This window comes from Melanaphis sacchari, unplaced genomic scaffold (assembly GCF_002803265.2).
Source record: "Melanaphis sacchari strain LSU unplaced genomic scaffold, SCAv2.0 Contig98_pilon_pilon, whole genome shotgun sequence".
NCBI classification, from domain to species: Eukaryota; Metazoa; Arthropoda; class Insecta; order Hemiptera; family Aphididae; genus Melanaphis; species Melanaphis sacchari.
The window spans coordinates 18,851-153,286 of record NW_020271702.1 but is presented as its reverse complement, the minus strand read 5'-3'; the positions used below and the strand labels follow the sequence as shown (position 1 = coordinate 153,286).

At 28.6% G+C, this 134,436-nt stretch overlaps 14 protein-coding genes across 31 annotated transcripts in view; 6 read left to right on the top strand and 8 right to left on the bottom strand.

The window, feature by feature from the left end:
- LOC112603159 (zinc finger protein 423) overlaps nucleotides 1–19,701 on the bottom strand; it is a 118,040-nt gene extending 98,339 nt beyond the window's left edge. For both annotated transcript variants that reach the window (XM_025351607.1, XM_025351608.1), the window contains exons 1-2: nucleotides 18,822–19,701; nucleotides 4,859–4,924 (exon numbers count right to left, since the gene is read on the bottom strand). In XM_025351607.1, the coding sequence (XP_025207392.1) occupies nucleotides 4,859–4,924; nucleotides 18,822–18,861 (106 nt within the window). In that variant the 5' untranslated portion in view covers nucleotides 18,862–19,701. The remainder of the gene's footprint in view (nucleotides 1–4,858; nucleotides 4,925–18,821) is intronic.
- Nucleotides 19,702–29,695: 9,994 nt separating this feature from the next.
- On the top strand, nucleotides 29,696–38,161 carry LOC112603161. Its single transcript, XM_025351610.1, has 6 exons — nucleotides 29,696–30,422; nucleotides 30,840–30,912; nucleotides 37,386–37,485; nucleotides 37,592–37,717; nucleotides 37,808–37,966; nucleotides 38,070–38,161. Exons 1-6 carry the CDS (start codon nucleotides 29,696–29,698, stop codon nucleotides 38,121–38,123), a joined length of 1,239 nt encoding a protein of 412 aa, XP_025207395.1. The 3' UTR covers nucleotides 38,124–38,161.
- Nucleotides 31,950–37,118, bottom strand: LOC112603160 (piggyBac transposable element-derived protein 4-like). The gene is made up of 2 exons (XM_025351609.1): nucleotides 36,378–37,118; nucleotides 31,950–33,945 (listed from the first exon to the last, which is right to left on the bottom strand). Exons 1-2 carry the CDS (start codon nucleotides 36,571–36,573, stop codon nucleotides 32,510–32,512), a joined length of 1,632 nt encoding a protein of 543 aa, XP_025207394.1. The 5' UTR covers nucleotides 36,574–37,118; the 3' UTR covers nucleotides 31,950–32,509.
- Nucleotides 38,162–41,033: 2,872 nt separating the features above from the next.
- LOC112603146 (enolase-phosphatase E1) lies at nucleotides 41,034–42,983 on the bottom strand. The gene is made up of 2 exons (XM_025351586.1): nucleotides 42,807–42,983; nucleotides 41,034–41,829 (listed from the first exon to the last, which is right to left on the bottom strand). The coding sequence occupies exon 2, from the start codon at nucleotides 41,797–41,799 to the stop codon at nucleotides 41,068–41,070; it is 732 nt and encodes a 243-aa protein (XP_025207371.1). The 5' UTR covers nucleotides 41,800–41,829; nucleotides 42,807–42,983; the 3' UTR covers nucleotides 41,034–41,067.
- A 1,321-nt stretch (nucleotides 42,984–44,304) lies between these two features.
- Nucleotides 44,305–48,542, bottom strand: LOC112603157 (serine/threonine-protein kinase pakD-like). The gene is made up of 3 exons (XM_025351603.1): nucleotides 48,223–48,542; nucleotides 47,294–47,484; nucleotides 44,305–47,212 (listed from the first exon to the last, which is right to left on the bottom strand). Exons 1-3 carry the CDS (start codon nucleotides 48,355–48,357, stop codon nucleotides 44,599–44,601), a joined length of 2,940 nt encoding a protein of 979 aa, XP_025207388.1. The 5' UTR covers nucleotides 48,358–48,542; the 3' UTR covers nucleotides 44,305–44,598.
- Nucleotides 48,543–48,783: 241 nt separating this feature from the next.
- On the top strand, nucleotides 48,784–53,063 carry LOC112603151 (transmembrane protein 209). The gene is made up of 11 exons (XM_025351595.1): nucleotides 48,784–49,331; nucleotides 49,395–49,544; nucleotides 49,699–49,874; nucleotides 49,937–50,059; nucleotides 50,928–51,065; nucleotides 51,408–51,515; nucleotides 51,586–51,707; nucleotides 51,771–51,999; nucleotides 52,342–52,439; nucleotides 52,521–52,730; nucleotides 52,872–53,063. The coding sequence occupies exons 1-11, from the start codon at nucleotides 49,327–49,329 to the stop codon at nucleotides 52,995–52,997; spliced, it is 1,485 nt and encodes a 494-aa protein (XP_025207380.1). The 5' UTR covers nucleotides 48,784–49,326; the 3' UTR covers nucleotides 52,998–53,063.
- Nucleotides 53,024–54,188, bottom strand: LOC112603152 (putative hydroxypyruvate isomerase). The gene has a single exon (XM_025351596.1). It carries the CDS (start codon nucleotides 53,854–53,856, stop codon nucleotides 53,068–53,070), a length of 789 nt encoding a protein of 262 aa, XP_025207381.1. The 5' UTR covers nucleotides 53,857–54,188; the 3' UTR covers nucleotides 53,024–53,067.
- A 144-nt stretch (nucleotides 54,189–54,332) lies between these two features.
- On the top strand, nucleotides 54,333–59,294 carry LOC112603149. The gene is made up of 5 exons (XM_025351589.1): nucleotides 54,333–54,909; nucleotides 54,996–55,155; nucleotides 55,317–55,444; nucleotides 58,338–58,472; nucleotides 58,962–59,294. The coding sequence occupies exons 1-5, from the start codon at nucleotides 54,843–54,845 to the stop codon at nucleotides 58,997–58,999; spliced, it is 528 nt and encodes a 175-aa protein (XP_025207374.1). The 5' UTR covers nucleotides 54,333–54,842; the 3' UTR covers nucleotides 59,000–59,294.
- A 158-nt stretch (nucleotides 59,295–59,452) lies between these two features.
- LOC112603150 lies at nucleotides 59,453–67,703 on the bottom strand. Of its 4 annotated transcripts, XM_025351591.1 has the most exons (7): nucleotides 67,362–67,703; nucleotides 66,475–66,517; nucleotides 66,318–66,397; nucleotides 65,900–65,986; nucleotides 65,114–65,174; nucleotides 63,434–64,299; nucleotides 59,453–59,669 (listed from the first exon to the last, which is right to left on the bottom strand). In XM_025351591.1, the coding sequence occupies exons 6-7, from the start codon at nucleotides 64,153–64,155 to the stop codon at nucleotides 59,663–59,665; spliced, it is 729 nt and encodes a 242-aa protein (XP_025207376.1). In that variant the 5' UTR covers nucleotides 64,156–64,299; nucleotides 65,114–65,174; nucleotides 65,900–65,986; nucleotides 66,318–66,397; nucleotides 66,475–66,517; nucleotides 67,362–67,703; the 3' UTR covers nucleotides 59,453–59,662. The 4 variants fall into 4 exon arrangements, with proteins under 4 accessions (XP_025207376.1, XP_025207375.1, XP_025207377.1 ...); XM_025351590.1 differs by lacking the exons at nucleotides 66,318–66,397; nucleotides 66,475–66,517; XM_025351592.1 differs by lacking the exons at nucleotides 65,114–65,174; nucleotides 66,318–66,397; nucleotides 66,475–66,517.
- A 6,117-nt stretch (nucleotides 67,704–73,820) lies between these two features.
- Nucleotides 73,821–79,526, top strand: LOC112603144 (endoplasmic reticulum metallopeptidase 1-like). 7 transcript variants are annotated; one of them, XM_025351583.1, is made up of 16 exons: nucleotides 73,821–73,952; nucleotides 74,016–74,026; nucleotides 75,748–75,823; nucleotides 75,903–76,488; nucleotides 76,547–76,806; nucleotides 76,871–76,991; nucleotides 77,055–77,230; nucleotides 77,295–77,424; nucleotides 77,511–77,740; nucleotides 77,806–77,998; nucleotides 78,062–78,246; nucleotides 78,334–78,489; nucleotides 78,574–78,782; nucleotides 78,848–78,963; nucleotides 79,025–79,200; nucleotides 79,293–79,526. In XM_025351583.1, exons 3-16 carry the CDS (start codon nucleotides 75,809–75,811, stop codon nucleotides 79,455–79,457), a joined length of 2,718 nt encoding a protein of 905 aa, XP_025207368.1. In that variant the 5' UTR covers nucleotides 73,821–73,952; nucleotides 74,016–74,026; nucleotides 75,748–75,808; the 3' UTR covers nucleotides 79,458–79,526. The 7 variants fall into 7 exon arrangements, with proteins under 7 accessions (XP_025207368.1, XP_025207366.1, XP_025207363.1 ...); XM_025351578.1 differs by lacking the exons at nucleotides 73,821–73,952; nucleotides 74,016–74,026 and adding exons at nucleotides 74,129–74,560; nucleotides 74,656–74,933; XM_025351581.1 differs by lacking the exon at nucleotides 74,016–74,026 and having other exon boundaries at nucleotides 73,821–73,957.
- Nucleotides 79,527–79,651: 125 nt separating this feature from the next.
- LOC112603153 (protein pigeon) lies at nucleotides 79,652–87,697 on the bottom strand. Of its 3 annotated transcripts, none has more exons than XM_025351597.1 (18): nucleotides 87,678–87,697; nucleotides 87,374–87,569; nucleotides 87,150–87,277; nucleotides 86,161–86,230; nucleotides 85,911–86,102; nucleotides 85,755–85,795; nucleotides 85,482–85,658; nucleotides 85,243–85,410; nucleotides 84,693–84,849; nucleotides 83,665–83,975; nucleotides 83,426–83,602; nucleotides 82,785–83,018; nucleotides 82,530–82,709; nucleotides 82,239–82,459; nucleotides 81,362–81,576; nucleotides 80,382–80,588; nucleotides 80,214–80,288; nucleotides 79,652–79,812 (listed from the first exon to the last, which is right to left on the bottom strand). In XM_025351597.1, the coding sequence occupies exons 2-18, from the start codon at nucleotides 87,444–87,446 to the stop codon at nucleotides 79,736–79,738; spliced, it is 2,703 nt and encodes a 900-aa protein (XP_025207382.1). In that variant the 5' UTR covers nucleotides 87,447–87,569; nucleotides 87,678–87,697; the 3' UTR covers nucleotides 79,652–79,735. The 3 variants fall into 3 exon arrangements, with proteins under 3 accessions (XP_025207382.1, XP_025207383.1, XP_025207384.1); XM_025351598.1 differs by having other exon boundaries at nucleotides 87,374–87,465; nucleotides 87,678–87,694; XM_025351599.1 differs by lacking the exons at nucleotides 85,755–85,795; nucleotides 86,161–86,230; nucleotides 87,150–87,277; nucleotides 87,374–87,569; nucleotides 87,678–87,697 and having other exon boundaries at nucleotides 79,654–79,812; nucleotides 85,911–85,999.
- A 2,178-nt stretch (nucleotides 87,698–89,875) lies between these two features.
- On the top strand, nucleotides 89,876–91,893 carry LOC112603154 (DNA replication complex GINS protein PSF3). Of its 2 annotated transcripts, XM_025351600.1 has the most exons (5): nucleotides 89,876–90,086; nucleotides 90,159–90,264; nucleotides 91,105–91,243; nucleotides 91,320–91,449; nucleotides 91,543–91,773. In XM_025351600.1, the coding sequence occupies exons 2-5, from the start codon at nucleotides 90,165–90,167 to the stop codon at nucleotides 91,771–91,773; spliced, it is 600 nt and encodes a 199-aa protein (XP_025207385.1). In that variant the 5' UTR covers nucleotides 89,876–90,086; nucleotides 90,159–90,164. The 2 variants fall into 2 exon arrangements, with proteins under 2 accessions (XP_025207385.1, XP_025207386.1); XM_025351601.1 differs by lacking the exon at nucleotides 89,876–90,086 and having other exon boundaries at nucleotides 90,165–90,264; nucleotides 91,543–91,893.
- A 1,967-nt stretch (nucleotides 91,894–93,860) lies between these two features.
- LOC112603138 (transcription factor HNF-4 homolog) lies at nucleotides 93,861–107,300 on the bottom strand. Of its 5 annotated transcripts, none has more exons than XM_025351566.1 (9): nucleotides 106,878–107,300; nucleotides 99,044–99,263; nucleotides 98,774–98,868; nucleotides 98,168–98,292; nucleotides 97,195–97,335; nucleotides 96,986–97,106; nucleotides 96,231–96,368; nucleotides 95,764–96,000; nucleotides 93,861–94,113 (listed from the first exon to the last, which is right to left on the bottom strand). In XM_025351566.1, the coding sequence occupies exons 1-9, from the start codon at nucleotides 106,987–106,989 to the stop codon at nucleotides 94,043–94,045; spliced, it is 1,260 nt and encodes a 419-aa protein (XP_025207351.1). In that variant the 5' UTR covers nucleotides 106,990–107,300; the 3' UTR covers nucleotides 93,861–94,042. The 5 variants fall into 5 exon arrangements, with proteins under 5 accessions (XP_025207351.1, XP_025207353.1, XP_025207354.1 ...); XM_025351568.1 differs by having other exon boundaries at nucleotides 94,026–94,113; nucleotides 99,044–99,260; XM_025351569.1 differs by lacking the exon at nucleotides 106,878–107,300 and adding an exon at nucleotides 101,259–101,580 and having other exon boundaries at nucleotides 94,026–94,113.
- Nucleotides 107,301–121,612: 14,312 nt separating this feature from the next.
- Nucleotides 121,613–134,436, top strand: part of LOC112603139 (pickpocket protein 11-like) — a 17,798-nt gene continuing 4,974 nt past the window's right edge. Inside the window, exons 1-5 of the mRNA XM_025351572.1 lie at nucleotides 121,613–121,680; nucleotides 124,866–125,102; nucleotides 125,875–125,974; nucleotides 127,391–127,557; nucleotides 129,108–129,300. Coding sequence (XP_025207357.1) covers nucleotides 121,613–121,680; nucleotides 124,866–125,102; nucleotides 125,875–125,974; nucleotides 127,391–127,557; nucleotides 129,108–129,300 — 765 coding nt within the window. The remainder of the gene's footprint in view (nucleotides 121,681–124,865; nucleotides 125,103–125,874; nucleotides 125,975–127,390; nucleotides 127,558–129,107; nucleotides 129,301–134,436) is intronic.

Genomic DNA, 134,436 nt, shown 5'->3' with positions numbered 1-134,436 from the left:
TGACTCGCCTCTCCACCGTCAGCACCGCCGTCTACGTCACTCGAGAGGATATCTGCCGCCAGCGGAAGCTCGGTGCTTTTATTTTTTTTTCAGACGCCGACACCGCCCAACCGAAGGGTTTATCATAACAACGTCGAGTGCATGCGAAACGAGTTGATTCCCCGACATCAACTAATTGAAAACCGCGTGTACCATATGTATACATATTTATTATACCTGTGCTATGGTACACGTATATGATATATTATGATATACGTATATTTCGAGTGTGTGCGTGTACGGTCTGAGGAGATTTTCGTTTACGTCTATTGTGAGTTAAAAAAAAAAAAATCGTACACTCTTATAATGCCGTCCGAGGTATAAAGTATACGTATTATACCTACACAAAAGAAGTAAATACTTTTACAATATTTTGTGTACGAGTAACAGTCAATTATAAATATAATTACCATACTTTTACAACCGAAACACAATAACAATACCTAGCTGATAACGTTGTATATTGTGCATATATTTTCTAATGAACGTAACGTTATACTTCAATGTTCTCGTCGTGAACGTCTGGCGAAATTCAAAGCGCTGATTTATTATTGCATTTATTCGCGAAGAAAATATAGTGAATGATATCGAACTATTAATAAATTGTGACGACTCCATATATAGCAAAATGTTATCACCGCAACACCATATAATATGGATTATATAAGTTTTATAAATTCTTCGTGCATGTGCATAAGCTTATAGTCAATATAATTCAAGTATAAATTTCACAGATGAAAAACTTTAAAAATCGTCTTAAATTTTTATTCGATTAAATATTCCTACTCTTCCTTTCCATGTGTTATTTTTAAGGGTAAATCGTTAATTGTCGTATCTATTTCGATATTAAGCTATACTTACATAATAAGTACCCATATAAGTTATGTTTAAAATTAAATTTATATGTCCGTGGTTTTATTTTAAATAGGTATAAACGTATTGTTATTCTTTCAATCGTTTTTAATTTTATATCAAATTCATATTACCACGCTACCATAATACTTGATAATATCATTCTTCGGTAGTTTTCATATTTACTCTTCTTCCAGAACCAGCATGAAACTTGCCTCTTACTTTGACTACTATATAACACGCTATTAAATATTTCCATCTATATTTGCTTCGAAACTTTCATATGGGATCATTTATCTCGTACCAACATGCATTTATATGTGACCTATATTAACGTTCGTTCTTTATATTTTATAGTATTGATCTTATATAGTTTTTATATAGTCTTTTAGCAGCTATTCCAACTATTTAATTAATCATATCTCTTTATCGTAATTTGTGTCATTACTAGAAACCCGGACAAAAGAAGTGTGAACCTGGTAAAGTGCTAGAATAATTATTTTAAACACTATTTTATTATAACACGTGTTATATAATCAAGATACTTCATTAATTTTAATAGCATTACTTATATAATGTATAAAAAAAACTATTTATTAAAAAGTATACTGAAATTTTTCCGTTTAAAATAAAAACAACTTCCGAAGTACCAACTATATTTCATCAATTACTTAAAATTGCTTTGAGTTGTTTATTAATTACATTATTATTATATATATATATATATTTATATTTTATATTATTTCATCTTACTTATAAATTAGAAACATTTACTTACGAGTGTATATTATTATTATACTTTGATATATTACAAACCACTCTCATAAATACCCAGATAACTAACTCGTTAAAGTAGCGTACCTAATTTGCCTAACCAAAACGCCGCGTTACTGTAATTGTATTATTATAAACGTCAACATGATATTTTATAAACAATTAGAATTTATCTTATTAGTTATTACTGTTAAGCAATATAATATAGTAGTAAATAAACGAAACACAATCAACTGTATTAGAATTAATTCAAAACTATTTTTTTAATGATTGAAGTTTTAGAAACATGAACAAATATCGAGCCTATGAAACTTTTATGATAAAATATCAAAACTTTGTAGGGTTTTGAATGATGCAATAAACAATACACTTATATGAATTTAAATGATATCAAATACTATTTATTTTGAAAGAACATTATCAAATTCGACAATAAAACAATTCTTTTTAATCGTTACCTAATTTTATCTAACAGCCGCAATTTAAAATGACATGAGAAATCTTTATTAATGTAAATGTAGTTGTTTTATTGTTCCAAACTCAAATTTATCTTTATGACACTGTTGCATTACGCAAAAATTATTTAAATGATTCTATGTTTATAATTAAGAACCGAAATTTGAAGAAAAATATTATATTTAAATGTCACAAGCTATAACTACACAAACAATTACGATGTATAATCTGACAGTTAATTTCCCAAAAACACAGATACATAATGAAAATGAAATTTTAAAGAGATCATTGAAGTATATTACGTGAAAATTTTACTGACATTTGATTAATTTGGCAACAGATGTCGAATTGCTACGTAGTAGTCAAAAAATAGTTATAACATTTTATTTTTGATTCGTGAAAATGTGTAAAATTATTTTATGAGGAAATATAATTAAACAAAAATAACAACTAAAATCGTTTATCATAAAACAGCTGATGCGACAACAATGAGTCCTGCTAGCTTCAATCCGTTCAGGCATAAAAAACTACTGTTGCGGAATAAGCGGGGTTGCCTCACTCAACTCCTCCTCTCTATGCTATAAATTATGTGTAGATAATCTTTTCTTGTAAAGCTAAAAAAAAGAGAGGTTTAAGGTCACCATTTACCATAATGCTTATAATTATTAAATATGTAAAAACTGCTTCTACTTTACACATTTAAAATTACTTTTACTTAAATATATTTTTTTAAATACGTATCAATATACCACATCATTCAGTCTATACAATAAACAGGTTTATAAACTATTTTGTAATGTTTGACAGAGTCTTAAACCATTGTATTTTAATGTATGAATACAATTGAAAATACATTCTTTGTTTTACTATTTACACCGAAATACTTAAAACACCAAATACGCATGTGTAATACTTTTATTTTTTTCAGCACTTCGAATTCATTTTTAATACACTGTGTAGACACCACTGTGGAACTGTTTATTGTCTAATATATAATATTTGTAATTACCTATAGGCTATAAATTTTTGAAAATATTTATAAATGTTATGATATGGAAAAGAAAAGATTTTATATTTTATTAGCTTAATAACCATTGTAATTTACAACGAAAAACATGTCAATGTCTTTAAATATTATTTTGATTTTTTAATTTTTGTATTGAACAACTAACTAAACCAGGGATCTGGAGTCAAACAAAACAAAAACTACTTAATATCCAAATATAAAAAAAAAAAACGTTTATAACAACCACACAAATATATATTTAAAACTGTAATAGATTTCATGATGAAAGGGGTGAAGAAGGCATAAAACTTGTTTTTCGAGTCTGTGGGATGCAATTAATCAGGCGCCGAAAGCGGGGCACGATGCCCCCGGGGGATACCACAAGGCGCATACCTAATATTGACTTGCTCGCCGCCAAGTCGTTTTACACTGCTGCTATTGCTACTGCGTGTGCCGTAAGGGTACCCGGGAAAAAGAGAAAACGCGCACAAGAAAAACTCTGATTAGTCGGCAAACCCCTCGAGAACCATAACCCCCTAGCATAAAAGGTAAGTTTCTCTACCCCGCGATGCCGTCCCGATGGTTTTTTTCCCTCTTTTTCTTCTTATCTCTTCGCTCTGTAATTGAAATGGCATCTTTCTCTGTCTTCTCCCTCTCTCTATCACTCTTACTTTCTCTCACTACTGACACTCAGTTTATCTCTCTTTCGTTCTCTCTCTGCCACTCTATCTCTGCCAATCTTTTTATATATATTATATATACATCATTCAGAGATAATATTACACCAAGTCTGGGTTTATTTACACATATTTTCCCTTTCGTAATAAACGATAGAAAAAATATTATGAAAATCGTTTAAATGGAATTTTAATGTATATATTTTTTACTATACCCCAAGTCAACCTTTATACCTGTAAAACTAATCATAAAAATAAAGAAAGAGAGAGAGAGAGAGATTTTACGGAATACGTAAAAAATAAATTAGAAATAGAGAACTATCCAGCGGAAAAGTGTGAGCTGTACAGTAAATAGTTGAAAGAGTGGCGAATGGACAGGCTGCAAAATATAATAAGAGAGGAGAGGTACCAGAGGAAGAGATATTCTGGGAGTTCGTGCGTGATGAGTAAGGGGGTTCGACATTGATAGCGGGCAACGTGAGTAGAGGACGGGTAGAACAAACCGTTCCCATTGGCATAATGAAACACGTATATGAACCGTGGAAATGCCGCGTAAAAAGCGGCCAATTTAGTTGAAATGCAACCTCGCGTCGTCGTGCCGAGCTCACGGCGGATGTGGCCTGCAGTGGTGGAAATTGCAAAAGGGGTTTTCCTGCACCTCGTTTCTTCGTTACGGCCGGCCCCAAGGGACACCAAAAATCCCCTTAGCACCTGCGGGAGTGACTCGAAAATCCTGGGATTTTATTCACATATATGTTTTGTTGGGACAAAAACCTATACACACACGCGCACACACATATACGCATACACACACGTCACACATGCACCGCGCGCGCACACATACGAATGTATATACATTATATATAGTATACATGTAGATATACCTATGACCTACCAACGAAAATAGAAGAGAAAATGACATTCGCGCGTGTTTATTTGTGTGCATACGTTTTTATATTATACGCGAAAAAAGCTAAAAAGAGTGTGAAAAATCGATATTTCTTATGATTTCTGTTAAGTTTCTAGATTTACTTTTATTTTTGTTCTTACTCACCTGTAGGAGATAACGGTGGCATGAGGTCTTCGTCGTCGAGAACATCTTCCGCGTCAAGATTTCCATCTAAAAAAAAACATAAATTTAAATGTAAAATATATGTTATGTTACGTCTGCTGTTAATATAAAAATATTATTTCTATTTCAAAGTCTTACACTCTACGGACTTGTCGATTATTTAACGCTATAAAATATGACAATATATTAAAACAAGAGTAAAAGTAGCAAGAGAAAAACGTCAAAAATATTTGTATCTAATACACGAAAAAATTACGTATCCTCCTAACATATATAATTTATATACACGAATACGTATATAATTATATAATTAATATTAATAATTAAAACTATACATTGTATTAAATTCACGCTTACTCTATTCCCAAAAAAACTATTGAAATCTAAATAATTTTTAGTTTTATTTTTGATTTCATTGCAATGTATAATAATATACGCAAAAAATTGTGATTGTGAGTAATTCGTTAAACAGTTATTACTCATTAATCAACACCAAATGCCTACTTTCACGATGATTAAGTATAAATATTTTAATTAAAATAAATACTTATATTTTTTTTAGAAAACTGAAAAATAAATTTATAAAAACTATTTTCATTAAATATTTATTTAAGATTAATTATATATATTTTTTTAATGACAATTTTGAATATGATTGAAGTCACTAACATAACTGATGAAACTGATAAGCTATCAACTTGATCAACTGTCAGCCGACCAATAGGTACTTTCCTACCTTTTATTATTATAATTATAATATTATGTAATATTCTATAATCGATATTATCTATATACGAGTATATAGAGATCGTAAATCTTTTTTTTTTATTATTATTATTCTAATTTTTAAATACCTATATTGGTTATTGAGTTGAATAACAGTATAATTTTCATTATACCTACATAATATTATATAAGTCTTAAACAATTTAATATTGATGTTAAAAAAATAAAACTCATACATTCGTTATATGAGTAAATACATTTATAAACGGGAGTTAAAATTTCAAGCACAATATCTATTACAATTTTAATTATGAAAATTAAATATTATAAATCTAATTAGCAGCTAAAACTAAAATATTCTTAAAGTTATCTTATTTAAACCTTGTCCCCAAAATCAAAAAAAAAAAGACTGTGCATAGTAGACACATACTCGTACATATTTCGATTCAATAAAATGTCAACATAACATTTTCTTACCATGTCTTCAAAATACTATAATTTAAAGTATAAGTGATTTTATGACCGCTTAAAGGTCATCAAAATATACATTATTTACGGTATTTCTCGTTCAAATTTATACGAAAAATAATGTTTCATTAAACAATCGCTATAACACGAATGAAGTATTAAATTGTAATTAATTTACAGCCGATCATATCACAATAATAATTATATATATATTATATACAGTTATTCCTCGTTTAACGACGATGTTAGGTTCCCATAAACTACGACGTTAACTGAAAAAAACGTTAATTGAAACCCTTTTTACATACTATAATATGTTTCTGCCAATAAATAACAATGTATTATTTTACGATAATTATATGACAAAAAATCCATATGTACTCTCTTATGTACACGAAAACTGTATTGTGGTCAGCAAGTGTCATCGAATAACTGATTATCGATGAAATGAAAAACAGATACAAAATAAATGTGTACATACTACACATTATTATATTATTTACCTATAATAAATAAATATAGTACCTACATATAATAGGTGTGTCATTGAAGTCAATAACTGTGTTATTTGAAAAAGTTTGACAAAATTAAATTATAAGCATACATAAATATAACAACAATCTGATGTACCTACTACATACCTACCTATATGTGTATAAAAAATAACATTATACTGAAACTGTTTCGGAGTTAAACGAAACACAAGTTCTTAAACTTCTACCACGTAATAGCGAAACAACGTTAAATAAGGCGACGTTAAACGAGGATTTACTGTATTTATACTGTTGTTATTGTTTCCTATTCTAGTAACGTCATTATTAGGTACACTATAAATGCACTGACCTCGTTTAGTGTATTAATTAGGTCACTTCTGCAGTAGTGAATGAGTGACGGCAATATTGACGATACTCACAAAAAGACGAGTTTTATTAAAACACGCATATTATATATTTGACTGCATTGTTTATAGTTTAAACGTGTTATCTACCTAGTTGCATAGTTGCGATAAATGTCAAAATATGAAAAATATGATAGTAATATAATAATAATATAATCTAACGTGTTGAAGATTGGGTTTTATCAAACAATAATTAAACAGCGAAGTGAATCAAAATCTGTATATAATCATCGACTAAATCGTTAATAGGGTATTTATCTGTGCGATTTAATTATTTTCCACTATCTCAGTAATTGATTGACCATAAAACGTTTTCGAATTTAAAATATAATAATTATTTACCATTAATGTCTTATAACACAGGCGCAAATCCCAGACATTACATACCGCTTGGTTATAACTGATAACCATATTAAGTGAAGACGAACATTTCAAATCAATCAATATTATAAGTAGTATGGCGACAATACATTATTTTGTCGGAGGTGAATTTTATATTACCTAACAATAATAATACGACGGCTTGTGTACCGCGATGGGTAAAATGGTATTATTTTAATCCAAAGGGGAATAACTGCGATGGGATTTCGATCGCGACTATTCCACGTGTGTATAAAGTGCAATGCGATGTATCCCATCAAAACGATAATTTACTTGTCGAATATTTTATCCTAATGGCTGCAGGTGCCGTAATAATAATATAATACAACACATAATGCTAGCGCCGGCAGCGGATTCGTTATGTGGTAAAAACTTGTGCTCCGTATTATACGCATAGTGCGCCAACTATCTACAGTATAATGCTAATATATCCTACAGCACACTGTCCTGGATGTATACGAGTGCATTAATCCAATGGATAATTCGAGTTCCACGTAACCCATCATCGTCACAATTGAATATTTTTCGGTCTGTCGTGAGATTTATGTCAGCGCGAAATGCATTTCGCGTCGTCGTACTATAATGGACAAATGCGTTTCAAAAGTAATTATTCCAAACGCCATTATATATATTATATACTATATACGGGACAGTTGGCACATTTCACGTGTGATATTGTCTGTATAACCATCACTATAATATTATATGTACTGAAACGTCTATAAATCGATCTACAACAGTCCGATGACAGTAAATTCAAGAGCTAGAGAAACACACGTCCAATCTATATATACGTGCATTGTGATATAAACGTGCTATATATATGTACGTGTTTATATATATATATATATTAAACTCGATTATAGTGGACACAATAATATAAACTTTCGCGAGCGTAGAGGTGCCCTCGCGGAGCAGACGTTTTGTCGTTTGAATTGGTTAGACGTTTTATACAAAATGCAATATAAATAAAAAAATAAAAAAACTACTTAAGCCGTACCTCCGCCGACGGGCGATGTCTGCGGCTGACAGCACTAATACATTTAATATACATATTACAAGGATACCCAAGTAAATGTAATATAATTTCAGATGCAAACCATTCAACCTAGCACACAAAAAGCGCAATTATAACTGCTCATAATCACTTTATCTACGCGCGACGTCATAGATTATAGAAAACTATTGTTCAGACGAAGTAATAATAAACCAACGAGCGTTATCGAACACGTAGGTGTTTTTCGATACGCGTAAACTGAAAAATTACAGCCAATTCAATATTGTTCGAGAGAACGGATAGCGATGAAAAATGATTATCGGATGCGACGTAATTTAATAAAAAGTTATGTGATTGTCTATGATATTATACGTATTATCGTATAGTTACGGCACGAGATCAAACGGTTTTCGAAACGCGCATAACCCCCGCATAAATTCGAAATCGCGATACGAACGAAACGCATTTAAGCCGAATTACAGATATTTTATTATATTCTTAGAAAGTCTCCGCCGCCCTTGACAACCGATCCGATCCAGCGGTCGGCGATACGTGAGCAAAGCGTAAGTACGCGACCGGCCAGCGCGCACCGACCCTTATACCTATTTCCTCGGTACCGCCCTCGCTACCACACCTAACCGTCCCCTGCGGCAGCGTTCCGTGCACTTTGTAAACTTATACATTACCGTAATTACCATTCACGCAGCAACCGTAATTGAAAATATTATTTCGTAAACTGTAAACTCGCGCGAGCCGTAATTAAACACCGTGTCCGGCCGTCCTCTTCGGTTCTTCGAAAAAGAAAACTCCGTGTCGAACCTGCCGATCAGCCCGCCGCCGCTAACTTTTCTACGAATAATAAAATATATACGCGAAAAGGTGTTTTGCGTATACCTACGAATCAATCGACAGCAGCCGACAAACGCGTTGTCCGGGTAGAACGCGCGTGTTTTTTCTATTGATTTTTTTTGTTTTATTCTATTATTAAACACACTACGTCCGTTGACCGTGAATAATAGGTATAAATGTATAATCGTTTTCTTCGAGTTAACCGGAATACCGGATCGCGTATCCTAACATTATTGGCAACTAAAAATACAAATATCGTTATCCACGGTCTCCGTTAAGCGGCTGCTAGCGCTGTTTCCTAATCTTCGTGTGGGTAATGATCTAAAATTTTAAATCCTGATTAATATATCATCTCAGACGGTATGTCGGCCGCGTAATGCCGTGCGTACAGTCGTCCTGATTTTTCCTGATAGCAGCGGCCAAACCAAACTTGACAAGTTTATAAACGCCAGAAAGCAAAAACAATTACGTGTGAAAGCGTGGTTTTTTTCCCCCGGATCGGAGTGAATGACGACGAAAGGCGTTGCCGGACGTGAGGCCATATCGCCTGAGTCTGACGTGTATCATTACGCTAGGGACACAAATTGGCCGAGCGAAAGAAGCGCGGTACCCGTAAAGCGCGGAGACGACGATTACTGCCGCGAGAGGAGAAGTAAACGAAATTGGAGTGTAATCGACTCGAATTGAAGTCAAAGATCATCACACTGCGGTGAAAATGACCGTAATCGGCGCAAGTTCGACGAACGTTTGTCCTACGCGACGATGTCACGATCGCAACAAAAAACTTATTCGCGGTTCCTGACGCGCTTCCCGAACGGTTTTGGACGTTCGTCGGGACCTAACGATTCCGATCAGCGTAGCAAAAAACTATGTCGAAAATGGGCCGACAGACTCGCATTTTAAGTGCTCCGAGGCACTCCTCGGAATAGAATGTCGCCCCGCTCAGCATTTTAAATAAGAAGCCGAAATGCGTAATGCGTGACAAACGCTCGACCTACCGCTAATTTACAATAATATAAGAATTCAGAATTACTATACCATATACCGTACGTGACGTTGCGACGAGTAATGAACCGACGTACACCTATAGGCATTCCTGGTCTCTATTGAACATAAAAAATGCATTATTCTAAAGCGGTATTCTCGTCCCTCCGGTAAATTACATACGACGGCGATGACTGCGAGGGCTGTATGACATAAGCGTCGAAGGTACAAAAATAACATATTATTTGCGCCAAAATGTGTAGGACATAAGTGCCAATCTAATATTATATACCTGTTATACCCAACGTACGTATGACGTAAGCGCAGAGCCTGATTTACTAAATATATGGCCCAGGACAAAATAAAAAATAAATTTTTATTTCAACAAAATGATATATTAAATTACATTAAATACATAGTTAGTGATATTCACCGATGGGCCCCTTGACCACGTGGGCCCAGGACAAATGTCTATTTTGTCCGTGCGTAAATATGGCCCTGCGTAAGCGCCATAAAGGTATCGTTTGAAATTTCGATTTTATAAAAAATTGTCAATAATATACACTTATATATACAATATGTACATACAAATAAATATGATTTAAATTAATTGGTTGATTTTTTAATCCACTTTATTTTTTACATATTCCATACGACTTATTTCACTATCCTGGTATTTCTTCCATTGTGCAATTATTTCTCTTGGTAGGTACACCTCAATGACACTTTACCGCTGGCCATTTCTCGTAAAAATCTATATTTTTGGTCTTTAAATAAAACGCGCGCAACACCTATTTATTAGTAATAGTTTTTGTAAAATTAATTTTAACGAATGACGCTTACACGAATGCTTACGAAATAGGCAGCAACAATTAGTTGTAAAATACAAAACCGCTCGCACACACCGTCTATGTGACAATCTATCGTAGTAATCAGATGATAAATTTGTCGATTAAAATTAAACGTTTGGAGTTTTTGACCGGTATACTATTAGTTCTATACTTAAATAGCCTACCTAAGCTACCTAGGATTTTGGCACATCATCTGTACGATACGATTGACTGCGAGCGACTATAGCGAGTTTTCACCAGACACCGTTCACGGTTAACAGGGTGTGTATCCGTAATTTTCCGGATGCGTCCTGTACCTACACTCGATATACGAGTTCGTTTCTGCTGTCGGTGTGCGCTGTTCACACGTGCAGTCGCGTTTATCGTACTGTGGCTGTGACTAAAATGAATAATACGCGCGCGAAACATAACGAATGATATATCGTGTAATAGTGCGTCAGTAGCCGCCGTGTATAGGGGTGATGATGATCGCGTGTCACTGTACAATTATTTAGCTCGCGGGACCCACCGGCGGCGGCGGCGGCGGCTTCTCGTCTATTTCTACGCGGACAAATCGTATTTTATTATCTGCGAGCGGCGGAAAAGCGTACGATTATTTTCTCCGGGCCGGGGGGGGGGGGGGGATCGTCGTCGACTGGAGGGTTGACGAGGGGAGGGCACAGACGCGTAGTCGAGGCTCCGCACGTAGAACTGTGTGCGTATCGCACTCGTCCGATCGGCCGCGCCCGAGCGAATACCCAACGCCAATAATTAATCCGACGACGGGAGTTCGTGCAAACAGCCACTGGGCCTATAATATTACCTTCGTCTAATAGCGTACACAATAATATAATGTGTAACACGACAAACTACGTGTTGTGTATAATATTTATGCGGCGTGTAGGCCGAGCTCGATGACAGTGCAGGCGTCGGTTGTGTACTTGTGCGTCACTGCACGCTGCACGTTACTACATTATAACACACACACACACACACACACACCCCCTTCCCGGTACGCGTTTTCCGAGCCCGCGGCGGGTGCGGTGGCGTTGACAAATCCGTCCCCGGGGAGGGAGGTGCAGGTGCTGTGGTCGTTGTTATTATATTATCATTTATTCATTATTGTTATTGCCATCGTAAAAACGTAATTGCGCTTGCCACCAGCACTACAATATAATATATGTATATGATTATTAGGTATATGTACTTTGGCAGTCGCATGGCGTTACGTTGGTTTCGGCACTGGGACAACGGAGGTATAGTAATGTCGTCAGATTTCCGACGGTTTTAAGACCGCTGGAAAAATTGTTCGCTAAAATTCTGAAAAAAACCCAATACTCACGAATCAATACATGCGATTAATATAAACCGCCGTAAAAATTACGTCTCGAGTATTAACAAATAATTATATAGTTTTAAACAAACTCGTTTTATAACACCTATTCAACAAATCTATTATTACCTATACGAGTATAACATGTATGTATATGGATTTATTCCAATGGATTGACGTCCCTCGTTAGTGTCTGTTCAAATCTCAAAGTTCTCTGCGTAAATTCCAGTTAAAAACTCGAACGGTGCAATATTATTTTAATTAAAATACAATACTCGAAATCGTCAATTGGCATCGAAAAATATGTTTGAATATGAGCTCGCTTCTTTGAAACTATTCACGCAGTACAATGTAAATACTAAATAGTATTTCTGTTTTCCGCGTGACTTCTCTACGCCGACGTTTCAGACATTCCTCATTAATATATAATAAATATATATATAGATATATAAATATATTATCTCGAAACACCGGACTTTGTATCAAAAGGGATTACGATTCTAAAAATAATGTTTCTTGAAATCGCTTTTGATTTTGTATATAGTATTATATACAGATACAATTCGAATTCTTTGTTATTTGCACCTACACATTATTTATCGATTATTTCGTAAAATTAAAAATTGAACGCAATTTATTCTAATTAACGAATCACGCTTTATTGACATTATCTTTAATTTTTTATTTTATGTTATTCACTTAACTAATGTATCGTAAAAATAATAACAATTAACAGAGATGATGGTTTGTTGTAGATCCAAAACGATAAAAATGAAAATAATTCAAAAATTGTAGAAGAGCGGTTAGTAATGTCAGCACAAAATCTAAAATCTTACTTTCAGATTTTAAAACTTTTTTTAAATTATTTAACAGATATTTTTATTTTGAATAATTGAATTTGAATACGCATTTCAATATAAGATATAGTAATAAGTAATAACTAATAATGATTCAATGATTTTGAGAGGAAAATTAAAATTAATAAATTTAATATACTCAACATTATTTTAATTTTGTGTTCATATCATTTAAAGAATATTATAATGTAGTATACACTATACTATAATATATATATATAATTTAGATGAACCAAAACCATATCGTAAGTAATAATATTATAACGAAGGCTTAGTCTTTTAACGGAAAAAATATTTTCTTATACCTTAAAAAGTAAATATTTTTAAAAAAAATACTGCTTATTTCCATTGAGTATCTATTTAGAAATATAGATATTTGAAATGTTATCTTTAGCAGGAGGTGAATAATATATGAGTGTATAATAAAAAACAAAACGTTACGAAATTCAAATACATTAAATATATAATACAGCATAATATAGCGTGTGCCTATGTATATTATGTATTTACGTATTACGCATAAATTGTTGATTTTCAAATTAGATTACTATTTTGATAAATTTTCCAAAATACCGTTACTTGTGAATTCGGATTTGAAATAAAATATTCCAGATTTTTAGTATTCTACACAGCTTCGTTAGTATATTCTATTTTATACTACCTATGTATATTGTATAATATATTGTGGGTATATACTTTTTGCATATTATTACTAAAATAAGGACATCGTGATCGCGTAACGATATATTAATTAATATAGCAATTCATTCTCCCAACCATCCGGTTGGGGGATGGGGAAGGATTGCTTTATGACATGATCCGAAGGGCATTTCCGTAGCACAAACTACGGGTCCGCTCGCCACATAGTAATAACGTGATACCATTTTGAAATTACGAACGCCAGACGAGCGTGTGTGGTTCACCCGCAGGCTCGTCTCGTCACGTCTCTCACACCTCCACCGGACGACGGAGTACGACATTTGCAACACGGACACAGCAGCATCCTCCACACCGCCGTCCGCCCGTCTTTGGTGCGAAAAGTGCAGCAGACATTATAGGTACTATTACCACCGTGCGTATTGCTACAACACAATAATAACGATATGACATATCGGGGATACTCTGCACCGTCTTCGGGTTTAATAGCTCGACACCGTTATAGTGGCGATCGGGTCGTTCCCCTCCTAATGTCCATTTTTCACCCCGTAAAAATGTTATACGAAATTTCTGCACGTCGTGTACCACTCACTGCGGACGACGCGAACACACTAGGTACCGTATGACGCTCGTTACAATATGCAATACGTTATTATAGCCTCCGCGCTGAACCGCTCGTTCCGCCATAGCGTAGGGACGCGGTCGAAAAGGTTACGGCGCCTGATGAGACGCGAATGCGGTCGCACCTGACAGGGTTTCCACACAGCCCATTCACCTCTCCCTTAAATCCACCTTCTCCAAACCCGACCAATACACGCACGCAGTGGACGAGCGCGCACTTACACTCACACCTATATACACGCATACTTTAATTTATACGTGTTCACACACACAAGTGCGTTATCATATATATATACGTACTGCACGTACATATTATATGTATATATACGTCATACATCCCCCGGGGGACGACCGCCGCCGAGACGCTCGAGAGACAGCAGCTGGTCCCCCGCTGCATTTGTACCACCAAAAGCAACCGCCACCCATTCCTACCCGCACCCGGCCGATATAACTCTGTCTTCCTTCGTAATTGTAACACACACACACATTCAAATGTATATATATACGCGCCTCTAACGGTCGCACACGCACAAACCGGCATCGTCGACGACGCTGACGCCGCGCCCGTCTATCAGTGTATATATATATATTTATAGTGTACCCCCAAGAGACCGGCTGCGACGACGACGACGACAACCACAGTTCGTACTACACTATACTGCCACTACTACTGCGACTGCTATACGACTGTTACTATATATTATTATTATTATTATTATTATTATTATTATATACGTAGGTATAGCTGTAGTATACTTGTACTAACTATACTGCTACTATACAAATGGTACTACACGCGAATCGGAACGGAAAAGTTTGTTACTTCCACTACCGCCACGCGTCCTGTTAGCCGTCTAGTCGAGGTACGTGACGGCACCTGGGTGAAGAGGGCGGTGGCGCCTCGTCAGGGAAAAACGACGACTACCGTACCCCCCCCCCGTGCGGGCCGCAGTGGAGCTGAAGGCGTACTCGCGAGGAGCGTATACCGGCGGGAAAACCGAGCCGGCAACGCCGCGTCCCTAGAGACCTGACCGTGCCCGTTGAATTTCCCATTGAGTTACAATGGGAATTCATTTTGACCGATGTTCCTGCAGCCGCCACCACCCGCACTCAACTCGCTGACGGACATCCCAAAGTAATTATGATCTCGAATCGATTTTTATATTTGTAACATATATGTGTATATATAAAGGTATATATAACTGCACGTATAACGACGCAATAATTATGATTCGTGCACGCGAAAAATACTGTTCACACGTACCTACGTTACAGTATGGTACGTATATATTACCACACTATAGAATTGGGACAGCCAGGTGGTCGATCGCGGACGACTTCAAGATCCGCCTTTATTGGAAATTATTATTATACATTTAGTACATAAATATTATGTGAAATCCCAATGACAATAGTTGTTCATAGTTTTATGGCTTCTCAAAGGAAAAATATATTCTCTGCAAGTATTTATCGATAAAAGTTTGGCTACACCCGTTATGGAGGACGGAATACGTCTAGTGTTTAGACAATTGTTGGATGATTATATGAACAAAAAATTTAAGACGATATTAGTGTCACTTTTTGAGGGATTTTAAACAGACAATTTTTCAAAGAAATATATGGACAAGACAAGTAATGATTAGTAATATATTTATAAAAATAAATTAAAAGTGATCTCGCATCGGTCCACTAATTTTTGAAAATGATTTGTTATAAATGTACGCGAACCAAAACCATTGAATAAATATTTTCAACAATAAAACCATATATTAGTTATAAATAAAGGTACGCCACACTCAACGATAGTATATAGGTTGTGTCGAAAGAATTTCAAACGATATGATATTCAATCATATTAGCATATTATTGCAGTATATTTTCATGTAAAATATTATGAAGTTGGAGTGGAATGGTTTTCGCATCACAAAGTTTTCCAAGCGTCCCGTAATATTCGTAAATATACACACTGGTGATGGCAAATACCGCGTTCATGCTATGTCGTAGAAAATATAGCTGTTAAGAAATTCGACAATCCATTTATATACCTAGCTACAAAACTGTAAAAGATTGTGCAAAGGGTTGATTGGTTAATATTGTAAAAATACTTGTAAAATAAAAATGTGTTTTTATTATCAAACTTATCGTTGAACGCGTGTTATTCTATAGAACATAACTTATAATAATTAATAGTGTTTTATTCCCATATAACATTTTTAGATATTTACGTATATCATTATTTGCTGCTTGGACTCTCCCTCTATTATCAAAACCCTGGCTATAACTGATGTCTGATGATAATATTAACGCATGTTAACTGCTTTTTTACTGCACCTATCGTCCTAGTCCGTAATTTATTGTTACGTTGCAAGTATCAGTGACACATATACATACATACAGAATGTATATAGGACGAGTCTTAACGAGAGAATTCTTACGGAGAAGAAAATTTGACTTGACAGACAAATTACCTAAGCTTAGACTCATTTTATTATCCAATTTAAATAACTTATAACATATTTTATTGAATAAGGACATTTTTACATATTTTATCATATGTAAATGTGAAAGATTTTCAAATTACAATTTATCACATATTTATATGCTTTGTCGTTCGGTACCTTCCATCTTAGAAACGAATTTTTATGCAAATCGTCTAAATTCAAACACGTCAACAAATTTGTAATATACTGTAATAATGCAATGGAAATTTTTCTATTATTACACGACAACCTGTCTGAATGTGAACGTCTGCGTTATACTTATTTCATTCAACTATAAAATATTGCAATTGACACATGACTTTTAATCTAAAACCTCGTTTGAAATATTTGGATAATATTAATAAATTTAAATATTTTTATACTTAGGAGTTAAGATAAAATCGTGTAAAACATATTTATCTTTGGATTATTGTCTAATACATAATAACTATTATCAAATACCTATTCGTATTTAATTATTTATTTGCGAAGAACAAACATACCCTAATGGCCATAAACATTGATTAGTTTATAGAGTATATTAGTATATTAATAGAGTTTACAGACTATAATAAATGTTAAGGTACCTATGTTCATTATACAATTATAAGTTTAGTAGACTAAATTAGAATAAACGACAATACTTTATGACAAAATTGAGTAAGTTACAATGCATAATCCGAACAAATTGTTTCAAATATTAAATTGTGCTAAAATCATGTTGATACACAAGTCCAAGATAAAAATGTAAATTGTACTTAGGTTTACTGTTTACCGGTCATCGTGTCAACCGGTTATTCTCGTAGAAATAATAGACGGAAAGGCGGCAACAGTTGTCTTGTGTGTGCGCGTAAAATCAGTATCTATATGACTATATATAAATATGTATAATAGTTGGCGACAGGTACTCCTGTAACAGTAGTGAGTTCCCGTAAAGGTATTTAACACAATAAAAATCGACTACCTATCGTAACAAAAACGCGGATATCGGTACACGCACAGCACATACAATATAGTTGTTATATGCATTGGTAAAAAATAATATTATCGTTGTTGAGTATACGGTTAATCGGCACAATGCCGTGATCAGCGGCGAACACTCAGTGTCAATGTGGCAAACTATACGTTTTATAAAATATGTTTATGTATATAGGTACAATATAATATACCTCTAACACTGCAAATTATCATTAACACACGTCCTTACCACGCACGCCGTCTTTAATATCATTATTATAATTTATGATAATTATTACTTGATAAAAAATATTGTATACGCGGTAGGCATACAGACTTAAACAAAGAATATCTTTCGAGTGACCGGCTGCAGGGATGACAAATTGTATGATGACGCATAATGTTGTGCACGTCTCTCCGCCGTACATTATTATAATAATGTACAAAGTCTAAAAAGTTTACAAGTTTTTTACAAGTGCGCCGACACGATAGGTATAATAAACGGTTATTTTGCAGAATTTCCTCGTGTAAATATATATTATCATTGTGTGTGCGCGCGTCTGTGTGTGAAGACTGTGAAGTATAAATAAGGACCTCTGCCGGTCGTCGAGGAAAAAGTGTCATACCCCTCAGTGCTTTTGAAAAACAACAGAAGTGGGTTCGTATCCCGCGCACTTCACTGCGTCATATGCACTACAAGCAATGCGCGTATATACCTATACTACACGGGCGTTTCGAAAACGATGCTACACAGTATAAACATCTATCGCATGCTCGAAGCTCGTAACTATAAAAACCAGTGCAGTGCACGTTCTAACAACGGTACGATTTCGCACCACGCGGTAGTTGAACACAACGAGATGTTTTATGGGTAAGTAGCTATAGTGTATAAAATCGGTGTACTTACGTCTGAGCGAACGAGGTGTAGCCTGTTTCCTCCTGGACATGATGCGTGCGATACCGCACGATTCGCGTTCGACCGCGTAAAGTTCGCGCCTTTTTATCTCTCTCTCTCTCTCACACACACACACACACACACACTGTGTGCGTGTCTCTCTCTCTCTCTCCTTCTCTCGCTGGTCTTTCCGTTCCTCTGTCGTTACTTGTTTTCCGTTTTCGCACAAGTCCCTCGCCGCGTCCGCCGGCGTAAGCGCGCGATCACGCGATCCTCCCGACCGATCAACGGTGGCGGCGAGACCACTATACGAGCGGGCTAATGTACGAGTGCGAATCGGATGGCGATCGGGGGAGGTGCAGTGCCGGACGTTTCCGCGCCTTCGCCTCCGCACGCGCGCGTTTACAACGTCCGTCCGGAAACGATCGCACCGCTCACGCTTGGTGAAAAAAAAAAAAAAAAAAAAAACACGACACGTGTATATATAAAATCTCGTAAGACACTTACGCACTGGGCGAACAATATTATTAGGTCGTACACGGTATCGATATGACGTGTACCTACAATATATTATGATATGATTGGCAATAGATAATAATATTTTACAAACGGTAATGTCAGTGTTCCCGCACTTTCGCCGTACCGGTCGTCAAAATTAATATAATATATTAAATTCGATTATTTTTTTATTATTTTTTTTTTTTCCCCGTACGCGACGACTAGCGAGATTTCCCGATTTCCGCGGTGTATGCGCGATCAGCCCACCACTTGCGGACGTGCATCATCGTATTATTATAATTTATACATACGTAACGTACGTGTGTCGCGTTCACGCGCCGCGGCCGTACGTGTGCGTGTCGAGCGCGTGTGGCGTACAGAGAACACTTCCGGTCCGGACAACGTCGGGCCAGTGACTTCCGCCGCCGGCGAAACGTTCGTAGTCGACGCCGCCGACGCGCGGCCACGAGCAGACGGGCCGGCGCGCGCAACCCTTACGATATTATACGTATACGCGTCGTGTGCGCGCCCGCTGAGCTGTGTACACAATAACACATATTATATTCATATATATATATATATATTTATTTATATATTTATTTATTTATACATATATATATATATACGTGCCGTGCACGTGTGCGTCGCGACGTACGCACAGACGGTAAAACAACAATAATTAACCTATCACAACATTATTGTATTACCGTCGCCGGATTTGTTTTATCGTCGATATTGGGTTTTGATGGTTATTGTTTTAAGCGTTCAAGTCGGCAGCCTTGTATCGTCCGGAGATAAATCAGAGCGCGTCAACAACATCGTTATTAGGTCGAATCGCTAACGCGCCGTGCGTTCGTTGAAATTATAAACGTTCACCGTGTTTATATATATTATATATATATATTGTTGGCTGTTGCCATCGTTTACACTCTCCTATCAAAGTCAAAATGCTTTTAGCGGGAGACTTTTGCTATTTGCTTCAAAAATATTTTGATATCAAACACCTACGTCCTACAGCGCGTCAGTGCTGCGCACGCTACTCTAGTGCCATATCGTGTACTCGTTTAATTTATTTGCAATAAATTATTCGGACTTTATACGTAGATGTGCGATACAACTTAAATAATATCAAATCATCAAAAAATCTGGCATATATTTATATATGTTCTATGCTGGGCGACGGATAAATTAATATCATATTTTTATGTATTGCAAAATCGGGAGCTCCAATTTTTTTTGTTTTGTTTTTTTATCTGATTTTGTGCATGATTAGCACGAATTTACTAGGAATTTTATACAAACTACTAAATCAAAAACTCTAAGCACGGCCGACTGCTACATTGACCGAACCCAATTTTACAAAGTCAATAAGATTCAAAACATTATTTATTTTTAATCATACTTCTGATTCGAGACTATAGTGATGGTCGGTTTTGCAATATTCTCTGTTATTCGACACGAGTACATGGGGGTTTCAGTAAATTTATACTGGATACATTTGCTAACGTTAACAATTAAAATTAAAATTTAACTGAACTATTAATAACTTATTTTTAAACTATATATTTCTACTGTTGTCTAAACATTTACTAAAATTATTTTAAAATATTATAATTGTTTAATATTCATTTTTCAAATGTTATTATTGTAGTAGAGTAGAAATGTGGGGTGATTTTTAATTCCCAGTATCAAATCTCGAATAGTAATTTTAGTTAATAAAATAATAATAATAATCATTCTTCTTAAAATTTAAATTTTTACGCTCATTATAAATAATTATTAGTAAAATGTAAAAAAAAACCCAGAAAATTCATAAATTGAACTATTTTACAATTGAGACAAAAAAATATTAGGAAATATATTATTATACAAGTATAATAATATACCTAATATACTACTATATAAGTATGTATTAATATTAAATATTAATATGTTCTATAACTTTAATTATTTTATACATACTTTATTATACTAATATTATTTGTCACTACTGTTTTAGGAAATTATAACAGCTAGATATCTAATTTCAGAGATAAAAATAAACGTAAATCACGTAATTACTACTGGTTTTAATGTTTGATATTAATATATTCACCGTATAAATATTTAACTGCTACCGCGTAGAATGCAATACCTATTTTATTATTTATTATATAACGATTAACGGTACGTACAACATTTTACGTGAAACAAGTCAGAACATTATTACATATTTATAAAGGTGCACATAAATAATAAGGTTAAACATTATTGTAGCTATTATGATTTGTGACCGATGTCTTAAAGGATAATAATAATTATTATTATTATACCAACTCGCTTAACCACACTCACTGGTCACCACACTAATTGGAAGCTATACGTATTATTATCAGAATTCTTCAAAAGTAAACATTAAACGTGTAGTTATGAATATAAGTGGATTACATTTATGGGAAATATATTCGTAAATATCTAACCGATTATATTATCGTAAATTATTATATACCACTCGTCGACAACCGTTAAAATTGCTTTAATCACAATTAAAAGTGTCAAATCAATAATTATCTTACTGGTTGTCGACAATGAGTTTAGGTTTATCGTTTGTTTTATTTTCAACGCGTCCCTGTCGCTGTTCTGCGTGCATATTATACCATGAACACGTAGTCAAAATAATTATAAAAACATTACTAATATGAAAAAAATGACCTCAAAAATTGCCACTCACTAGTAGACATTTCAAATGTTTGCGATTTTCATTATCCCAAGTCCCTAATCGCTCACACAAATCGACAACATTACCGACCGTTATCGTCTATCGATGATAATCTATTATTGACGCAAAAATCTGAAAACAAATTTGAATACGCTTAAAATACAAAAGTTAACATTTAACACAAAATATTGTATAATAATATTCTCTTATATTGTATAATTTTAATATTCGGTGATTATAATACATTTTAACACTTAAAAGTTGTAACTTAGAACTCATATACGATCGAATATTTTCACCCGTTTCAGGTATAGACCATTCAACTCTAACCATTGCTACCTATTTTATCATAAAGCACGGTGTACAGTGCATACATCTAATAACCTCACCATTAACTATTTAAATATTATATTAATTATACAAGTATAGTCATTGATATTCTCTGCAAAACCGTCAAAAAACATTAAGAGATTAAAAAATAGGAGATTCATGGTCCAAAATAACATTGATAACGTAAATAATAAAATGACAAATTGGTTAACTTCAAAGGGAAAAGAAAAAAATATTTCAAATTTTGAAAATTTAACCAACTAATTCTGATAACACCATCGTTTTTAACTCATATAAATACCAAAGTCAAAATAAATTAAAATTACTCAGAAGAATGATAAAATAAACTTGTTCCAATATTTCAATAGTTTATCTAAAATGTTGAATAACATACAGAACTACAATATTTAAAATCGTGTGGATTTTAATTAGTTAATGATTGTATATTTTTCTATGGTGTACAAGTTAGAAAATTAGTAATTTATTATAGTAGTAGTAATACGATAGGTTCAACGTTCAACTAATTTTTTCCAAAAACAAAGCGCATACAATAATATACAAAATATAATTAACAATAATTATTAGGTATACTATAATATCAATATATCATAAAATATTATTAGTTGTTATCAATTAACATGTAATCTGTAATCTAATACATATGAATAGGTTTGTAGTATAAATATCTCAAAACAATCTAAATATTTTGAAAACTAAACTATGAATAATATTTAATAATTTATTAAGCGAGTAATTAAAGCTCTAAGTCACTACAAAAAATACAAATAGAAAATATTTTTCAAATTACGACAACATAATATTTTTATCTTTTTAAATCTCATAGTACAGTATTAGACATTAGTTTTAACGATTAAAATATTGATTTACAAGAATCAAAATAATTTAAAAAATATAAATTATATAAAATAACAAAATTAAATTATCTAGTCTGTATATTTTTTGTTAAGACGAGATTATATTTTGGTTATTAAAAGAGATTTTGGAAGTTTTAAAAAAAGGACAATTTTTGGAGCAGTTATGTGTGTGTGTGTGTCATAAATCGCTAGATTGTTATGGAGCGTTTCCCAGTGTTTAAGTCATAATTAGGTTATCTAAACCATAAAATTGAAGGATGAATTGAGACTAAAACACAACAACTTTAGTTTTTATTAATGGCTTAAATATATTAGTAATATTATGTAAAACTATATTATGAACTATAATAGTGATTATCATATTATTATGATGTATAGGAATATATATATATCAATATATCGTATAAATGAATTGTTTTTAGCAAAAAATAATTAGATCTTAAACCTATCGGTATAGATTAATTGTTACCAAAAAAAACACACTTATTTAAAATTTTAAGTATAGTATTCAGAAACTAATAATTATAATTATTTATTATATAGTTTATTAGATAATGCTTACGTAAGTAGGTACCTACTGCATAAATTGCATGAATATTAATAAATATGAATAATAATTCATCTATATATCTAATACGTAGAAAATATTTACATGTTGATTATCAATATTGAAAGAATTATTTAGATGTATTTCATCAAAAATTTATATTTACATTAAAATATTCACAAAGTTAAACTACTCAAATTATTATTTGTGTTTATTTAATATTTGGTGGTGCGGGGACAAAGCTACTTCACTGGTCGCTTTGTCAGATAAAATACTACTCCTCTGAAAAAAAAATCCATCAAGTCTCCTGTGGCTCACAATATTCACAATTCACACTAGATAGTAGATACATACTGTAGCGAGTCGTATTAATAGATTTAAATATTTCAACGTACATGTGACGTGTTAATTGAATGTAAATATTGAATACACGGAACACAACTCGATATTGTGCTTGTAACATGAACCCGACCTTAAAGTTGCGTGATCGTCATGGAATCAGAGTATCAATTTAAGGGTTTGCTATTTGATATTTTTTTAATTTTTGAACAAAAAATAATTATTCGCAATTTTATTTGTACCGCGGGTGCGGTACGATATATCATGAAATTATGAAAAAAATCTATATCGCCTGAACATGAATACCTTTTATACATAAACCATCCATGATGTGAACAAATTGTATCACCTATCATCAGTCAGAATGTCATAATATTATAACAAAATTGATCAAATTCATAAGCTTTATGACTTCAGTTGTCACAACTATTTTAATAACAATGAAAAATACAATAAATATCAGAACATATTACGACCGTATGAAGTTTAATAACAATATTGCGGTATCTATTAGCATATTTAATACAGTTCTATAACACCGTAATAATTTTTGTGGTATTTTGTATATAAATATATATTATTATTATTATTATTATTATTATGAATAAAAATGTTATTGATTTTTTTCAAACGAATAATAAACGGTAAAATATTTTTAAAACATAGTTTATTACCACACTCGAATGATTTCCAGAAGTTAGACAGTAATGTGAAAACTAAAACAAGTTCATGAAGTATAATACGATGCTGTAATACAATAAGATGTCGAACAACTCGATCGAAAAGAAAATTCGTTTTTCACATTTGAATACATATATTAATGGTTGGCTAAGCGTAAGCTATAGTCAAACTAAGAAAATGATATAATATAATATACAAACCATTTTCTTTGAAAAAAACTTAAGCGGGCTGTTCACATCTTGGGTATCTTATATGATACGGTTTACTGATCAATACGGAGTACATAGTATTATTTCATATTTGACCGTACCGTAATAAAATCTAAACAGAAATTTACATTGATAAAATTTTAAGTTAAAATTATAAATAAGATTTGACGCAAAACTAACAAATTATTACCGAATGCAATACACGATATTCATACAAATTACAAACTAATAAATATTTATGAATTTAAGTGAGCCAATTTGGTGTAGGTGCCTGTTTATGCAAATAAAATATTAAGTACTGAACAAATCTGAATTTCTCGTCGCTATTAAACGGGCTATTTAAAAATATGTGCATAGGAATATGTTCAAGCTTTATCTGACCCTGCATTATACCATATAGCATATTTATACATATATTATGTATAGTTACCGCTGGCTGAGTGGTTAATCAAATATCATTAAAATATTAAGAATCATGACTCATGTGTACACACACATATATAATATATAAATATACGGATATATAATTATAATATATTACCATTACAAATCCCCAAATATTAGGTAATTTACACGATCGGTTGTACAATACTTTCATGAAGTTATTATTTTCAAAAGAAAACAATTTGTAAAAAAATATTATAAATTAATAACTTTGACTGTTATAATAAGATATTATAATAAATTAAATATTAATATCATACAACTATTATTACTTTTATTAAAATAATCCGACACCTAGTAAATTGTTTATGCATTTATAAATTATTATTAAGTTATTGACACTCAAGTTTTAAAATGGCTGCTTACATATTTACAAATGTAAGCTCATAAAGAATAATTATTGTGTCACAGAATTAATTCAGTTATATTATCATTACTGTTAAGATTTTAACAATAAATTGTTGTCTGTATTCAGTATTCACATATTGACTGTTTAAAATATACGTCTATATATGTATATGTTTTGAAAAACTTGTGATTTAGTTTGATTTAATGTATCAAGTAATGAGTATCTAAATACTTAAAATTTAAGTATCAAGTACCTTATCCATTCTGCTTGTATCCTTACAAAATACTGATGAATTATCTTCAAAATTAAAATTTTAGAGCAATGATGCTTGTATAAAACTAATGTGACTTTACATCAATTTCTTTTTAAATTCTTGTAAGAAAAAAATACAAATAAGAATAAAATAATAAATACAATAAAAATACTGTTTTTTGAAAAATAAAATACTTTTATAATAATTTTACAAACTACTGAATTAAATAATTTTTATACATAACATATTACAATATTATCCAAGGCTAAGAAACTTAATGATTTTTTTTTTTGTTTTTAATTCAGTTAAGCTAAGTTAATATGCATCAATAAGAAAAAGTTAAAATTTAATACATTTTTTGTTTAACTCAGTTAAGTTCAAAGTTAATATACATTTTTTTTAAGTTAAAAAAGTTATTTTAGCGTACTTTATTTCTTACCAACACAAAACTAAATTATAAACTATAATGCTTATACGTCTTATAATAATTAAATACGTACCTAAAAGCTGAAAATAATCAATTTACATTATTTAATTAAATCTTTCATACAGATATTATCTGTGTGTTGTGTGTGTAATAAGATTATATTACTGTATTTTTGATAAATAATCACAACATATTTTATTAGATTGACACGAAGTATTAAATACTTAATTATTAAATTAGTTTAATTGCTTTTATTGTATGATTATATGATTATATCAATCATATAAAATTATATTAGAAATAAAAATATAATTTAAACAATAAGATGAAATATTATTTCGACATATAATATATAGGTAAAGTTAAAGTCTAAGTTTAAACTTAAATAACATTTCATTATACTAAAATAAATATTGCAATAAAAAAAACATTTCCCTTTGTAGATAAATTAAATTAAAATTTTACTTTTACAGTTTTACATAATACGTTTACGTTTGAAAAAAAAATTAACTTAAAATAATAATATTTACTAAAATATAAAATAATTATAATTAAAAAATGTATTTAAATTCATTCAACTTTAAGAGGGGAGTCACTTCAAAATTCTTAACTACTATTGATGCTCTCCCTTTTCGAACTACTGTTCCCAAGCACTAGCTGAATAAGCGTTCTACAAGCGCAGATGATGGAACCGTAATATTTAATTTTAAATAAGGTTTTTTGAAAATTTGCTGTAAATTATTAACATTCTTTATGCTATTATCAATAAAGTAATAATTTATGATAGTTTTAATATCATTATTATCATTTTATATTACAGTATTATTAAAACTAAAAAAATCACCTTTGCCATTGTCATCAGAAGAGGTATCAACATTTTGAAAAGTTGAACTCGAGGTTAAATTTAAAGTTACATTACTATCTTGTGTTTTTTCAACAAATTTTTCACTAACATATACATATAAGACTTTTTTAATATCATTTTTTTTACCTATAGATCCAACCAATGAAGTTTAAACTTGGATATTAAACAAGCTGCCAACTTACATGATTGCGATTCAGTATATCTTTGAAACCTGTAAAAATATAAAATACAATAGTCATTTATGAAATAATAATACACTAAAAGTACATTTTAATTATAGACTATACAGTATATTTGTATTTCGTCAAAATTAATATAGGTAATCGAACTTCAAGCAAGTTCGTGTAGCGAATTAATTATTTTATTCCATAATTCGTAGAAATTTATATTAATATTTTAATTGTTTAATAAAATCGATGCTGCCACTATGTAATTTATAAAATCATTAAAATTACAAAATAAAAAATACAATACCAACGTCTATACTCTATAGCCTAACCCATTATTATAATATTATATCAATTTTACTGTTCAGAGTATTTGGTCTTTAAAACGGTGTTATATTAATTTTTAATATAATATAATGGATAGCTCAACATAAAACAGACATTAAATATGCACGTTTGATTGTATAATTATATCGGTAAAGATGTAAAGTATAGTAGGTAAAATACCTAATTCAAAATGTTAGTTATTAAGCATATAATTATATTTATTCGAATATAATAAAATTTTTCATCTAAATGTTTCACTGTGTCATTTGAGCCTAAGCCATCCGCATACCGGGAAGTTCGATTTAAATAAATTCGTTTCTTTCTCTCTATTGTAATTGGTAAATAGTTTTTTTTTTTTTTTGCGACCACATTAAAACTTAAACATTTTAACGGCGATCTGCAAAAACGTGTGATGTAGCAAATTATTTTTCAAATACGAACGTTCCTATACTCAAACATATTATCTTACATTTTTACTTATAGCTCATACACTGTTCTACAGACTACCGGTATCTGGTAAGTAGTGACTTCCTTTTTAGTATTAACATCACGCAACACAACATACAATCAAACACCAGTACAGGTATAAAAGACGAAGGTTGAATGCGTTAATTGACAATCTATAGTTTAAATTATTTAATAAATAATAGCATGAGTATATATACTGACCGTTCTCTTGTACTTAGCGCATCGAAAATTCGGGCATACGTAAACTGCGCCCAAATGACCTTTTTTTTTTTGTAAACTGCAAACTGCGCCCGACAACTTACTTAAGCTGTGCCCCGTTTGTAAAATATACAAAACTTTTGACTTATTAAGTCTCTATGATTGTGCACTGTTTCGATTATATCACAGAAATTTTATTTTCGTCTAGAAATACCAACACGTTATCGAATAATTATTGCATTATAAAACAAAAAAAAAAAAAGCGAAAAGTTACAAAATTTAATTAATAAATATAATAGTGGTCAAACTCCGATTGATGAATATGTAACATCAATATTTTATTATTTATAATATTTGTAATTATTTTACTTTTTAAAATCATGTGTTTTTATTTAATTCTCAATTTAATTTTAATTTTAATTATTCATATTATATGGTTGTAATGAATTAAGTATACATTAAAGATAATTTTGCAAAAATATAGCTATTGATTTTTAAAATAAATTTTCCGGGGCGCAGTTTACATATCACCATTTTACACTTGATAAAAACTCAGGCGCACTTTACATGTGTGATTTTGGGTTTATCTATATTTTGGGCGCAGTTTACAGTCGCCAGAAAATTCACAAATGTTTTCACATTTATACTTTGTACATATTATGTTAATAGATAGATAGCCATATTGTTAGGTAGGTAAATTTAGTATGACATTATCATTAAACAAATATTGTATTTCACACTTCCTATTTATATCATTACCATTCACCACTGGACACACTGGCCACAATAAAATGGTTATAATCTGATTTTATTAACTACAATATAAGTTTTATATTCTTAAATCCGTTAAATCTATTCTTATCCCTTAAGAATAAATATAAAAAAATATATATATATATATTATATATGTATATGAGATATAAAAAATATATTTTTATACCCATGAATAAAAATCAATAAGACACATGTCATTTGCACTTAGTAATATTTTATACATGTCGAATACATTATTGCCTAGCATAAAGTATATTTTACACTCAGAAGACTTTTTTAGATTATACTGTTATTTTTACTTTTTAGCATTATTTGTTAAATCGATTGGCATTATTGTTGATTCGTTATTTATTTAAAATTGATGGTTTTATAATTTAATTACATTATTAATATGACTTTTTTTTACAGATTACATCGATAAAATATAACCAAGTCCAATGGCCATATTTAACGATCATACCGTTGCTATTAATTTGAAAATTTTAAAACAATACGGTTTTTATCAAATATTCGATCCTGACAGCAAAAAAGTATTCGGTTGGAATATGTACAGACTTTCTTTTATCGCATTAACCGTGATAATCCAGTGTCTAGTTGGTTTCGGGAACTGTGGATTTTTCTTTGAATTGGAAGACACTATTAACAATATTGATGTATTTCTAATCATATTCTCTAGCTCATTTAATTATCTTAATCTGTGGAAAATAATCATACTTTTGTTCAACAAAAACAACATTTTGGATCTTTTGGACGTTACATATTTAAATTTTTTTAAGAGCAAACAATGCCACAATAACGTTGAAATACTGTACAAACATCGTAACAGAACTCTAAAATGTACAAAATTATACTACAATTTCTGCACTTTGGTGATCATTCAATGGGTTTTTTATCCGATAATAATTAATTCATTCATAGCGAATAAAAATGACAATCGGCGTTTAGAGAACGTTATAAACAGACCATATCCTATAACTGTCAACACTTACAATCGGTATTTTGTCCTGTTTTACATAATTGAAACAGTAATTGGAATAAAATCAGTATACTCATTATTGATGATCGATATATTATTATTGTCTATTGGTTGGGCGATAACTGTTCAATATGAAGTATTGGCTGCAGCGTTTAAAAACATCAGGCATGATGTAGACCATCAAAAGGGTGAGACTACATTTTTAAATTTTTAACATGATAAAATGCAGAATAATCAATTAGACGAATAAATAAAAGAAATAAATCAAAATCATTAAAACATCTTCTTAAATTCTAATAGATTTTTTTTATTCTTTCTTTAAGATAAGAAATACCTAATGAATAAATAATTCATATTTCAACAATAAAAAATTAAGTAACCTAATAAAAAAAAAAAAAAGATCGAAATTGACTTATTGCCTTAATTTTCTCTAATTATACCTTGCGGCTCGCCCCACCCAATTGTAACGATAAAATAAAACTGCAGACCAAGCAAAAAGTTGCCAAAGATCTTAAAGTTCCATACAACATTTTAGTATTTTATAGAACTGACAATATTATTTTATGTATTAAATGTTCATTACCTACTTACATTTTATTTTTCAGATCACGATTATAATGACGATAATGTTATAGATGATTTTAAATCGATTTTATTTGATCAACAACATCTTAATCTGTAAGTATATTTTACATTATATAAGTATTATACAATATTCAATTAACATGGCAAAAAACTAACGACAAGAATGATCGTCATATTTCACAATTTCACATACTCGATCAGTGTCTCTACTATCTCCTCAGCCCTTAGTGCTTTTTATGTTTTTCGTTGACTCCAGACATAATTATTACATACAAGGTTGGTGTACTTTAGTCACTTTAGACACTAAACAGAACGATGAATGTACGATTTCATATTAGAATTTCTATCGTATTAGTTTTATATCAATGGAGGAACCTAGTGAAGAACACAACTACATAATTATAGTTGATTTAAAACTCAAAAACCTATCGAAACACATATAACTATTTTTGCCTTAAAATTAAAATATTGTACTGTTTGCAACTTAAATGGGTATCTACTTATATTTATACAGTATACTTATTTACTTTTATAACCTGCATCGGATAAGTTTAAGAGGAGTGAAGACATCTTAATCACATATTCATATAGGTTTACTATAGTTTTCTGTCATATACAATTTTTACACAGTTACACATAAGTAACTATTAGGTACATGAGAAATTGGCAACTGAAAGGGTTAAATATTGTATTAAACTAAACATATTCTGTATTTGTAGCTTGGTTTTTACTTTTTTACGATACCTAATTCATTTTTTAAACGTGTTATAACTTATGAGTACCTAGGAATGTAAAATATAACGTTTTACAAATGTTTATTAATTATTACTCACTTAAAAAATTAAAGAACACTCTAAATTTCTAACAGAACTAATGTTCTTCCATTAAGTTTTAAGATAGGTCAAAGTGAAATCAATCTTTTATTATTACTTACATAATGCAACACAAAATTGATTGACTAAACTCAAAAACAACAATACCTAGTCAGTGTTAATCATAGGATCACAATAGGTAAATTATTATAAACTGAACATTTTAAATACTTATCTTTTATTAGATACAGTAAAAGAAAGAAAAAAACTGTCTCCACACAATACTTGAATTATATAAGTATCTACTATATAATTATATAAGTTGGCTACCATGAAGATCACGGGCGACTCTCACATGCACTATCCTAGCGTACCAGACGCGATAAGAAAGAACTTCTCTCATACACCATAGGAGTCACGGGTGTCTCACGTTGCACGATTCTCGATATACCATGTGAGTTACCTGTGACTCTCACATATTTTCCACTTTACGTGGTCACACTGGCAAATCCAAACAGCTGTTCTCAATAATTCTTGGACTAAATTATTGTTAAGTGTGTTATCATTATATGATTCACTTGGGGTATCACCAGTGACTCTCAAAATCAAGAAAACAAATTTAAAAGAAAAATTTTTTTTTTGTATTCAAATAAAATAAAATAACACTTCTTTCTCAAGTAATGATCAAACTACAAACAAAATTAACAAAAAAAAAATATTAAATGACTTGAAGTAACATTAAAATAAATACTATTCTTTGTGTATAGTTAACAGTTCATAAAAAGTATAATAAAACAACATAAAATAATTATGGAAAACACTATAACTTTTAGTGCTATATAATAAATTGAAACAACATAATAACTAACAATGTAAGATTATTTATGATTCTTTTGAAAATGTTCTAAACACAGGTATGGTTTGTCTTCACATGTAGAGCAATAAGTATATACTTGCTTACATTTTTTTTGTGCCTCTTCTCTCCCAAATACTTTACTCAAATTGATATAGCATTTACCACATCTACGGCGTTTTTTCCTATTGCCATTATTGACTTCTGATCCTTCAACTAAATAATGTTTTTTAGTTTGTGAAGATGGTGTACTTATGTCACTCAGCTGACTCAACTCTTGACTAATATTTTGAATGAATTCAGATATTTGAATATTCTTACCAGATACTTCTTTGTATAAAATTAAAGAATTAACCACTGCTGTACCTAACAATAAGTGAAAGGCTAGTTTATGGTACCACCTTATAGTTTTTCTTAATGGGGTATAGTAACTTGCCATTTGATCAGAAATATCAATACCTTGCTTGTTTTTATTATAAAATATAACTGCTTCTGGTTTTTTAATTTCTTCACCTTTTCTATTTTTTTTCCCAGTATTTAACATTTCAATTCCATGTCTTGTTGACAAAAATCTTACATCTCTTTTATCCTTCCATATACTGACAACAACACCTTTTTCATTTTCTTTTCCTTTTATTTCACCTACTCTCAGTTTTGCATTTAAAACATCCTTAGGACAAAACTTAACATTTTTCCTAAGGGTACCTACTATATGAGTATTATTGTCTAATAAAATGTGAGCAATATGAAGACCTGTGTAAAAATTATCTACTATTAAAGTTCTTCCTTCATTTAAATAATTTTCCATTAATGACAGAACAACTTTACCAGCACAAGAAATATTACTATTAGATCTGTTAGTATCTTTACCACTGTACACACTTAAGTTATATGTATAACCTATGTTGTCACATAATTTATATAATTTAATTCCATATCTTGCTGCTTTATTTGGAATATATTGCCTGAATACAATGCGACCCCTAAATGGTACTAATGTTTCATCAATGACTACATTTTCTGCTGGGACTTTGCTTTGTTTAAATGAATTATTTAATAAATCAACTAAAGGTTGAATTTTTCCTAACCTATCCCCTGGATTATAATCATTATTAGAAATATGAAAAAATCTAAGCAATGACTGAAAACGATTACAAGCCATAATTTTTGGTACATAACTATTTATGTAAAAAGTTTGTTGACTCCAGTAGTCAGATATCTTAGGATAACCAACCATACCTGTGTACATTACAATACTTAAAAATTTTTTAATTTCTAAACTGTCTGTGTCTATCCATTGTCTTTTGTACCTTTTAGCTTGCCTGTTTGTCTCAGTTACAATCAAATTCAATACTTCATCATTCAAAAATAGGTTAAAAATATCAATAGGTTTAGATTCTTGGTCAATGTTACATTTGATACCATTGTCTCCAGTAAAAATAATATTTTTTCGAAAATCTCCTTTTTTTTATTTTTTTTATTTATTTAAGAATATTTACAATCTATATACAATTTATATAATAAGTAAATATGATGATATGAATATTACAGGACTTGAAAATCTTGAGGGAAGGGAGTGTCCAATGACACTACTTCCAATTTAAACTTTGTGGGGAGGTAACTTTATAATAATAGCACTAGGCATTATTTAGTAGATCACGCGGCCATTTGCGTTTGAGGCGTCGAGGGGGGTTATCAGGTATTGTGCAAGAAGAAAGTTTAGATATGAGTGGGTTTGGATGGTTAAAGGTATTTTTATGAAATTTGTTATAATGATAAGAGGCAAGAGTGGATATTGATGGTATGTTAAGATCATGATGTAGGGTGCGGTTGCTGACGTACCAGGGAGCATTAGAGAGGACACGCAGAGATATTGATTGGAACGCTTGGAATTTGATTAGGTTTGAATTTTTAGTGGTACCCCACAGTTGAATTCCGTAAGTCATTGCTGGACGTAATATTTGTTTATAAATAAGTGTTTTGTTATTTAAGGAGATTTTGGATCGAAGAAGTGGTCTTAATTTGTGAAGCCTGAGGTTAAGGGAAATTCTTTTAGCTTTGATGTGATTTGCCCAAGTTAGTCTTTTGTCGAGAACGAGTCCTAAGTATTTAACGGAGTCGACAATGGGAATTGTTTGGTTATTTATGTAAACTGGAGGAATTGTTGTAGGCCTGAGTGTAAAAGTGATGTGAGTGGATTTATTTTCATTAATTTTAATTTTCCATAAGCTGAACCAATCTTGTAGTTGGGTTAGGTGGTCTTGGAGGTTGTTTGTAGTGGTGGCTATTTCGGAGTTGGTTGATATTATGGCTGTGTCATCGGCAAAGGTAGCTAGAGTAGTGTTGATAGATTGTGGTAGATCTGCTGTATATATATTATAGAGAGTCGGGGAAAGAATACTGCCTTGAGGGACGCCTGCTTTAATAGGATGTGGATCAGAAGTTTCGTCTTCACATCTTACCGAAAAGGTACGGTTTGATAGGAAGGATTTGAGTAAGAGGAATAACGGAGTGGGTAAAAATAATAATTTGAATAGAAGTCCTTCATGCCAGACCCGGTCAAACGCCTGAGCAACATCAAGAAAAACCCCAGAACAAAATTTTTTTTGTTCCAGAGATGAAGCAATAGTGTCGATTAGTCTGTGAAGTTGGTGAAGAGATGAGTGTTTACTCCTAAAGCCGAATTGAGCGTTTGGAATACTTTGTTTCTCGTTAAGTATCGGATAAATTCTTTTTAATATGATTTTTTCTAAAATTTTTGAGAAGGTAGGAAGTAAGCTAATAGGCCTATATGAGGAGGGTTGGTCAGGAGGTTTTCCTGGCTTGTATATTAGGATGATAACTGAGTGTTTCCAGGTGGGAGGGATATAGGATAGACGAAGAATGCTATTGTAAATATAAGTGAGAAGAAGGATTGCTTTCTTAGGCAGGTATTTAGCAATAGTATTAGTTATCAGGTCGTGGCCTGGGGATTTATTATTTTTTAAGTTTTTAATGATATTTAGGACTTCAGAAGGGGAGGTATGTTTTGTAGGGAGACACATTGGGAGAGTGTTTAGAAGTGATGCTTCAATATTAGAGTAGTGGCTTCTATTGAGAAAGTTTGGATGTGGTGAGAATCTATTTTCAAGATCTGATGCAAATAAGTTTGCTTTGTCAAGATTTGACGAGGCTAGGGAGTTGTCGGGGTACCGTAGGGGGGGTATTTTACTTTTTTCCTTTAGGATATTTTTAGTGGCTTTCCAAAGAGAGTTGTCTGTATTAGAGAGAGATTCCAAGTAGTTGTGAAATTTGTCAGAATTATGTTTTCGAAGAATATTTTTTAAGGAGTTATTGAGAGTGTTGAAATACTTTTTGTCACTCGGCAAGTGTGTTCTTTGCCATATACGGCGGGCTCGACGCTTTTCTGTAATGAGTTGTATTATGTGTAAGGGTAAAACATTGGTTGTGTGGGTGGTGGGTGAGTTGTTTTTAGAAGCATCAAGTGCAGCATGTTGTAAGATATTTGTGAAGGAGTGTACTGCAGTATCTGCGTCAGATGGGTTCTTTAAGGAAATGTTGAGGGTGATGGCATTTTCTATAGTTTGACTAAATTTTTTCCAGTTTGTTTTACCCGGAGTGATAGTTGGGTGATTTTTTGTAGCAGTTGAAGTATCGTTTAGAGTGAGTAATATTGGTGTATGGTCAGAAGAGAGGTCTGAGGAATTGGTAATAGTGTACTTTATGTGGCTAGGGAGCGTAGTGATAAAAAAGTCTAGAACGTCGGGACGTCTATTGACATATGAGGGCCAATCAAATTCGAAAATCTCCTAAAAACGAATTACATTTTTACAATCATGTCATAGGCTGTTCAGAAACTGACTACTTTACTACTTAACTTAATACTATTTTACCTGTAACATTAAACCATTCATCAGATATGATACTATTTTCCTGTTGAGCTAAATTTTGGGTATTTTCAGTATCTGGTTCTACACTAATACTCTCATCAGAATCTGATTCGTATAAAACGTCACTTGGACTGTACTCACTACCTGAGTCTTCAAAATCAGAGTCATCCAGAGCAGAAAGAATACCATCAGAGTCCATTATGCTTATTAAATGACTAAATTTTAGTCGTTAAAAAACTATAATTTTTATTGCGATTTGCAATAATAATTAATATAATATATTATAGTGATATTATATTATCATGTACCTAACCAGTAACCATAGCATTAAAAGGATAATATCTATGTTGTTATGTAGGTAATATTTATTATCTATGAATTGCTTACAAAACTTAATTATTATTGACTAGATACTGGCAAATTATCACTAATAAATAAAAAAAGAAATCGAGAGTCACCAGTGATACTCAACGCATAATACACTTAATTATATTAACTAGGTACCATGAGTATCACCGGTGCTTCTCATGAAAAAAAATGGATAATCGTGATCTAACTGTTATTTAGAAAATTATTTATATAGAACATTTTTTTGTAAGATTTTTAGTTTCAAAGATATGGACTCGGTACACAGAGAAAGTTATTTGAAATTTCTATTGGTACACTAACAAAGTCCGTGTGAGAGACACCAGTGACTCTCATGGTACACACGATTAGATTTTTGAAAATAGGTCTGGTAGCCAACGTGTTAAACACATATTTAAGCGTTTAAAACAACCAATAAAAATTTAAAAAACGTATAAAACAAATTATACACAATTTGAAAATTATTTACCCTGATTAGTAATCAATTTGTCCTATAGCTATGATTTACAATTTTACATGTCTAATGATCATAATAAAATATCATAACTGGCTATTAATTACTTTAAAATTATAACACCAACATACAACAAGAGTAACAACAATACATACGTCATACATTAATATTATTTTTATTTATTTTTACAGGAAAGTAAAATTATATTTCTCCATCGTGAAGCCTATTGTTTTAATGCACGTTGCTATTAGTTTATGTTTAATCATAATGTTGTTGAACTCATTCATTATGGTAAAATCTCGAAATAGGCAAATTATTTTAATGAAATTCTAATAATTGTATTGTCTAACTCAATATTTTACTATAGTACTTTTACTATTTAATGATTTTCCGACAGGCTATTTTATCAACAGAACCATTAACCATCACAATCATAAATTTATTTAAAATCGGATTTGGAATTTTTTATTTATGTCTACAATTATTTTTGTATTGTCATTTATTCGATTATATTAACTTAAAGGTACCTACTTTAAAAAAAATAATTGATTCAAAATTTAAAATTATTTTTTCTTTTTACTAAAATTAATATTTATTAACTTGCATTACGCAGAAAGAATCTGTCAACCTGGGAATATATTCTTGTAATTGGACAAAGATGGATTTAACATTTAAAAAGATATTATTATTAACTATGCGGATAAATGATGCTAATCAAATAAAAATGAAAGCTTCAGAGAAAAAAATAGTTAACTTACAATTATTTTCTTATGTAAATACCTATTTATTTATTATCCTACAGTTAACATGATAATATGTTTATTAATAACAAAATATTACCTAATCGAACTGATTCTATATCGACACAATTTCAGGTTTTGATGACGTCTTACAACATTACATCCGTCATGGTAAAAAACATTTCGTAAATTGAGAGATACACCAAATAACAGTTAATAATCTACTATTTTATACCATTAACAGTAAGTTTACATTTATTCAATATTAATACAGAAAATAGTGAAATTATACTTAATAATATATTATATAATTCACCAATATTCTTATTTTTAAATAATTTAAGTAAGATACTGTAATAATACTATTTGGTGATATCGAAACAAATCATACCTACCTATAGATATTTAGAACCAAGATGTTCACAAATCAATAAAACTTGTAGTCTAGTATTTTTCTTAGGCTCGATTTCAAAATTGTAGAATAATCTTATTTTTTAAGTTTATACATTATATTACAATGACATCAAAACGTTTTTAGAACCACAGATATTTGTACAGGTAATTAAAATAAAAATCTAATTTGTTTAAAAATATTTCATCGCATTCAAATTATATAATAGTTACTTTAGTTACTTATTAGGTTAGGTTATCTTTAACTTTAGCTGTAACTTCTGAAATATGTCGTCGGTGTTTCATCTGATTGTGATATCTGACTCGAACAGTCTGAGATAAGGTCTCGTCCTCTTTAATGGTCAATTACTATACACTACGATGTCCACTTTTCGGTTCTGAAAAATCCTTCTCCGATAGTCTTGCTGTGCACTTCTTCAATTTGTTCAATGGCATATTTTGATATTTATTGGGCATATTTACATGCATTTTTTTTTTTTTTTTTAATGTTTTCAAGGTCATAAACAATTTTTAACCTTTTAAAACTAGGAAAGATAATTGTAAAATTTATGATATGTATTAATACAGTCGAATTTGATTAACTCGAACTCTTAACTTAAACTTTGAGTTTATCATTTTGACTGTTTTTTTAAATAGTGTATACCTATATTTCACGGAGCGCAATCGTGTTGCGTTTTTTACATGTAAAAAGGTAGGGAGAGCGCAATCGTGTTTCACCGCTGAAACTCAGGTTTATACAATTATACTGGATATTCTTGTGATGTTTTTACGTCATAATAAAACTCATAAAATAATTTTCATCACTATACGCTCTAAATTATCGTTTTTGGATTTTGACATCCATTTATTTAGATAGGTACATAATAAATAATAGTTACCTACTTAAATTAATTCGCCATTGTAGTATAGAGATGAAACATTTTTCATAGTATATTTCAATGTATTATATAATGAAATCATTTTTGAGTGGTTAAGCCCCTCCTCCTCAGCTCTCCCGTATTTGCGCCTATGACCATGATTCTACAAGTCCATTGATGCCTTAATAGCGTTTATCCGTTCGCCCCGATTAATAGCCCAATTTCCATATTTATTTGATATCCATGAGTTGGTCTAAGTGCAGCGGACAGCAGCTCTATATCACAGTTCAGTCTTTACCTAACGGCTGACGTAGATCGTCAACTGCCAACAAGTGCAGCGAGTCATTGACTCGCGATAGTTTTTTAGTGATGGCTATGTGCTGAACAAAAGCTTTTCATATCACTCTTAACACACCATGACTTCAATATTGTGCAATAATCTTTGATTTCGATTCAGGAGATATACGATTTACCTAAATTATGAAATTTACTAGGTAGATAGGTATATAATAACTGTAGATAAATCAAAAAAACATCAAACAGCATGTGTTTGGATGAATGTATGCAGTTTTCTTAAATACATATTTAAAAAAAAAAGATAATCGCTTAGAGAAAAAGGAAAAATTATACAAACTTATTATGATGTTTAATACGAAGTCCTTGAAAAATATAAAGAAATACTTTGATTGTCTGGTAACTGGTTTTAAAACTTATAAACTACCCACAGAATAATGCAGAGAACAATATGAAAAAAAATTATGGTATTAATGAAATATGTTGACTTTAGTTACTTTGATCTGGCAAGTAGAACGTCATCTAGAATACTACGACAGCTATTTATAATTTATCGTAGTTGACATAATATATCAAATTTATAATTTTTTCTATAAATTGTATAAGCATGTAATTTTTAATAAATATTGAATATGCTAGAGTCTAGTACAAATTAAAAATTCGTTTATATCCACTTATAAATAATTAATTAGGTAAATAATCCATCAAATTAACTTAATCCAATCCATACATTTAAGCATGGTAATAATATATATCTAATTTAACCGTTTCGATTTATAAGATCCTAACTGTTTACAAGTTGAATAATATGAAGTTACACCCTCCTGCATATATTTTCTTTGGTTTACAAATAAACAACAAAGAAAATAAGTGTTCATTAGAAAGCAGAACCAATTTTGTGTAATTCCATTAAACTAATTAATGAAAAGGTGCACTCAATATCTACCTACTATACAACAAAGCTACAATTTTTACAATAATTGGTACTATCATAAAATATTACTAGTACATGTATATACATTAATAATTATTAACATACTTTTAATACAAAAAATATTATTGTCCATAATATTCACATTATATGTTAACCACGGTATTTTAGTAGTGTCATTTTTTTTAACACTAAAAATACATCCATATTTCAAGTATTACATAAATACTAATTAAATTGTTAATTTGACAAGTGTAAAAATTAAATTTTCATAAATTTTTCAATAAAAAAAAAGTCACTTACATAAATTTCTTGATTTTTAAACATTTCTCGGTAATTTATTGTAATGTCTATAAAAATAATTAATAAGACAATTATAAAATTTCTTTTTAAATTAACAAATTTAAAATCAGACTTAAATTCCAATTGATAGAAAGGGACTTTAGGATGTTTCTTTTCAAACAAAAACATTGATACAGAAATAAAATAAAATTTACTTAAAATCTATAAACTATACATATATTTTTAAGAATAATTAATAAAATATAAATACAACATTTATAATGAATGATATGTTCTTATTTTTTTAGTTTTAAGATTATCAAAATGTATATTATGTGTAATTGTGTTCCAACTTAATTTATAATAATTCATCTAGTGTCTTTATAATTCTAAATTTTGAACTGTTCTCAGGATCCAAAGGAACGTTACCAGGTCTTACCAAAAGAGTTGAATTACAGCCGGCTTTTATAGCTGCTTCTGCTTCAGCAACTACGTCAGTCAAAAATAAAATATCACTACAACTTACATTTATCTCATTAGCAATATTTATATAACTGGTTTCTGAGCCTTTTAGACCCATTTTAGTATCAAAATATTTTAAAAATAAACCAGACACATCTCCATACATGGAATATTGAAATAAATACTTTTGAGCTTCTGTACTCCCAGATGAGTAAGTGTATATTTTTTTACCCAAATTGGTTAGCTTGTTTAAAGCAGGTATTACATCTTCATATAAATGACCTTTTAGAAGACCACTCTCATATCCATCTTTCCATATGTGACCTTGTAATTGCTTTAAAGCAGTAGTTTTCCTATCTTTGCTCATCTGCCATAGTACATTATTAATGACAGATTTCTTTGCATTGTCATCTGCAGATATTGGTACAAAGCCCTCAACATTGGAATCAATAACTGCTTGTGCGCGCAATAACTCTAAATCTTGTTGAAAGCTCTCATCGCCCCAGTGTTTTTCTATATAATCCTCTAAGACGTTGGTGACATAAGGAAATAATGTATCTTTAACAAAGCTAATTGATGTAATTGTTCCTTCAATGTCAAGGAGAATAACATTCTCGTTCACTGGCATTTTATATTATAGAATAGCTATTATCAAGATCTGTGAAAACAGAAATACAAGTGTTTAGTATTTTTGTAAATACATTTGTATAAATTGTTTATTGTTAGACTTAATTACTTAATTTCTAAATATTTGACACAAAAAATTTAAAAAAAATAAGTATCTACTTTTTAATGTTAAATTCTAATAGTTTATGTGAATAATTTAAAATGATAAATAAAATATATTGTACTAAGTAAACCTTTATAGCATACAATTATCTACTTTACTTTATTAATATGTACAGAAAATATAAATACCTTTGTTATAGAATATAGATAATAAAATAGATACCAAATGCAATATGCTTAAGGGTTTTAAAAATTAATTTATTACTAAATTTCATTATGTATTAGTGACATTAATCTAATCTTTTTTATGATAAAATGAGATGAGATTTTTTAAGTAATAAGAACTTAACATTAATTTTTTATAAAAAAATGTGAACCAAATACTTTAATTAAAAAATTCATAATATATTTTACTTGATGTATTTACTGAATTAATGTAACGTAAAAACATATATATATATATATTCTGATTTTAACGATTATAATATTATGCCAATTACCTAGGTACTTTAAATTTGGTACAAAATTTTGTGGTACTAACATAATCACTTTCAAATATCCATCGTGTTTGGGGACCCAACTGATCATTAAGGGTATACGTGTAAAGCAAGTACATAGGCTACCTACTATTCTCCGTAAAAATATTGGGCACCCTAAAAATGTAAATTATGCAATGCTGCAATAGATTAGTTTTATCTACACAAATTGTATTTAAGCCAGTCCCTGCTCTTTTACAGCTTACCTGTACAAACACTGTAATATCATTATTTGCTTAAAACGTGTGTTGAGCATATTTTTGTGAAGTACTCAGTAACTTCGTGTTAATAAGTTATAACTGCCTACACGGTTTGCTACCTATATAAATTATGACGAATTAACAAAATAACGGAAGTACACATATTTTACCTTTAATTTTTGGATTTACGCAGTCAATAGGAGTTCTTCGAATACGTCCGGAACAGTTTTGTAGAATAACTAGAGGTTACAATCGATAACGAACCAATAGAGAAAAAATTAATTACTAATTTATATTTAAAAAAATATTTCTCGTTTGGTGTGGCGCATACGACCGGTCAATGATAAGAATGATGTGTCGTTATCTTGTAACGCACTTACGCGCTCATCAGAAGATAAGACCATTAAGTACATATTGTGCCTATATAGTATTTAAAAATAAAAAAAACAACTGACCTTGTTGCTGTCGTTTACGCCTTCGACACAGAAGTCTGCGTCATATACCTGTAACCGTTGATTACAGAATAGGCTACCTCTATTCAGTGTTCTATATTCAATGGCCAATGCTACGACTATTGCTTAACTATTAGTTATGTAGAAAATCCGGATATCCGTATCCAAAATTTAATAACCGAATATTTCTATATTTTCTAGGGGCATACGTCAAACTATTATTTCTTGTTTATTTTAAGTTTCGTCGACTTGAATAAAACGCTGTCTAAAACCTATACCTAAATTAAAAAACAAATATTTAAACTTTTAATAATAATTAAGCAACAAGTTTAAAATATCCGGATTATTCGGATTATTCAGTTACCTAATTTAGATATCATTCGGATTAGGATATCCGGATTACTCGAATAGTATTGGAATCCTGATATTCATAAAAGCGACACCACTATTAACTATTACAATAATACAACGCACTGTAAATTGTAATATTAATCAAACATTTATTTAACAATGCTTAAGCACGGCACAATCGCATATTCGCATGTGTTGTCTCCATCTTACTAACGTACATGGAAAATTATTGTTTAGCATTAGGTAGGTACGGTAGTTTCAATTTGTTGTGAAACAAACTATTAACAAAGCGAATTGACCGATTATATTAAAATTTAAAGGTATAAACACTATAAATAGTATCCGAGTTTTCACGTGGGTTTTTATAATTTTAACGGTAATAATAATAATTATATAATATTGCTTAAAATCATCAAGCAACTGGTACAATTATTATTATTATTTAATATAAAAAAAAAAAAACCCAAAAAGTATAAAAAATGGTAATATATTTTAGTCATTTCTAAAAACAAATAACAGTATTAAATTATTTATATATTTTAAATAAGAACAACAATCATTTAATATAGTAAGATATTTTACAAATAAAAATATTAGGTAGGTAATCAAATAAATAAATATTAAATGATAATTTAATCATTTAAAAAAATTTTACAAATATTAAAACTAAAATTCAGGTACCTAAAATTTGAAGTCATATCGCATTTATGCTAATTTTTTTTAATAAATTTACATTGTATGTTTCGTCATGTTTCTAAACCGAACATAATATAATCTATATTTTTCTTACATGTTTTATTGGAAAGAAAAAGTTTAATATTTAATTTAAATAATAATAATAATAAAAAAAAAAAACAAAGCAACGTTAAGGAATATAGTATATTAACAAAATCTTAACCATTTTTGTTCAATTGAGCTCCTTTGAAAACAATTATTTTAATACCTGCATTATTATGTTCAACACTCTTTACCTCAAAACTTTACAACTACTATCTAAGTAGCTTTGTAATCACGATTTATGTAATAAATGAGTAAAAATGTTAACAAACTAAGTATATGATTCATAGATAAAAAAAAGAAAAAAGTAGATTAGAAAATTGTTGTATAGCACTAAAAGTAATTTTTTAGAAGAACTATAGAAGTATGAAAAAGTAAGAACTTATGAATCAGCACTGCCAAAATTCATTGTTCTTCTTCTTTTCACTTGGGGTACAAAAAAACGGCTACTACTTTCAACTACTTTTTCTGTAAGAATGGATTTATTGCTAACATCAATGTCTGTTTTTTTAGCACCATTAAAACTAGGCACAGGTTCTGAATAATGATCTTGTATAGTTATCAATTGAACACGTCTTCCTTTCTTTGTTTCTTGTTTATCATCTGAGGTTGAGTGCATTATTACTTTTCTCAAATTTGATTGTCTAAAAATGAACCCTTGCTCAACTTCAATATTGATAGATGGTTTAACAGTTTTATTAGTAGGACTCGTTTCAACAGGTGTGTTTTTCAAGGAACTTTCACTAGATTTATTTAAGAGTTTAGATTCTGTGACATTATTTACACACTTATAGGTATCTAAATTGCACGTGGATCGACTATTCTTTTGTTGAGATGGACTAGATGATTCTCTATTATTATTCACAGACATGCATTTAACATACTCAAATTCATTTTTGTTTGAAGGACTCATACAAGTAACATATGAACGTTTTCTTACATTAGTTAGTGCGAGTGTATTGTTATCCTTTTCTATTACTGCTTTTCTTCTTCTGATAGGAAATTGTTCAACTTCAATATTAACAGATGGTATCTGATTTTTGTTTTCGCAAGTAGATAATTTTTCATTGCAAAGTATGTCTGTTGAAATATGTTTGTTACTCATTTTTGAGTCACATTTATCTTTATGGTCTTTAAATTCTTGAGTGAATTTATTTAATCTGTTTAAAGAGCTATTATCACTTTCTAATACTTTTGTTTTTCTTATAGTTGAAACTTGTTCAACATCAATATTTATTGACGAAATTGGATTTTTGTTTTCATAAGAAAATAATTTTTGGTTAGGAAGTTTGTCTGTTGAAAGCAGTTTATTATCTGATTTTGAATCATACTTGGTTTTATTCAGAATACATGATGACTGGGCAACTTTATTAAATTTATTTAGAGTATCATCTTTTTTTAATACATTAGTTTTTCTTGTGATTGGAACTTGTTCAACTTCAACACTGATAGATGGTATCACAGTATTATTAGGACTTGTTTCAACAGATGTATTTTTAATGGAACTTTTATTAGATTTATTTGAGTGCTTGGAATCTGTGGTATTATTTGTACACTTAAGGGTATCTAAATTGCATGTGGACTGATTATTCTTCTGTTTAGATGGACTTGATGATTCTTTTGAATTATTCATAAACAAACATTTAACATTCTCTGTTGATTTATTTAATTTATTTTCGTTTGAAGGACTCACACAAGTAACATTTGAATGTTTTCTCACATTAGTTTGTGCGAGTGTATTGTTATCCTTTTCTATTACTGCTTTTCTTCTTCTGATAGGAAATTGTTCAACCTCGATATTTATAGATTGTACTTGATTATTTTTTTCAGAAGTCAATAATTGTTGATCATGAAGTTTGTCAGTTGAATGTAGTTTATTATCTGTTTTTGAATCATACTTGGTCTCTTGATTTTTATTCAGAATACATGACGACTGAGTAACTTTATTAAATTTGTTCTGAGTATTTTTATCATTTTTTATTACATTAGTTTTATTTTTAATTGGAACTTTTTCAACGTCAATATTGATAGGTGATGTTGTAATAGTTTTATTTGCAGGACTTGTTTCAACAGGTATATTTCTGAAGGAACTTTCACTAGATTTATTTGAGTTCTTGGATTCTATGATATTATTTGTACACTTTAGAGTATCAATATTGTATGTGGACTGATTATTTTTTTGAGACGGACTTTCTATTATTAGTGGTTTATTGTCTGCTTTTGGATTATATTCTGGAGTATTAATATTATTTTTAATAGATAATGACTGAGTGTCTTTGTTTAAAGATTTTATTATTTGTTTTTCTGGTGAATTATTAATCTCACATTGTTTTATTGGCGAGATGTTAATTTGGTTTAATTTTTTAGCACTTTTGAAAATTTTAGGTTGTTTATTTTGAACACCAATAGTAGATGGAGTTATTATTAGTTTTTTTTTCAGTTTAGCTGGTTGTTTTAGTTTTGAAAAAAATGATTTTTCAGAAACATTTTCTTTATCTTTTTCCTTGTTGTCACACTGAATAATTGGAGTAGTATCAAGTTCAGAGTCACTTAATGTTTTGTCTGATTCACAAATTACTAGGGTAGAATTAATATCTTTAGATTCATTATGAATAATAGAAGTTGTCATTTCTTTAAGTATATTTTCATCATAGTTAACTTCTTCATTTTTATCACTTATTATTTTATCTGTGGTAATTGTATTTTCTATATGTTGTGGCATCTGTTTTATGGATAGAGTAGTTTCGTTTTTTTGAGCTAATTTTCGACATAATCTTTTATAGTAAACTGTTTTAGGAATATCAAGGTTAGGCTTAATGGCAATGGTTGTAATATTATTATTATTTGGGTTAAGCTCTTTAGTTTTTTCTACAGTATTCTGGATTTGTTCTGTATTCTTCTTGCTTTCAGATAATTTGTATACTTCAGTTTTTTCAATTTGATAATCATTATTAGAAGAAAACATTTTTGATCTGTATGATTGTGAAACAGCTTGACTAAAATGTTAATAAAAAAATTATTATTAATATTTAATAATGTAATTTCTCAGTAAAAATATAGTCTATATTATTACATACCTTTTTCGAAGATCATCAATCATTTTATCTTTCCTCTGGATCTCACTACTAGCTGTTTTAAATAATGATGTGATATTTTTAGATAATACCATATTAACAGATTTTAAGTGAGTGTTTTCATTTTCCAATTGTTTAATACGTTGTTTCAGTTCTTGATTAAGTGTTTTTAATGTTGTAATTGAGTTTTTCAACTGTAAACATTTAATAATATAATAATGTACATGTAGTTAAGTAACAATGGTATAGATAGGAGGAGAGGTTAGAAAGTTTAACTTGATTGAAATAAGTTCACAAAAATTATTTTAAAAGTTAAGAAATTCTTTGCCCTCTTCCAACAATTTGATTTTAATAAAAAATAAAATAGAATAATTATCAAAAACAATCTGAAGTAAGACGAATAATTCTTTAGAATTTTAAAAAATATTTAATTTTTAAAAATTAATATATTCAAGAGAGTATTTAAAAACATTTACTCAAATACTTTACAAGACTGGTCATACGACAATCGATTATGGATAAATTTATAATGAGGATAATTATAGCTTAAATTTAACTATCTATACTATAAGTATTTCAGTAATACTAGTATAATAGTATCAATAATTTATTGAAATTGATTTTTATGAATTTATACATCTTCCAACATTTGAAACATTGTTAAAAAATACAATGCATATCATTATGTTTTTAATATTTTTGTGCTAATCCAATAGTACAAATTTACTAATATATCTCCATACATCTTTCTCCAGATAATACATATTTGGGAATATTTTTGAATTGACTTTCATTTCTGTTAAGATTAGTGAATACTGAATACACACTATACAAAATGTGCCACGCAATTCATAAATGCTACTAAGTACTAAATATAACAATTACATTTATCATTATAAAATTATATAATTCAAATTAATATTTATACTTACGTTATCAATTGTCAGGTCGTACTCAAAATGAGGAAGATCATCGTACAAAGATAATAAACCCATTTTTCCATCAATATTAACTTCACAAATGCAGTTGAGTAATTTTTTTTCTTCCTTTTCATTTTTACGTTGCATGATTCAATACAGTTATTAACGAAGTAATAACAATAATAATTTTTTATCGTAGACACATTTGAGTAAACTAAAAAAAATATTATCGCAAAGATCAAGTACAAATCTCATACAGGTACTGTGTATGAGTTAATATTTTCAAAAAACTAATTTAACTTGGACAACGACAAGAACGCATAGATTAAAACAATTATTACGATATAATGAAATATACAGAGTATAAAATTATACAGTTTATTTTAATTATTAATTAAATAATTTACAGATTTAGTAGTTAATACTTAATACAACGACAGTCGACAACAACAACAACATTAAATAACTGAACAAATGATAACGGCACAGCTTCGCGGGACAATTTGTGATAATAGTATTTGTGTTGAAAATAACAACATTGATAGAGAATACTTTTGAATATTTTTATTAATAATGACGTCATAGATTCGGTTGTTATTTCGTGCAAGGATTCGTTTTAAGCACACTGAAGTAAGAAACGGAATAATGAATTATCATTGTTTTGGTTTTTGAGTTCTTCAAATACGTTAGTAATTCACGATTCACATTTTACAAATCATTTTTATTTTTCATTGTGAGTATTGTGACATTTGTGACTTCTTTAAGTTGTAATCTAAGAAGTAAGAACATTCAATTTTAATTTAAGGACATATTATGATCAAAATCCAGTAACATATATGTATATATGCTTACACTATCGTTAACGCGTTGATATCGCGACAGCCGTCACAGAAAACATGCGGATTTTTATTTTTGCATTTTGTGTCCCAGCGTTTGACATGTGAAAGAAAATTGAGTATTGACCTGCATTTATACGTTTGTTAATAAGATTCAGTTCTTTGAAATGATCGTTTTTATGTTCAATCATCTATAAATCAAAATTTAAATTAAATTTTCTCTATCATTTACACTAAGTTATTGCTAAAGTACCTGTTAGTTAAACAAAGAATTTTAATCATGAGGTATGTACTTGTTCAAAAAATTATTTCAGTGTGGGTTATACATTCACATAATTCATTTTACAGGACTCCGCCAGAATTTCATTCAAAAAAATCATGTAAAAAGGATTTAGTGAAAGACGCCATTCAGTTAACAATTAGTGTTAATCGGATGAAGCAACATTTTATTTGGGGAACTGTTAATGTCATAGTATTGTCTATGCTCACTTATGATTTGTAAGTTATTATTTTGTACTTGATTAAGAAAAATTGTTTATTCTTTTCATGTTTTTAAAGTATATATTAGTCAGTCCAAAAGTATGACAACATAAATCCTAATTTTTCTTAAAAATAAAAATGTATAGTTGAAAAAAAATACTTAAATTTCTAGATTGGCCTTACCATATTCTTGGTATACTCCGTGGTGGAGATTTGTTGAATCAGTGTCATCAATAGTAATACTGTTAAGTCTTTTATATCATTTATTGTCCCTCACAAAATTATGGATAACCACTAACACCTTACACTTGTCGCCAGAACACTTCCAGACACTTGGTTTATCCAACTGTAAGCATACAATTAAATTTATGTAATAAAATAGTTAAAACATACATTCTTATTTATTTTAGCTTATATAAAAGTAAAATCACCAGATACGTCATCAAGTATATTAACACCTCCTGCAACTACAAGTACACCAATTAACTGGATATCTAACAAATGGAACAATCAAAAGTTTCAAATTTCACCTGGTGAGTTACTGTTCCAAAAATAAATATAAAATATAATTTCAAAGATTCATTAATGATCCATTTTAATACATTTAATTTAAAAAAAAATTACTATTATGGATATAAAGACATATTTTAGAATAAACTTTGTTGTGTAAACATAGCATAATTATGTACCGTTCACTTTTATAACTTGTTACTATGTCATGAATAAATATAATTTCATTAATAATATTTTATTTAAATAAATTTGACGGATTAACTTGTTTATTTTATATTCTTAAATTTTTCAAAATAAAAATTATTATTGAAAGAATACCATACCCATTGTGGGTTGTCTCAGTCTTACTAATATATAACATGTCAATTTTTTGTTTAATAGAACCAATTTAGTGTACTTAGCTTAGACATTAAAGTGAATGACCTATTATCAAACTTAAAGGTAAAAATGTCTACCCTCATCAGCTTTTTAGGATATTTTAATTTTTAAGCAAATTATGAGTATATAAAATATTAATGTTTAAAAGTGCTCTTAATTCACTTAAAAATTAAAGTATTGTAAAATACCTACGAGAGAATATTGATAATTTTCTTACCTTTAAGTTTGATCATTGATAATCTCATTCTAATATTTAAGCTAAACACATAAAATTAGTATAAATTTGTAAGATGGAGACAACATATGCTGTTATGGCTTCCTCATAAGATTAAATTTAATATGGTCAGTATTTGCCTACAGCAACCACTATAGCACCAAGACTATTACACTTATTTTTTTTTTTAATAAAAATATATGATCATGTACCTAATATTAAGTATTTTTAATTTATTGGTACATAAGTTTTAAGTTACTAATTATCAGATTATTTTAATTATTTAATATTTGTAGACAACTTTGGACCAGAGAAACAAAATAGAAGTTCAACTAAGTATATAACCAATACAAATGATGAAACTATAGAAGATTTATCTACCTTAGAACAATACCTAAAAGACTATGACAACAAAAATAGCTTTTCTTTTACTGGTAATATTTTATTATAATGCTTGACTTTTAATGCAAATCAATTAATGTTAATTTTTTGATGTGAAACATCTTATGGCGCGATACAGTAGTGAGACTGACTATGGCATGGCGACGCGTCATAGTATATAGTCATTTTACTTTACTTAAATAATTATATTTGTTTGAAGTTCATTTCACGATGTCTGATATCAGACACAGAATGTTTGGATTTATATTTAAGTGCACTTATGACTTTTAACTATAATTAAATTGAAAAATAAAAAATTTAAAGATTATTATAATTTTACAACAATTATTTTCTGAAAATAATAAATTAAGACAATAATTAAATTGTACTTCTAGAACGCGATTCTGAACAACGAAGCATGTCTTTATGGGAACGTTCTGGTTGCTCAAACACATCTATTTCTTCAATGCTACAAAATTCTATTTATCAAGTAGCATCATCGCGTAAGTTGGTAACATACAGAATATTTTGAAGCTTAAATGTTTATTTTTTTTTTTATTTTTTTTTTATTAGCTGAACAATCAAAATCTGAACTTAATGAGAGTACTTCTACTGTAGCTATGGCTTCAGAAGTATGGCGTAAATTTAAAGTTGATAATAATAAAGTTGAAAGATGGTCTGTTAATTTGAGAACTGTAAGTTGAATTTTAATTTTATATTTATTAATTAAGTTTTAATAAAATATTGGCTTTTCTTAGTGGATTTCACAAACAATTATTTCTCGATTGGTAAAAGAAATTGAAAGTGTTGATCGAGCGTTATATAATCAAGGATTTGTAGATGTATCAATAGGAAATGTTGGTTTAGAAAGACTTAAAAAAACAGCACATACAATACAAGTTGCTCAAACTATACCTAGTTTACTGTATATTATTCCGTATTTTGAAGTATCTCCAAATCAAGAATATGTAGTTCAACGCATAAGAGGTAAATAAATAAATAAATAAATAATAATGTTAACTATTGCTTTTAATAGAAGTAAACCATGTCTTGAAAACACATAACAGTTGATGCATTTCTCATCTATTTGACTTACCAATAATATGTTGGTGTCGAACAATAACAATCACTGAAAACAATTACTGATACATGTAGTATATTCATTCTTATAATTATTTATGTTTCTTTGTTCAAAATGTCTTATCTTTCATAATAATAGATTAAAAAATTACTGTTTTTCTAAATAAAAATATTTTGTTTTGATACAGTACATAAACATAAACATGTCCAAATTAAAAGACTATAAAATTTATTATTTTATTGTTTCAGAATTAGCTAAAGGTCCTTGTTTAACTGAGTATCGATGGAATGCTGGTGGAACATTTAAAGGAAAGGAATGGAATAGTGAATTACCATCTGACGCAGTTGTAAGGACTATTTTATAAAAATGTGTGATTAAAATTAATTAAGTTAACTTATTAATATAAAACTATTTTATTTGTTTTTAGCTAGTAATGCATTTATTAGCTACATACTTAGATTCTCAATTATCTCCGTTAACACGTCTTAAGGGAAAAAACCCATTTTCTGTTCAACACCTGATTAAATATCCAGAAAAATTAAAATCTGATAATAAACAAGTGGTAATATTTCAACAATCTAATATTCCACCTCATTACATTTTAAAAATTGGTAAAGAAACACATAATTTTCCAAAGGTAATACATTTTACTAACATAATTTATTATGAATTACACATTTTGAGCTTTATGATTGATTTGATAATAGAACTGTTAACAATTATGTAATATAAAAAGTAAAGTAAAAAAAAATTTTATTAATTTTTAATTTTGTTTCAGGGTCGTAATAATTTTTTCTTTACGGTCTTATTGTTCCTACATTACATAAAAACGACTGAAAATGGATTGTTGGAGAGTGTCAATCTTGGAAAAACTGGAGTAAATATGCTCTGGATTATTGAATAAATTTAATTGTATTGTTAATTTATTTTTTAAATGCTTGTAAGTTGTAATATACTTTATTAAATATTTCTCATCAGAATTTTTCAGTTCTTTTTAAATTTCTTAACCATGATAAACCTTTGTCAGTTTCATCTTTAGGGTTATATTCCAAACCAATCCATTCATTGTAGTTAAGTTCTTCTAATAGTTGAAAAATATAACTGTAATCTATTTCACCTGGGGTATTTGGTTCATTTCGTGCAGGAACTTGAGCCAATTGAATATGTCCTACGTAAGGTAGCAAGCTCTTGATGTTATTTGTTAGGTCTCCTTTGATCTGTTGTAAATGAAATATGTCTAATTGTAGTTTCAAATTAGGGCTATTAATTTTGTTCAAAACGTCAATTGCTCGTTCATATGAATTTAAATAATATCCTGGAGCTGAATATTTATTGATTGGTTCAATCAAACCAATAATGCCTTTATTTTCAAAGATTTGTGCAGCATAAGTTAAATTTTTTTCATAAGTCTGATGATTAACTTCTGTTGGTTGAGCAACGATGCCTGCCATTACATGGATCTTTGAACAGTTCAAAGCTTTTGCATAAGATATAGCCGAATCAATAGATGAACGAAATTTATCCTCCATACTTGGAATTGCTGCAAAACCTAGTTCAAAAGTTTCACCTCTGGGTGCATTTATCAGGATTTGTTGTACATTGGCATTTGTTTTTGCTTGCACTAGTTTCTCTAAGGAATCTGAGTATGGAAATGCGCACTCCACAGAAGTAAATCCGGATTTAGCCGCCAAACTGTACCTCTCCAAAAGACAATTTGCCTCTTGATACATAAATGATAAATTAGCGCAAAATTTCAAATTCATATTAAATATCGTGTCAGAATTAATGCTCTGTGAACATCAAACACTTCAGCTGAACCGTCAACTCCGAAATTGTGGCTGTCAAAAACGAAGTCTTCAACTCGAACAGATTAAAATTTTAAAAGGCCTATCGCCGGTTGTATTATAAATACCAAGTATATTATGGTTTTCGGTTTATTCAATGATGTGAATGCTTGAAACTTCGAAAATCGAAGAATTTCAAAATATAATAATCTATATTCGAATTTCGAGTTTAACAATATTACAAACAATACAAACACGAGAACGTAATATGAATGAAATTTGAACTTTCGAGGCGGGTGCGTGGCGTATCACCGAGGATATTTAGAACAATTTACTATCACAAGGTCAAAACAACTTTTCAAAGACGATCGTATTCGTCGTACGCACCAACCTCTTTGCGTTTCATCGCACCCCCTTTTTTTTTGTTTTCTCCGCCCACAAAATATCACTCGAAACAGTCCAAACTCCAAACCGCAAACACAACAATACATCACAGTCATCACTCATCACGCTAATCACATAATACAGATTATAATAGGTATATAGGCAGTAAGCACTAAGCACTATAATATTATACAGACGGTATACGACAATACGTATACAACAGCGAATACTGGAACTGGATACGTTTAGACCTATTTAATCTTTATTCAATGTATGTGCATCGCGTCCGTCACTTCACTCACTTCACTACTTCAGCAGCGGCGATCAGCGATTCCCCGTCAGTCTGCATCCTGCTCAAATGACCGTCCCGGCAACGCGATCTTGAAGTCCATTAATACTCTCAATCGTAATTTTGTAATTATTATAATCGTTTTTTAATGAGACGTGAATATTTGTTGACTGTTCAAATTATGTCTACTAACCAATAACCGTCATTAGCCATATTATCTCGGTCGAACGAATTAATTATCGTATTATACAATTAGCGTTGACCTTTGCACCCGTCGTCTAACGTCTTCATCATGAGTGCCATTAAAAGGATTGTGTCAGTCGTATATCTGACAGTAGTATTGGTCACATTGGTTCAGTGTAAGTACTTTCCGATCCGTTGGAATCGTCCGGATTCCGCACGTCGTGTGTTATTGTGTATCGAACAAAAATCTTTCTGTTTTCAGGTGAAAACTGCACGGTGAAAAAAACTTCTAATGGCACTTTTACTAGAGAACGTCTAATGACTTGCCCTTCATCGGAATCGGCGAAGGATGCAAAATTCTGTTGCTATGACAAGTATGATAGTGTCGATTGCTGCAATGGTGCTGACCATTTACGTCACATGTAAATAATTTTTCTATTTATTCGTCTAAACATTTAGATATAATTTCCAATCTTAAGCTAGTCGCAGCTTAATAACTGTAGCTTTAGACATTCAACAAAAACTATAAGTGAACGTTGTATAATTTATCGTATTAATTTATTCATTTTTAAATTTTTTTTAGAATTCTAAAGTATTTGCCAGACCTGTTAACACTTTTGGTCATAATCGTTGGTCTAATATTGGCATGTTGTATTTTTTGTATCTGCATTCCGTGTTATTGCATCATGAGTCGTCGTCGCCCGAGTTATAGTATGTATATTCTTAAAATACTCTAGTTTAAGATATAATTGGTTTGAGATGTAAATTATATAAGTATAATCTTACAGTATCATAATAACACTTTTCAAAGAATGGTCAAATTTTAGGGAAAATATGTTTCAAACTTAACTATGTGTAAAAAATCATTAGGCCTGATACTATATATATGATTTATAATGTACGATTTTATTTATTTAATTTTTATATCCTAAAAAATATCAATAACATTTACAAATATTTAAAATTAGAAACAATAAGATATTATAGTTATTTAACTATTAATTATATAAAAGGACATTTATTTAGTAATACTGTATAGGTTAAAATTCCATTTTATACCAATGTTTTGTTTTTGCATGATTCATTTGTGACTCATCTACTGCAATTTACAACTATTAATATTAAACATGAATATAGCATTCCTATCTTCATTAAACATATATTTAAGGCTATCAAAATGGAGATAAAAATATGATTTTTGCTCGCATAGAAGTTTCTGAGCGATAAAGCCACTAACATCCTAATAAAAATGATTCATAAGTTTAATATCAATATTTGCAACACATACACATTTTATAATACTAATTCGAACTTAAAATACTTAATTAAGTTGCTAAACCCTAAAAAAACATAGGCAAACCATAGACTTACAAATTTAAATTAATATCCTCAAAGTATTTTTTGTATCATTAAAATCCCAATAGTAATCTAATGTTTAAGTATCAGTATACTATGGCATGTCTATTGAATTATTTTAGTTTATTGCTAAAATATTTTTCACTAAACTTATTTGAAATTTAAATTGCAGAAATATACAAGTTGAAAAATATATTTATTTATTTATTCTATTACCTCATTTTTTTAACAATTATCACTTGAACTTAATAATTTATCACAGATTCCTTATGAAATCCAAAATTCGATGATTATTTTATAATATAATAATAATTAAGCCAACTACTTCTAGAAGTATGATTATACTTATAAATTCTGCCTAGTGAAAATGTTATACAACCCATTTATAATAATTGATTAATTAAGCACAACACCCAGTATTTCCACTTAGATTATTCCACTAGCCAACATTATCAAGTGCAGCAGTACTAATTTTAGTACTGCTACTATCAAAAGGACAATAGTTTCCAATCTACCACTTAAAAATGCTAAAATTTCTTAAAAAGAGGAATAAGGCTTCAATTGTAAGTTCATTTGTGCGTTCTCTGTATGGAGTATAGTGTATGTTTATATAACTTGGTTATCAGTTTTATACTATGTAGATTTATTTAATTTAAATTACATTTTTATGAACCAATGGTGAGTAGGTATGGATAATAAAAATCTAAATGAATTGTTTCTTCTTAATTGTTGTATGTACAGTATTTTTTCATGAAAATTTAAGGTTAATATTTTATTTTATTTTTTCATAAAAAAAGTCTTTGGTCATACTTATAAATTTACTAACAATTATAACATTCTTCTACGAGTTAAGCAATATTGATCTATTTTAATTATGGTATATAATATTATATTTATATTCTATATCACTATATTAACATAATAAAGTCCTAGAATTAAAAAGAGTAAAAATTATTTTATATTATACGTATTTACATTTTACATTATCTGTTTATTTCATGCTAACCAAATTATAAGTATTTATTTGTTAATGATATCTCTGATTAATTTTTTCTAAAAAAATGTTTCAATCTACTTGTTTAAATATTTAAGTAAAATATACTTTATATTTATCTACTATATGATATAGAAATCAGTACTAATACTAGGATTATGATTATATCAATGTTTAGTTCTTAACTAGAACAATAGTTTGTGTTTGTACTTAAAAAAAAAAAAAAAGATAAAATATTTATATTTATACCCTTTATCTAATGCCATAAAATATTCTCCATACTCAAATAATAATATGGTTTCATTATTTTTAATAACAAATATTAGTATTAGTACTTTTACTCTATTTAGTATTCATACCAACTTATATAAACTAATAATTTTAATTTTATAACTTATAATTTAATATAAAAATATAATGTTATGAAGATTTGTTGAACAAAATCACAGAAAACCTATATTTTGCTTATTAATGCCTTTAAGTTTTTACAATATTAATGAAATAACAAAAAAATATAATAATTTAAATTCTTAAAGACAACTTGTTGAAAGACTTTGAACAACTCATTAAAATAATAAATTAAAACTGTTCTGCTTTTCAAATACAACCAATTCCATCCAAAATTTAAACCATAATTATATTTTTTGTAAAATAGTTCACAATAATTTATTTAACTTCTAAGTTCATGAATATAGTGTTTTATGATCGTTTCTGTTTATACCCATTACCCACATATTTCTGTTACGTAATATTATATCATTATAAATTATTATTATTAATAACTGATTCATAAATCAATTGTACATCTGTAATTATTAGAGCCAAGTGGTAAATTGAACTCAATTTATTTTTTGAACCTATACTAAATGTAATGTAAACTAATAAATATAAAAATCTGTTAATAGAATTTCCTTTTTTTTTTACATAAAGCTTATCTTTATTTTATTATATTTAATATTTATTAATTCAAATAAAGGTATAATACTAAGTAAACGATCTGCCTCTGTAATAATTAATTAAAAAGTATACAAAATTTAAACATTTACATGATATTATTATATGAAACACTTACCATTTTAAATGTTTAATTTAATGTGTTAATCAATCAATATATTTATAACTTAATTTACGTTTTAATACATGACAAAAAAATTTATGCTTGAAACTTATCTAAACATAATAAATTTTGTATTAAAAGTAGTGATAAATTAATTTATTGTATAATTTGAATATTTTATATTTTGTTTTAATCAGAAGATTCAAATGATAATGCGAATATGGTTGCTGCTGTTTCTTTGCCCAATGAATCGCAAGAACAAAATATACCAAAAAAAGAAGTTACTCATCATTTACCACCAGGAGCTTATCCTGTTTATCCACAGTTTATGGGTTAGTACACTTTATAATTGTTGTATTTAAAAATCATTAATATGGGATCAAATATTTTATTCATGTTCTGTGTATTTTGTTATTTTGTGTGAAAACTTTCCGTCAATATTTTTTTTTAAGTTGAATTTGCTTTAACTATCATTGAACACTTAAAATTCTTTCTAATAATTCATCCATCATTATAAATAATAATAAAAAAAATAAATAAATAAAATACTTTTTTTGTAAGATACCTTAATTTCTTCAATACTTATTTGGTAACTCAATCTTAATAAAGTTTAATAAATCTTTTACCAATAATATAATATTTAAGTTGTTATTATTAAATTTCAATATTTTTAATAAATAATTTGTTGGTGATTTGTCATTTACAAACTAAAATGTTATGTTAAATGAAAATAATATTTGCATTTTCCATACACGCGTGTCATTGTTATTATTGACATGGGTTTTATTTTTTATTAATTTGAATTTAAATAATTATTTCAGGAATGCAACCATTAAAATCGACTGAAGTAAATTGTTAATTCATACATCACAATAACAATAACTGTTCTTATGAAAAGCCAAAGCATGTTATTAATATTATTATATTTATTTGTGCCATCAACTAAGTAACGAAGGTTTGTGAACGACTAAAATTTTTCTTTTTTCCATATCTTTAAATTTTTGACTTTTAAAGTCTGGCTATCAAAAGAATATTATTATCTTAAATATTAAGTTACCTAGTTTTGAACTGATTATGGTTAGAATTACTTTTCATATATGCATTAAAAAATAAGACTTGTTTGCCTTAAAATAATATACCAGCACAATATTTTGTATATATATTTATGATTTATCATCAAATATATGAGTCAATTAAGAAATAAATATTTTGAAAATAAAAATAGGAGTATTTTTGTATGTTTTGATAAACTATTTTTTTTTCTCAAATTACTTTTTGATTATTCAAAATTATTATTATTATTATTTTTTTTTTTTAATTTCAAATGTATACTAAATTTAAATATTCTAAATTGTTTTATTTAATGTGTAATAATTAGTTTTAGTTTTCTTTTCGTTGTTCCTGAGTTTTGACGATTTATTTGAAAGAAATAAAAATCGCAAGGCTGTAAATTTGTTTTCATATTATTTGTTTTCTGCCTTATTTGGTTTATTTTGTTGGTTCCTTTTCTAAACATTATTTGTCAAATACTGAAATACCAAATACGTATTAACTGAATTGTGATGTTTTACATGTGATTGACTGTCAGAATTAATTTTCATTTTAAATGAGTACTATTTTTGTGTACATTTACACAAATACCAAGATTAATATTTATTCTAATAGTAATTCAGTATCGAATTAAAATGTTTTATTTTGTTTTGTAATTAACAAAAGTTGTATGATCTTGAAATGTAATGTAATGTCTAAATAATTAGTGATTAATGATTATAATATGACGACATGTGTTTTGCTAAAACATTATTTATAATATTTTTCTCTTGAAAATTATATGGTCTGAGTTAAAACTACCATTGTAATCCGATACTATTGTATCGCTTAATAATCTCACTATGGTTGTGTATAAAGATTTCTAATTGATTCAATGTTCGTATTTGAGTTCAATAGTTGTACTATCTTAATAATAAACGAACGTTTGTATTTAATTAATAACTGATACAATGATTTTTGATAAGAATGTGTATTTAAATGTAGAATGTTTTTATTAATATAAGGTTATAATAATATTGTCTTATTTAAACAATGTACAATAATTTGCCATTTTATAAACATTTTTTTTTTTTTTTAAAGACTGGATTTATATTGTATTCATATTTTTAAGTAATGTAAAAAAATGTACAAATTTTTTTGAATTTGTTCATATTTTTATATGCAGTAAAACCTCCTTATAACGATGATCGAATAACAGAAAAATCAGTCAGCCCCCGAGTTAATCCGTCGCAAGAAGATTTTACTGTACTTTTATTACTTAATAACGACTATGGTTTTCTTAATTATTCCACAGTTTGATTGTAGAACTTTAATTGATATTGAACTTTATTTTATTACATTGCCATTTGTTTGATGTAAGATGTTCTCGCAAACGTTTTGTACGGACAAGCCAATGGTACTCAAAACAGAAAAATAACGCCACAATATATCTTATGTTTAATTTTAATGTTTCTATCAAAAATATAACCATGCAAGAATTTTAAATCGACACGAATTATTATTATGCTTTTTTTATAATAATACTTAGCCTGATACAACTTACTTATTATGTATACATAACTATATATAAATATCACATTTACATCATAAATTTAATATTGTACCTACATAAAAATTAATACTATTTTTATCTATAATTATAATTCTACCTGTGTAGAAAACATATGATTTGTATACAACATTAGTAATTTAGTTTTAATAAAACATTTATAATCCATATCAATCGATTTGTTATTTCGTCTTTCCCCTTCGACACTCTTTTATGGTGGAATTTAAAAATTAATATTTACAAGATAAACGGATCGTGTGCAATTATGAATGGATGTAGTGCACTGTCCATTCATCGATTTAAAGTGTTTACGTTTACTCCAGTGCGGACCTGGGAAGTCGAAATTCACCAAAGTTGCATTGTCTTTTCGACGCGCAATATGACTTAGCAATCTGTATCAATGCATTCTTCATTAATTATGACTTAGACTAGGATTTATATGCAATAAATAAATGTAAATTGTGCGTTTGGTTTATTAAAAATTTAAAATATGCATAAAAATGCAATTAATATGATAAACGCCAAAAATATATACGAAATATATAGGTAGATACTCAAAAAAAAAAAAAAATAAATAATACGTTTTGAAATTAATAAAATATTATTCTTGACTATCCACGCTATTCAAATGTATTACACGAAACAATTACACGGTTATTTAAATTTTCAAAACTGAACGGTCTTCAGTTATAATAATGTGTTATTATATAGGCAGAGCCGGATTTACGCCCAGGGCAGCAAATTTTTGGGGGCGGCAAATTTTGTAAGAAATGGAAAAAAAAATCGTATAAATATTTTATGCATTTATGTAACTGCGTAAATTAATATTATTGTAAAATATTTAATAAAACAGAAGTAAGTCCGTGAATTTGAGAAATAAATACGAGTAATACTACATCTTTTTTCTTGAGATTGGGGCGGCATATTTAAAAGGGCCTAGGGAAGCGTCTGTTCTAAATCCAGCACTGTGTATAGGTATTTTTGAACAGTGTCAATGCATGCGGTGCACACTGTCACACGACAAAAACGTCTATATATAGTGAGTAATGACGAAATGTACCATGAAATATGCATTTTTCGCATTTTTTAAAGTCGAAATATGGAATAATATGCAAAATAAAAACACCACAGTTCACCTCATCATGAGGTGATTCTTGGACATAACTGACAGAACTACAGAAGTAATAATCGAAAGTTGCATATAAATCATAGTCTCAGTTATATGACTATATATTATAAGCGCTAAAACTTTTGAATCTCAATCGACGCCAGTCACGCTCGTTGGTTTATGAACTTTGTGGGTTTTATCGTTTTATACATGCGCGAAGTCCCCCCCCCCCCACCATTACCAAACTTATTTGCATAATTTTGGTGTCATTTTTTAATTTGTAGCTCAAAAGGGTGAGGGGGCTACATGAAATTGGCCCCCTTGTCTTATTTTGCTTATATAGTGGGCTGGGAAATAATTTGCAAAATGATAAATTTAAAAAAAATTGGTCATGGTGGGGGGCAACTTCACGCAAGCTCGTTTTATATGGCTTTATATTATGTTGTAGTATTTTTTAGTCTAATATTTATTGTATATGCGTTCTTATACCTACGCGGCTACCCTTCAAAAAGACAACGTTAAATCGGTGGAAAGCATTAGAATTTAGTCACTGTGACCAGTATTGGTTATCAGAAAACTGTTTGATTTACTTTGCTCCGAATTTATTATATTTTATGTTTTGTCGAACATCGTGACATAGCAACCTCTTTGATCACGCCAAAGTATTTCGAGGCTTATGTTATAACTTATATTTACATTTCGATGTTACAAAAAAAAAAAAAAACCCTCCCCCCCGATCAAACGAAAGCTCGAAAAGTTCGTTTTAATTATACGATTTGACAACGTCGCTGTATTTTGAGTAAATTTTGTCCAAAAATTTTGTAGACAAGTGTATTTGAAAATGTTATTATTATTATTTAATTAGCTTTTAGCTAATCATGAAAAAAGCTGTTCGTTCGATATTAAAAAATTACACGCGTAGATATACAATTTACATCAGTGGAGTCGTTTTGATGTTCGAGAAATCGTTAAAAAGCAGCCAGACGGGCTAGTTATCGGTAAAAAAACATGACTAATGACTAGGTATAATGAATAATGAATATTATCAACAATTTTGGCCCCCCCTTCCCCTCTGTTCAAAACTTAAATAGCAACGACGCGTATCTCGGGGGTAGGTATAAACTATTATTATTCGTCCACAAAATCACCGATCTTCTTCACACGTTTTTGCTGCGACCGACTAACTTTTGATACTTTTATCAAGTTTTTTTAGGGGCGAAAATCTCGATTAAAATAGTGAGGAACCATCGAGGTTGCCGACTGTGGTCGCGCAGAAATAACACGCACTTTTGGCTTTTATCGACACTCTAAAGTCTATAAAGGGTTTAAATGGAAAATTATTGAGTATGCGTATACATATAGGAATTTAGCACGACCCTGCACAGTATGCAAATGAACAGTAATTAAATGAAAAAAATAGTTTATAAACACGTCTTGCCGTAAGTCAAATATCAATATATATAAATATTTATAAGTACAATTTGTTTTTCGATTTCGATGAATTTTTTTTGATTTTTTTTTTTTTAGGGTAAGGAAATTTATCTATCGGATACCGCTTCTATATATGTGTACGTATATATATCTACCGTTGCTGACAGCACAGTCGCCGACTTATGAACTTTTTAAACCTCGCCCACGACGAACCATTCTCTTTCCGGACATCCCCAATCCGCATCCTATTTTCCAGAGATCGAGCCCGCGCCCATTCAACCCCGGACCCGTGCACATCCCAGCCGTCGGTGTCTACGGAACTCTGGCGATAGTCGTTTACCGTCAAGTCCACCGCGTCAAATTCGTCGCTAGCGTACGACACTATGACCCCGCTGCTGTAAAAGCCGGACTCTTGCAGCTCATCGGTGACCTGCAATTCGGCAGCGCAAAAGTCGAATACTCGCTGGTCGGTAGCCTGCAGCTTCAGCGGGTTCGGAGCTTGCAGGCCGTCCGTAGCACTGTTGCACGAGTTCCGGTCGGCCGCCTCGACTACCTCGCTGTGACTGGGGCGCTGCTTCCGGGTCGGGGCTGGACGGTTGCACTCGACCGGCGACGGACGATGCAACGCTTCCGTGCTGGTCACAATTAATCGTTTCCGGGCCGCGGCGTGGACTACCGCCGCGTCCGTCTTTCCGGCCGCGGTCATCGATTTGTACGCACGTCGTGATCTCTTCGACGACGGTTGTCGAATGACGACCTCGAACTGCGTCGGAGTCGCCAAATCGAGCACCTGAACGATCGATCGATCTGCACATTTGCAACTGTCGTCCGGCGCCGTCACGGTGCAACTGCAGTTCCGATCTCCCGTCATCGCCATGTCCGACGTGTTGTTATTGATATCTATCTATACACATTTGACATTTCGCTTCGCAGGTTCTCCGTAGGCCGCGTTTACGCGGTATCAGTGGAGTGTCAAGTGTAATGTTCAAATTCCCGTTCCGTCGCTGCAGTTGTTGTGCAGCTGTGGATATAGCGTTAAAAGTTAAAACGCGTTAATACTTAGATATATAATAGTATTATTAGTATTTATATACTTAAGTCCTAAATACTAACCAATATAATATTAATCGGGCGAAGTGAGAATATAAAATATATTACATAATATCATATAGAACCCCAAAAACTGGTGAGTTTAAAAACTCGACCTCTCATAGCGACTCTATACGTTACCCCTAAGGGATACATGAGTTTATCTATAAAAAAATGCATAGATAGACGATAGACTTATACGGAAATACTTTTAAATTATTTTGTTTTTATCAAGGCTTTTAATCGTCGAAAAATTATTGCTAAAACGTTTTAGAAAAAGTATATAATTGTCAATAGTCATACGTCTACATATTTAATAAGTTATTATCAAGACTGAAGAAATATATTATATTTCGTACAATATTAAATAATTAATTTATGATAGTCAAAAAGAAATAAAATCCATTGAAATTTGTTAATTGTGAGTAAGTATTTACAACCAATAACAAGCATTATATCAGATAGGTATTTCAGTATTTGAAAAAGTAAGTAGATAACAAAACCTTAAATTAGGCGTAGGTGTTTAAATTTCAAATCCTACAGAATATTACAATCGGTGTCAACCTACCATATTACATATTTTCATCTTAGATTTATTAAAATATTTTAGCGTTTAAAGTTCTACTATGAAAGTTGTATTACACAATTACAATTAAAAATATAAAATATTATTGTACTAAATAGGTACTATTATAATTAAATGTTATAAATTATAATATATTTTACAGATAGGTTAAGTTACTCACCTAATTGTCTATTGTAATTTGTAAAATAATGTGTAGGTACCTACATCGTATTATAAGGTACCTGTATGAGTAAAAACAAAAATATGAAAATATGGTTTTAGTTATTTTGTAATTATTTAAAAACACTATCCGTGAGTAGATATTTAAAACTGTTAACGTATTTTATACACACGATATAGTTATTAGTCAATGACGTGCTCAAACGATAAATACTTTCGAAAAAAATTAACTCAGTCTACCGTAGTATTACTAATATTGAAATAAATTATACTCTAATAGCAATGTAAATATAATATATATCATAAAATATATTCAATAATAATAATAGGCTCGCAGACCGTTAGCAGAATCGTTTTTCATATGCAATGATTTATTGCTGAATTCAAAGTCGTCACACTCCTCAATGGCTCAATGACGACGATACGGTATACATTCTACACATTTTCAGTGTATCAGAGCTGTCAGCTATGTATTTTTTTAGTATGCGTGAACGTACCTATATCCAAGTGCGTAGGTACGTTATAAACCTATATAGGGTCATGCTGTACAAACTTTGAAATTATTTATCAAATCATATAAATTTACAACTCGATTACTATTTAAATAATAACACTGAACACTGATGCAGAGTGCAGACTAAGTGATAATAAATTAAGAGGGTGGAATTCAAAATATTGCAGGTATACGAAAAAGGTTTAGAAACTTAGATACAATTGTGTTGAAAAATTAAATCGGTGCCTAATAAACATTTAAAAGACAATAGTTGTTAATTATCACAATACATACCTTCTTTATTTATTTATTATTTTTACGATTGATTTGAAATTACAGGCGACAGAGCTTCTAATTTATATGTAGGCTACAGCAACATTGCTATTAAAAAAAAAAAAATTATAAAAAATAACTCCTTATAAATGTATAGGTGAATTGATGTAATGAAAAACTATTTATTTTTTTTTTTTTTTTATTGATATCGGTCACTTATTTATTTTTGTGCTTGATACTTATACGTCGGTGACCTTTGTTTTATTTTTTATTGATATTTTTACAAATATAACTTATATAACTATAGGTATGAGTAATTTAAATACATAGGTATAATATATTTTATAATAATATATAGTTTGCTGTTTGTGTTTGTCCTTGTACATATGTGAAATATTTGAAAACGCACTTTTAGAATAATTGTTTAAAACATACTTACATTATTACTATTTCAGTATATTATATATGACTATAAAACCAATTCACAGTTTGGCTGTATAGTACGTATACGCATTATTTCTGTAATTATAATAGTATCTATTCAATTGTTTTTATTTTTCAGTATATTAGCCATAGACCAAATAGTGTGTACCTACACATATTGTCTCTGCACAAGTACACACCAACAGCTCAACAAAACTAAAATAAATAACACTACTTTATACCCATATGAGTACCTACCTAATTGTTTAATAAATAACTAGATTTATGTTATGTGCCGCAAAATACACTGTGATTAAAATATAAATTTATGATAAATCTGTTGACCTCAGTTCACACAAAATTCGCGTATATATGCATGATATATGATGAATTAATGTACAACCAAAACAAATAACGAGATAAGCGAAGCAAAACGAACGTCCATGAACGAAGCCGCATGGTTAAAAAAGTCTATCCTATATAGGCTATAGTCACGGTACCAACTGACATTATATAGGTACCTACGTTTTTATCGGACAAAATAATTACGTTTTCAAATATAAACTGTAGTCAGTAAGCATTTTTGTAATTATTTTTAACATTTAATTAAATCGTACCATTTTGATATTATAATACATCGCGGATTGCGCTACTGTTTTTTTTTTTTTTTTTTTTTAATTATTTCCAATGTATTAATATATTCATTCGTATACGTTGACATGTAATTGTAGAAAAATTAGACACACGACTTTTTAAACGTGATATGCGCTTAGTGTGATATTTTAAAATTAAAATATTTAACAGAACAATAGGAGAGATAAAAACCTAATCAATTTAATGAAAAAAAAATAAACTCGGTCACAAGCTCGTGCGTTTACTAAATAAATACTTAAAGAAATAACAAGTTTTACCTAATTCGGAGAAAACTAACAAACGAATGTTTTGTATTTCAATACAAACTGTTTTCTAGGTTCTGATATAAACGATATAGTACCTCGAAATTTCATTCAAATAACTAATATCGAACTTAACTCTTATAACTACGATTCTCTAAGCTTACCTGAGTCCTGTATTGAAAAATTAACTTTGAATTTTTGAAATTTGAATGTGATATATGCTCGAAATAAAAACTTGTTCTTAAAGCATTTAATGCTACGATTTTTACAATTCGCTTTACGGTTTGCAGTTACGCGAATTCGATTTTAAGTTACAATATATAGGTAGAGGTACGCGTTGAATGTCGATGTATACGACGAATGGGACGGATATCGAAATTGAATTTATTTCTAAGTTTGTTTCGCTTTTCACGTATATTGAAAGTGTTGCGGACTGCAGTGGTAATATATCTGCTGTTCTTTTTATCACACAGAAGTCAGAAACAAATATTGCATATTATAACAATTTAAATGTATACCTATATTTTTATTTGCATTACCTGCATGTCGTTAACAAACAAGTGTTCGTGTAAATTGTAATTAAACCAATGTGATTTATTCCAACGGGTTAACGACTATAATAATGGGTATACGTCATTATATAATATAAGTATAGTGCATATTATGTTAAGTACTTATACCAATAAACACTAACATTTATTTGCTTTACCTACCTAGATTTTTACTCGAGACATTTTGAACTGTACAGAAATAATCAAATCTATCAAAATATCTCGGTGTTAGAATTTCAAGTTACATTTGTGTTAACGTTGGTATACATATTATTTTGAATATACATAATTATATTTTTTATAATGTGCTTGTGCTTAATAAATCTGTATTATCGTCATAAATACTATATTTATACATATTAAATATGTATTTATAATCAATGATAATAATATTAATAATATGTAAATTCTTATAGTATGGTCTTTTGAAAAATCATGTTTTTTCGAAAAAATAAAATATAGGTAGATACATAAAATTAAATAGCTAATAGGTATAAATAAAATTAGTAATACTTTTTAGAATTTGAAATGTACTCGTAATGTTTTTTTTTTTTATTTTTTTTTTTTTTTGTTGGTAACATAATAAATAATTTGTTTCAAATTATAATTAAACAGTTATAAAGTATTTATCTGTAAAAATGTATACATTTTTAATTTTTTATGTATAAATAATTATCGAGTTGAGCTATCGATAAATTAATAATAACGATACTCGTAACACTTTACAGTTTATATCATACAGATCTATTTTGTTGATTCTAAAATATTGATTATTTTATTACACAAATATTTACTGAATGATGCACGATTTTTTTTCCGTATCATTACTGTATGAAAAATAACAAAAATATTTAATTATCTTGCTATGAGTTACAGTTTATTCCCCCTCTCGCCGTAACCTTTTATAGACTGTATTGCTATAAACTACAATAGATTTACGCACAATCGATATTTTCGTACGCCAATATCAGTTAATATAACGTAACGCAAAGACCTTAAAAATTTTGTAATCGTGATTATTTTACTGAATTAGTGAATTGGACATTTAACATTTCATTCACTTTGTTTTTTATTTGATCAAAACAGTTTCATAACTATCAGAAATATGGTACATTAATTTTTATATAGTGTTAATTGTGAACTATAACTATGATTCGTTCACTGCAGGTATCCCTCCTCATTGGATAACGGGTAGTTTTTAAATTTTAACCTATCCAAGACCAACAGATACGACGTTAAATTATAATAATTAACTGCTCACTAATACTACATACTACTGCCCATATAATGTATAGTCAAATCAACTTAAATTTAATAAACATGTATTTTCAAAAATTTAAAAATTTCGAATGTCATCGTGTATATCACATAGGTTTGTAAAATCAAAGTTGATTAATAACTAAGCTGCAGCCGTATGAAGTCAAAATAAATGTATGTGGTAGTGCAATACGAACTAAAATCGTTATTATTACTCTGAGGCAGCGATTCTCAACCTTTTAACTTCCGAGTATACCGCACCTACACATCTAGAAAATTTTCACTCACCATTTAATTTAGAAATATATTAAAATATTAAAATTTATTAAACAAAAGTAAAATTAAGCATGTACTATTTGTTAAAACATAAATCGACCAAGCATTACAACATTATAGAGATTATCGTTTATCAAAATGCCTATCTTTAATGTGAGTAAAACCGACTATTTTGTTTATAGTAATCAAATAAACGAAATAATATTTTATGTATATAATAATATTTTATTTTATGATAAATATTTATTTTTCATTCAAGTACCACCTTTGAGCTTTCTGCGTACCACTAGTGGTGCACGTACCATAGGTTGAGAAACGCTGCTCTAAGGCATCGTTCGTGGCTCGCGCAGCAAACGATGCGTGGATTATTTTCGTACATTTTGATTCTGACCATAATGTCCGCAAGGTCATGCCGCTTAATTATAATTTCTTTTAACTTTTATAGAATACTTCATACTGTATAAAATATTTTGTATAATTATAGTGCATTTAATGAATACTACATTTTTTAAATTCTCGATATATCTTTATTGATATGATCGTTGCATGATAAATTCGTATCTTTGGTGATTAGGTGGGGTGCTGCCGATTTTATAAGATCACTTAACTCTGCTTAGATCATAACATTGTATACGATCCAAGACATAACTGTACACGTAACGTATTGAATTTTAATAAGATCATTAAATAATAATCGCTAGATCCATGTCCCATGAATATGAACGTATTTACGGACACCTAATCTTCTATTTTGTTTTTTTTTTCTTATCAAATTCAATATTTAATTGTAAAATGTATAGCCATCATATTATAACTGGTGATTTATATGCAAATTCCAGCAATTTTTGTAGAATTAGATATATTCTAATGATAATTGCTCTACTTATTTTGAAAATTATTATACTTTTTAGGTATTTTAAGATAGATATTTAAATATATTGTTATTCTTTCCATTTTTTACAACTATGACATTGTACGTTGAAACAGTTTAAATAATTTAAAGATTCCCATTGTAATTTGTAATTTGAGAGAAGTTTATTTAGTGATTAGTGAATGTATTAGAAAAATTCAATTAGCTCATTTGAAATAGGAATAAGCAAAGGGGTTACTTTCCAAACCACTATGACTTTACATAATATATAAGCTGCAGTAGGTAGGTAAGTAAAGCAAAGTAATAATTTTAATCATTAACTGTTTTTTTTAAATTATTATTAATTATAGAAAAACATTGCATCTTAATTTTAATCAGAATATTTTTAAAGTTTAAACGAGAATTTTTATAAAGAATAATATTATAATTATAAATATAAATAATATAATATATATTTAATAAAAAAAAAGTAATTAGGTATTGTTTATTTTATTTTTCTTACGTATAAATTGTACATTTACTCTTGCAGCGTATGTGTAACTTAATTTTCATTGTAATAATTTCTGAAGTTTGGTAGGTACTTAAAACATAAATATTATCTATCAAGGATAAAATAATGTTACATAATATTATTACACCTAGTAATATTCATAGTAATATAATATAAGAGTTTTGATAATTAATATTTTATCAATACATAATTTATTACTTATTATTAATTATTTAATTACTATAATTAATTACCTAATAATTTTTATTTTTATTTTTAGTTAGATCTTATAACACTTATAACGTATAGGCCGTATAGCAAGTGATAAGACATTCAAAATCTCTTACAAAATATATAAGTTAATGGGAACATGTCAATCATGATTTTTTTCTACAGCTCAGATCCATTGACATAATGATATGTACATATAAATATATAATATAGATATTAAGTATATGATATTTCATTATTACTAGATATATTATGATATGTTAAGTATAGATGAAAGTAAAACGTGAATTGATCCAATCAATCCAGAAACTAAAATATACATTTTTTCGTATTTTATATAATCTGTGTTAGGCTTTGGATTACTGTGAAGAAGGCCTTTACCTCAATCCCCTTCAAAAATGTGTTTAAACCATACCCATAAACATAAGTTAATCAAAGTTTCTAAATCAATAATATATAGTAACAGTATTAATCTATATATCCATAGCTAACGTTTTAATAGTAAGTATATATAATATTAGTTACGGGCATAATTCGAAATCGGACAAACCTCAAAAACGCCCAAGAAAAACGCAATTTGCCAACGATACTTGAGCAAAACGTTATATTCCGGTTTTTGCTTGGTCAAATCTATAGTTGTAACCAATCTTATTTGGAAAAAATTGTAGCGCCTTAAATACTCTGATATTAATTATAAATAATTATAAGATAAATATTATTATTCAATTATAAAAATATGATTTAATACGCATAAATAATAATTAAAATATAATGATACTGGGTAAAATGTTAATTTTAAGAATTAATAAAGTTAGTACATTTAATCATGAGAATACAACGAAAATACATTATTGAGGTGCTTACATACGTGATTAATAATAATAAAATTATATAGTTATTAATTATTATCTTCCAGTTAGCAATATTATATTACTTAAAGTGTATGTGTGTAGTGTGTACCTATAATATAAGAAGTAAGTAAAATACAACAACAACGATAAATTGACTACGTGTGGTCATTATTAATCATAATTAAATCTTACGATAAAATCACTACGATTTTGCCAAAATGAGATTGGTCACAAGACTTACAAGTTACAACCAGTGGCGTGGAATGTACTTAAACAGTATATAGTAAGTGTTGATTACAATTTCAGTAGTAAAATGTTATGGTTATATTTTTATGACCAAATAAAAATTTAATCTAAGCCATGATCAAGTTGTAATAATGAACGATTATATATTATTATTTAATGTTTATCAACTTTGTTGATGGTATTATTTTTATGATTTTATTTTTTGGTTTTGGGCGTTTTGGCCATCAAAAGATAACAAGTACCTAGTCGATTAAATGTCTTCCGAATCTCCAGAACATAAACATTAAGGTCCAATACATTTTCTAAAAATTTGAGAAATATGACGTGTATTTAAACGATTCCTTATTTTATGTATGAGACTAGTACAGTTCATACAAATAGAATAATTAGATTATAAATAATTGCATTGGAATTATTATATTTTGGAATAGTTTAAAGTATAAACTATATGAGGGATAGGTACTGACAAATTATAAATAAATCCATACTTTCCAACCAGTGTTTATTTCAGGGAATAATCGGGAGGAGGGGGGTAATACCCCTAGAAAAATGTAAGTCTTACTACGTCAACTAACAATAAAATAAAATAAATATTATGATAGAGGTTATGGTTGTACTGGTGGCCATTACTCATTAAATAAGATCACTTCTTATGTGGACAAAAACTACAAAAATGATAATGTTCCTATGTAATTTAGATTTATTTTTACTTCCCTTCATTACCTATTTGATCTTGTTTTATTGTACCCTTTTAAAAATTTACGATATCCCCCCCCCCCCCGGGATAGAACTCTGAAATAAACACTGCTTCCAGTATTAAGTTAGTAGAAGATGACAAAATAATTTTGTAAAAGAACTGCAAAGAATAACTCAAGACAACGATACCTAAATTAATTAGGTAACTTAGTCACTAAGTGATGACTCGTGTAGTTATGTAACCCATACAAAGTGGTAACTAAATTCGATAATTTTAAAAAATTGATCTATCAAAAATATGAACTTGTTTCATACACAAAAAATAGATTTTAATAAAATCAAGTTGAATTGAATTGTTTAAAAACAAGGCTAAGGAGGTATCTTATGAGTACCTCGGTAAACAAATAATTTAAAAATTTTTCTTTTTTTTTTAAACAGCGATTTTCATATTTTGATAACAATTTCAAAAATACTAGAATTTACAATTTTTTAGGGCATGTTTTGATACTTTTATATAACTTTATCTGCATGCATATTTAAAAATAGGTTAATAAGTTAACAGTGTAAATACTGTGTAAGCTAATGGGTAAATATTATTATTTAAATTCTGGTTTATCAATACAACAAAATAAATAAAATAAAAGTGAATAATTCTTTGGTTAAATTAATTTTACATGAATTATAAAACATTTTATATAAAAAAAATTAAAAATTAGAGTCTATAAGGAAAAGGGGGCAAAGGGCCTCCTTGGGTCTCGGGTCCGCGGCTGATTCTATCATCGGAAATTCATAATTATTTTTTTTTTTTTACTTTGCTATCACTTAAATAACAATAATAAAAATTATCAATATTATTTTTAAATTTCCACCTTAAAATTAACAAAGCAATAATACGAAAATTGCCTTAGCAATGGTTTACCTAAAATGAAAACATTATCATTACAGCGACTCACTCGATGACGAAATTCATTCGAAATCGATTATACAGCAAACTTGAAACTAGCTAAAGTAGTAAAGTGACATCCACAATTTTATTTTACCGTTTACACCATATCCCCTTCTCACACATCCAGAAGGCCGAATCGGCATTATCCTATAAATAGAGGTAGGCATATTCGGATATGCATTATAATTTATGTATGATGGAATAGCGCAGCAGCAACTGGTTTTTTCAATGTCAAAGTACAGATTTTGATCGGTCATAAATGTAAAATTGTAATATTTCAATTAATTCAACGATTGTCCGACAACTATTCTACACACCAGACACCACACAGTAGTTACTAGTTAAGTATGTGTAAATGTGTAATAAATCATACTATAACAATACAATATTTTACATGTTACAGTTAAAACTTGGGTACGTATTATAGTGATGATCAAGTTATAGACCAGTTACTCCCGCTAACTTCACGGATGACCAAAATCATAGGTCTAAACACCAGGTGTATGCTTAGTGTACAGCCGTTACTCGTTAGGCGACCCAAACGTTGTGTTATTAATGCATTTTGATTTTTCACCGTTGTTCGTTATTACCGTTTTAACTATTAACGTTTGAAGTGTTCAGATAAACGTTTTAATTTCTTATCGGCGTTATAAATTTAATCAAACTAAAACATTTAAACGCACTGATTGCATTATTATTAGTGTACCTATATTACACACAATAGGTATCGTTATTGCACTTACATTAACGCGTCGGATTGATGCAATACCTCTTTTTATTTAATTTTTTTGTATAGATAATTTTTGTTAGTTTACTTATGAGTGTGTGTTCAATGTTTACAATCTGCGATGTTTGTTTATGGCAAATAGCCGAGTGGTAAAAACTCGTTACCAGATTTGGCCTTTACTCTTAACAACCATGCTATAAGTGTATTATGAACGGTCGAAGGTAAATCACGTACGCATTGATTATTTTTATATCGGCACCATAATGTTCATTGATGATATTCTATTTTTGTTCATAACAAATTGCAATTCCACAAGGAACGTCCGCGGCGGCAGTCAGGTCAGCTATTAGGCATTATCCAATTAAACGCTAGTCCGTCGTCCCCACAAAGTCCACCGTCTGTGTGCTTGCTGCGCAGTGAACTCGAACTCACTACTTAGTAAAGTCAAGTCACCAGTAAAGTAAACCACGCCCGCGCGCGCAAGTCGTCAGTCGAGGTTCCTTGTTCGTTGTTGACGCGAATGCGAAATTATTGAATTGCGTCCGTCAGTATGTTATACTCTTTGGAATCGTTTTTCTGATAACACCACCACGGGTACATAATAATATATTAAGCACAATAACATAAAACATTGATACAAATCGACTGATAAGATACGGTGTGATATTATTATTTTAAACTGATAGTACAGTTGTGATATTGCGGCGATAACCGAATAATACATTGTCATTTGTCATTTTGTTACGATATCCTTTATATTATAATAATGCTTAGGTCACAAAGGAAAGGCTATTAAGCCGTATTCCCGTTTCAATTATTTATTCAGATCTAATCAGACGTCAGTTGTCTGTATAAAAACCTCAAAGACTGACTTACAAACAATAAAACGATTCCTATTACAAAAAAAAAAAAAAATAAATAAACAAGTACGTTTACTTACCTATAAAGATTTTGGGTAAGCATCGATTAATGAAATATATAATAAATTATAATTTTACATATGGTTAAGACTTGTGTAAATATTGCATTTAAAGTTTCACTGATTAAGTCGCATTTTTCGATTTCAATGTTTCATTCTCAATTATATTCAAACAAAGCATTTTATTTAAATATAAATATTTATTGTCTTGTTTTTTTTTTTTTTTTGTGCTTAATTAATAAAAATAATAAACATATTATTATAACACCACAGCGTTTTTAAAATAGATTATTTTTTTGCTGTATGATTTCATTGGTTATTTTAATGAAGTATTTTATGACTTAATGCAAATACTTTTAAATAATGAAATCTGATGAGTTCAACTAAAGTATATTTGATAAACATGTTGATTCTTTAAAATGTTTGGAGGTTTTCAGATTTTTAATCATGTATGCTAATAAATTCTATATTATATTTAATTTTTATCAGGATGTTTACCAAGAAACACTTCCAAATCAAAAATTACTGAGTAACAAAGGATATACTAATCATGATTCGTGCCAAAGTAATGAAACTTTTTATTATTTTTATAATTAAAATATACTCAATACATGACATATATGTTTATATTTTTTTTTGTTCAGAATGAACCATTTTCAGATTTGAATTCAAAATTACGTTTCCGAACTAAATCATCAAGACAATATGATATTTTACCAAAACATGTTAAGGATGCAGTATTCAAACATGAGAATAACTCTAAAGGAATACGATCAATACCGGCAGGACCACATCATTTATTATTATGTATTGTAATTTCGGTTGCTATTTATACAGTTTTAGCTATACTAGAAAAAAGTTTACCTGAACCTGTGACAATATCCAATGAACACAATCATCCAGACCGATTTGTTGCTGAAAGAGCCAGAGATCACTTGGTTAAACTGACATCGATAGGACCTAGGCCTGTAGGAAGTAAAGAAAATGAAATTTTAGCAGTGAAGCTATTATTAGATGAAATTAAGTTAATTATTAAACAAGCTGATCCTTCACATAAAATTGAATGGGATCTTCAAACGGTTAGTGGATCATTTTCATTGCAATTTCTTGATGGCATGACAAATGTGTACAGGAATGTGCAAAATATTGTTGTTAAAATTGGTCCTATTCAAACATCTCGTCATAGTTTGCTGATTAATTGTCATTTTGATTCAGTCGTGGACAGCCCTGGTAATATAAAAAAAAATTTCCAACATTTTCTATTTTTATTAATAATTTTATTTTATAGGAGCAAGCGATGATGGTGCCAGTTGTGCCATTATGTTAGAACTATTACGTGTAATATCACGCCTTAAAATGCCTTTAAAAAATAACATCATTTTTCTTTTCAATGGGGCTGAAGAAAATATGATGCAAGCGTCACATGGGTTCATCACTCAACATCAATGGGCCTCTAGTATACGGGCATTCATAAATATGGAAGCTTGTGGTGCTGGCGGTAAAGAAATACTGTTTCAAGTTGGTCCTAACCATCCGTGGCTTTTGGAAGTAAAACTTGAAATTCATAGCGAGTTAAATTTATTAAATTAAGTATTTTAATTTTTTTTTTTAGGCTTATTCGGATACTGTGCCCTATCCTTTGGCTTCTTCTATGGCTCAGGAAATATTTCAAAGCGGTATTATACCAGGCGATACTGACTATAGAATATTTCGTGACTTTGGCCGTGTTTCTGGTATGACAATTTAATTATTGAATAATAATATTTTTAACTTGTAGTTTTATTTGTTTTTTTAAGGTCTTGATTTCGCTTGGTCAGCTAATGGTTATGTTTACCATACTAAGTTAGACACGGTAGATAAAATTCCTCTTGGTACATTTCAAAGGACTGGAGATAATATGTTACCTTTAATCTTAAAACTAGTGAACTCAGTTCAAATTTCAGATGTTGAAAAGTACAGCACAGGAAATTTAGTAAATAATTTATTATATATTTATCATTATGAAGATATAATATGTTAATTACTTTATTTTATAGGTGTTTTTTGATTTTTTGGGTATATTTATTGTTCATTGGAGTGAAGTATTATCTGATATAATCAATATTAGTGTGATTATTATTTCCCTATTAGTAATTTTGTACAATGCTAGTCATACTCATGTTACAGGTAAAACATTTTATTACATTGATTATTTAAGATATATCAGATATAGTAACATATTATTTGGTTAAGATGGGACCTTTTTTGTTTAGGTTTTAGTGTAAAAGATTATTTTAAATCATGTTTTAAGTGCTCAAGCTTAAATATATTAATATGGTTAACAACTCTATTCACAATAGCCGTATTATCACTGACTGTTGTGATGCTTGATCGCCGTTTAAGTTGGTTTGCTCAACCAGCTTGGCTCTTATTTTTATATATTACACCAACTATTTTAGTACCAATGGTTCTGTTGGTTTTATTTGGTCGTAAATTTCTGTGGGTAAGGATATCAAATATACAGGTTTGATTAAATATTTTAAAATCATTGATTATTTTTGTTCACAGGGTAAAAAAGGAACCCATTACCCTCAGTCCTTAATGTACTGCATTTCTCGCGATGGCAATCAACTGTTGTACATTATGATTCTCTTGCTGTGTGTATTGCTGCGTATTAGGTCAGGATTTGCAGTTGCCCTCTTTGTTACTAGCAACACTATCAGTATTATATTACAGAACACTGTACTAAATAATGATTACGGTACAGTGTATTTTAATTATTAATATTTTTCAAAAAATTAAAACTGATTTTTGTAATAATTAGGCTATAAAGTATTGTGGTTACATTGGGGCTGTATGCTAGTACCATTCATGTTGTCTGCTTACATGATACAAGCGGCGCTTCTCTTGGTGGTCCCTATCATGGGTAGATCAGGATCTGGAAATCACGCTGAATCAGTCATGTCACTCATAACATCAGCTATGTTCACTCTTGTATTCAGTTTCTATGTAAGTTGAATCATAGCAGGCACAATTATTAGCGATGAATTTTTGATACATTTATGTTTAATACATATTTATCATCTTTTTGTTCAGAATCCATTGGTGTTACTACTTCAAAAAGTGTATACTGTGTTTAGTTCATTGGCAGTTGTGTTATTAGTTTCATTTCTAGTTTTAGTATTTACACCACTCGGATTCCCGTATTCTGGCGATCCTAATAATTTGGCACCTCAACGGTTTATGATAGCGGTAATTTTTTTTTTTTTTTTCAATGACACTCAAATAATTATTATCGTTACGATAAAATTCCATTCGATACATTTTTGTTTTCAGCACGTCGAACGCAGTTTTTATGGCTACAACGGCTCACTGAGAGACCATCAAAATGGACTGTGGATTGTAAATCTGGATGTGAATAGTCCACACTCGGTTATCAGGCATGCACCCGAATTGATGAACGCCCGACAAATAAGTCAGGAAGAGTGTGACAAAGAACTGTACTGTGGGCTACCATACTTCATACCAGTTACTACATTTATATGGTTTGTTGGCTTAATCTGTAAAGTTGTATGCATAAATGATTTAATCCTGTTGAATGTTGTTTTAGGAAAACTCATTGGATTGATACGAAACCATTGGATGTCGATATACCATTAAGTCTTAATTTGACATACAGAGATTACAGATTGAATGATGTCCAAAGGCTCTCGTTCTCTGCAAATGGTATGTATTGATTGATTTTAATTTATTTTAAAATGAAAACAAATTTTTCCTCGATATCCAGGTCCTGACCATATAACATTCACGTTATCTTTGTACGACGGTATCACGCTGAAAGATTGGAGCTTAAATAGTGGCGAACCTCTCAAAGGACCACTATGGAACGGCCGTCCTACTTATTTTGTGTACTATTCGTGCGCCAATGACATTATTCCATGGGACTTTTGGATCGATATAGTAGTAAATATCACACAGATTAAATAAAATATATTAGTTGTTCCGATGCGAATACTTGTCTCACAATAATTAAACAATTAATTGATTTTATTTAGGTTCCAAAAACTCATGTGGGACCTCAAATTGAAATTGGATTATCTGGGCATCGAATGCACGGTCCACATCAATACACGCCAGAATTGAAAAAATTATTTAATCAACTCCCGCAATGGACTACTACGACTGGTTGGGCTTCGGCTTATAAATCTTACACTTTATAAACACAAACATTTATATTTTAATGGACTTTGTTATTATAAATTATTTACGATGTTTAATACACAATTATATTAAACTCGACAGGTATAATGTAATTTAATTTCTTATGGTACTATTTATATGATCTTTTTTTTTATGTTAAATTTAACTATTAGATTGTATCCTTATACAATGCATAATATATTTAAATACAATATATAGTATACATAATTTATAAACAAAGATTATAAAAGACTTTTCTTACGTGGAACTTTTAAATAAAATATAAATATTTTCATTCTTAGTTGAACATATTTTCTTTAGTAGATGTCACAGTAGCGTCGACGAGAAGATTATAATCAATATCGGCCAACATGGCTAAAAAAAAAAAAATATCAATACATAAAAAATTATGCAATGCCAATTTAATAATATTAGTTAAAAGTTATTATGTACATGCAATGTGGGACCACAATTAAAATAGTTCTTATTTTTTAATGTAGAATGATGAGCATAGAAAATAATAATAGTCAAACTTTGATAATTATATAAAATGGTCACATTGGGCACACATTATACTTATGTTAGTGATATCCAAGTCAACAATATCAATAAAATACCTTTGAAACAATCACACCAAATAAAGGTGAAATAGTAGGTAATTATTTTCTATACATACTACCTTTAAGTGTTTTTTTTTTTTCCTTGAGAATTAAAAAGAATAATAATAAAAATGAAGTACTAGTACAACTCAGAAAATGTTAATAAGCTATACTTGCCTTTAGCTGTGAGAAGTTCTAAAAATGTTTCCAATGGTGACATGCGATGATGAGATGGGAAAGCTGAAGTTACACCTAGATACAAAAAATAAATTATATTAATCAGTTATAACTACCAATCACACAGAATTTAAGCGCTTAACCAGAAAGCTAAACTGTTAAGATTACCCGAATTTGATCGATATTTTACATTGCGACGGTAATTGGGAGCCCTGATAGACATACCGCCCAAAATCTCTGCGGCATGTTCTCTTGCTCTTAACATGACAGATATGGGATGAGACCATTGGTTCATTAATCGTTTAGCTCTTGAGTGCGGTAAACTCTGTAAGAGATCTAATTTTTTCAATACTCCATCTTTATTGTCTGTTATATCTGTTGAAGTATAATGTAGTAGGTAAATTAGTTATGACATAATCAAATCAACATCAGTCATTATCAGCTACCCCATCAGATATGATAAGCAATTCATATTTATTATTTAAAAAATTTTTATTTTTTTTCTATTTGTACAATAAAAACTAATAATTGTGAATGAACTAACCAAGGAGATCATTATATGATATCTAAATTTTTAAATAAGTTTTGTATATTAAAAAAAAAACATACTTTATATTACAATTAATTTTTATTTATTTTACATGAGTAGGTATTTATTTTTACTATTTTTAAGCGTTTTTTATTGCAACTTTTTTAGTTTTACTGATTAAATAATATGCATAATTTACTACAAAAAATTATCATAGTCAAATTAATCTTGCTGTTAACGTTTATCAAGTATCAATAGACCTAGGTTCTAGGTCAAACAAAAATATAAATGATTCTTAAAATTAATTTAAATTAAAAAAAATTTAAGCAATTATTTTTTTTAATTTTTACAGATTTTATATCATTAACAGTACAATGTACTGAGTATATACATTATATAAGTATATTTAATCAATGGTTTTAAACAGTCCATTTACCATACAAAGATGGTAGATTTATTCATTAAAAAAATTGTCAATACTATCAATATAGATTTGATTAAATAAGTCATCTTATCTCAACATGTAGCTATGGAGTAATTTAATACTAGGTCACATTCTTTTAATTATTAAAATATTCAAATCATACCAAAAGAGTATTGATATCATCAGTTTACTTACCAGCTAGTATTTTCTTCATAACGTCCACATTAAGCAAAAATGTGTTGCATCGAACATACTGACTAAACATCGTAGCTGACATGACTTTATACCCAAGGTATGTGATGAATGATGGAAAACCTTGAGGCAATGGGAAAGCCAATGTGTCTGCAGCATGTATGAGTCTCTGTAATACTGTTAACAGTGATTGGCGTTGTTCGTCTTCAATATTGTCACTAAAAAGCCAACAAAAAAATTAAATAAATAAATATAAACATATAATACAATAATAAAGTTAAAAGATTGAACTTTGTTTACAATTTAAAAATAGTATTTTAATTACACATCCAAAATACAAAATGTAATTCTATTTTAAACAGTGTTTACATATTATGTAAACGGGTCTGTCATTCTAAACAAATAGTTATTAATATATTGGTTTGTATATTGATATTGGTTGATAAGAATAAAAATTTATTACAAAAAACAGAAAAACAATTCATGCAAAAAAAAGATTTTAAATTTTAATCACAAATTATTTCACAGTGGAGTCAATTATTCACACTATACAATTTTTGAAGAAAAAGATGTATTTTTAAATTTTAAATTTAAATTTATTATATTATGTACTTTTAAATGTATATATATATATAATTTATTACACTTATACATATGGTATATTTATTTTATTTTTAAATAAATATAACATTTATATTCATGTTCATTGTATATTTTTAATCCTTGTTTGATTATCAACATTTCCCTTAGTCACAAATAGTGTGAATAATCTATATTCTATTGTACCAAAATAAAAGTTATTAAAAATTAGGAGGCTATATTTTATAATTAAATATCTATTATGTATTATCTATAATTAATATTATTGGTATTAGCGTACATAAGTTGGAAACCAATTTGCTTATGTAATCTTGTGTCAACACCAGCGGCCAGCGTTAAATGAGCACACAGTGATCTAGAGATCTCTAACTGAGATGAGGCATACTTGGTGGCCACAGCATGCACATGCATGGCATTGGGTTCAGACATGGACCGGTTACGCAGTTTGTTAGAACGCATTGAACTTTGTTTCAGCAAATGCATGCTCAGTTCTCGGAGGTTCTGTAAGAACACAAAGTTAAGTCACACTAAAATAAAAAATTATTATATGCTATGGTTAAGTTTAACTCACAACAGAAATGACATGTTCTTGTTTACTGGCTGCTGAAGTATCAGTTTCTATAAATGGTAATTGTACTGAAGTCGAATGAAACGAGTGAGATAGATCAGATATTGCAATATTTGCAATACTGTTAGCAAGCATCGATCCTCCGGGTGACAGAGGAGTACTACATCGAGAAAGCACTTCAGGCTGAGAAATATAAATATTAAAAATTCATTATTTTATCAAATTACTACAACAAAACTTAAAGACATTTTCAATTACCTGATAACATACTAATGATACATTAAGTTTAACTGCGACAGTCGTGTTGGAAAAACGAGGAATCTCTTGCCTCGAAGTAGCATTATCTTCTACAAAAGACCCACCAGGTAAGAGTTCCCATAATCTCGTCCACAAATCATCACGAAATGGTATCAATCTCTGTCGAGGTGACAACAACATAACCCTAGGGTTTTCTAACATTTCTTGTGAAAGAGAAAGTGTATATCCATTCACCTAATCAAAGCCAATTATTAATAATATTTTTTTGAAGTTTATAAAGAAAAAAACATAAAAAAGTAACAGATCAATAGATAAAATAAGAAAAATTTAATGAGTACAATATATTTATAAAATACAGCAAATCCTTTAAATTTAATCATGTTCTTGAAGAAAAAGTAGCACATCATTATAAGTCATAACACACTTTGGAAAAATATTGTCTATTTACCAAAAATAAGTAGTTTAGATCCAAAAAATACATAGTATATGAATACACAAATATTATAATCTATGAATATGTAGGTTAAAATTGTCACAGTACACTAACAAGGCATGACCACTCTTTAAGAAACACTGATTTAGAACTAAATAAATAGCAACATAAAAGATATGTATTTTTAATTTAAAGTGAATACAATTACCTTAACTTCTAATGGTATATTATGTTTGGATATTGTAATAGGTAAATATCTTGCAAGGCTTACAGCATCAGACAATAAGCTGCGTTTGACTTGGGCAAAAGCACTTCCCACTAATATTTCTTGCAGCAACTTTGAACAGTTAATATTTAAACCATTGTCCACAACTGAATTTAAAAGCTATATCATTTTTTCAAAAGTTATTATGACTTCAATACTAGAGTCAAATCTAAAAACATTACTTGATTAACAATATCCATATCTCGCCTGTGTACAATAAAATAGTGTAATATGGCTTGTTGATTAGTGAGTACGGCATTAGGTTGCTTAAAAGCTTCAATTAAGTGACGCTTAGTGATTTTTGTTTCAAATACAGCCATTGTAGATAAATCTATTACTGTGCCCGCAGACCCAATGGTTGTGGCAATTGTACTCTTCCAATTTCTGTTTTCATCTGCACAAGGTATAACAATATGGCAATTTGGTTCGTGATCAGGGCCTACATCCAGAAGTAATGTACACATGTTGGGGAAGTGAACCAATAAATGTTGATCTAAAATATAAGAAAAATATAATTAGCTTATTTATTAGAAAACTTTTGGTATATGATAAATATTTATCTATAAACAAAAACAGATCAATTTCTAAATAAATGAAGACAATAAAAATATGCAATTTATAATAATCAATGAACAATAAATATTTGAATATCTTAATATAGTATCTACAAATCACAAATTATTTTATCTTTTTATGCACTATTATTTCTTTAACTTTTTAACAATATAAATATTTTAATAAAATTTCATAGACACTTTATTGCATAAAGTACTCCAAAAGTATTAGTAACCAATTCATCTATTGATTGCTTATTAAGTTTAGGTAGAACTTTAAAATTGATTTCCAAATTTTACTTATTAAAGAAGTATCAAATATTTCAGTTTTTAATAGCATTAAATCACAATAAATTAATATTTAAAAAGATAAAACAAAAAATAAATTAATATAGAAACAAATGTTTTAAAATATAGCTCATAGTAATAAGTAATTAAACTCAACTAAACAAATTATATTTTTAGAAAATACTTTCATTACTAATAAAACACACCATGCAAAATATTTGAGATACAGATTTAAATACTTTCATGCAATTACTGAAAACTTTATTGACAATATTTTATGTAATAAATTAACAATAAAAAAAACCTCACACATTTTTAATATAAGTCATAATTTAGAGAACATTCAAAAGTTAAAAATTTGAAACTACCTCCTTGCATAGTGAATATTGGACGAGACTCATATGCACGAACCATAGGTACACCAGCTATATTGCAATGTACTACGCTGCCGTGGTGCAAAAGAGTAACGGAAAAAGCCAAATACACTGTTCTTAAATGATCATTAGCCAACGGAGCACTAACTCCCTAAAATTAATAATATTCATTTTCATACCTAAGTGAACCACTTATATATAACAATTTATTGATTAATTGATGTAAATTCACCATTCCAAAAAAATCAGATAAAACAAGTAATAGTAAAAGTACAGATTATTTTCCTTCTTCGCACAAAAATGATAAATTTAAAAATGAGTTTTTTATTTTGAAAACATTTCTTACAAATACCTTAAGTAGATAAAATATTTCAGTTTTTATAACCAATCATTTTAAAAACTAGAATACTAAAATATAGAAAATATAGAATTAGTATTTAGTAATAGTTAATATTTCTTATAAATATTGGATATTGGTAAAAAATAAAAATAAAATGTTAAATTGCAATATAGTTATAAAAATATAAAACAATAGGTTACATACTTGATATAAATAATAATGACAAACTGCAACAAATCCTCGTGCATCCGACAACACTCGGACATCTAACATACTGTCATGAACACACAATGGTACAGGAATATCAAAATAACCATTCGAAAGATTTTCAGCTGTTCTCTTTCTGTTTGGCAGGTTTAATGGGACATTTAACTAAAATATTTTTTAACATTGAAATTATAACTAAAAACAACTATACTACATCAAATATACTAAATAAATACCACAGTTTCATGTTGAGGTTCATCATGAAATTGTAAAGCAGAGAGACTAGCTTCATCTGAATTACTGTTAGCCATATTTGAATAATGAATGTAAAATAAACATTGATACTGAGGTTCCCATTGAGCCCATGAAAATTGATTCACAACTTGATCTTGCTTTTTTATATTTAAATGGTTCTAAAAATTACAATAAAACTCAATAAAATAATTATATAGTAAATAAAAGGCAAACTATAAAATAATGTTTAGCATGCTATTATGAAAACTGTTCACCTTTACAATATCAGTTTCCTCCACTTGATAAAGTGTTATAGCTAAATTTAAGCAATATTAATTTTCTATCAGTTGTTAGATTTCGATTGTTTTTCAATTGAATAATCTCATGAATGAAATTATAAGTATAAAATATTTTAAAACAAAATAACTTACATGTTTCATGAATAAATACTAAAAAGCGATCATTGTCTGGCTGTTTACGTTTTCTATATAAAAATTGAATCATGGTTTGGCGACGATTGTTAACATTTAAATCAACTGGATCAAAATCAGGATATTCAAGGTGGATAATAAAAACACGATAATATTCCATACAGTCTTCAAATGATTCTTTGGTTACATAGCCTGAAAGTAAATATTTAAAATAAAATTCATTGATGTCTAACAAAAGTAATAGTATTACCAAGAATTGAATTTTTATAATTGATTGAAGCTTGAACAATATTCACCAAATGCTTAAACTTAATTAAAACCTGAAAATTAAATAATTTAAAATAAATTATTTTGTTTTATATAATTATACCTATATGAAAAACTTATCATAATTTAGAGAATAATTATTAATTTTTATGGGGATTTCATTACTTGATTAACTACAATTTACAAATTTATATAAATTTATAACGTATTAGTAAATTATTACTACATACAATTATCAAGTTCAAAAAATATCTTATCAGTTAAAAAAAAAAAAATAGTATAGAAGTAAAAAATTAAGATAGATTTAGACAATCTGGTATTGTTAGAAATTATAAAAATAAATAGTATACATTAAACTGTGTACTTTTAGAGTATGTATCAATGAAAATATTTTTGTAAACTCTATTCATTGGAATAATAGTACAGTAGAGTCGCATTAATCAGAACATACTTGAGATTTAATGCTTCGCAATATTTAGAAACAAACGTTCATCAGTTGTATGTCATACACTCATACCACATAATGATCATTTTACACTGCATATTTGTAATACATTTATTAAAATGGTCTCATGAGGGGCTGTATTTATAAAACAAATAAATATAGTTAACCAATCTATGAGTTAGTTATAGACAAAACAGTTGTTAAAGTATTAATATATTAATTATACCAAAAACGTGCACTCCAAAGAATTTGAAAATTTGATTCAATTATTTTAGTGGTATACAGATCTATTGTAGGTACTCTAAATATTTTTTTGTTAGGGGGGAAGGACCCTTAACTGGCTAAAAACAAGAGATTCTTATTGGTTATTGCAACTATCTAAATAATTTTTCAGTGAACTTAATTTTGTTATGTGACTGCCGACTACCACCAGTTAATATCATAAATAATAAGTACAGTAAAAAGACATTTCAGAAATATTGCATCCCTAGTAGACCACAGCAGTAATAACATCTAATTGATCTCACTTGTATTTTTTTGATGGTGTAAAAAAACAATCCAACTGCGGTACAAGATCCTCCTTGACCACTTAAGTTCCAACAGAGAATAAACTCTCCATTTTGTTCTTGTCCCAAAATTTTGCAATTGGTAATATCTATTTCATACATTAAAGAAATTAGTAAAATGTTAGGTACACTAGTGCATACAGAAAAATTGTGAATTAACTACTCGCAAGGCATTTAGCCCTTACCTTTAATATCAACCTCTAACAAATGAGATACTACACTGGGAATATCCAACACTTTTTGTAATATTGAAGTCATTGTCTTTGTCTGTATTAAGCTAATTAAATAAACGAACAATTAACTATTTAGTAGCTCAATGCTAAATGAATAATATTAATTTTCATTATTGGAACACATCTATATAGATTTATAACAAGTCACCTAAAAATGTAAATAATATTTAAAACAATACGAATAATAAGTAAGTTTAAAATATAAAACAACTTCTTTTAAAATAAGAAAAGCTTACAGTTTAGTTTAAGTACTTACAAATTAATAATTATCGTATTATTAACTTTTATGAATAGATGAACATTTCTAAAATCTAAATAAACAAAACACCACTAGGTAAAATTTAATTTTTATCAATTTTGATATCAGTATCACAAGTTATAATAAATTGGTTGATATTTGGAGATATAATATCTGATATCAACTCGACGTCGAGATTGACACTATCATTAGTGCATGATCATCATTTATATTAAGTTTTTAAGCATTTATTATAATAATTATTGAAAGTAGTAAATGTAGCAAATAAATCGTCTATATTGAGGGAGAATTATGTTTCACAAAAACTAAATGAATCACATTTAAATAATTTACTGAGAAAAAAATGTTTACAGCGGTTTGAAAACAAACGTAAATGTAAATGCGTATTACGATGGATTACCTAATAGGTTTAATTTTTTCCAAAAACTTTTTATTTATTAAACTTGAGTATTTAATTACTATAATAATATAAATATATTTACCGCATTGTATATAATTTAAAATTTAATAATATCTTTCTGTAAATACCGTAAAATAATAAAAATAGGTCGTAAAATAATAAAAATAGGTTCATAGTACCTATAAATAGATAATATTTTAAAATAAATAAAAAATATAATTGCGTATAGTGAAATTCATAATTATATAATACACGTAATAATCCCCACGAATAATGTTTTTGATTTATAACAAAATAATAATTAACATCTTTATTTATCGTTCCAATAAGTAATTTCGTCCAAATTTAAACTTAAAATGTCTATAAAAAAATATTTATATCTGTTTTTAGATTTTTAAGGTTTTAGTATAAGCTATTTATAATTAATATTGTATTACATTTTCAAGATTTAGATACAAAACAAAAATTTTTTATGATTTTTTAACTACAAAATAATTTTAAATTGTTTGCAATTTTGACGAATTTTGTTAAAATTTTAACTTTAAATGCATACAAAACAATTTGTACTTATGTAATTTTAACATCTTGATAAAAATATAGAAAATAATGTAGGTGGAATCTTACATTCTTACATTATACATTTTCAAGAACTTTGACTCGGTAAATCATTTTTATAGATATTAATTGAAAAAAACTAAAATATATTGAACATTTTTCATGCCAATAAAATGCTAAATAGTCAAAGAATTTTAAAAATTTTGATAATATAACTATAACATAAGAAAAATTTCAAGTATCTACTCTAAATTCTCGTTGTTCCTTAATTTTTTTTTTTGTAACTATGAAAAAAAGTACTAACTAGAAATTTTGACCCTCTTAAAAAACCAACTAGATCCAACTTGTTATCGGAATCGGAAACTATCGCCATTTTTGAAATCAAATCATTTCATCGACTTCTTATTGTATTTACAAACGCAGAAAAAAAAACCCATTCACATCAATACATCACTGTAAAATCAATATATCATCGCTCCGCTCGAAACCTAAAAATAGTTAATAGTTAATACCTATTTAATGATTTAAGCACTTTAAAGACAATTTATTATTACTAGTAATTACTATAGTTGACAGTTATGTTGCACACAAAAATGTTAAGAGATAAATGGATAAATGAATAATAAAATATTGATATGTTTAATGATTTTAAACAAAGCGTTATACATTTCCGTTGCACATTTAATACTTACTCAAAGTCGATGTTAAAAGTTATAACTGACTCGTTGAAAAATTTGGTAAAGCTGTGCGAGTATTAAAATTTTAACCAACGTTACTGCTGGCGAACTACACTCGACGATGATGAAGCAGTATAGTGGTCGACATGTGTACGTCGCTATTTTACAAAAATAATGTACAGCATGCAATATATAACCCAGTCCACTGATTTATTGAATTGTTGAATTTTTCTCATAAACGACTCGTTTGTATTTATCAAATTTTTTTTATCGAGAGATGAAATTAATCGTCACGGTAGAAATGTAATCTTCAGATGTACAAAACAATAGATTTACGCTTCGACAATAATACATTTTATGAAATAAGACGTAAGAATGTAAGATTATCAATTTTTAAAACTACAGATCGTAGTAGATTTACTACCCCTTGTAAGTAATACACACGCAACTATATAAGCAGTATTCTTGTCATCGGTTTACCGCGTTTTTTCTTTATCAGAAAGTGATAAATTGAACGTTTCATAATTTACAGTAGACATCTTCGTGATAATAATTTGTTATTTTCATCAAAATGGTAAAATGCCTTATAAAAATATCAGCTTTTGGAATTTGTAATAACGGTTTAGTCTTTAGTGTTATAAAAATGAATTCTGTATCGATTGATTGTGTTATTTAAGACTATTAAGCCATGATTGGGAATTTTTATTGTCAATTTATACATTTACACTAAGTACATAACAACAATAGATTTTTTTTCGTATCGACATATAGCTGGTATGTTGCATTTTTTTTTTTATAATATCATCTTTATATGTATTGTTTATCATTTTTAAATTATTATTTCAGACTAATATGTACAGAAATATAAAACCTCATTACTTCTCAATTGATGCCATTATGGCTGCTCAAGAAAAAATTCAATGTTCGTTTATTAAAAAGGTCGAACATGTTGGTAAGTTTTTGTTTTTTTGTTTGTATTATTTTAAGCTATGGTTTTCTCTTGTATATCAGCTATAATTAGCTAAGTATGAGTTGTTTTTATCAATTAAGTTGTCAGCTAAAGAGTAAAAATCATATTTTTAAATTGTAGAATTAGTTTAAAGTTCATTAACTGATTAAATAGGTACTCTTTTTAAAATTTTCATATTTCTAGTATTATTTAAAGGCTATAGCTCTAAATTATAATGACTACATTAGTGTGATATTATTTGATCATTTAAATACAATGTTTTACAATAAATTTGTAATTCTAATAAATAATATAACATTTTTATAATAAAAAAGAAAATTAAATAGTTTTTTTCTTTTTAATTTATGAAAAATGTATTTAATTTAATACCATTTGTTTAGTTATTAATTATTACATATGTGCACTTTAAAAAAAAATATATTACATGTTTCGTAAAATATTAGTGCGACTTCATAATTGTTTAAATAATAAATAAATAAGTACTACTAGTACTAGTATTAGAAAAAAAGGATTAGAATTTATGTTATATACTTCAAACTCTTCAAACCTACCAGGCTCAGATTGAGCCGGCCATATTAAGAAAATCTTGATGAGCCGCTCAAAGTATAGGCTGGTTATAAGTTTGATTATAATTTTATTTTTTTATAAAAATGATAAATTAGTACAAACATTTGTAGAAAATATATTGTATAAATTCAATTATTAAATCCTATAGTACTATACTAATAATCAAACATTAGAAATTCTAAAACTCGGTTGCCACCAAATGCAGCCAGCAGTAAAATAAAATATAGGTAATAATTTTCATATGTATTATTCTAGATTTTTTAGATTCAATTTACTCTGATAAAGATGAAGAATCTGATCCAAAAATTGAACTTCCCTTGTGGATGGTTAAAGTGTTTTTAGTAGGAAAATCAATTCAGTTTGAAATGCCCAAAGCATATAATGAAATTTACAGGTATATTTATTAAGTGTATTATTAAATTATTATGTTTTAGCTTAAACTGTGTTCAAACATTTATGTTTAATTTTAGGGGTGTCTTAACAGCTGATGCAAACGTAGTCGATTTATTCAAATTGTGTAAGCATTTCTATTTGTTTGGAAAATTTTTGTCTCAATTAGAACATCGAGAAGCATATGAAGTCAGAAGAACTCTTATTCAAGTAATAATAATACAATTAAATAATCTATCATGAAATATCCAGATAAAATTATATAAATATATTATTTATTTATTTGTTTTTGTTCTTATGTAGACATTCATTGACAGATTTAAACAGACCATGGATTGGGCACAGAATATAGATGACAATCAGCCATGCTTTAATAGACTTGACTGTCTCGAGAGGTTGATATTTAATGATGCTCGAGTAGCACAGCAACATTTAAATACATATTTAACTGAAGGATCAGGTCAAATGGAAATCGCTGCTATGATATTGAATTACAGAAAACGAAAAATTCATGAAAGTCGTGTACTAGATTAAAAATAAAATAATTTGTTTGGAAGATGCTAATAAAGTTGTGTTAAGTAACCAAAGTAAATTGTGATACAAATGAACATAATGGAATTGTAATTGTTTAATAAGATATTCATAGTAAAATTAATTGTAATTAAATTTTTTTATCAAAATAGAAGCTTTTATTTTATTTATATTATCAAAGGGACAAAGACTATTAATAGTAGATAACCACGGTTGTGCTTATGGCACATATCTGTAGCAAGTAATAATGTATATGGCGATACTAGGAGTATTAACTTACTTAAAATAATTTTTTCTATGACTCATGCCAGACTATAATTAAAAATAATAATACTGTTCGTGTAATCTGTAAGTGCCAGAGGTGGAACTACATACAGCATCATATTGTTATACCTAAGCCTAAACATGGTTTAGTAGACTTGCGATGAGTTCAATATAAAAAATTAGCAAGCTAAAAAAATTAATTTATCACTGTTGATCGAAACAAAAAAAAAAAAATGACTCATTGTTATTTCCTATATTATCAACTTTTTATTGATAAATATACTGACCAACAGTCTATGTTTAGTGAATAGGGTATAAGATATAATATGGCATTTAAAGAAATATTCATAGACCTGAATAAATGCAATTCTGTTTCTGGTAACTGTGCTTGTATACTAAAGTTATTTTTGATGTGTGATGACACTTGAAGTACTTGCAACTTGCATTGTATTTCAATTAATCAAATAAATTTATTTTAATTTTCTTTTATTAGTACTTATCATTTTAATGATTTATATCCTTAAGCCAAATAATGGTATGCAAAACATATAGTGCATCAACTAATCATCTAACACTTGGATAAAAAATCAATAAAAGTAGTCCTATAGTGTTTTCTCCGGTAAATCTGTGAACAAGTTTTGTATTATATAAGCATTTAGTTAATATAACAGTAGACAATTTCAAAATATATATGTAAAGTGTGTTGAGATTTCAGAATACCTCTTTTGGAATGAAGTTCAGCTAGTTGTGTTCCACACAATGCTTTCTGTTTTTTTTTTTTTTTTGAAAGGGGATATTTTCAGCTTAAAGAACAGTCTAACATCACAATTCAATCAACATAAATCATTAAAATTAGCTTAAATGATTAAACAAAAAATTTCAACTGGTGATTTGTGTATGATAAGCAATAATAATATTTAATTTTTTTTTTTTGTAAATCTGATAAAATATTTATTATAATATACATTACACTACTACAATGAAGTTTATTTCAATATAACTTATTCTTTAAAAATGATAGTATTAAAATAGTGCGTGTTTTGTTCTTGAATAGCTTCTATAAGATAATAAAATATACAATTGAAATAAAAACAATAACGCAATATACAGATCAATAATAATAATAATAATAAAAATAATAATCGTTGATATACAAACTTTAAATAAAAAAAAAAAAGAATTTCCTTTAAAAGTTATAAATATGTTCTTATTATCTATGCCTTACTTACGTATAAATTATTAAAACATATAGAATATAGGGTTTCAAATAAAAGTATAAATTACAATTTTCTTATTTGTTTTAATTAAAAATGTAATAAAAAATTATCAATCATATATAAAACGACTGAATTATTATACATAAGTTTACCTGCCTATACCTAATGTCAATGTACAAAATAGCTATACAATATAGTTGGGACAGTATTTTTAATACACACACATATATATCTGCACATAAATGTATATACTATTGACAGTGAAATTGTAGTGAATTAACACGACAAATCCAACATAAATAAAAAAAAATATAATTTGTTAAACAAAGGTACACATATGTTTGTATTGTCGATTTAGTAGTTTGAATATTTAATCAAGGTTATTGAATAATTTTGTTGTTTTTTTTTTTTTATTACAGGTATAGTAGATTATAGGAGATCCTAATCTGACTATTGTATTACTAGACTTACTTATTGAGAGAGAGAGAGAGAGAAGGGGGAATACATTACACAAGTCTTAGTACAATTATAATAATAAAATAAAAATAAAACAATAACAAAAATAGTATGTTAACCAGGTATTCAAATTAATAGCATCCCAATGTTAAAATTATTATTCAAACAAGTCGAGGCAATATATTATGAGTTATGACGATTATTAACGTTTAACATTATATTATGTAAAGTGAATATAGAAGTTATCGACCTATATACGAAGCTATATAAAAAGAATCCAACGTTCTGGTGGTCAATCGCAATAGACGTTCTGGAATCGTAATGAATTATTTAGTTTATGGCACATTGATGACATTGATGTTTTTGTTATCTTGATGGGCGTTTGCATCGGCGTCAATTGAAGCTCCTGTTCGGCGACAAAAAAAAAAAAAAAATTGTACTACTTTCATTTCGTTTTAAGGGTTTCCCCTCGCAAGTGACACATATTATTGGTGAAAATAAAATACTATCAAACTACGCGCAAACGTTGTGATCAACGTTCAACACGTCACTGAACGCAAATCAAAACATTTAAAAGGTCATAATATTTCTCCAATTAAAACCTTATTAACCCTTGAAAATATTTGTACCAAAACAGAAACGATTTTTAGTGATGGGTTTTTTTAAAAATCTTTTCTAAAATTATGCAATCGGTTAATAAGTAATTACACAATTCGCTCGTTTACAACGAGTAGGTAACTTACTAGGTAATAACAATAAGCATTTATTAATAAGTTTTAAATACGCATTCCTTATCTATAGTTTACTATACTAAAGTCGATTGTTGATTATCTACTCACTAATTTACAACCGAAATATTGATAAGTAAAAGTTACAATATCTGCGTAATTATTAGAAAAAAAAAAAAAAAAGTTCAACATCCCAAAAGCAAAAAGTAAAACTATTTCTAACTATAAAGAGACTCGACATAGTATACATCCTGTCGTATTTAGGTACGTCATAACTTAAACTTGGAATAGAGGATAGGGAAGAGTTGGCAAGAGACCGAGACAGGTGGAGACAAGTGGTTGTAGCGGCAATGGGCCTGAATGACCTGTAAACGCCTAAGAAGAAGAAGAAGTAATTTATAAACTTGAAACAAATCGTAAAAAGTTTACTCAAAATTTAAATAAATAGAAAAGGTTCTCAGAAGAAGGGATTGTAAGTATTTTTAGTTAATAATGCAAAATAAGTATACGACTCTTCAAACAATCACGTACTTTTTCTATCTCCCTTTACTCATTAAACACATCCTAATCCACTTTTATTCTACATGTAAAATTATAAATTTATGGTTTTCAACATTCCCGCATAACGACTAAAAAACCTAAAACTTTTTTTTTCTTTTCATGTCGGTATCAACAGTGATGAAACCGTAGTTCGTCTCGCTTTTCTCATCAGATAATTGATTTATTTTTCTCCTTTCAAAACACCCCCTTCGGACCTTTGTATACATCGCAGTCAATTTAACTTGGAAAGCTTGAAAATCTTAATAGTTTTCACTGTGCTTCACAGAACAGACCCGTCCTACAAATATTCCTTTATTCCTCTCGCTTAATTATTCACCTCGATGAAACTATTTTTGATTTTGAACAAATTCACTTACATTGCTCATCAAAAATGTTCATTTCGTAAAACCATTCTACCTCTCGTCTTTCGTAATATTTGAACTTCTAAAATATGTTCGTTCTCTTCCCGTTAACGTCAATATTATTTCCAACACTAAATCATCCGATTTCTTCATTAATAATTTGTAAAATGTAAAATCATATAACGTTGTAACTTGTAACTAATAAACGCAATTATAAAACAACCAACGTTTCTAGTAATTTTTTAGTTTCCCTTATGTTTCTATAATTTATCGCTTATTTAAATTTTGTTAGGAGGCTTATATAAACCACTTTTATAGTGTTTCTCTAATACGAATAACCTAGCCACTCGATGACTTAACGCGATTAAAGCATGAAATCTTCAACATTATTATAAATATGTTTATATAAGCAAGCGCGTTTTATACCTCCGAGTAACATCTCCTGCAACAGCGGTTCAATGTGCGCCATTCCGAACAATTTTGCGAATTGAATTTGTTCGATCATTTGCCAAGTGATCGACTGCAACGCCGGCAGTGTGAGCAACAGTTCGGCAAACCGGCCGCAAGTCTCATATTGCCTGTCGCTGATGTAGTCTTCTAGGTTTCTGTGGATTTGCTTGCGCATACGTCTAATGCGGTCCGATTCGTTCAGGCCTTTGGCATCTGTGTCGGGAGAAAAAATGAGAAAAATTTGACCGTTAAAATCGCAATGAACACTATTATGACGGTAACAACAAAACATTGTACTATATTCATAACATTATACCGCGTCTGGTATGCACGATAGCCGACAGGATCACGCCATAGCATACCGCGAAACACGGCACAGTGATATTATATAATAATAAAGTAACGTATGAAGGTAAGTACTGTTAGATTAATAATTTATTTACTTGGATCGAAGAAAACAATAGCCTTTAGACACGCGAATTCGGTGTCGTCGATCTGCACGTCGTTCAACGGTTTGACGAGTTCGTCCAATACGCGTGAGCCCACTCTGCTTATGTCCAAGTCCGACGGGATCCCGTTATCTGATGGTCAAAAACAATAATCGAATGTTAGACGTACATGTTATATTGTTATAGTATTTAAATAATATCGTCAAAACCGCGTTTGACCGTCATGTCTTGGAAGTGGAAGGGGTGAGAGAGAGAGAGAGAGAGAGAGAGAATAGTTTAAACTTGCATAATTACATGACGCTTCATTGTGGACATGGCATTATATATATATATAATATATATGTAATTAAAAAATTACGGTACGGAATTGTGTGAAAAATTGAAAATGTATACATAACATTGGCGAAATTGAGGACGGAGAGCTCGGGAGACATATCTAACCGAAACTGTAAAGACGTTAATACAAGTCGAGATGAGTACATAAAACAAATATTGAATGTAAATTAAAATTTACATGTATTTGTACGTCAAACACTTAACAGTTTCGAGAGTAAATGAGCTTCTCTTTGGGCTACACCCTACGTTTTTCCGAGTCAATGTGTTGGGGGACTTAAGTCCCGATAAAAATTATTTATGCGTTACACCTAAATGCGTATACTATGTAATATTTATTTACTTATTTATTTTTGTAGGCAATTAGTAAATATTATACTCATTACTTTTAATCGTAATGATTAGTTTACACTTACCGGGTACGTGACGGGTTATAACACGATTGTTACCCAGCAGCAACACGTCCTTGAGCATTAACGATCTTTTGGCCAAACCCAAGAGCAAGTGTTCTCCCGCGTGAGCCCGCAACAACGAAACCTATTAAAGAACAGCGCGTTACGTTACATATGAGACTTATACTTTCCACAATCACATTGTGAAAAAAACAAAAATGATATTAATGTACCTGGTCATTCAGTTGTAGTTCTGTGAACGCGGGTATGCGCTTGGCCCAGTCGACCAGGAAAAGCAATTGGGTTTTCATAGATTCGCACACGTCTCCGATGTTCGCCACGTGTTTGTTCGCTAAGTTAGTATCCTCAGCCGTCTGTAAAAGGTCATAATTCATAATAAATATTGAATATCAAATGAAATAACGTGCTATTTTAATGTCGTTACAAACTAACAAAAATAATTTTATTTTTTTAAAACAATAATTTACACGTAATCGGTAAGTAAAAGATATTTTGATCAGAGAAAACTATTATTTCTACCTGTCATGTTTTAGAATTATTATACTAAGGACCATTTATCATTGTCCGGGGATTAACACGAGGACCTTTCATGGACACCAAATCTTTATTATTTATTTTATAGAACTAGTTTGTTAATTTATATCTACATGTGTTCTAAAAAACATCACGTAACCGTAAATGAACTCTAGTGTTATGATAGATAAATAATAAATATTAACCTAAATACTAGTTAAATTATGAATTTTTTATTGTGGTTGTTGTAAATTATTTATTTATTATCTAAAGAAATCCACACGAAAATAATCAGTTTATTCTTATATTCGATTATCGCATTTGAAATGTTAATTTTACGGATATGAATACTTGACCCGTTAAGTTTTGAATATTTTACTAGAACTATTCCATTTTTCATATGTATACTATAAATATACATTAATTCAAGTTTCGACACTCGAAATTAAAATTTTAATTACTTCTATAGATAAAAAGGTGTGGACGGTGTGATGTATAATTAATTGTAATACTGTTTGTTAAAACGACGTGAAACGATTTAAAATTATTCTACAGAAAAAAAATGTTAAGATGGAAACAATTTTTTTTAATTAAAAAAAATATATTTGAAAACTGCAGGTGCTGTTTACGTGGTAATTATTGTATCTATATAATTAAAACTTTATCACTTGCATCGGATTCGCTGCGGGACAAGATTTCGGCGTTCAATAGTGATGTGACGGATAAACCACTAGCGCATGGTTGCTCTTCGTAACTGGGTCGTCTGCAGTTGATTCGGTCGCGTTCGTTTTGCACAGCTGGAAAATTCATTAAATGTTAATTTTATTTAAACATATAATAGGTGTATCTATTCATATGCGCAATAATTTCAATAAAAAAAAAAAAAAAAAAAAAATGAAGATGTTAAGCTCTGAATTTTCTAAGAATTTAATTTAAATTATTATTATGATTTATGAGGCATTAATAGTTTTTTTGAGCAAAAATCCAAAATGTTTAAAAATTTAAAATCGAACACCTAAGTTGATTACATTTCATAATAATTAATACAATATAGTTATACTCAAATAGTCTTTGATGTCTGATGTCAAGCTGTTTTTTTTTTTTTCCCCATAAACAGAGGTTTTGAAAATAAACACGAAAGAGGGTACTAATTTTAAAATTGGGAGGTGCTAATATTCTCAAACCCTTCTTCCTAGTTACGCCCATGAGTGTATTATATTATAAAAGTCAAATTTATTATGCTGTTAAATAATCCATGGTCTTTTCGCCGCGATTTACCTTCTTTTCGCATCCCGGCTTTGAAGCATTTCCGCAAACGACAATATCGGCACTGATTGCGCTTGTCCTTGTTAACGATACAATTTCTTGAAAATCTGTCCAGAAAAACGATGCAAACAAACAGTATTAATATACAATAATATTAACTGATATTACAATTACAAGGAAACTCGTCGATCGTGCTGCAGTTTTGTCGAGGAAAATGACAGCAATTAGTCATGCACGAAAAACGAAAAACAATTTTTAAAAGCGGTTATCAAAGGTACTAACCTGCATGAATAGAAATGGCTTTTGCGAACGGATCGACGGAAGAATCCTTTGCAGCCGTCACAGGATGCCGCCCCGTAATGTTTGCCGGTAGCCCGGTCGCCACAGATAGAGCACGCCTGGTTTTGGTTGGTCATGGGCGGCGAGTGTACCTGCGGCGTGTCAATGGTCTGCAAATACGTCTGCTCGCGATGTACCGGCATGCCGTTGAGGTCCGATTCTGCTATAAATCAGTTTTTCTTAGTTTATTTGTAACGATATATTTTATTATTGTTATACAAGTGCAACAAAAAAAACCTAATCTTAAATTTCAACTTTGAAAAATCAAGTGACACAAATAAAATATTGTTTACAAGAAAATCTTAAGATAGGTCTTTTAGTTATAAAAACAATTATTATTCGTATATATATGTATAACCAAATACTTGATAGAGACAATAAAAACAAGCTTAAAGAAAATGTGGGTTTACATTTTATCAACGTACTAGTGAGAATCAGTTATCTCACATCATTCTCTTTAATGATACATTTTTTAAAAATTTGGATATTCCCAGAGGCAAATAAAATATTTGTGTGATTTGGTTTATTTGGTATCAAGATGATTAGTCGTTCTAAGAAACATTTAAAAAACGTATATCAAAATGCAGTGTATTGATATAGGTAATCGAGTATGATATAGTGAATCTAAAGCGAGTTGCACTACATTTGCAACATTATATAGATATTTTTATAAATTAGATGAATTGATCATTAGCCAACCCTCGAGCACATCTGAGTATCTAAGTACAGTATGATTACTGATTAGGTATAACTGTATAAGGCACCAGAGTATCATATGCACGAAATCACAATTAACGTATAATGCATAGTAATTAATAGCGTTTTTATAATATAGCCATTACAATATGCGTAATATCTCCCAATTATTCACTATAATGCCATCATTTCATTATAGTTGCACAAAATATATTATCGATATAAATTACGTAATATCTATATAATGTGATTTATACATGGCATACCTATATACGGTGTTGCTAGCAATATGTTACAGTAAAAATTAAAAGCAATAAATTAAAACGCTAATAAATCGGAATTGTATGTGATTTGACCGACGTTAAAAAATAAAAAGCATAAAATAACTTTTAGATCACTAATATAATATATATAAGAACCAGCGAGATAAAATATTATGTGGCCTGTGACTTCGTAAACGTAGTTAATGGAGAAGTCAATATTGTATATTCTGATGCATCGATCTTAATATCGTTTAGTTTTATAGGTCAGCAAATACAAATTTTTCTTTGAGACGTTTATTATTTTAGTAGGTACTATAATTTTATTACGATAAAATTTAGATCCTATTTAAATAATATGTTTATACAGATTTAAAAATAACTTAATTATTAATTATCACTACGATAATGATTGTTAGTTCAGACTTATTAATGTATACAACGTTTGTGTACCTATGATAATCTATAGTATAGACAACATTATGGACACCATACGGTGCAGAAATATTTCGTTTTAATTTACCTACTTCTGAGGGAGGAGGAACAATATTGAACGTTGTACCTGGATAAAATAATCACAACGTCCCGACGACAAAAACTAATATTTGCTACATTCTGTTTGACTTTTAGAACAAAGAAACAAGTCGAAATGTCGAGGCGTTTGTAATCGGTTTGCTGCGACTGAAGAAATAAAGAACATCTACAATAACATTTCCCAAACTATACAATTAACCCCCACCGTTAACATAAAGGTCCATATTTTTTAATAACATCTGGTTTAAGCTAGGGTGTTCTAAACGTAACAATAGCATATAAAAGTTTTATTAAAAACAACATCGTTTATAATGTGTTATCGAGTTAAAGGATAAGAAACTTTCACTATACTACTATAGTAAACCGACGCTTAATGCAAATAATATGATAGGTGGTATAATAACAATAATAATATTAATTATGCGTATTATGAATAGTGAATGCCGTTTATATAATTCAGTGCCAAGTCCTAATCATGGTAGTAACACAGTAACCTACGCAACGACATTTATGAACGTACAATACCAATAAAACCATTTAAGTCTACAACTATGATGATTGTATAATATTATTTTAAGCCGATGAACACCAAAAACAAAATACGTACCGAAAACCAATGCAATTCAATAATAATGTATTAATGAATACGTCTCTCGTAAATAACTTACACATTTCCGCTCGGGTGTTTGTATCAGTGCACAGTACACTGTTGAACTTTGTACTTTACCTGCGATATTATTACCTTTGTTAATATAAACGGGATAGTCGAAAAATGTTTACACTAGAGAACGTTTGGTGGCGACGGACGGACGGACGGACGCGGGAAATATTTTACAATGATATAAGAATAATGATGATCAAAAAGAAAACAAAAATAATACTAGAACAATAGTAACGGTCGGGCATGATGGAGGCCTACAGTACACGCCGACTACATATATTATAATATTAAAATACCGCGCAGCCGTCTGCGATAATACTCACCGGACAGCGTTTCTCGATTTACTGCCGCGTACATCTACCTATAGCCGGGTGCCTATGCCGTCCTTTTTGACATCATCGTATTTGTGTTTACAAATTAATATTCAAATTACCTTATTTACTAGGTTTTATCAATATGTAATATATAATGTATGTATGTATATATATAATTATACGAGCACAGCTCGCGGTTTGGATATCACGAAAACCAACAGATAATAAAAAACTCATCTCTGGCCGCCGGACTTTGCCCGGTGTACATAATTTACCTACACGCCGATAATAATGAGTATTATGTACAGGTACTGCCTGCACAGCGAACAATAACATACACGGGTATTGATATCATAATATAATGGTATTGAACACTCCGTGTACGCTTTATCATTTCCATAATATCATTTTTTAATAATATAATAATATTGTTGTGTATTTAACGGCAACAGTGTGCCGTCGCACGAAATACGGAGCACGCAGCCGTTACACCACACACCGGAAGAGTTTTATACACACCATAGCGCCGTAGCAAACACACAGGTATACTGCACAGTTATACATCGTAGTGACGATACGAAATTTATTTTGATATATAATTCAGTAGTTAGTCCCACGTGCGTATACCGGCAAAACAGCCATAATATTCATAATAATAATATGAGGTGTAGTTTACATCACGTTTAGTGCTCGTTCGAACACGCACGAACAAAAATGTCACATGTCACGTCGTTGCACTCCCACTCTGTTCACGGGGGCAGAGACGTTGAGTTAAGACGTCTCACGTTAACTACATGTCTGATATTTGTAAATAATATACTAGAAAACGGGTGTTAAAAGAAGAGTTCAGGTAGCACCTATGCATTTTCAGGGTTTTATCTTTTATATTTTGACAAAAAAACATTATGCAAATGTATAATAAATTATAAAGTATAAAAAAATAATTAATATAATATATATTTTAGAATAAGCTAATCACAAAAATGATTTTTAAGTTTTAAACTTAGATTAAGAAGAATTAAATAGGTAGATGAATTTTCCGTATTGATACAAAAGTCGAACATTCTAATATGATAAAACCAAACTTTCTTATCATTCTCTTCTATTGACCAAAAATCAAAATTTTAATATGATAATTAATAAAAAGTAAATAGTAAACCTACTGAATTTTTTAAGCGTCTAATATTTAGAGAACATAAATTAACGATGAAAATGTTAAATGCATATGAACCAACTGTCGTTGTAATATAAAAAACAATAAGAGAATAATACATTTGAAAAATTTCACAAAATCACAACAGGAAACTTGTTAAAAAATATATAGAATCTAAGTGTTTAAAAATATGGTCTTAAGTATACACAAAAATCCTAAAAATTAAAATTTTCAGATTTTTTATAAATACGTAAATGAAAAAAAAAATATGAGTTGAGCATTATCTTGAATGCCAGAATATTCGTATCAACTATACAAAACGGTATTTTATAAGAAAATTAGAAGTTACAAACTTTTTATAATTTATCTAAAAATATAATAATCGTTTATTTGATTCAAAAATGTAATACATTGCTAAACCGTAGTATTCAATAAATGTGGAATGCACATGAAAAACTAAATGAATAAACGAGCTAATTTATTTTGACTTTATAAGATACCCAGTAGATCTAGAATTTCCATTATGTACAGTAAATTTCTCGCCCATTTTTAATAGTTCTTTAGTTTTAATTTTGATTCTTGCATTATATATAATTGGACCTATATTAGAGTTACGTTTTTTAATTAAATAAATAATAATAAATTTCGGGGTTGACCCCGCAGTTTTCTTCCCTTCTATAATTATATTATATACATTATTATAGGTAACAATATTATATAAATAAATTATTATCTACCACTTTATAGTTATTTCCTATTAAAAACATGTAACATAGACATTTATAATGGACGCGTGTTCTAAATTTAAATTCGTTTTAATCTAAAATTAATAAATCAATATTCTACATTTTTATATATATGGAATAACAATGTATTTAATAAACTAATATGTTATAATACGATGAACAAACATTAGTTTTTCATTAAACCATAAGTAATATCATGGATAAATAATATTAAATATGAATATAAATTGTTGTTATATAATAGATTTCTAAAAACTTAAAACAAAAATATAATAACGTAAAACTTGAGCACGATAATAAGATTCTTATGTATTAATTAATATAACACCAGCTACCTACTCTCTTCGATATCACATTATTATACATATGGTTTTCCGACTCATGTTTATTTTATAAACATTTAAGAAGCCAATAATTAAGAAAAGATCAGAGGTTATCAACATTTTACCTATAGGTGTACTAACTATATTTGTATTGTTACATTAGGATTGAAATCAGTATACGACTTGGGAGTATAGCGTGTTATTTGTATTTCGTATAACGATGCTGTACACACAGTAACGCAGTACCAGCATCGCTATTATTATTACACAAATAGCAAACGCAATATTAGAGATCAAATATATTGAAATTAATTAAATACCTACTCCGGTGCCTGACAAACTAATAGATAACTTTAAACTTGGAAAAAAATACATTCATAGAGCGCGCAGTTGACTAGAAATGATTTGTTCGTTTGTAGTTAAAATTATTCTAAGCAAAAACACAAAGTGATAATTTTTAAGTACCTAATATTGCGCGACTAGTTATACCTAGTGTTAGATCGTTAGATGTGAGCAAAAATCAATAGGTACATAAGTGATATTATAATTTGGAATATATTTTTCAAAAGTAGTCGAGCAGACTAACACTAACGGTGAAAACATTTATAATTATATTTAAAATTCTAAAAAATATTTAAAAAAAAACATGATACCTAATATCTTACTTTCTTTGTACTATGATGTACAAAACTAAAACCCTGGTTAATAAAATTATTATTTTTTAATTAAAATTATAAATAACACAATTTTTTGATATGGATTTATTACAGAATACCTATATATTATGTGATAAGATAAGAAGAAACAATAAATATATGTTGATCATTTAACTTTAAATTGAATATAGTTACCTACTATGCGAGATTTAAAACAAAAGCTGCTGTAGTTAGATCAATATTATTGTTTAAATTTCTGTATAATTCAGTTATATAAAATGTCAAACAATAAGGTTCAATAGACTAAAAAATGTAAATGTTACCAATACACATTAGTTCACCTAAAATTAAAATAGGTACTAACATCGTCAACGTAAACATTTTTGTTATCATCTATTTTTTCGCATATAACATCATATGATATTTTATTATCAGTCAATCTAATGATAAAAAATAAAAAAAAGGTAATAAAATATGTTACCTTTTAAGTTTTTACAATAAGTAAATAATAAGTTTAACAAAGTTGTACAATATTTCACATATTTTCTTTTAAATACCTAGACATATTATTTAAGTATACCTGTTTTTTAACAATAAAAACTAAAAAAAACTATTACACAGTAATACACACATCAATACAAAATCTATACTTGATATATATAATAAGTATAGGTTAGTTCTACAAATGAATATGTCATACACTCTATCAACACCTGAGATATAATATCATGATTCATATTCAGTATACATTTATTTGAGAATTCTATAATAATTGGGTAACGAGTAAAATAATGAACATAATGAGTGATAAAATAAATGATATTAAAAATATAATATGAAAACAAAAGCTTTTTGAACTATATATTGCGGGAATTCGCAAACACTTAACGATCAGAATTATTCAAATGCGGAGAACAGATACTTTCTAAATAGTTTACCATAATAGACGGCACCTAACAAGACATTTATTAGACATCAGTTATTAATTTCTTAGTTAATACTAAGATATAAGACAGATTTAAAATATCACGGAATATCCTAAGCTAAAATTAATTTTAAATTATTATTATTTTTAATTGAGGAGTTTGGTATTAGTTGAACAATAATAATTAACCATAAATTCATCATTATTTATAACAACGTAATTCACAATAGCAGATATTTTAATTTCATAAAATTGTATAATCTAATTTTATATTGAAAAATAGGATTTAAAATCGAATAATTTTATTCAACATGAGTAGGTGCACAGTAATATGGTATTATCCATTTCGTATTATTAATTCCATTTAAAACAAAGTAATAAAATGTGCGAATACACATTAAAACGGTTTTCAACCAAATGTTAATAAATATTATTGGTCTAAACCACAGTTCACAGCATCAGACTGAGGCGATAAAAACATAATGATATAATACCATTAAGGCATTACCACCGTTAACTGAACGGACTAAACACATTCTAAAACCATAAACTCCAAAAATTTAGTATCTAGTAATATACTATGGTATCTTTATTCCATAAAGTGACAACAAATATTATATTTAAAAAATAAATCTACATTAATCGAAGGAATATACGTCAGCCATAAATTAAGTATTATTACAAATACGTGAAAATCAAAACGTCAATGTAAGATTTTAAATTTAATTTGGTACCTACTCTATATTACTAGAAAAAAAAAAATAAATTATCAAGAATCGTAAAAGTGATAACTATAATAATAATAATAATAATAATAATAATAATAATAATATAATAAAATATACCTATATTTATAATTAAGAAATTATATATATATACATGAATAATTGTTTGAATGTTTAACCTGTAGGTAGTATGATTTTCAGAACGTTTAAGATGATCGTAATATTTTAAAATACAATAAACAAAAAAGTTAAAATAGAATTTATAACTTGTTTCCCAATAAATTTACAGGCATGAACAAACAGGAAATATACTCGCTGATAATGCTTACGAATTATTACCAACACAATATGATCAATAATAATAATAATAATAATTAATAATCATAATATAATTATTGGTCATTGGAAAATGTAATGAAACAATATATTTCACAAACTGCATAATTATTCAGTAAAATCAGATATCTACCCAATAAAGGTAGTACACTATTACCTATATAATATACAATAATACGCTGTACACAGGAATTATATATGTATAATATACATATACGAGTATAAATATACATTTTATAATATAACAAACGTGTACAGTTTATGGTTTCTGTTGGAAAATTGAATATAAATAGAATCGTATTAGGTACATACTATCTAATATTCTTCACTAAATTCCAATTATTTACAAGGATTTGTCAATCCGTTTTTTGATTACACCTATCTCAAAAATCGTGATGTACACGTCTCTTGTAGTAGGTACAGCGTTCGTTGTCGTGAAAACCATTACCTGTAATCCAAACGTTTCCATTGTAAATGCCTTCACTGAACGGTTCGGACTTGAGTACAAAATTGTTGTTGGACGGCATGGACTCCATGAATGGAAATTCGTTTATGAACATTTTCAAAAGCAACAGGCGTTGGTGAAAGGAGAATACAAAAACAACGATGGTAAAAACGGATGTCACCTCAAAACTCACGATATTTGCATGACGTTATTACTCGGAAATTTATGAAATGAAAAAAAAGTTTAGAGTGCAATGAGAGTTTTAACAATAACGGCAATAAAAAAAAAAAAATAATAATAATAATGTCGACGGTAAATTATAATACGAAAACCGGTGCACGCGCGATTAATCTCAGCAGAATGCAATCATGTGTTGACTCCTCTGCACCGGGACGCGTTTTGTACAGAAATAATCGTATTACTCGATTGAAAAATAGGAACACACATTTGACTCAAATGCTCGACCGTGGCCGCCGCCTATTTACAGAGATAAGACCACGCGGTGGGGCCCATCGGTTTATTATTGGATATATCTCTTATCGCCAAACACGTCATTATCTGCAATAGATTTTGTAAACCACCCTCGACTCGTATTGACCCGTGCAACGTATAATATCGTATGCCGACCGACTAATTTATTATAACGCCCGAATTTCCACTCCTGTAGGTAATATTATTGTTATAGTTTTGATCGATTGTATACCCATTTGTGTAGTTCTACTATAATGGCAAACCAGTAGTACCTACGCTGTAATATTGTGGGAAATTCAACGCCAAGAATATTTTCGTACGCGTCCAAGGACGTCTCTATCGGGTACTTATTCCGAGGAGAGGGACGGGCGAATAATGACGGACATGACAGTTTTATTCGCGTTTCGTTTCGTATTAAAGCGCGCGATTGATTTTTTTACCCGATACCGGATCGATTTATTTTTGACTTTTCAGACCGTTAGAAGTCGAGTCTACTTTTTGCTGTATACCTAACCGTTTTATAGTAATTATATAATATATAATTGCTTTGCGTGGTCGACGCGCCGTTTGCATTACTTTAGTCTGGTCGATTGTTTTTATCCTAGTGCTGCAGGACATGACCAGACCTTGTCATTCGCTCTAAATGACAGCAAATTGTGTACCTGCGTATGACAAATTAGTAATAATTGTAACACAACACGATCATAGGCCGGTAGGTACGCGGACGGTACGACTCGTACAAAATATTTCATTATACCGACAAGCGTATACAAGAGTAATCACGTATGGTCTTCTCGTATCTAAGATATTGAAAAAAAAATTAATTTAAAAACAGTGTAAAAATTTAAAATAAATTTTCTCTGATAAACACGTTAGTAGATCAAAATCAGTGATTTAAACTATTATCCACAATTAGCGTAAATTTGAATTTAATAATTTCATCGAAGAGTGAATTTTTCAGTCAATTTTACGGTACAGACAAAAACTATGGAAACAATTTTTTCTGCACCCGTTCGGCTATGGCAGTACATTATTTTAATAATCAAGATATTTAATTTTGTATTTAAGTATTTAGAGCATATATATTCACGTGCATAGACGATTTCCCTTGGTCGGTAATTAACTGATACCTGACCGATAGGCGATAAGTCTCGTTTATTTAAAAACTATGATAAGATTTTGTATAACTTTGAATAAGAACGTAAAGTACACAACACGTTTAATAACTATTATCAATACAGCTATACTTTTTGATTGTCATCGAATATTTTTACAGTATTTTATAAAAACTAATAACATATTTTTCAAGTTTAATCTTAATGTATAAACGTATATTATATAAAAGTATATAAAATGAAATCGATAAAATGTTATTTTGAAAATAAATTAGCTTACAAGTACAACAATTAAATAATCCTCTTTCAATATATATATCTATTTGATTATTGTCATTCTTATTAATTATTATCTATGAAAATAACAATAATAATAATGTAAACTTAAATAAATATTTTACATTTTGATAATTACTATCATTAATATTCAATTGGTATATTTTATATGATAATTGATAGTGTTTTAAATAGGTATTTGCACAATTGGTTCTTAATCGTTCCAATGTTCATTTATATTCCTATGTACAAACATTTAAAATCTTAAATAGACAACCTATATACAAATTAAATTTAAAACAATTATCTTGATAAACATAATGTTTTTATTGGTTTTTTATTTAAACTCTGTATCTAGGTATTCCAAGTTAATTTACAATATTTACATTTATCAAAAGGAAAACATATTTTTCAATATTTCAATAAACTGAAGTAAAATGTACACAATTTGTTTATTTAATAATATACTATCCATTATTTAAGGGACTAAGAGAAACATAAAAATAATAATTATAATATTTAGTAAAAGTTAAAAAATGCTAAAATAAAATATATTTTTATTCCATACCAACTACCAACCAATAATCTATATTCTTTAATATAGATTTTAAGATATTATTATGCAATTAATAATCAAGAAACATTTTTAATTTATGAAGTTTGGAGAACGAATGAGATGATCAACAAAATGATTTTGAGATATTAAAATAGTATTATCATTATGAATATATTTGTATTGTATTAATGTTTTATTTTTACGTGCCTTTAAATTTGGTAACCTATAGTTAACAAATATATTATGTAATAATAATAAATGTTTTGATACTAAATAAACACAATTAAATATTACATGAAATCTGCGAGTGCTAAATTTTATATAAAATGGAAATTGGTGATTACCTAATGTTTGATTAACTACATAGCTAAACATTATATTATAGTTTATATACCGATAGCCGTGTTAAACTTAACATCCATAATTATAAATTATAACTTATAATAGTTATATTTCGAAATATTTTAAAAGGATATGAAGAATATCTATATTTTGCGTTTCTAATAATACTTAATTTAAAATATTATGTGGATACTGAATAATAAATTATAACATCCTTATACATATAAAAGAACAGGCCTTTTTTCTGTTCATATTTTGTGACGACACTATTTAACATTTTTCCAATTTTTTTTTCACAGAGTTATTCAAAATACCTTCCTGATTGCCTGATTGTCATCACGTCGTGAGATTTTTTATTTCTTTTCTGATGAGAGGGGCAGGGGGATTGTATTTGATCTTTCCCATTTGTGATGACACTATTTAATATTTTCTAAATTGTTTTCACAAATTTATACCTTTTTTGGAAAATTGTATGTATACAAAGATAAACATTTTATATTGGCCTAGTTTTTATCTTTGTGTTTGTTGGCATTTAATGACTACTGACCAGTGATAAAAAGCGACTTTTTTATATTTAAATGTATTGATATTTAAACAAAATCTAAGCTTTGAGATTTTTAATTAAAATGTCCACGTATAATAATCAAATATTGAATGATTTTTTACTGACAACCATTTAAAGATTAGATAAGACGATTTGATGAAATTGCAACTTAACACTACCAAAAAATGTGTACCAATACTTTATTTATGTTTGTCAACAAGGGTAATAAAATCATGTTAATACATGAGAATAATCCAGAATTCTCAGGATACATAGGATTATCTAAATAATATTTAAAAAAATATATGTAATATGATTAAAATATACTCAAGGAAAAATAAAGAAAATGTTAAACATTTTTGTAATTTTTAGTTTTTTTTTTCGTGAAAAAAAAAATTATTCTGTATGTAATAGTACGTAATTTATTTATGTCCGTACCTTTCGATTACAATACCATAGTATTTTGCCCATTAAAAATATTAAATTACACTGAAATTTCGATGAGTCATAAAATAATATATGTTTGCACTACCTTATCATCATCACTAATAAATCGCTTTAAAACGACGGTTGACAACCACCTGCGGTTACCAACGTGATCCAAGGGATTCTTTTTTTCTTATAAAAAATACAATACTATAACTGTATATATACACACAGTATATTATACTCGTAGAGCACAATAGCCATTAGTCACTTACGCGGACCACATTTTAAAAATAATTTAATGTTATACATGGGTATACCTATCAGCCTTTCATTAAGAGTTCAGATTAGACAAGCAAACAAACATAATAAAACATATTAAACATAATATTATCACAAATTTAAATTTAAAGAACTTGAAAAAGGTAATCAAATAAACGGTTTTGTTATTTTTGCCAATGTTTATTTATTGATACACATGAATTAAAAATGTAAGGTAAAGATTATTTGAACGCTATTATTATATTTGACATAGATACTTACCTTCACCGTACATAATAGTCACAATAGTTCTTATCTGAATAGCAAAGGTTGTTTGGACAACTTAATAAATACAATGTTGTAAAAAGAAACATTTTGTATTTATCATACTACTATAAGCAACTCTTATTGCTGACATTTTAAAGGTAGACATAAATATTAATGAGTATGTACAGTAGTACCTATATACTTACTAATAATAATTAATAAATAAAATATTAAAATAAAACTGATAATAAGCAATGGAAATGGCTAAATTTCAAATGAAAAAAAAAAACATATACCGTTATAAATTCAATACATTTATAGCTCTACTCTGAATTTGTAAGAGGAAAATTAGATAACTAAAAAAAGGTATTTAATTGCTTTTATGTATACCACATAATATAATGATCTGTATAAAAGTTTCAAGTCTTCACAAATAATAATTTTAAATTACAGCAAAATAATTAAAATTGATATTCTTATTTTAATCATCTAATATTGTTCAAATTTGAACTTTTATTATATATATTTTTAAATTGTTAAGTTTCAGAATAAATTATGTGGTTATGAGAAATCTTTTATTAAATTTTTAATTTACACCTATAAAATTTAAACATTTTATAAATTTATAACTACAAAATAATACTCAGATTTTCATTATTTTGACAAATATTTTGAAAATATGAACATCAAATGCTTTTTAAAAATTGTGCTTATTTTTCTTTAATATTTTTAAAAAGCATACAACTAATGAAAACCTTGTATATTTATATACATTTTTACCGAATAAAACATTTTTTTATGTATAATTTTAAAAAAGCTTAATAAAAAATTGAAAATGTAAACGTCTATAAATATCTCAAAAAGAGTAAAATCTCATGAAAATTATATCATCTACCTATAAAAAATGCTAATACGTGTATTTGATGAAATTTCTAGTATTTACAATTATTCATTTTTGAGTTAAAATTTTGTCAAAAATTTATTCTGCGTAAAAAAATCTTGATTTTTAAATTATTTTAAAAAATATACTGAAAATGTCGTACTATTTAACTTCAAAGGATCAACTAAATTAATTTATCTATTGAAAAAATATTGGATTCTAAGCATTGTTGTCGTTTCAAAAGCGGATAACGGTAGACAGGAAAAAAAATATAAACATCATTGAAAAATCAATATACATTCGTTACTTCATTCAGAATCTAAAATAATAATAAAAGGCACTGTCTGCTTTTAAAATAATCATTAAAAAAATATCGGAATGTATTATATAATTTATGTAAACAATATTTTTTAGTTAGAAAAGTGTCTCCTATAGAGTGGCTAAATAATTAATGTGTAAGTAACTTTAAGTTGATATTATAGAAATTTGTGAAATATTGAACCCATGTTCTATAATTAATTTTAATCTTGGCAAAATCGTTAAAAAAAATTTATCTATTCTTTAGTCATCACAATAATGTACAAACTTAATCCTGATACTGAATTTAAGTTAAACTTTAAACGCATTATACCTATAAGTAGGTACCTAGTTAAAAGTAATGCTTATTATAATATTATGTTATTATAAAAATTCATAAAAATTAATATAGTTAATTACATAAACTAAATCAATAAAACTCTATTGACTGTTCGCATATTATTATATTGTGGTACTCACAAGCATAATATCTTAACTAAATCAAAATACTCAATGTTTTACTTTTGCTTCAAATTTTCATATTTTTGTAGTTTATAAAATTAATACAATTTAAAACAATATTTACTCGACAACACATATTTTTCAGATGCTCATCCAGTGTTCATGTGATATATTTAATCAATAAACCAAGGTCAGAGTTCATATATTATGTTTACCACCCGATTTGCACGAAATATTTTGTTGTTTATCATTTTTAATATTTTTTGTAATACCATTGATTATAAATACGAGTATTTATAATCAATGGTAATACCTATAAAATATATTATACTGTCGTAAACATAAATATAATTAATATAATTAACCTTATGTTTAAAGTTGTATAGGTAGTTGTAAAATCTCTTATTTAGAGTGTTAGATATTTAATAATAATTAATTTCTGTTTTCATTATATAAAATCTAATTTATGATAAATATTAATACGTAATAACTTGACAACATAAATGTATTATTAATATACTATTTTATCTCCTACAGGACAGTATCTAATTAAACGGTAAGACAATTTACATTATGTATTTTTGAAATCATGCGTTTGAAATTTGGAAGAAATTGGAAATTCAAACGTAAAATAGCGAGTTGTAATAAATTTTAATATAGTCCAAAAAATATTGACCACAATCAAATTGAAAATTTCACTGCTCGTAAAATTTTTAATACATTTTTTTATAGGATGATTTTATAGTAATTTGAAAATATTGAATCCGTATAATTACATAATTTTGTTATAAATACATTTTGAATACAGTTTAAATTTTGACAAAATTGGACGTTTAAACAAAAAAATAATGATTTAAATTATTTATTCTTTTTTTTTTTTTTTTAAATAACGTTTATTGAATTACCTATTTACAATCTATACTACATGTACCAATAAGTAAATTGGAAGAGCGATTGACAGTGATGAGGTGGTGAAGAGGAAGCTCACAGTAGAGCTACTTACACGAATTTTAAATTACAAAGATTAAGAAGATTTCTTAACCTAGTCCAGATAAGATGTCTGGTTGAGTTAGATAACTTGAGTTAACCTGAGGAAGTGATTTTGTGTGCAGTTGTGATATGAGTAGGTTTGAGTGACCTTGCATTTTGGAATAAAGTTTTAGATAGAAAATAGTTGCAGTCTGATTGATGGTGGAAATTCTAAGGTCTTCGTGTAGGGCGACATTTGTGACTTACCATGACGCATTGGTGATCACGCGGAGAAAAATTAATTTGAGGGTTTAGCAGTATCCCTAGATTTAAATTATTCTGTTATAATTCTAAAAATACTGAACCTAGGGACTTGAGGCTTTTAAACACTGCGCACTCGGGTATATTATTATTGTCAATGATAAAATTTATGAGCTCTTTATAATGTATTTATACCGACACCATTGATCGTTTTATTCAACAGTATGACGTTACGGAAGTATTGATTTATAATATACCTGGTAATAACAATAATGTATAATATTATATTACATTACAATAATTGTATCAAAAATTAATAATAAAATGTATATGACGTTTTTGAAAAATATAAACTTAACCTATTATATCATTAAATAAACAAACCTATTACAAATAGTTCTATAATTATGTAGTTATTAAAATAGTATCTTAAAAGAAATTTGGAGGCTGACACAGTACTTCTAAATTTCTGTTAACAATCGGTTTTTGTATGCAATGATTTATAATTTAAATCAAATTCAATTCATTATTAATTAAAATGATAAGGTATATTCTAAAACTACAATTTATAACAGAGTTAGTAGGTACTCCGGGTACTCGGGTTTTAATACATTTTTTTAAACAACACCTTTGTTGATATTTCACAACTATAAAGTATAAGCTTAATTTAAAAGATAATTAAAAACAAATGGGCAATACATAGATGTTTTAGCCATTTCCAATATCTAGACTTTTATGTATAAATGCATAATATTTAAATTATTACAATTTTATCATGATAACTGAGAAGTGATAATTTTAATCAACATGCATATAAGTCTTATAACGACTTAATAAACATTAAAATCACTGAATATAAAACATCCAATATACTTATAACAGATATAACTTATTATTTGTTACTTATCAGCACATTCATCCTAAGTACGTTATCTTTGTTATATAGGTTCGAATCTAGGACGTTTTCCTCTCGTGCGCCTTTGTATCCGATTTATAAGGCATTCCTCTTGCCCAAACGAAACAAAAAAATAAAAATAAATAAATATATTTATATTATTATAAATAATATATAAATGCAAATGAATAGTGTGCTTTTAATCAAATAAATATATAAACCAGTAAATTAATACGTAAATACTATTCAAAATTGACGTTAAGACGTTATAATAATATTAAATTTACTAATAGAATTATTAAAAAGATGAGAAAGTAGGTACCACTCTACTGTACAGTAAGTATCAAGTTGATCACTGTGATGGGTGTGTTACATTTTAATTCAATGATATACCTATATTATCATTGTATACAAAAAATAATTCTGAGCGAATGTGGTCTATCAGTCTATATCATTGACTACCGAGCATAGTTTCATGTTATGTTTTTTGATATTATTTTTAAAGAAATTAATTTTATTTTTTTTTAAGTATTCATGGATAATACTTATCAAACTATAGAGAAATATATAAAAACCTTTGTGCTTTGTTTAAATATCTTATTTGATATCAATATTAACTTAAATGTTTATAAAATTATATCATGTTTAATGTTTATATGTTTTTTAGATTTTTTGGTCACCACCCTCAAAATTGAAAATCTATGTGTTTATTCTGTTCCAAAAGAAGATGGCTGACAGAAAAAAAATAATAAAATTGCATATTATTATGAAATCGTAACAGTCTACGTTTTGTTTAGAATCTATAATAGTATTTAAGAAAATAATACATTTTAAATATAACTGTTATTTTATCATAATTATAAATTTTGTTATGTAACCTTGATTTTTAATGTTATACTATTGAAAATAACTTGTCATTATTTTTTTATATTATATCTAAGTTAAATATTATTTTATTATATTAATTACCTACTATCTTATCGGATAAGTATTGAATTCAGTTCTTATTAAAAAAAAAAAATCATGCTATATATTTTTTCTGTTTATCATGTAAAGTTGGTGTGTGGAACTACAGGGTGATGAAGTTATTGTTATATCAATTTATTTTTCCAAATTTAATCATATTTATGTAAATAACTTGTTGTATTGCCCATAAAGAGCTGATAATTAAACTATTATATAATTAAAGAGGTTAGTAAAATAATTCCAAACATAAATTATAAGAATACATACGTCATACATGTATTTAATTGACTTTTTTTTAATTTTCAACAAAAAGCAATAGAAAATAATTTTATTTTAAACAAATTCTTTCATAAATAATAATTATATTAATAATTACAATTTATTGTTATTTATATTTATGATGAATAATAATTAATATTGTAGTTTAGACCTATCTATAATAGTATAGGATATAATAGATTCAGAAAAAAACAAATATGAATTATAATATTATTTATTTATTTATAGGCCCTTTAACAAAACATTACCTACAGAATAATATATCAGATTATATTATAATTCGTTTTATTCTTTGTCTATATGCTTTTTTTGATATGAAAATATTATATTTTATAAATACCTAGTCTTGCAAATATTTAAATATTCATATTTACACATTTTAATAATAAATAATGTTATCGAAAAATTGACCTTTATAGTTGGATTCTCAGTTGGGGTATATTTTTTAATTATTAAAAATACTAAATAGATACAATATATTACTAATTGCCATTGCATTATCTTTATGTAACATATGAAAGAAAAATGAAACATTACATTAATCACCTAAAATAATTAAATCTAAATCTACCAAAATAATCTTTTTTTAGATATGATATATCTTTTGTATATTATACAACCTGCACTTAAGGGCACTTTATGAAAAACATCTGGTAAGTGAACATAATTTAATATATTACCATTAATTCCGTGATAGAAGTCATAATGGTAATGTATTCTATTTGCTTATTTTTATGATTATAGTTAATAATATTAACAAAGTATACATTAATAATTAGTCATACGCATGGCTTCAACGCGATAAACTATTAATAATAATTTTAAATCTTAATTTAAAAAATATTTTATGTTTAAATTTAGCAAGTGTTTAATACCATACGTGAAGAGATTTCTTTAACATATTGTAATGGATATCTTGTCGTTTAGGAAACTATTGATAAAACCTAGTCAGTAAAGCATCTACAAGATGTAAAAAGAAAAAAAAAATTAAAAATAAGTTTAAAGCTAGGTAATGCGTTCAACATTTTGGAATTGAAGACGATATCGCGTATTGAAATACATCAGCAGTATAAAATTATTTTTTTTTTTTTTAATGAAAATGCATACTTATGTGATTTTATTCATAAATTATTGTTAATAATACTAACAATCTTGTGATGTTATTTAACTTCCGCGAGTTAAATAACAAAGAAAGCGCTGGGTCTATAATCTGTATTATATTATAATTATAATATTATACAATGTATACTGTAGAAAATACAAAGAAGAGATTCAATCGAAACGTTAAAATAATATAGCAACGGTGTTATATAACGTTATGATTACCTATTTATAAAACAAAATAAACTCAATATATCCTATTAACATCGCATGAAATTGAACTAAATGTGTATGGATGTGCGTGTATACTATATGGGTTTCTACACTGTTTAACATTTGATAAGAATATAAGATATTCAATTATTATACATATCATAAGTATAGCTTATTTAATTATCACGAGATGTCTTTTGTTCATTTATCAGCATTTGATATTTGATTAATGATTACCTGATGTACTAGGTTTTGCCGTGTAGAATAATACGTAATGCGAACACTAATATTCATAAAATATTATTTGAATTATAGTTAATATTCATTTCATTACAAATAAATTAACATTTTACGTTGTTTCTCAGTCGACGTTACTGTCGATAACTATATCTAACAGTTTTCCGCGTCTAATTCACTTACCACGCTATGCAATTAATTATTATACAAGTTTGGAATAAGTACGCACTTGGAAATTGACGGTTGATAGTTTTGTTTTACAAAAAACGTGTCGAATAACCGCGTTTGATATTCGCAAAGCCGGCAGGCGTATGTTCAAAATGAAATTTGCTGTAAGGCATTACTTGGATTGGTAAATTTTCGTCGAGGATTCAAAGAACATTGCTGTACATATTGTATTGACAATTTAAACGTTTATTTTGGGTACTTTCGTGTCAAAAAATTGTAATGAGATTAACTATTATGTACCTACGCACCAAGTTCCACAGTTACGAAAAAGCGTTGAATAAATAATAATACCTTTATTTCATATTCACCATCACCAATCGAATAGCTATTACATTCTTCTCATTAGATTAAATTATTGTATGACCAATATTGTCATTTGTTATGCGTGTGTTATTGTGGACTATTAAAAGTGAAAAGTGTTTTTTTTTGCTAAATACATTTCGGATGGATTTAATTACAAATATCTTGATATTAAAATATATGTATAATTATTAAAAATGAAGTAAATATATAAAATCACGGAATGAAACACGTAACAAAATTACAATATTATTATTATTGTGTTCAATTAAAATGCAACTGCATTATATTATGTTATAGCCGTTGCTGATAAACATAATATGTATAACAAAAATGTAAGTAATATAATTTATAAATATTCCAATTAACTTAGCTTTTGAAATCGTGTTCCTGGGTTAATTATATAGGCATTAGGCAGTATGCGTAATAAACAAAAGAAAATTAAGTCACGTGTGAGCTATACGAATAGATGTAGATAAGATAAATATATAATAGTAATAATATAAAACTATGAATATTATAAATTGTTTTGATAAAATAATATTTGTACCTAACTAGTTAATAATTCGTGGTTATGATATTATGCTCACGGATACGGTACACCATTAATCGCTACTAATATTGACATCCGGTTTTTGTATAATTTAATATTTACAGTTAAAATGTCAATAGTTATCATATTATTGAAAAAAAAAAATAAATAATAAAATATTTATTTCGATATCTACCTAAGTCGATTAACAAAGACTAAATGAATAATCTATGAAACTATAAAGTATGTATGTAGAATTATAATTTTAAACGTGGTACTTAGTCGAGAAGTAGGTTTAAAATTTATTATCGTTAATGAGATCACTGATTTTTCCGTATAGTATAATATACAAATATTCAAACCAAATCAAATTGACATGATGAGCATAATGTCATAAGTAAATAAAAAGCATGACAGGAAAAAATCGGGAAATTTATAAAAAATGACACTTTTTGTTAGTATTTTGAATTTGATATTTTGATATGTACATGAGTGTAGAGAGAGGCATAACTTATTTTTTGAAGTTGCTATGAAAAGCTTAAATTTTATTTATATTTGATTTTTTTATATTTACTTATAACCGAGTCTTTAGGTTCAAGTTGATTTTAAAGATAATTTTATACATAAGAAATTTAATTTTAACGAGATCTATTATTACATTTAGAAGAGATTTAGTACAGAGATTTGAGTAGATGGATATTTAAAATAAGTTTTTTTAGAGATAATTTTTAGTAGACTGATAGTATTTTCCAAGATTCTTATAAAAAAAGTTATAATAAAATACATAATATTCTAAAAAAATGTATTTGAATATATAACTAATTTATTATTTTAAGATGTAAATAATAAATATTAAATTTGAGATATGTATATGTATATAATTGCTAATTGTAACTTAGTAACTATAATAAGGAAGTTTAATAACTATGATTTCATCTTTTTTAAATAACTCTAATTGTATTAAAATAATGGACATTTTTTTTTATTGAAATTTTATTATTTGTTGAATAGTGTAATGTAACATCTGAAATCATAAGGGATATGGTTGTTAAAATAAACATTTTAATTACATAAGATTTAGCATTTTTTTTTTTTGACCTAGTTTTATAATTTTGCGAATGCTTTTATTAAATGGCAATCATGTTTAGAATTTAGATGATACTGCAGGTATAATGTTATCTAATAATTAAAACGTCTTTCGTCCTAACCTATAATAGATTTAAATTATCAGCATAAAGCTCTTCATACATGAATTAATTCAGTAGACATGAATACCTGAACGATTTAAAAAAATGATAGGTACTTAATATTGTTTGAAAAATGTTCAATAGTCAAGATTACTATACAATATTATAAATTGAGCTTACTCGTGTATTTATTTATACCTAGCATTTAAACAAACTATTATACTTTTTTTCAAATATCTTATTTATATTATGAAAAACATTAAATGTCCGGAAAAGCTTTTTAATCATAAATGTTTGATATTTTAAATTTTAAAAATAAATAAGATGACAATTTTTTTACGAGTAGATAAAGTACTTTACCTCAAAACAGAATGTATTTTGTTGAATTCATATTCTTGAATACTTAAGTTTAATGGATGTCTGTATATTTACTAATAAATACCTACCTATACCCATTCTACCATCTCAACATTTAAACGTATCTAAACATTGAGATTAGTTCCTTTATATGATGGGTGATGGCATTCACAAAACGTATAAAATTATATAACACAGGTAAAAATTATGGTTTATAAAATTCGTCTTCGTACATTTGTAAAAAGAAATAATAATTTATTCATTCCTCTAGATGAAGTAGTCTGCATTAATGATCGATTGATTAATGTAATTTTATTAGCGCTATAAATATTAATATTGTGGTTATACACATTAAAAAATCTGTATGAGTTTTTGCATATTTTGCAATCTAGATAAAATCTATACTTGTATAAATGTTCAAATGTGAATTATGCATACTTAATCTACTTTTACCTTGCACCTTTAATGACATTTATAATGTATTTGTAACCGCAGCTTTAATTATTTAATTTATTGTCTTTTGGTTTTTTACAAAAATTAATAAACAATCATTATTATAGGTATTCAACATTTATACATTGTTTGAAAATCATTTTGTTTTATAAACAGCACTTAGCATATCGTATATAACGAATAAAACCATTCATCTAACAAATGTGTTGTTTGAAAACGACTTTAAGATATATTTTATTGATTCAATTTAATATTTGCTTATGAACGTCTGCTTGATAATACACCGAGGTAGATTATTAATTAAATCACAGAATAGCATATTTTCATCTCGTAATAAAAATAATCGTCTAATTTAGACGACTTTTATTATATGTCTATTAAATAATATATTTTATTTTTTAAAACGCAGTGATGCAAATATCGCCGCTCATGTTTGTTCGTACGAAACATCGAAATCTAATAATATTATATAGTATGGTCTTTATGTTCCTCGTTTGTTTTATTATTTGGCTTCTAGAACAACCAATAGGAAATAGTATAGAATTTTTTTTAATAAACTATAATAATAGCTTATATTCATTTGTATTGCTCATCAATTATTATTATAAGTAGGTAACCATATTTTTACATATTTATTTCTTCAGAAACCTCCTACCTGTTTTAATGGGGTTACTCGAGGTTATCACCGAGCCTATTCTCATCATAGTTATAGAAAAAAAAATATGTACGAGTCGTTATCAGTATGTAAAACTCGGGTTTTTATCAGCTCACCGTGAAGAAAACGCTAACGTGTTGATAAATATTTAATATATTTACATATTATTATACATTGGATAATTTATATTATAGTAATATATATAAATATGTATATACACACACACACACTTGAATATACATACGCGCGGCACAGACTAAGAAAAATCAACCCTGCGTGAGTAGATCTATTCGCCGGTTTATTACAATTTATTATTTAAGTTAATTACGAATAATATAATAACTGAACGCACGTCACCGAATGATAATTTTACAATCGACGTTTACGCGTAAACGGATGCGACCGTTTCTAGGCTAATATGGCATGTACACTGCAAATAATGCTCGTGCGGCGCGCGACGAAGCCCTTATTACAACTTTTTAGCGGCTTCTTCAATTAATTAAAAACTATACACATCTATTATTATTACTCATCGGCATAACATCTGCGTTTGTCGTGCGTTAATTAGGCCGAAGGTTAAAGTGGAGGGTTTTCTTTATTTTTCACGAATGCATTTTGCTCGTCAACCGAAACAGCGCACATTTTTCTATCGGTTAACATACGCGGTGAATATTTTAAAAATTTCATCGTGTAAAAAGAATCTACATATTATCTATAGTTTAAATATTATGAGTATTTGTTGTAATATTACACATAAATATATTATAATAATATAATATCTACACTGCGCGAGAGCATGTTTTACACCACGTAGACCAATAAATAACCATGTGCAATAAGTAATAACTACAAAATAATAAATAATAATCAACATAATATGTTGTATATAGTTTGTACACATTCATTCTATTATTACTATATTATGGTATTATAAATTTATGGTATAAGTGCATCACGTATACGTAAATGATATTAAGTTAATAATTTTAAACATGCATAATGTTAATATACAGGTTGGTTATTTTAACAGTGAACATTTATTACATTAAAAGTATTATAGTTTTCGAAAATATTAATTTTTTTTCGTAATTTTAAGTTATTTGAAAAATAAAACGTAATATTTTTATATCTATATTGTTACGCATTTTTTTTTAAACTTTTTAAATTATGAAATGTATTTTTTTATGTTCAGCTAGATTTTCGTAGTAGAATATTTTTTTGAGAATTTTGATGTTTATAAATATCTAATAATTTCAAACAAGCAGCTATAATTAGTTAGTGGATTAACATTATGCCGGTACACTTTTACTACTCATCAAAACTTAAAATACTTAAAGTTATAATAGTTATTATTTATTGTATGCCTATTAAAAGCAATTTATGTGCCTATCAAAATTCTAAGAAAATATTTTGCTCAAGTGTGAATAATGCATGTAGAATAAAATGTATAGACAATTGTACTACCTATAATAGTAGGCAGTAGCACTTACTATACAGCGTACACGAGTATATTAGGTACATTAGCCATTGATTCAATAAAATATAAAAATGTGTCGTATGATATAGATTAAATAAATATTATTTTTTGTAATTTAAAATAAAAATGGAAATGCATTAAATACAATTAATACATTCATATTTGACAAAGGCTGTGTGTACTAAACACGCACGATATAATAGGTATAAATAGCTTTTATTAGAGTCTCTAGAGAATTCGAGATAATACAGTTGTGTCATTACTCATAATATCATATTGTTAAAAGTAAATAATAGTAAAAAAAGTTAATCAATATAGGTATATAATAAAGTATAGCATATTACAAATTTTTAATATTTTCAAATCGACAGTGTAGGTGTACAAAAAGGTATAAGTAATAAATACGACCCACGTTTTTACTTTAGTTTCGATATTTTTGTTTAAAGCACTTGGCGTTAAACGCGACAATAATTTTACATTCAAAATAATGGGAAAATTTAAAAGTAAATTATTGTATTTTATAAGTAAAGAAAAATATAATATAGTTAAATATACAAAATTAAGAAATAATTTTTGGACAGATAATAAATACTCATCGTAAGTATGTATATTGTATACTCATACATTTTTTTTTTTAATTTAATATTTGAAAAAATGATAATGTATACAAATAAATGTTTTTTATATATAAAATAAAAATATTTATTTAAGTAAATAATTTACAATAATATCATATGATGAATGACATGAAAGTGAGTTATATGTACCTACAATTTAGAGACTTGATGATTTGGTTTATTAGATGATCGGATAATGCTTTAGTTTCGTTTGCCAATTTGGCGGATTTTTAAAAAGCGTACTTGAGGCAAATTGTGAGATGAGTCGGTCGGGATTCGAAAAATGTTTTACTCGGGATCGTTTATAAAAATAATAAAATAGTTTCGTTGATATAGTAGATTTTAAAACGAGATTGAAGGGTTTTGTTTGATACGTATATGATATATATATAGATAGAATGCTTTGCTAATGACAGGAGATGTTCTAGAAAGTTTGCAATATAGTTTTTAATGTTTTTATACTTGAGTACTCGGTAGAGCTCCGGATAAAAATGTCAAACGCCCAAAATGGCTAAAGAAGATACTTTTGTTTAAGTATGTAGAATGAGTTTGTGAGCTAATAATAAGTTTAAAATTAAAGCGAAAGAGTATACTTTTAACGAGAGATGTCTCAAACTAATTTTAAAATAAATTTCAATGTCTCGTTTTTGGATCTCCTCAAAATCTACTAAATATTGGATCAATATAACTAGTATTACAAGCAGTATCTACTTACCTACTTCAAAACCTTAGTTATATAATATTTTTATTCGAAATAGGATGTAAGTTAAGACTTTATACTTATAAGCTCTTATAGTCGTTATTATTATTTATAGTATATAACTACATAATGTATTATACATGTTTAAAATACCATTTATTTTCAAGAAAATTGTCATCAACTCATACAATTTTCTCTAAATTGGTAACATCATACTATAAAACTGGTACAATGTGAATTTTTGTCACATCATATTTTGTACTAACTAAAATGGCTTATAAGTTATATATCTTAACTTTTTTATGAAGGTTTTAAGTTGGTTTAAACTGTATGTCTGTATGGAATTTATGTGCATATTATTAGTAAAGATACATCATACTGAATTAACACAGTTTTGTTGTTTTAAATTTTTATAAGATATAACGATTTAAATTGAACATAAATAGTTAATAAGCTATTTATTTTTTGTGGTACATGTTTGTGCAATAGTTATTTATTTAGTCATTCATTAATTTCAATAAAATATAAATCATTATATATTATCAAATAAAATACATTTATTATTTTAATTTCTGTAATATTGATATGGATTTGTGATAATACGTGTGAGGGAATATTAATTTAATAAGTATATAGCATATTAATAATTATTTTGTGTTGTTAATAGGATCTATTGGATAAGTGTATTGATTGGATCTTTTGTATTATGTGGATTTTTGTCGTACGATATAGTCTTGAAATGGTACAATTTTCCAGTGAATAGATTTAATATCAACGAACCACGGCACATATCTGAAAATCCATTTCCCGCAATAACAATTTGTCACAACGATCCTATTAGTTCAAATACAATGAACTTAGCCTCCATACTGAATTGGAAGCAAAAAAACAAAACCGACGAAGAGTGAGTATTTGTATACTTAAACATTGAATTTTATATTACCAAATTATATTCTTATATTATAATTTATAAAATAGTAAAACGTTAATTTATTATAAGTATAGTCAGCATTTTAGAGAAGTCAGAGACTTAATCTATACGAAATAATGCTCAATAGTAATTATAGAACTATTTTTTTTTAAAAATATTTACGGTCTATACATAGCTGTAATCTATTAATGTAGTAAGAATATTTCAAAGCACTTAATTAAGAAAAAATAAAATAATAAGAACATAAGAATAAGAGATGTAAGTGAAAGGAAACTATTCAATAATGGCACCTTAGAGAATATTTAATAATATTTACAAAAATAAATAACATTACCTATATTGACTTAAGATGCTCTTGGCTAATTTATTTTCAGTCTTCTAGCGGTAAAATCTATTGTAACAGTGATGGGCTAGTTTTTTAAAGTCCTAGTGGTTTGAAGTGTTGAAGATTAGTTAACCAAGAACATCCATCAGTATTTACTCATAAAATAACCACAAGTTGGATCCCATACGACCAAATTGGAGCTATCATAGTTTTATAAATGATATTTTTATTTTTAAGACTGTTTCCTTGATAACATTAATGCCTTTGCATTATGCATTAGGAAGTACCTATTTAGCATTTTAGAGTTCAATATAATATTACTTAATTACAAAAATCAATTCCATTAATGATGATATGAATTTTTAAGAACGTATATTATATTAATAAATAATTTTAGATAATTACTGGTTATTTTTTTAGATGGCAGACACTGAACGTTGTATATGAAATGTGTTCATGGAAACATAAAATCCTTAAACTAGAATATATAAATCCCGAAATCGTCTATAAAGTACTGAAAGTATGTCCAATTATTAATCAATTAAATTAAATCTTTGTTTTGTGATTATTTTAATACTAAAGCACGATATTTGTTATGTGTAATATATTTATGATTTAAATTAAAAAAATAAACACTTTTATTTCAACATTATTAGAAAAACAAATTATACTTAAATTATAATGATTTATGTTATACTTATTTTAGATTATTTTAGTAAGCTATAAATCGTATAAAGTTTTACGGTATGGGCATGAATTATTGAAGAATCTTATAATTTTTTTAAAATTTTTTGTCTTAATAATAATAATAATAATAATAAATATCTTTTAGCGACAAAACTACTGTAATTGCCTCCTCCTCTCAAACAAATTTTAACTAATCAGTAATAACACCACTAAATTTAACTTTAAGTTATACGTACGTCGTACCTATATTATTAAATTACAGTCGACTTTTGATAATTTGAAGTTAACGAGACTGTTGAAAAACTTCGAATTACCGAGAATTCGAATTGTTTAGTAGTTCGAAATAACGAGAGGGCAAAATAAAATCGAATTATAGAGAGTTAAGAAAAAAATTTTGTTTTTTATTATTGTACATATTAATTATTCCAGCAAATTAGGTTTTAGGTGGTACATACTAGAATTATTAGAGTTATCGACGACTCGACGAGTTAAATTACGATTAGAGACAATTAAGAAATAAAATTTATAAAATGATAAGGTTCTTACGATAATATTTTATAGTTATCAAAAACAATAAGCTAAATTTCTACATGATTGTTTAATAAATTATAAACAAAAAGATTATAAGAATACAGATAAAATACATTTGGTGAATATACTTCAAATTTCCGAGTGTTAAACGAATGATACTTTGAATTTTCAAGTGTTAGTGGCCAGTTTTCCCAAAATTTAATCTCGAATTACCGAGTGTACTTAAATATATTGTTTTTGTTCGAATTACCCACGCGTGATTTTCAAGGGACCGAGTATTTACTTCGAATTACCGAAGGTTTCAAATTATTGAAGGTTTGAATTATCGAGAGTCGACTGTATTATTATTTAATCAGCAATACTAATATAATAATATAAATATTTCATATTAATATACTAATTTATTTATAATGAAATAAATTTGTTTGGAAAACTATTTATTTTTTTAAATTTAATATTAAATAAACATTACTATTCTAATTTAGAAGTAAAATATAAGAAAGCCCTTTCTTAAAAAATATTTTAAATTTACTAAATCATTCAAAATGATTGATAGGTACATTAATTGTACCTACTAACTTTTAGTTACATGCAAATGTCATATGATACATATATAGGTAATATTTAAATATTTTATTTTTTAATACTTATTTTAAGTATTATTTAATTATTATATATGTTAAGATGAATGTTTTCAAAAATGTGTTTTCACTTACAGGAATTTTCAACCAAATGCGAAGATACTATAAAACAAATTCGATGGAAAGATAAAATCATTGATCACCCTTGCGAAATCATGCAACCTGTATTTTTATTGAATAATTTATGTTTTAGTTTTAATGCTCTACCATACTATGATATGTATAGACAAATGCCATACAAATTGTAAGTTTATAAAGAACTTGTAGCAATAAAACAAATATACTTGAATATACAGAGTGTTCTAAAATTAATAATCTGGTCTCAAAAATCACACTTACTGTTATACTCGAGTAATTAATTAATTAATTATAAGTTAAGATAAGTTTTCTAAGTTAACAGTTATTTTATTACGATGTTTACAAATGCTCAGTGTGACTAATGAAGGGCAGAAGAGAACCTCCCTTACTTGCACTGCAGACAATATTGTGCCGATATTCAAGTGTTATTCAAATAAATCTATCCAAGTCGTCGATAGTAATTCAGCTAATAGAATTTATGATAATAATTTCCAGTCCATCAACATAATCTCTTAGATCGGTGTACATAAACATTGTCTTTTTTGTACATCTAAAAGAAAGAAATTTCAAACTGTAAGATTGGGAGGATGGGGTGGCAAAGGAAAAAGCGCTTTTCTGTTGGTTAGTTAACATTTTGATGATTGTATCTGAAAACTATACACTTATGATTTTGATCTTAAAAAGGTTGATAGAAAAATCACACACTATCGGTTCATTATATGACAAACTAGCAAAATACCGCACTCATATACTGAGGTCTGAAATATTGAGTGAAAACCACACACTATTTTTAGTTTACAAACCATTAATAAAAGATGACAGAATAGATAAAATTTAAGTGGTATAATAATCATATATTAAATTAGCGAACACTATACTGTTTAGTCATCATTAGTATTTTTATATAAGTTTTTGATATTTAGGTACGTATGTATGTTATTTGTAGTTAAAAATGACGTTTTTGTGATTTTTAACACTTTTTTTTTATTAAATTATTGAAAATTAAAACATTTAGACAGCAACTGATTAGTTCAAGTTATTGTCAGTGAATAAAAAAAAAAAAATCATAAGAACCACTTTTTTCGTTCATTTCAAAATACGGGTTCAAGGTTTATTCTATTGAAATTGCATAATAATTTTGGAACATTATATTTATTATATAATCATGCTTTAAATAAGTAGAAACTCAAAAAGCATTATAACCATGGATAATAAACTTATATTTATATATAATGCTTAAAGTATCTGACAGTATTTGTTCCTTTAAATTACTTTTTTTAATTGTAATTTGCTAACATCGAATTTCATATAAAAATTAAAATTTATGGTACTAATATTTATTTACAATAAATAAATAATTTATTTACAATAAATATTAGGCGTAAAAGAGGTATAAGTTTTAAATTTTAAACAAAACAATATAATAATTTATGTTGATAATTTTCATAGCAGACTATATAGAAATAACTAACTATATTTGAAATTTGTATAGAAATATATTTCACGGTACCTAGTACTTACATAATATGAGTCATGAATATTATGTTATTACAACGCTTAATTCATGAATATATTTATAATTTATTAATATGTATTATTTTAATTATTTTACACCTACATCTATATTATATTACAATTAATAATATTCAATTTTTTATACATTATTCACGTTTTTTATTTGTTTTGTTGCTAATTAGAATCGTTTTATTTTATTAGGCAAGATATACTTCAGACAGGAAAAAAATGGACAAGTTTAACGAGTAACTGGAATTTGGATGATGGTTACAATGGTAATTCAACATCAAATATACCATGGAATATGAAATCCACAGCGTTTTGGAATACTGTTGAGTTTATATTGGCACAAAAAGATTCAATTAATGGTTGTTCGAGTAAACAAGGATTCACAGTTGAGTATAATATACTAATTTTTAACTCATAATGTTTGTATTAAAATTATAAAATTATGCGAACGTATGGACATGTTAATTAGTTAAAATAAATATTTACGAATTTAAAGAAAGATAATTTATAAGATTGTATTTCAATATTTTATTTTTCTGTGATAGATTTTTCCTGAGATCAGTTTTGTGTAATTACAAAACGCATATAAGCTTACCAGTTGACACTAATTAATTTCATTAATTTATTAACAATTTCGGAATTGTACTATAATGTACGTTTTGATATCTGATATTAAAAGAATATAAAATTTATCAGATTATAAAGAAGTTATTATTTTTAAGGGAAATAGGAACTCATATTTTGCTAGTTTCATTACTTGGATTATTTTGGTTCTTCAAACGGATAGGTTGTAAGGAATGGTGAACTGAGTGTTTGAACAAATAGAACTTAAGGAGAGGTACTTAAAAGTCGTGATGAATGAAAATCATTTTTGTGATAAATGCTGAGAATATTGAGAAAGAATAAGTTACAGAATCGATGACGATATGTGTAGAATATAGATTATAAAATATGTAGATATGTAATATGTCATGTATAATATAATCTGGATATATAATTGACGGTCTAATAAATTAAATAACATTTTTAATAAAATTAATTTTTCAATGACTCAATGAGCATTTTATTAATTTATTTTTTAGATTTTTTTTTTGCTTAGATGATTCAATTCTAATTTCAGTTATTGAGATAGATATAAATATTTTTTTACAAGTACTTACTTGTTTTTATTTTATGATCATTTGTATTAAAAATGCAATAAATATAAATTTTTTTTTTTTTGCAGTTAGTGAACGGGCCGAGGAACGACACAATAATAGGCCGTGACCCGGTCACCAAATATCTTGCGCACGGAATCACACGCCGACCGATCTGTGATATGTGTATAGTGGTAGCAGTTCAATAAGTGGACGGGATCGCCGAGAAGACTATTGAGACTAGTGTGGTGGTGTGGTGTGTATATGTGTCGGTGTTGCAAAACTAAAATAAAGGTAACGGTATCTGGTAACTAAAGCTGCTGTAATATACAAATAATTTAAAATCCACAAATATATAAAAACAGCAACAGAAAATATGAAAAATGTAATATAATATAACATGGCCATTTTGCAAATTAAATAGATATAATAATATGCGCCCTTCTCTTCCTCGTAAAATGAATATATAGGTGCTGCTATACGAGCCTATATAAAAATACAATATAATCAGCCACTCTAGCTCAACCAAATGTAATAGTATTATATGACTTCAACCCTTATGGCTAAATGAATAAGTATATAAAAGGACGACCCTTATGGTCGAACCGAATACATTTATGCTTACAGCTATTAGAGCTGTGGCTCGTATTAAAAATGTAATGTGAATGATTTGCGCCCTTATGACCAAACAAATATAATAAAATATAATAATATAATAAATATAAAATATAATATAATGATAAAATATATAACAAATATAAACGTGGCCCTTCTGGCCCAACAAATAATAATAATAAAATAACTTACAGTTTGTGGAGCGCAGACTGGCCAGCTGGTTCTCCTGTAGTTACTAGCTATACGAAAATCTAATACAAAATAGGTATAATAATAAATAATTGCACGGTCACACACGAAACACAAAAATTTAATAAATGGCCCTTGTGGCTGTCGCACGTAAAAATATGAGAATAATAATTTTACAATTTAGAAATAATAATACAATGTTAAATATAATATAAAATAAGATGAAAACTGCAAACGCGAGTCGGTCTTACTCAATTACGTACGGTGGAAGACAAAAATACGGCGGCCGTGCTAATTAATATTCACAGCGATCCGGCGAGCGATAGTGGCGATTATCTAAATGTTATATAATTCACGGGACACAAATAAAACATACAAAATAAACAATAATTTAAATGGTGATTGTGTGTGTGTTCGATCGGCGGTGACTCGTACGTTCGCTCGTTCGTTATATAATTATATTGTTTATTATTGTGCCGCGTCCACGGCGGACATTCTCCCCGTTGAAAGTCTTGGATTTCAACCGATGCATGTCCTTCTCCGTCGGTAACCTACGCCGGTTTGACGACTGGCCAAGCGCATGTATGTGTCGATTGAGGTCCATGACGAACACATCATCAGAACCGGGATGCCAATCTGCAGGCTAAGCCCAATTCCACTGGCTGGAGGCAGCCATTCATCACTTATAATTACAATATCGTCCTTTGCTAGTTGCGCTCCTTACTGGTCCATTTGCCGCAGAACTTGATAGCGGCAGATATTCTTTGTTCTCGCTTCCAGAACATTTGCATCAAATTTTGCACAAATTTTGCCATCGCTAATAAACCTTAGGCTGCTATGAATATGTCGCTCGCCAGCACAACAACATAGTCCTCAATCAAAAGTGCGGTGAGTCAAAAACAGCCAAGTCGGAAGGATCACTGTTAACGAGTCATTGGTCTTGAGTTAAAGACAAACCTCGTTGCTGTGAGTATTCGCATTTCAGTATTTGTGCTTATGGTCAGATATAACTCTCCTCGAATGATGCTAACCTTTTACCGCACTCTCATATACCGCCAAATAGAAGAACTGAGGTGGGTTGGTGCCACTCAATACCTTCTTTCTCTAAATCTAAACACCGCTTTCTTCATCGTGAGACCAGCTCCTTCTGACACCAACAAAGTTTGTACCGGTATCACTATAAATCTTAGCACATTTCCCTCTTCTGGAGCATAAAACAACGCAACGTTGCGAACTTGCTGAAGATCATCAGCCATCTAAATGTATGGCTTTTGTGGAAAACATACAATGTAATAATATAATCACCGGATATATGGTCTTGCAAAATCTACACCTGTGACGGTGAAAGGCCGTGCATCACTCGTTCTCTGGGGTGCCAATGATAGGTGGTTAATGTGGATGTGCTGTTACGTGAACACAACGTGCCACTGATGCTTGCGGTTCTCGGTGACCTAACGGTGTGATATCGCCTTCTTACCTCGAACAGCAAGGCTGGGGTCCTCCATGAAAACTCAGATGATATTTTCAATATCAGGCGGAGTCACTTGTGTGCGGCAAGGTAGCACCGCGGGTGCTTATGTTCATAAGGCCGTAGCTCTGGTGGTTAACGAGCCTTCCACCCACGGTATCAAACCATCGTTTAAAGGATTCGCTCTCTCCGCAACGCTGTTTCTTGTGGTGCTTCATGTCGCTGCTCTGTGACAGATCTCTTTGCTAAAACACTCAGCTTGAACCATTCATAGAATTGTTTTCCTCTTCAGATTCAATCCAGGCATCCTAAGGGTGGGGCCCATTTTATCATCTTACGCAGTACCTCGTATAAAGTCATAACAACTTCTCCTCGAAGCGATTCCATTCTGGTGGTGCTCTAAAAATACATTGAATTTGTTTGCTACAGTACCAGCAACCGTACTGAGCAGTTCTTCATTCCCGCATTGATTACCAGTTTTGGATCAATCCTTCTCATCATTTCAACCGAACGGGTCGTTCCACCACAACCTTACCTCTAAAGCTCCGTGACCGGAACCTCGTGAGGAGTATATCGGCTGAGTTTTCATGTCCTATATGGTTCCCGCGACTAACTTCTGTATCGTGATTTGGTTATAGGTGGCACGACATACGTTTCAGGCGGCTTCTCTGACTATTCGCCACCTAACACTATAATTTGAGTCGTCCATAAGCAGACGATGTGAATGTTTATTTTCCATGACTCAGCAACATTGAGCCAACTCGATTGTCATAATGCTCCGTTCAACTCAAGTCGCGGGTGTGCTTCCTTTGCTTGGAGCCACTCGGTTTTGCGCATAGCATACAAGTACCATTCATCGCTGCTCGGTACGAATGTGGGCCTGACCCCATACAACCCTCCGGTATCACAAAACCGCGTAGCCATCCTATGATATCGGTTCGCCAGAGATCCGCCTTTCACCAGGAATGGACAACTCCTTTAATTGCTCTAGTTGATCATAAAATGGTCCATCTTTGCTGAATGTTTGCTGAAGTCGTGCATCGTCGTCTGTTGACCACAACTGTTGCAGAATATTTTCTTTCATAGACCGGTGACGAAAGCCAGAGGATCAAAAATTTGTTCAGATCAGTATAGCCCTTTTCGATACGGACCTTCTTTGGATCTCGCCATGATATTATGTATTGAAATGGTCTGCGAATGGTTTCCACTGTAACCCAATGACTTGACTGTGTCATCATCTCCTATGTCAGGGATCGTCAAAGACGCGCGGACGTATTACACACTGTACAGTTCAGAATTGAACACCATTTCCTCAACGGCAATTTTGCTGAATCTAGCACTAAGCTAACATCTTTCTGCAACTGAGCACTCTTCCTCTGTGTATCCGCCCTGTCATCAATCATCCATGTAAAAATCTTCAGAAATCACCTTTGACAGTGCTTCGGATGTTCATACTCAACACTTTTTCGCGAGCTTTATCGAACCAATGGGTGGATAGAAATGAAGCAGGAGTCGTTCATACGTGATCTGTTGTAGCTGATATGAGCGCAATAATTAGCTGGCTGGATCTCAAACAATTCGCTGTAAGTCCCAGTCTTCCTTGCCACCTTTATTTGCACTAAACATTTTTCTCTATGTCGGGAGTTGAACAAATTGATGCTTGCGGAAGCGAACTAGTATCGAAAATAAATCTTGCTGTGAACAACTGGACCACACCTCAGCATCATTAAGAGATAATCCAGATGCACTCTTAGCAGAGGCATCGAAAACTACTCGAACCTTTGTAGTCAAACTCGATGCTTTTGTTACCGAATGGTGCGGCAGATAAAAGCAATTCTGCGCCTGATTTGAATCCTCCATTAGCTCCACCATATGTCCCATTTCAATATTCACTCATAAATCGTATGTACTCATTCTTTAAATGCTCATCATGTTGCAATCTTTTTTCTACATTTAAAAATCGTGCGATTGCCGACATGTTGCGCCGATTTCACTGACAACAACTTAGTGGGAAGCCGTACAGCAAACGTCCTTCCTCATCACGAATCGTGTATTGCTTAAAATGTAGAAAAAGATTGCAACATGATAATCTACATGATATATTAATAAATTC

Bases quoted from the DNA above. Each gene is read 5' to 3' on its own strand.
- LOC112603157 (XM_025351603.1), bottom strand. From the start codon at position 48,357: ATGCAACGTAAAAATGAAAAGGAAGAAAAAAAATTACTCAACTGCATT. The intron at 47,485-48,222 runs GTAAGTATAAAT...AAATGTTTACAG, and splicing joins ACGACCTGACAATTGATAAC to TTGAAAAACTCAATTACAAC. The intron at 47,213-47,293 runs GTATGTAATAAT...TTAACATTTTAG, and splicing joins ATTGATGATCTTCGAAAAAG to TCAAGCTGTTTCACAATCAT.
- LOC112603152 (XM_025351596.1), bottom strand. From the start codon at position 53,856: ATGAATTTGAAATTTTGCGCTAATTTATCATTTATGTATCAAGAGGCA.
- LOC112603138 (XM_025351566.1), bottom strand. From the start codon at position 106,989: ATGTTCATAAACGAATTTCCATTCATGGAGTCCATGCCGTCCAACAAC. The intron at 96,001-96,230 runs GTAAATAAATTA...CTCCCGACACAG, and splicing joins TATTGTTTTCTTCGATCCAA to ATGCCAAAGGCCTGAACGAA. The intron at 94,114-95,763 runs GTATAAAACGCG...GTCGCCGAACAG, and splicing joins GCAGGAGATGTTACTCGGAG to GAGCTTCAATTGACGCCGAT.
- LOC112603151 (XM_025351595.1), top strand. The intron at 49,875-49,936 runs GTAAGCATACAA...TATTTATTTTAG, and splicing joins GACACTTGGTTTATCCAACT to CTTATATAAAAGTAAAATCA. The intron at 52,731-52,871 runs GTAATACATTTT...ATTTTGTTTCAG, and splicing joins AAACACATAATTTTCCAAAG to GGTCGTAATAATTTTTTCTT.
- LOC112603153 (XM_025351597.1), bottom strand. From the start codon at position 87,446: ATGACTTCAATATTACAAAAAGTGTTGGATATTCCCAGTGTAGTATCT. The intron at 85,411-85,481 runs GTATTTATTTAG...AAAATATTTTAG, and splicing joins AACCTCAACATGAAACTGTG to TTAAATGTCCCATTAAACCT. The intron at 82,710-82,784 runs GTAATTGAAAAT...TATATTTCTCAG, and splicing joins TATCATTAGTATGTTATCAG to CCTGAAGTGCTTTCTCGATG.
- LOC112603144 (XM_025351583.1), top strand. The intron at 76,992-77,054 runs GTATGACAATTT...TGTTTTTTTAAG, and splicing joins TGACTTTGGCCGTGTTTCTG to GTCTTGATTTCGCTTGGTCA. The intron at 77,425-77,510 runs GTAAAACATTTT...TTTTTTGTTTAG, and splicing joins TAGTCATACTCATGTTACAG to GTTTTAGTGTAAAAGATTAT.
- LOC112603150 (XM_025351591.1), bottom strand. From the start codon at position 64,155: ATGGCGATGACGGGAGATCGGAACTGCAGTTGCACCGTGACGGCGCCG.
- LOC112603161 (XM_025351610.1), top strand. From the start codon at position 29,696: ATGGCCATATTTAACGATCATACCGTTGCTATTAATTTGAAAATTTTA. The intron at 30,423-30,839 runs GTGAGACTACAT...TTTATTTTTCAG, and splicing joins TGATGTAGACCATCAAAAGG to ATCACGATTATAATGACGAT. The intron at 30,913-37,385 runs GTAAGTATATTT...TTATTTTTACAG, and splicing joins GATCAACAACATCTTAATCT to GAAAGTAAAATTATATTTCT.
- LOC112603146 (XM_025351586.1), bottom strand. From the start codon at position 41,799: ATGCCAGTGAACGAGAATGTTATTCTCCTTGACATTGAAGGAACAATT.
- LOC112603160 (XM_025351609.1), bottom strand. From the start codon at position 36,573: ATGGACTCTGATGGTATTCTTTCTGCTCTGGATGACTCTGATTTTGAA. The intron at 33,946-36,377 runs GTAAAATAGTAT...AATAAAAAAAAG, and splicing joins TGAATGGTTTAATGTTACAG to GAGATTTTCGAAAAAATATT.
- LOC112603149 (XM_025351589.1), top strand. From the start codon at position 54,843: ATGAGTGCCATTAAAAGGATTGTGTCAGTCGTATATCTGACAGTAGTA. The intron at 54,910-54,995 runs GTAAGTACTTTC...TTCTGTTTTCAG, and splicing joins ATTGGTCACATTGGTTCAGT to GTGAAAACTGCACGGTGAAA. The intron at 55,156-55,316 runs GTAAATAATTTT...AATTTTTTTTAG, and splicing joins GCTGACCATTTACGTCACAT to AATTCTAAAGTATTTGCCAG.
- LOC112603154 (XM_025351601.1), top strand. From the start codon at position 90,165: ATGTACAGAAATATAAAACCTCATTACTTCTCAATTGATGCCATTATG. The intron at 91,244-91,319 runs GTATATTTATTA...GTTTAATTTTAG, and splicing joins GCATATAATGAAATTTACAG to GGGTGTCTTAACAGCTGATG. The intron at 91,450-91,542 runs GTAATAATAATA...GTTCTTATGTAG, and splicing joins TCAGAAGAACTCTTATTCAA to ACATTCATTGACAGATTTAA.